This window comes from Cryptomeria japonica, chromosome 8 (assembly GCF_030272615.1).
Source record: "Cryptomeria japonica chromosome 8, Sugi_1.0, whole genome shotgun sequence".
Classification (NCBI taxonomy): Eukaryota; Viridiplantae; Streptophyta; class Pinopsida; order Cupressales; family Cupressaceae; genus Cryptomeria; species Cryptomeria japonica.
Genome location: NC_081412.1, coordinates 445495987 through 445640165, shown reverse-complemented (window position 1 = coordinate 445640165; position 144179 = coordinate 445495987). Strand labels below are relative to the sequence as shown.

Below are 144179 nucleotides of genomic sequence, written 5' to 3'. Positions count from 1 at the left end.
CTAAGAAGATGGTAATGAATCTTGAATTGAAGAGGTTTGAGCATCCTTGTCCTTACAAGGTAAGTTGGTTACAAGATGATCAAAAGTTAGAAGTAAAGGAGCAGTGTTTGGTGAATTTTAATATTGGGCCTTTTAGGGATGAGGTCTTGTGTGATGTCGTATCTATGAGTTCTTGTCATGTCTTGTTGGGAAGACCTTGGCAGTTCGATAGAGGAGCTATTTATTACTGTAGAAGAAACCTAATCACTATTAAGAAAGATGGGCATAAGTTCACATTGAATTATTTGAAGGAGAAGTAGAAGGAGGTAAAGAATCTGAGTCTTGAGAAAAGTTTCAGTACTGAGAAACCAATTGCAGAGGATATACGAGAAGATGGCATGAGTTTATAGAAGTATCTGATAGATAAGCCTGATGGACAGAAAGAACCGGATGATAGAAAACTTATGGTGACAAACCAGATGAAATCTTGCGGCATAAACAAATTAGAGTTGCAGAAGAAAGAGAGAAGTAGAGACAATGTGCATATCTGAAACAAAGGAATTGTCAAGGGTTAGAGAATCTGGTTAAGGTCCTAAAGGAGCTAAAGAAGAGGTTTGCAGATAAGGAAGATGTTTGGATCATAAATGAACATGGAGTCTTTATCTCAAATCCTTTTCGATGTTCATGAGTTGCCTCTCATGGAATATCTCTTTCTACCTAGGGTGTCTAATGCAGGAGCATCCCTGGTCTATGAGCAAACTTGCATCAACCAAAAATATTTATTTTCATTTTATTTCTTGTTCAGCTCAGTGTGCAATTTTATGTGTTCTTGCCGGTAGTTGCTTGCTTTTTATTGCAGATCCTATTTTTGGTTTCCAGGCTGGTTCATATGCTTAATTCCAAATTTTTCAGTCAATTTGGATACTTTTTCGACTAGTTATCGCTCCTGGTTTGACTTTTTTTAGGTTCTGGGATAGTTCTTGTGCTTATCGGTTGGTTTTACTTCATTTCAAGAGCGGTTTCTTTGTGTGTGGATTTATTTGGGGTCTTGTCTAATGTTCTTTGGTGTGGGGTCGACCTTCCTGCTGATCTGCACTTCCTAGTTGTTATTTTCTGGCGGAATTTCTTTCATTCTTAGGGCCAACCTAGTTACACATTTCATTTCCCTACATTGGTAGATGTAATCTTTTGTGGCTGAACCAGATATGTTCAAGAGGGTATATATAGGGTATTATGTAATCATTTGTAGGGTAGAAGAAGTAGAAATCAGAATAAAGATTTAGATTCACGATTAGTGATCCGATTGACTATGAGACATCTGGATGGATTTTATCTGGCTTGTAGCCTGCATGTAACCGGTTGACTATCAGATGTTTTATGATAATAATTAGTTGGTTGTCAGAGGTTCTAAGACAATAATATGATCTGTTTTTGTAATCTTGCTATGTTTTCTTATTGCTTTTGTTGTGCTACTCTTATTGCATAAGTTGGTCCTTTCTCTTTTGAGGGTTTGTCGGTTATGGGTGCATCACAATATCATCTTCCAGTCCATAATCATATGATCTAATCTTATCGTTGCATTGCTCATCCACTTTGACATTTATGCTTTTCATTATCCTTTGCAATCTTTTGTTATAGCATCTATATGCCTTACTCTTAATAGAATAACCAAAAAATATTCCTTCATCACTTCTAGGATCAAATTTCCCTAATGCATCATCTCTTCTGATATAGTATTTAGTTCCAAAAATTCTAAAATACCTAACAATAGCAGTATGACAAAACCATAATTCATAAGGAGTCTTACCAATATCACCTTTTATGTGTACTCTGTTAAAAGCGTAGATTACAGTATTGACAACTTCTCTCCAATAAATATCAGGCAATTTGGCTTCTATCATCATTGTCCTTGCAACATCTAAGATAGTTTTGTTCTTCCTTTCCACTATTCCATTCTGCTGTGGAGTTCTAGGTGCATATAATTGTCTTCTGATTCCATGTTTCTCACAAAAAATGTTGAACTCACTAGATGTAAACTCACCACCTTGATTTGATCTTAAGCATTTTATCTTCAATCCTATTTCTGTCTCAACCATAGCTTTGAATATTTTGAATTTCTCAAGAGCTTCTAATTTTTCTTTAAAAAATGCAACCCACGTCATTCTAGAGTAATCATCAATAAGCAACATAAAGTATCTATCACCTTGAAAACTTTGTCCTTGCCAATCCACATAGATCAATATGAATAAGATCAAGAATTCAATTAAATCTATCATGTATTCTTTTGAAAGAAGTCCTAACTTGCTTAGCCATTTGACATTCTCTACATACCAGATTATGAGGCTTGATGATCTTGGGTAAATCTCTGACAGCCTAGGTTGAACCGATCCTCACTATGCAATCAAAATTCACACAGAACATCCTTTTATGCCATAGCCAACTTTCATCAATCTGAGTAATCAAGCAAGCCTTCTCACCAGAGTTCAAATGAAAGATATTTCCTTTGGTCAGAGTTCCGAATGCAATTTCCAATCCAAATTAATGGATAATCTTGCATTTTCCATCCTTGAATTGCAAATGAAATCCTCTATCCACCATCCGACCTACACTAAAAAGATTGTGCTTCAAACCTTCAACATAATAAATATTGTCAGTACTATGTTCCTTTGCCTTTGATTCTGCATGCCTTGTTATCTCCAAATCTGACTAGTCCACCATCAAATTCTTGCAGAGTTAGGAATTTTCTCTTATCACCGGTCATGTGATGTGAGAAACTATTGTCTATAACCCATTCATCTCTCTTCAATTTTAGCAGCTAGAGCTTTCTCCTTAGTATGAGTTGTATCATTGACAGGTTCTAGAGATTCATCCTTGATAGCAATAAAGACCCAATCTTTACCTAAGCTTGCATTACCAGATCAACTTTCAGGTTCATCATCATCAGAATCATCAATAATACCAAAATCATCATCACCAGCATAGTAACATGATTTATCCTTAATTCTTCTATATCTAGGTTTGATCTTATATTCTGGATTAGGTTTATAGTTCCTCATAAATATTTTATGATTCCCAGCAGCTCTTTCAGAACATCTAGAAGTAAAATGGCCAATCCTATTGCATGAAAAACAATTAAAGGTAACTTTTCCTTCATACTTACTTCCAACCGGTCCTTTAGGGACTCTTCTAGCAATTAGGGCTTCCAACTCTTCAAGTTCAATGTCTTATCTTCCAATGTCATCCATCTCTTTAGCATATCACTCTTCCCAATCTATCTTCTTCTTACCGAAGGCAGATGCTTTAAATGCACTCTCTATTTTAGCAGCATTCTAATCTCCAAGCTCTTCAAGTTCAAAAGCAGTTAATTTCCTGAGTAATGTATCTTTGGTAACATGGGTATTTGACATTGTCTGGAGTTCATTTATTGCAATAGCCTTCATCTTGTAAGTTGGAGGTAAAACTCTTAGAATTTTTTAAACAATCTCATCCTCATTAACTGTTGCATCACAACATTTGATTCCCGTGACAATCTCATTTACTCTATCCATGAAAGATCTTATATTCTCATCTTCTTCCATCTTCAAATTTTCATATTTCACCCGGTAACCTTCAAGTTTTGCAATCTTTCCTGCCTAGTCACCTTCATATAGAGTTTCAAGCTTCAACCAGATCTACTTTGCATTTTCTAGCTCTATGACACTCAACAATTTCTCATCAGATAGGGCACTTAACAATTCTTCTTTTGCTCTGACATCATTACCAACTCTCTTTTGTTCGTCAGGAGGTGCCAGAGTTTCATAATTAGGATCATGAGGTGTATAACCTTTTTCTGTTATCTCCCAAACTTCATCTCCAAGACATCTCAGATGAATCTTCATTCGCTCCTTCCATAATTTGTAATTTGTACCATCAAATTTGGGACTCTCCTTCCAATAGGGATTAAATGAAGAACTTGATGCCATCGAATCTCCTCAAACGGTTAAGCTTCTGCAGAGAGGACCTCACTCTGATACAAAATGTTAACAAGTTCTGATTCCAATAGTTAGAATGAACCAGAGGAAAACTGAGAGGGGGGAGGTGAACTATTTTCCACAAGTTAAACAATTATTATTTGGATAAAAAATTAGCATGGAGTCTTTATCCCGAATCCCTTTATATGTTTATGATTTGCCTCTCATGGAACATCTCTTTCTACCTGGGGTGTCTGATGTAGGAGCATCCCCGGTCTATGAGCAATCTTGCATGAACTAAAAATATTTCCTTTCAGTTTAGTTCTTGTTTAGTTCAGTGTGTAGTTTTTTGTGTTCCTGTTGATAGTTGCTTTCTTTTTCTTGCAGATCCTATTTTTGGTTTCGAGGTTGGTTCATATGCTTAATTCCATATTTTTAGTCCATTTGGATTGTTTTCCAACTAGTTATCGCTCCCGGTTTGACTGTTTCTGGGTTCTGGGATAGTTCTTGTGCTTACCGATTGGTTTTCCTTCATTTCAAGAGCGGATTCTTTGTGTGTGGATCTATTTGGGGTCTTGTCGGATGTATTTTGGCGTGTGGACGACCTTCCTGCTGATCTACACTTCCTAGTTGTTATTTTCTGGAGGAAATTCTTTCATTCTTTGGACCGACCTAGTTACACGTGTCATTCTACATTGGTAAATGCAATATTTTGTGGCTGACCCAGATATATTACAAAGGTTATATATAGGGTATTATGTAATTATTTTTAGGGTAAATGAAGTAGAAATCAGAATAAATATTTAGATTCATGATTATTGATCTGGTTGACTCTAAGAGTTTCAGATGGATTGTATCTGGGTTTTAGCTTGCATGTAACCGGTTGACTACCAGATGTTCTATGATGGTTGTATGATGATAATCGGTTGGTTGCTGAAGGTTCTAAGATAGTAATATGATCTATTTCTGTAATCTTGCTATGTTTTCTTATTGATTTCATTGTGTTACTCTTGCTGCATAATCTGATCAGTTCTCTTTTGAGGGTTTACCAGTTATGGCTTCATCACAATATCATCTTCCGATCCATAATCACATTATCTAATCTGATTGTTATCCACTTTGACATTTATGCTTTCCATTATCCTTTGGAATCTTTTGTTATAACATTTGTATGCCTTACTCTTAATAGAATAACCCAAAAATATTTCTTCATCACTTCTAGGATCAAATTTCTCTAATGCATCATCTCTTCTTATATAGCATTTACTTTCAAAAATTCTAAAAAACCTGATAGTAGGAGTATGACCAAACCATAATTCATAAGGAGTTTTATCGGTATCACCTTTTATGTGTACTCTATTGAAAGCGTTGATTGCAGTATTGACAACTTCTCTCAAATAAATATCAGGCAATTTGGCTTCCATCATCATTGTCCTTGCAACATCTAAGATAGTTTTGTTCTTCCTTTCCACTATTCCATTCTGCTGTGGAGTTCTAGGTGCAAATAATTGTCTTTTGATTCCATGCTTCTCACAAAAAAATGTTTAACTCACTGGATATAAACTCACCACCTCGATCTAATCTTAAGCATTTTATCTTCAATCTTGTTTCTGTCTCAACCATAGCTTTGAATATTTTGAATTTCTCAAGAGCTTCTGATTTTTCTTTAAAAAATGCAACCCACATCATTCTAGAGTAATCATCAATAAGCAACATAAAGTATCTATCACCTTGAAAACTTTTAGTCCTTGCTGATCCACATAGATCTGTATGAATAAGATCAATAATTTCATTAGATCTATCATGTATGCTTTTGAAAGAAGTCCTAACTTGCTTACCCATTTGACATTCTCTACATACTGAATTATGAGGCTTGATGATCTTGGGCAAATCTCTGGTAGTTTGGGTTGAACTCATCTTCACTATGCAATCAAAATTCATGTGACACACCATTTTATGCCATATCCAACTTTCATCAATCTGAGCAATCAAGCAAGCCTTCTCACCGGAGTTCAAATGAGAGATATTTCCTGTTTGCTTCACGAATAGGAACAATAACTATAGCTAAAGTCTCAATCCGAAGTTTGGACATTCACTTTCTGAATTTATTATCTCCATAACTAAAGTTCATTAGTTTGTCAACCCAGGGACATATTACTTGAAATGGGTATGCACTATATATGCACTAAGTTCCTGTGATATCTATTTTACATTACTGTAGCAACTAAACCTATTTGAAATAAGCAAGCAATAATTATAACAACTGAATGGCTACAGGAAAACTCTGCATTAACATAAAACCCAATTAAAGAACTATTAACTAAGTCCAAAGCTGACAAACAGGAATTACTCTGTTTGTTTTGGCTACAGGAACAATCACAGGATCTATTTCCAATGGCTGTAGGAACAATCAATTGCCAGAATGCCTACTGCAATAGAAAGGGAAACTAAGTTTAACAAATGCACAGGAATACTCACCAAGTGGCCCCCCTTGGTGAGTGTATCCAGGCTTCCAAAGATAACTCTAAATACTTAGAATAGCATCACTTTATTCATTGTTTTTAAAAGGTCAATACAACACACATAATGAAAGAAAACTAAAAATACTCTGCAATTTTGTTACTCAAATCTTCTCTCTCTCTCTTCCCTCTTTAACCTTTGAGAAGAGGCACAAACTCTTATTTAAAAGAAAACTACAACAACTTCCTACAATCTAGGTCACGCCGATGAAATAAGGTGGAGAACATTTATGACAAAGAACAGATGGAGTTAAGCCACTGAAAACATGGATCTGTACTAAACCGCGACCAAGAATATAGCATGGTGGTATTACAAGATTGATGTTTACTGAAGATAGACATAAATTATTCTTGTGCACCCTGATATTCCTTTGCCACTTCTTATGCCCGTAATTCTCTTTGTTGTCTTGAACTTTTAACCACCCCTTGAATATCTCTAACTGCCTTCATGACGTAACACAATAACCGCCTTTGCAACATCTTATTTATTGCTGCAATTAAAAAGATAAAACATACAAGCATACACATATATCTATTTTAATTAATCAAAACACTTATACATTTCACACATGATATTGCCTATGATAATCTGCATGGCAACAAGATTAATTGGTCAAGACAAAACAGGATTTAATGGGATCAGTTAACATCTGAAATGCATATAGTCAAACTCTTATACATCATTACTATCCCATTATATGAATTAAAACATCATAAAAACATGAGTATTAAGAATAAAAGGAGCTAATATCTCATCTCATCATGCCCCGCAACTTAGTGTCTTGTTGATCCTCTAACAATGCGGTTTAGCTAAAAACTTAAAACCGCTCTTTTAGATGCAAAGCATAAACCCTTGGAGGAGCCCTACATTGTATCAACTCATGAACCATATTGGCAATTGTATCAACTTTAGCTTTCAATTCCACAATCTGATTACCCTCTTTTCAATTTCTTTATGTTGCTTATCAATATTTTCATGTAACCTGGCCCTCTTTATCTCCCACTGCCTATAAAATGTAAGTGCAATAGACAAACTAGTGAGAGATGAAGGAGGTCTATTAGTTTTTACCTGAGGGCGTGAGATTTATTCAACAGGTTCTCCAAATTGTTCTGCTACATGTGCCAGATTTGAAAGTCTGTCGGCTCCATGTTCTTCTTGTGATTTAATCTCTATTTGAATCTCATGCCCTTCTTTTGATGTTTCAATTGAAATGATTTCCACTACATCCCCTGCTGCTCAAACTTTCTGTTTACTCCGTTGAGTCCTTCTTGCATACATTTCCGGAGTGGCTGCAGGAACAATTTCTAAAAGAGGTGTTGCTACAAGAGAATTTTCTTTTAGCCTACACTTTTTAGCTGCAGGAGAAACCTGCGATGCTTGAGGATGCACTATGGTTTTTCCCTCTGCGTCAATTGTCTCTACTTCTTTCCCTTTTCTTTTAAAATATGTCGCTCCACTTTGAAAATGAGTGGATGGCTGCTCAATATTTGTTTCAATCACCATTTCTTCTGCAACCGTCAAAGCTTCATCAGCAACAGGAGGTTCATCCTCTACAAAAACCCTAGGAGATGAGGGCTCTCTGATATCCTCCTCTTGGGATGTTTATTCTTCTGCAGCAGGAGCATTTTCCTCCCTAAATTGCAGTATATCTTCGAATACCCCCATGCCATTTGAGAAACATCTCTAAGAGAACATTCTACTAACAATTTAATCAGGCCATGATGACTGACAATTCTAGCCTTTCGTGTTTCTTTTGCACTTATGGAAATAAGGTGATATAGAAAATTGGTAACATTTACCCTTCAACCATGTCGTAAATGACTAAGCAATTTAAAATGGTCTGAATGCAAATTTGAGTACCTTCCATCACAGGTAATGTATTTCATCACATACAATGCCACTTGGGGCCATTCTGCTAGAAGAGATATTTGTCAGGTTCCCTGTTTGTCCACCCTTAGGGGTCCATCTGTTGGGTGTGTAAACTTTGCCCTAGCGCTTCTCACATCCTTAGATTTAGGAAACAATTCTCCTTCCTACAGCAAACCAGTAACTTTAGCTATTCATTGCTCTGTGGCAATGACTCTCAATCCCTTGATAGAGGTCTCTCCTTCATCGAATGTACACATGAATTCAGAGGCAATTTCTTCATTGAAATCCGTTATTTTCATAAAATAATCAATCCACCCATGCATTTGGAAGTAATGCTCATACTGGACATCCCACAACAACATGTCATGAATTACAAGTTCATGGCGGATAGGATCTCCACCCATGACTATTTCGACTCTCAAAATAATTTCCACAACAGAGAATGAGGGACTGAAATAACCTGCAGAATTGAAAAATACTTGTTCGAAAATACCTTACTTACTTTCAGTTTCTTTCAATGATTTAGCGACAAGATGAACTGCTCACTCATGCCAAAGAATGTCTTATTCAAAAATATTGTTAGGCAAATCAAAGCAAATTACTGACAAGAACGGATAATTACTCGACTTGGAAATCAAACCATAAAACACCCCCCCAACTTATGATGACACGTGTCCACACATGCAGAAAGGACAAAGGGAAGGGTACGAAGATTTAAAATAGGCGATAATCATAACAAAATAATAAATGCATAATTAATAAAAATAAACAATGTACATACCTACAGTCGTACTAATAAATGTTGCATGAAACGATTAGCTAATAAAAAAGGGTGAAATGAGATGATGTGACATGAATGAAGTGATATATAGAGAAATGAAATGGGATGATGTGGACAAAAAAATCATTATCAAAGAATAATATTTCCATAAGACATGGAAATATTTTTTATGAAAGCATGCTTGAAGAATTTATTGATTGCTAAGAACGTTCCCTGTAGAAGCTGCAGGAACCACGCCCTTAATGTCTTCTCCAGTTGTTGCTGGAACTTCTTCAGATGCTGAAGGAACTTCTCCAGTTGTTGCAGAAACTGATATTTTATCTTGGCTGGTGAATTGCTGCAGGAATTGTTCTTTGGTTGCAGGCTTATGATATAGGCATAGTCGATGACAATTGAATAGAAGCTTGAATCTGACTGGATCTATAGTGGTCAAGCAAACTGCTCCATTTGTAAAAACTTCATGTATTTCATATGGGCATAATCATCTTGTCTAAAACTTTCCATAGTATCTTTATATCTAGAATCATATAGCAGTGCCCAATCACCTATTTTAAATTTTCTCTCCTTTATGTACTTATCATGCCATTTAGCTCTTTGATTTTGAATAAGTTTAGTATGTTGGATGACCATCTTCCTCAGCTCATCCAAAGCATTTAATTGTAGAATGCAGTCTCTTTGTGCTTCAGAGAGAGTCATATTCAATTGTAAAGTTGTTCTAAGAGTTTTGTGTTCAAACTCAATGGGCATCATTGTTGTTTTGCCATGCACCATTTCAAAAGGTGTAAAACCAATTGGTGTCTTCCATGTTGTTCTGTATGCCCAAATGGCTTCAGGAAGTCTATGTGACCAATCTTTCTTATGAAGAGTTACTGTCTTGGTAAGAATGGCTTCTAAATCCCTATTTGTGGCTTCTACTTGACCATTTTCTTGTGGATGATATGGGGTAGATTTCATGCGCCTGATATTATATTCATTAACCAATGTTGCAATCAATGTGGAAGTAAATTGCGGTCCATGGTCTAAAACAATCTCTCTTGGAAGTCCATACCTGGTAAATATTTCTTCATAAAGAAATTCAACTACTTTATTATCTCTTGCATGTGTCATAGCTTGTGCTTCCACCCATTTGGTGACACAATCAGTGCATACTAGAATATAAGATTTCCCATTTGAAGATCAATTGGCCCAACAAAATCTAATCCCCATTTATCAAATGGTGCAACTAATATATGGGGATATAATGGTATTTCATTAGATCTGGTAGGCCTACCCATGTGTTGGCATCTATCATATTTTCTAGTATATTGTGTTGCATCCTTATATAATGTTGGCCAATAATATCTTGTGCCAAGTATTTTAAGTGTTGTTATTTTAGCAGCAAAATATCCTCTACATGGCTCATCATGACATGCATGAAGGATATCATATGTTTCATCCTCTCTTACACATCTTCTCATGACTTGGTTAGGTCCAGTATAAAATAAACAGTTAGCAATCTATGAGAAATTAAAGCTTTTCTCAACTAACAGTCTTCTTTCTTTAGGAGAAAAATGAATTGGCATCTTATTAGTAGCTAAATAATTTGCAATCTAGAAAAGCAGCATACCAGGGAGTGTGTGCTTTTATAAGGAACAAATGTTCATCTAGAAAAGCATAATCTATGGCTGCAGGATCATCCTGCAATTGAAGCCTAGAAAGATAATTTGCAACTACATTAGATTTACCTGGTTTATCAACAACTGTAATGTCAAATTCCTGCATCAATAGTAACCAACGAGCCAATCTTCCTATAATTGAAGGTTTGTTCATGAGATATCTGATTGTTGTATTATCAGTGTGCATAAATATCAGATATCCTATTATATAATGCCTGAATTTGTTGAGCGCATATATAACTGCTAACATCTCCTTTTCAGTGACAATGTAATTAAGCCCAGGTCCCTGCATGTTCTTATTGATAAAATAAATTGCATTCTCCAAATTGTCAATCTTCTATCCCAAAACTGCTCCTATGGCATAATCTGATGCATCTATATGAATATGAAAATGTAAGGACCAGTTCAGACCCTTGAGCACCAGTGCTTGAGTCAATGCATGTTTGAGCTTAGAGAAAGCTTCATTGCATGAGGAAGTCCAATTAAATTCCATATCCTTGGTCAAAAGAGAATATAAAGGAAACCTCCTATAATATCTAGCATGACCAAGGAAACTTCTGACATCCTTTTGCTTTACAGGTGCAAGGAGGTTTTGTATGACTTCTATTTTTGTTGGGTCAACTTGTATTCCATTTATAGAGATATTATGACCAAGAACTATACCTTCCTGCATCATCATGAAGCACTTTTCATTGTTCAATGATCAATTATACTCTTCACACCACTGCAAAATTTTCTTCAGGTTCTTCAATGCCTCTTCAAATTATGAACCATGGGTGGTAAAATCATCCATATAGATCTCCGTGTTGTCCTGGGAAATATTTGAAAATATGCTTATCACTGCTCTTGAAAAGTAGCTACAACATTACATAATCCAAAAGGAAGAACAAAATATGCATATGTTCCCCATGGATAAGTAAATGTAGTATTTTCTTGATCCTCGAGAGCAATATGAATCTAGTTGTAGCCACTGAATCCATCCAGGAATGAGAAGTATTGCTTCCCTGCCAAGGAGTCTAATACCTGATCCACAAATGGTAATGGAAAATGATCCTCCCTTATTGCTAAGTTCAAAGCTCTGTAATCCACACATACCCGCCATTTACCTCCTTTTTTTGGAACTATCACTAGAGGTGACACCCATTGACTATCTGAGATAGGATAGATAAATCCAACATTTAATAATTTTTGCAATTCCTCTTTAACTATTTCTCTTAATGTAGGATTAATTCTTCTTTGTGGCTATCTAAGTGGTCTACAATACTCTTTTATGTAGATACGGTGGGTACAAACTGTAGGATCAATTCCATGCATGTCTTTGTAATCCCATGCAAAAGTTTGTTGATGATATTTAAGCAAGTCAACCAGTGTTATTCTTTGAGTCTCTATGAGTTGATTGTTGATATTCAAATATTTGTTTGAATCAACTTCCACTTTGATAGTAAGATCAACCTGAGATGCTTCAAAAAGATGAGAAGTAAAGACTTCCTGCAGCAAGAGGGTATGCAGTATATCGGTGGCTGCAGGAAAATCTGATGCTGGAATTTTTTATACTAACTCCTGCAACTATTGCTCATCTTAACTGATTTGCCATAATGGTTCTCTATTAATCATCATAAAATGATTGACAAAGTCAACTCCTTCCTCAAATTCTTCTCCCACATTAGGCCAAATGACTTGTTACTGATCAAGTTGGGGATGAGAAGGAGAATACAGAGCCAAAGTTTGGGTTGTATTTCCATCTGAAATAGTCATATCTCTTGATCGAAATCTAATATATGCATCGTTTGTAGCAAGCCAAGGTCTTCCCAAGATAACTAGATGTCCTCTCAATGTGGCTTTAGGAGACAGGATCATAAAATCTGCAGGATGTTCCCAAGAATCCAAAGTAACAACCACATCTTCAATCATACCATTAGGCCAAACTGTGGAATTGTCAGCAAGCTACAGGACTGTAGGTGTAGGTATGAGACTGGTTATGTCAAGTTTCTACATAACATCTTTTGTCATTACATTTATGGGTGCTCCTAAATTTATTAAAGCATTCTTTATCTAAGTGCCATTGATGACTATTTTCACAACAGGGCTACCAGGATCAGTATATTTAGGAATTGAAACCTTTACTAACATGATATCATCCAATTGACCCATTACATGCACTAGTTGCAGATCCTTTTTCTTTCTACCAGGTTTCTTTAAACATGCCTCCTTAAGTGCCTTACCATAAATAAGGACATCCTTAATAGCTTGTAACAATGGAATTTTAACACGTGTGTTTTAGCTGATCTATGATATCAAAACTTAGTTTCTCTTTCTGTAGAATCTCTTTATCTTGCAACCTCTGAGGAAATGGGGGTATTTGTTGATTTTGAGGTATTTGGGTTGCTGGACTAGAGATTTCTTGTTCCTTTTGTATCTCAGTTATAACTGGTTGAGACGGGTTGGGTAAAGTTGTTCCAAATATGAGGTGAATATCACTTATAGAAAGAGATTAAGTTGGATATTGATTGGGATCAGCTGAATAAACTTGTTGTTGTTGCTGAGGCTTTTTATTAGGATTTGGCATTGGTTGAGTGGGCAGCTATGTAGGTTTAGGTGGAATAGTATTGGCTGCAGGAGGAGGCATTATTGCAGGTGGTTGTGGCTGCTGCATAGGTTGTTGATAACCAGGTGACTGATTTGCCCATGGCTGACCTCCTCTCCATTGAGGGACAAGTTGTCAATTCCCTTGGAATTGTTGCCATGGTCCCTGAGGTTGAGACCAATTTCCTTGTGGCTACTGCCACTGTGGAGTTTGATTGGCAAAATACTGCCCTTGGCCTTGAGGATTATACCAATTTTGATAATTTCCAAAATTTTGAGCATATGGAGATTGTCATTGATTATTTTGTGCATAGGAATTTCCACTATAACCAGAAAAAGAAAGTGGATCAGGAGGCATACCTTGTCTTGGAAAATTTAGCCTTCTTTGAGCAACATAGAAAACTTGTTCATCATCACCTTGTATTATCTTGAAATCAGGAACTTCAAGATTTGCAACCATTTTACATCTGCAGTCTCTTTTCCTCTATCTACAATGTGGGCAGAATTCTGTAAGAACTGCATCAACTTCCTCATGTTTCTTCTTAGCTGAAAGTGTGTCCAATTGAGTAGCCATATAATTTATGATATCCTCCTTAAAATCCTTCAACAGATGGCTAAGCTCCATTCGAGAAACTCCATTACTGGATGTTGATGAAGAAACCCCCGGCTAGAAACACCTACTCTTCTTAGAAGAAGATTTGGAATACTTCTGACAAATTTGTCCAATGTCATTCCATGTTGATTGTGTTATATCACCTCCTCCCATAAGATCCAAAGCATTTGTGCACTCATCACTGATTCCTCTTAAAAATATCAACTTAAGAGACTCTTCATTTAGAGTACTATGCTTGGACTTCTTGACACTAAATAGAAACCTCTCCAGATAATCTTCTAGACTCTCATCTCCTTTCTGTGTCATTCTAAAAATATCCTCCCCATGATGGCCAGTCCCTCTACAATAATCCTTGTATTTCACAAGAAACAACCATTTCATCTCATCCCATGTAGTGACTGTGCTACGCCCTAGACTCATAAACCATCTCAAAGCTGACTCTTTCAAAGTGGCAGGGAATATTTTGAGTCTATGGGCATTGGTAGTATAATCAAAACTCCTACAAAGGACATCAAACTCAAACAAGAAAGTGTCAGGGTCTTCTGTCACAAATCCATAGAATTTTAGAAGGGAAGAAGTTGGAATGTTCTTGAGATTAGCATTATCATTTTGATCAGAAATAGGGAACTCAAACATTGGATTCACAGATGGAAGTGGGTTATTCCCACTAGGGGATGGATTTCCTTGCATTGGGCTTTGAGGAGGAGTTACTAAATGAAGTTCCTCTTCAGGAGGTCCAAAGGGGAAATGGAGGTTGTTCTCGGGAAGTTCAAATTAAAGAGGGTTCAAATTATCTAGGGTTTGGTATAGTGTAGCAAAAGGATTTACATCTGGGGGGTCATATGGATTGAGTCTTGTATGATTAGGACGGTTGGGAAGGAATCTACCTTGAGCATCTCTTCTTCGTCTATGCATGCAGATTCATGAGAATTAATTTAAACAAACTGAGTTATCAAAAACAACTATGCTTAAAGCTAAAAATTAATAACCATAACAGATTCTTGGTTTGACACCATCCCTGGCAATGACCCCAAAAATGTTTGCTTCACCAAGAAGAACAATAACTATAGCTAAAGTCTCAACTCAAAGTTTGGACATTCACTCTGTGAAGTTATTATCTCCATAACTGAATTTCATTTGTTTGTCAACCCAGGGACGTATTACTTGAAATGAGTCTGCACTATATATGCACTAAGTTCCTGCGATAGCTATTTTGCATTATTGCAGCAACTAAACCTATTTGAAATAAGCAAGCAAGAATTATAACAACTGAATGGATACAAAAAAACTCTGCATTAACATAAAACCCAATTAAAGAACTGTTAACTAAGTCCAAAGCTGACAAACAAGAATTACTCTATTTGCTTTGGCTGCAGGAATAGTCATAGGATCTGATTCCAGTAGCTGTAGGAACAGTCAATTGCTAGAACGCCTACTGCGGCAAAAAGGGAAACTAAGTTTAACAAATGCACATGAATACTCACCAAGTGCCCCCCCTTGGATGAGTGTATCCAAGCTTCCAAAGATAACTCTAAATACTTAGAATAACATCACTTTATTCATTGTTTTTCAAAGATCAATACAACACATAGAATGAAAGAAAACTAAAAATACTCTGCAACTTTATTAATTGAATCTTCTATCTATCTCTTCCCTCTCTAACCTTTGCGAAGAGGAACATACTCTTATTTAAAAGAAAACTACAACAACTTCCTACAATCTAGGTCACACCGATGAAATAAGGCGAAGAACATTTATGACATAGAACAGACAGAGTTAAGCCACTGAAAATGTGGATCTCTACTAAACCGCAGCCAAGAATATAGCATGGCAATATTACAAGATTGATGTTTACTAGGACATACATAAATGAGTCTTGCGCGCCCTGCTATTCCTTTTCCACTTCTTACGCCCATTATTCTCTTTGCTGTCTTGAACTTTTAACCGCCCCTTGAATATCTCTAATTGCCTTCATGATGTGACACAATAACCTCCTTTGCAACATCTTATTTATTCCTGCAATTAAAAAGATAGAACATACAAGCATACACATATATCTATTTTAATTAATCAAAACACGTATACATTTCACACATGATATCTTCTATGATAATCCGCATGGAAACATGAATAATTCACATGGCAACAAGAATAATTGGTCAAGACAAAACATGATTTAATGGGTTCAGTTAACATCTGGAATGCATATATTCAAACTCTAATACATCATTACTATCCCATTATATGAATTATAACATGGTAAAAACTTATGAGTTTTAAGAATAAAAGGAGCTAATATCTCAGCTCATCATTTCCTTTGGTCTGAGTTCCATATGCAATTTACAATCCAGATCAATTGATAATATTGCATTTTCCATCCTTGAATTGCAAATGAAATCCTCTATCCACCATCTGACCTACACTAAAAGATTGTGCTTCAAACCTTCAACATAATAAACATTGCCAATATTGTTCTTACCATCCAGGGATATTGTTCCTTTGCCTTTGATTTTGCATGCCTTGTTATCTCCAAATTTGACTAGTCCACCCTCAAATTCTTGCAGAGTTAGGAATTTCCTCTTATCACCGGTCATGTGATGTGAGAAATTATTGTCTATAACCCATTCATCTCTCTTATATTTTAGTAGCTAGAGCTTTCTCCTAAGTATGAGTTGTATCATTGGCAGGTTCTAGAGATTCATCCTTGATAGTAATACAAACCCAATCTTTACCTGAGCTTCCATTACTGGATCCACTTACAGGTTCATCGTCATCGGAATCATCAGTAATTTACCAAAATCATCATCAACATAGTAACATGATTTATCCTTATTTCTTCTATATCTAGGTTTGATCTGATATTCGGGATTAGGTTTATAATTCCTCATAAACATTTTATGATTCCTAGCAGCTCTTTCAGGACATCTAGAAGCAAAATTGCCAATCTTATTGGATGAGAAACATTTAAAGGGAACTTTTCCTTCATACTTACTTCCAATCGGTCCTTTAGGGATCATTATAGCAATTAGGGCTTCCAACTCTTCAAGTTCTATGTCTTCTCTTTCAATGTCTTCCATCTCTTTAGCATATAACTATTTCCAATCTATCTTCTGCTTACCGAAGGTAGATGCTTTAAATGCACTCTCTGTTTTAGTAGCATTATGATCTCCAAACTCTTCAAGTTCAAAAGCAATTAATTTTCCAAGTAATGTATCTTTGGTAACATGGGTATTTGACATTGTCTGGAGTTCATTTATTGCAATAGTCTTCATCTTGTAAGTCAGAGGTAAAACTCTCTAAATTTTTGAAACAATCTCATCCTCATTAACTGTTCCACCGCAACATTTGATTCCCATGACAATCTCATTTACGCTATCCATGAAAGAACTTATCTTCTCATCTTCTTCCATCTTCAAATTTTCACATCTCACCCGATAACCTTCAAGTTTTGCAATCTTTACTGCTTGGTCGCCTTCATACAGAGTTTCAAGCTTCAACCAGATTTGCTTTGCATTTTCTAGCTCTATGACACTCAACAATTTCTCATCAGATAGGGCACTTAACAATTCTTCTTTTGCTCTGACATCATTATTAGCTCTCTTTTGTTCATCAAGAGCTATCAGAGTTCTAGAATTAGGTTCATGAGGTGTATAACCTTTTTCTGTTATCTCCCAAACTTCATCTCTAAGACATCTCAGATGAATCTTCATTCGCTCCTTCCATAATTTGTAATTTGTACCATCAAATTTGGGACTCTCCTTCTAGTAGGGATTAAATGAAGAACTTGATAACATCAAATCTCCTCAAGCGGTTAAGCTTCTGCAGAGAGGACCTCGCTCTGATACCAATTGTTAACAAGTTCTTATTCCAATAGTTAGAATGAACCGGAGGAAAACTGAGAGGGAGGGGGGTGAATCAGTTTTCCAAGAGTCAGACAATTATTGTTTGGATCAGAAATGAACATGGAGTCTTTATCCTGAATCCTTTTTGATGTTCATGAGTTGCCTCTCATGGAACATCTCTTTCTACCTGGGGTGTCTGATGCAGGAATATCCCCGGTCTATGAGTAATCTTTCATCAACTAAAAATATTTCCTTTCAGTTTAGTTCTTGTTCGGTTCAATGTGCAGTTTTTTGTGTTCCTGTCGATAAGTGCCGATAGTTTCTCGTTTTTTATTGCAGATCCTATTTTTGGTTTTGAGTTTAGTTCATATGCTTGATTCTATATTTTTAGTCCATTTGGATTCTTTTCCGACTAGTTATCGCTCCCAGTTTGACTATTTTCGGGTTTCGCGATAGTTCTTGTGTTTACCGGTTGGTTTTCCTTCATTTTAGGAACAATTTCTTTTCTGTGTGGATCTATTTGGGGCCTTGTTCAATGTTCTTTGGCGTGTGGTTGACCTTCCTATTGATCCACACTTCCTAGTTGTTATTTTCTGGAGGAATTTCTTTCATTCTTAGGGTTGACCTAGTTACACGTTTCATTTTCTTGCATTGGTAAATGTAATCTTTTGTGGCCGACCTAGATATGTTTCAGAGGGTATATATAGGGTATTATGTAATCATTTGTAGGACAGAAGAATTATAAATCAGAATAAAGATTTAGATTCATGATTAGTGATTCAGTTGACTCTGATAGTTCCAGATGGATTGCATCTGGCTTGTAGCCTGCATGTAACCGGTTGACTACCAGATGTTCTATGATGGTTGTATGATGATAACCAGGTGGTTGCTAGAGGTTCTAAGACAATAATATGATATGTTTATGTAATCTTTCTATGTTTTCTTATTTCTTTCATTGTGTTAATCTTGCTGCATAAGCCAGTCATTTCTCTTCTGAGGGTTTACCGGTTATGGCTGCATCACAATATCATCTTCCAGTCCATAATCATATGATCTAATTTGATTGTTGCATTGGTCATCCACTTTGACATTTATGATTTCCATTATCCTTTGCAATTTTTTGTTATAACATCTATATGCCTTACTCTTAGTGGAACAACCCAAAAATATTCCTTCATCACTTCTAGGATCAAATTTCCCTAATGCATCATCTCTTCTAATATAGCATTTACTTCCAAAAATTCTGAAATACCTGACAGTAGGAGTATGACCAAACCATAATTCATAACGAGTCTTACTAGTATCACCTTTTATGTGTACTCTGTTGAAAGTGTAGATTGCAGTATTGACAACTTCTCTCCAGTAAATATTAGGCAATTTGTCTTCCATCATCATTGTCCTTGCAACATCTAAGATAGTTATGTTCTTCCTTTCCACTATTTCATTCTTTTGTGGAGTTCTAGGTGTAGATAATTGTCTTTTGATTCCATGTTTCTCACAAAAAATTTTGAACTCACTGGATGTAAACTCACCACCTTGATCTGGTCTTAAGCATTTGATCTTCAATCCTATTTCGGTATTAACCATAGCTTTGAATATTTTGAATTTCTCAAGAGCTTCTAATTTTTCTTTCAAAAATGCAACCCACATCATTCTAGAGTAATCATCAATAAGCAACATAAAGTATCTATCACCTTGAAAACTTTTAGTCCTTGTCGGTCCACATAGATCCGATTTAATAAGATCAAGAATTCCATTGGACCTATCATGCATGCTTTTGAAAGAAGTCCTAAATTTCTTACCCATTTGACATTCTCTACAGACTGGGTTATGAGGCTTGATGATATTGGGCAAATCTCTGACAGCCTGGGTTGAACTAATCTTCAGTATGCAATAAAAATTCACATGATACATCATTTTATGTCATAGCCAGCTTTCATCAATCTGAGAAATCAAGAAAGCCTTCTCATTGGAGTTCAAATGAAAGATATTTCCTTTGGTCTGAGTTCCAGATGCAATTTCCAATCCAGATCGGTTGATAATCTTGCATTTTCTATCCTTGAATTGCAAATGAAATCCTCTATCCACCATCTGACCTACACTAAAAAGATTGTGCTTCAAACCTTCAACATAATAAACATTGTTAGTACTATTCTTACCATCTAGGGATATTGTTCCTTTGCCTTTGATTTTGCATGCCTTGTTATCTCCAAATCTGACTAGTCCACCATGAAATTCTTGCAGAGTTAGGAATTTCCTTTTATCACCGATCATGTGATGTGAGCAACCACTGTCTATAACCCATTCATCTCTCTTCAATTTTAGCAGCTAGAGCTTTCTCCTTAGTATGATTTGTATTGTTGACAGGTTCTGGAGATTCATCCTTGATAAAAATAAAGACCCAATGTTTACCTGAGCTTCCATTACCGGATCCACTTACAGGTTCATCATCATCAAAATCATCAGTAATACCAAAATCATCATCACCAGCATAGTAACATGATTTATCCTTATTTCTTCTATATCTAGGTTTGATCTGATATTCCAAATTAGGTTTATAATTCCTCCTAAATCTTTCATGATTCCTAGCAACTCTTTTAAGACATCTAGAAGCAAAATGGCCAATCTTATTGCATGAAAAACATTTAAAGGGAACTTTTCCTTCATACTTACTTCCAACCGGTCCTTTAGGGATTCTTCTAGAAATTAGGGCTTCCAACTCTTCAAGTTCAATGTCTTCCATCTCTTTAGCACATAACTCTTTCCAATCTATCTTCTGCTTACCAAAGGCAGATGTTTTAAATGCACTCTCTCTCTCTCTCTCTCTCTCTCTCTCTCTCTCTCTCTCTCTCTCTCTCTCTCTCTCTCTCTCTCTCTCTCTCTCTCTCTCTCTCTCTCTCTCTCTCTCTCTGTTTTAGTAGCATTCTAATCTTCAAGCTCTTCAATTTCAAAAGCAGTTAATTTCCCAATTAATGTATCTCTAGTAACAGGGGTATTTGACATTGTCTAGAGTTCATTTATTTCAGTAGCCTTCATCTTGTAAGCCAGAGGTAAAACTCTTATAATTTTTAAAACAATCTCATCCTCGTTAACTAGTTCCACTGCAACATTTGATTCCCATGACAATCTCATTTACTCTATCCATGAAAGAACTTATCTTCTCATCTTCTTCCATCTTCGAATTATCATATCTCACCCGGTAACCTTCAAGTTTTGCAATCTTTACTGCTTGGTCACCTTCATATAGAGTTTCAAGCTTCAACCAGATCTGCTTTGCATTTTCTAGCTCTATGACACTCAATAATTTCTCATCAGATAGGGCACTTAACAATTCTTCTTTTGCTCTGACATCATTATTATCTCTCTTCTGTTCATCAAGAGGTGCTGGAGTTCCATAATTAAGATCATGAGGTGTATAACCTTTTTCTGTTATCTCCCAAACTTCAGCTCCAAGACATCTCAGATGAATCTTCATTTGCTCCTTCCATAATTTGTAATTTGTACCATCAAAATTGGGACTCTCCTTCCTGTAGGGATTAAATGAAGTACTTGATGCCATCAGATCTCCTCAAGCGGTTAAGCTTCTATAGAGAGGATCTCACTCTAATACCAATTGTTAACAAGTTCTGATTCCAATAGTTAGAATGAACCGGAGGAAAACTGAGAGGGGGGGGGGTGAATCAATTTTTCACAAGTTAAACAATTAATGTAGATTAAAAACTTTCTACCAGAGTATTATAACAACGTCGTAGAGAAAGATAAAGCATGTAAGCACACAACACATTACACCAATAATTTTGACGTAGAAAACCCAGTTAAGGGAAAAACCATGGTGGGAAACCCTACCCATAGTTAAATAATACTTCTGCAGCAGTATGTGAAATATTACAATGGGGATTGCACTTGCAATCAGGCTAACCACCCAGAGCTCACTGCTCAACACAAAAGGGAAGTCTCAATGACTTACATAAACATCGGACTACAATCCGGAGGAAATGAACTATGTAAATAACATCTCCTAATGCTTGATTATAGTTTTGGTTAAGCACAAATGTCTTCCCTGCAACACCAAACTTTCCTCAAACCCTTCACTGATTGATATATCCTTGTTCGGACATAAACCTTTCTCTGATAATGCAGACATAACCATCCCATACAAATTACATGAATATATCACCTATATATGGATCATCAACCTTGATAAGCAAGGCCGACTAAACCCTAAACCCATAACTCATAATTGCATAAATTACTTCACATGATACTGTTAGGTCCAATATGGAAAGCTAATCTAAGAGGGGAGGGGTGAATCAGTACTTCAAAGCTTTTCTTCAATAATAACTTTATTGAAAAACATAAACTGAATACTACTAAAACATAATATAAAGCTAAATATCTGCAACTTCACATCTGAAATGTTATAGCAGATTCTATGTGCTCAATATGAAATTACCTTGCTCATAGCATACCTCGGTAATTGATAAATCAACTCGGTAAACCCTTTTGTTTACTCTGTCCCATAAACTGTTCTTTGAATACTTTCTCGATGACCTCTGAATATCTTTGTCAGTTGTAACAGTCACAACACATTGTGCTTTCTCATGATTTTTCCTTTCAGCTTATCTATCACACATGTCTTGCTTCATACTTTTTGATCCTCATTTCATGCTGTATAAATAGATCTCTTATGACGGTGATATGTTCATGCTTCGATCTTACAAACATGATTCATCAAATGAATAACCATACAAATTATTTCATTGGATAGATGTCCTCAAAATCATACAAAATCTTAAGGTGCAATTTCCTATGTGATAATGGTTCCCTGTTCCTCGATCTTGTAACACGTTTCCACATATGTGTCCAGGTTCAGTGAATCTGGTAACACGTTTCACTCGGTTCATATTAACTTGGTATACCATCTTTGCTACTCGGTAGACATAGAGCGTTACTCGGTAGACATCTCGATGTATACTAAACTATGTGACTTCTTTCTTCTATAACCGACTGCTTTAGTGCTTACCAACTGAGTATTTTGGTAGTATTAACTGACTAGATTATATAGGATGACTTTGGACATAAAACTAATGACAACTTAGTAAATAGTAACAATCTCCCCTTTTGACATTAGTTTGGTATGTTTGACAAAACTCTTTTCAAAGTCATAACTCAAAAATCTATATACTTACAAAATTTGACTAAACTGACAGTATATGCAATTGTCAATAAATAGTATATTCAGATATACTCCCCTTATCAATATACTGTACATAACTCTGATTTTGCATGCAGCTTACTATTCTGTATTCACTGCTCCCCCTGTCAAAATATCCGGATACTCTGATCTGCTCGGTATACTTCCTCTTGTATACACTATACTCCCCCTTTTTGACAAACATCAAAACTAGTTACCATTTGGTGGAGGTAACTGATAAAAAATAGATTTGTACTTAGTTCAAGCATCGGTGAGAGCATTGGTAAGGGCACTCTTGACATTGTCCATTAGGGAATTCTGAGTTGTAATATCAGTTAACAGTGAAATCAGACCATCTAAAGTGCTTCCCTCTTGTTGAGTGGATAAATAGGTAGCTCGGTTAATCTGCTCTTGGACGGAGGACAAGTGTGGAATGAATGAGGTTTGAAGAGTCATGACATCCATTCTTATTTTGTGCTCTTCATTCTGAAGTTCCAACTGTTGAGCCATGAGAGATTGTAACTTGGTATAGAAATTCTGAATAGAATTGGGCTTGGTGGTCAATTTATTTGAGAGATCGGTGATCTCTTTTTCAATAACTTTGGTTTTATTCTCGATATCTTTAATGAATAAAGAAAATGTACAGAGCTTTTGAAATAAATAAAGAATATGTTTGAGTTGAGGGGACAACTCAGCAATGAGTCCGGCTAGCTTAACTTTACCGATAGCAATGGCTTTCTGTACCTCTTCAATCATTTTGGCAGTGAGCTCTTTGTCCTTCAATTTGCTCAAGTATTCAGATGCATCTACTCCAGATGCTTCTATTTTAGTGAGGAGTTCATCCAGTTGAATATGGATGGCTGCATCTTTTGTCACGGTAGCTTCAGGTAGCATTTCTGTTAATAATGCTTTAACCTTCTGAAGTACTTTGTTTTTCTTCTGTATAGCCATTTGTCTCTCTTGTTCTTCTTTGGCTTTGCATAGCTCTCCAAATTCAATGAGTGCTTGCCCTTTCAGTTTTGAAAAGTCTACATTTGGCAACACAATCGGCTTTGACAGATCTAGCTTGAAACTATGCTTCTTCATTTTCTTCTCTTTAGATGATGAGGCTTTCATCGGTTGAACTAGTACAATGGCTTGGGAGGCTTGTTCACCCTAGGTAGGTTGCTCGGTAGAGGCAACACTTTTGTCAGTTTCTTTAGCCTCGGATGTAGCCTTCGGTGATTCCTTGCTTGGGGTCTCGGTGGCAACAATTTCAGTGCTTGTTGGGGCTTGAGAAGTCTGTTCCCCAGTGGTCTGAGAAGTAGCTTCTCCTTTGGTAGACTGTTGACCTTGTTTGCCTTGTTCAGTGTCCCGAGGTGTCTCGATTGAAACATGCTGAGTTACCGGAGGATAGGACTTGACTTGTTCCAAAACTGATTCACTTGATACTAGTTTGGCATAGGCATTCCCTTCTATCATCTCTTGTTCCTGTACCTCGGTGTCCATGATATCCTCATCAAGTTGTATAGTACCAGCAGGATCTTGCTCGGTGATATCAACTATTTCAACTTCACCTTGCTCATCAACACTCTTAATTTGAAAAATTTCTTGCCATTTTTCTTTTGTCTCTTTCTCTACTTCAAGATAAAGGCCATTCATCAGTTTCAAGGCTCTTTGCTTGACTAGGAAGTTTGTCTGGTAGTTTTTCAGATGTTCACTTATCTCATCTACCGACATGTTTGGAAAGAGATATACCAGACTTCTTTCTCTCATCTACTTTTTCGAGTCCATAGCATATTTCCACTTGTTATCAATGTGTAAGTACAATGCTTTGGAAGAGAATTAGTTACTTCCAATGGGACTAATTGGAATTTAAGAAGTGTGCAAATTACAACTTCTTTAATTTGCCTCTTTTCTGCATCAGTTATGGATTCATATTTTACATATCTGAACGCTCCAAATCCACCATATTGTTTCAGATTTGCACAAAAATTATCAACACTATGTACATCTTTCTTTGTGCTCTTAACAATCTGAAATTTACTTTCGTCTTCAAATTCGGTGTCACTTGACTCTTTATTCAAAATGAGTCTTCGAGTAGACTTCTTATAAGTTTTTGTTACCTTAGGCATTGCAACATTTTTCTGCTTCTTACTCCGTGACACTGCAGATGATCTAGTATTGGGGCGCTTCACTGGAGGAGTAGGTGATACCTGTGATTTATCCTGTTTCTTCCTTTTCAAACTTTTGCCTTTTGGCAACTCAGTGCTCAATGTAATTGCTGCTTCTTGGGCTTCAGGTTCCTCCTCAGTGATGACTTGATCGCTCTTGACAGGAGTGGAGGAAGAACCTTCTCCAAATTTCTTTGTTAATACTTTGATCATTTTGGTTGCTTTCCTTGCTCATCTTAACTTTTTCTTTGACCTCTTCATAGATACCATACTTGATCTCGGTAGCATGCCTTGGAAGTGCAAGAAGGGCATCTATATGTTGTTGCATAATGTCATAATCAATCTCATAACCCATAGGCGACAAGGATTGAGTTCTTGGTTCTACTGCATTGACATAACAGTAGTCGGTGTCCACTTCAAAACATATATTATCCTTGTATTTCTCCACTAACTGGGGTGGTATTTTGTGCATGTTATGCATCTTTTCTTGAAATTTGCTAAACAATCATCCATTATCTCATTGAAGTTATCACCTAGCTGATTGATGAAGTCATTTATTTGATGGGTGATTGGTCGGTGTAGCTCCCAAACTACGTTACCGACTGATGGAAATAATTTTTGAAAATAGAAAAACATGCATACTAAGAGTGACCCAAACTTTAGTGTGTTTGCCGAGTTGTTCTTCTTCGGCTTCCTTATGGTGTTGAGATTTTCAAAAAGATTTTTCAACAACACTTCGCATAGGTCAATCTTCATGCCCTTTTTCACAATTTTGTATGCTAAATCAACAGTTGCACATGGTACATTGTTTTCCCTTGCCGACTGAAAGAAACAATAACCTATGACTCTAATTGCAAACTTCAGCTCTGCATCTGTAACATTATTCAATTTCAAACCTCTACAATCAGATTCAACTCTGGTTACAGTGATCAATTCTTTATGTGAAATCATTTTATGGAGCTTGGGCATGGTCGAATATAGGGTATTCGGTGATTAAGTGGATGATTTCTTGGTGATTTTGAATGGTTGCTCCTCTAACCACATAAAATCATCATCAACTCTGCTCAAAATAAATTTAACCCATTGGGGTTTGAAGACTCATGGGTAGGTTAGGGCTTCGGTCAATCCCTTGACTTTGATATGCTCATATTTGCTATCCAGATTTCCATCGGTGCATAATTCATCATACGTGTCCTTGATCTCAATATGACCTAGTTCCTCAACACAACACTTAGTGTAGAATCTGACATCCTCAACCAATAGAACCCTATCCGGAATGAGAGAAAATGTTGTTTTATCATTGGGTTCGGATGCTACTTTGGGAGGTAAGGAATATTTCAGTGAGGGCTTCTCAATGGTTTCAACAACAATAGGTTTCTGAATCTTTGGAGCCATTTCACACTTTGGATAATTACTAACGAAAAAAGCTTAGGGTTTGAAACTTAACCATCAACCGCTTTCCACTTAGTAAATATAAACAGGCATTCTCAACTAATATGATCGGTTGACTTGCTTGAAAAATGCATTGAGATTGATGAATAAATACCTTGAAATTTGCTCGGGAGGAGTTTGATTGCCTTTGAATCGCTTAGCTCTGCTTTCTGAAAACTTGGTAAGTGTAAAATGACCGCGCAAAGGACTTTAAGTACACATTTTACCTTATCGGGCTTTGTGCAATTAGGTAAGAAAGCATTGAATGCACTCGGTTCCTTTAAACCGATTACCTTCCTTTTTATGCTTTTACTGACTAGACAAGCTTCTTGCATTTACCGACTTCTTTGGTACTCCAAAAGACTAGATAAAATTTCAAACTTGCTATTGCATCTTATCTATGCAGATTTTGGAATTAAGTACATGATAAAATAGGAACTGTTAAGATATAACCTTGAGAGAATGCAGTCCCTTCATACCTTTACCGATTAATTTGAAATAGATGCACCTAACTCGGTAGGTAAGGTGCTTTCTTCATTAGTTGACACATTTTCCTTCTTTTTCCAAATCATCTATAATTTGCTTCTTATTTCCTCAGTATCTCCTCTGGGTTGATCTCTACAATCTTTGGCCAAGTGTCCAACTTTGTGACAATGAAAACATGTCATATCAGGATTTCTCCATGATCTTCGGTTGTTCATTCCAAACCTTATAAAGCAGTTGGCACTTATATGTCCATATCTTCCACAACATTCACACCATATCCTTGTATTGTAATCCCATGGTACTGCAGTATACTATCGGTTGATATCTGTGTGAGTTTGGTAACTTCTAGCATTTGCTCGGTGTGAAGACTACATATAGTTTTTCTGCTTAAACCAACACTTCTCGATATTGTGACCATATCTATTGCAGTTTTTGCAAAACCCCTTGAATTTTTCCTTCTGATAATTGTTAACCGACTTAGTCCTACATTGATTAGATGTGTGACCATACTTATTGCAATTGTAACAATAACCGTTAGACCTAGTGACATTCAGTTGCTTACCTTTTCTGATTTGGCACATGTTGGCAGTATGTCCTTGTTTTCCATAGTAGTTGCAAATAGGCTTCTTTTCTTTGATGTTCTTCTTGTTTCCAATTTGTTTTGACGATTCTCCTCTCTCAGTGATGTGAATTCCTTTCTCGGTAGAGTCTTTTCCTTTGTAACCGAGTCCTATAACTTTGTTGGGTCGTTTTATATTCAGTTGCTCATCCAACATCTTTGATGCTTCATAACTTTTCTTCAGTGTTTCTTTGGATTTCTTCTTTGTTTCAAGTTCATCGGTCAATCTTGATATTTCAAGTTTCAATGCTTGATTCTCATTTTCTTTCAGATTTGCTTCATGATGTGCATAACCCAATTGATCAGATAGATTTTGTTGAATTCCAATCATCCTTGTGATTTCATCATTCTTTTCAGACACTAATGCTTCAAGCTATTGTTTTCCTCTTTATGCATCTCTCATGTTATCCTCGACTGTCCTCAATGCATCAAGATTTTCAGTCATCTGTGTGCTGAAATGCTCATGTTCTCTTTTCATTGCTTTTAGCTGATCAGTCAGTGCTTTGTTCTTTTCTTTCAATACTCCAATCATTTCTTCAGTCTCTTCAGATATACTGTTCTTAGATGATGTCTCAATTTGTTCCACCAGCTCTTGTGAGTCCTGCAAATCATTAGACAATCTTCTTCTAACTTTAAGTGATCTTTGCATTTGTTTCTGCATGTCTGCAATCACTTGATTAGCATGATCCAATTCATTTTGAAGATTCACAATTCTATAAGATTGTTTGTAGCCTTCCATTGATAAGATCTTTCTCTTTAGGCAGTTAAACCCTTTTCCAAGATTGAAGCTCTGATACCAATTGTTAGGTCCAATATGGAAAGCTAATGTACTGAGAGGGGAGGGGTGAATCAGTACTTCAAAACTTTTCTTCGATAATAACTTTCCTGAAAAACATAAACTGAATATTGCTGAAACATAATATAAAGCTAAAACATATAAATAACATTCATACATGTTTCACTCCATAACACATATATTTTGGTTACGCAGAAACTCTTTGTTAGAGAGAAAAATTGCAGTGGGTATGACACCCACAACTTCACTACTACAATAATAAAGGTTGCTCGGTTAGAGCTACATGTTTAGCTATTTCTAGTAGCTTACCCTGTTAGGAGTATCAAGATCTTTAGATCTACCTTGCTAAAGGATTTTACAACACTTATACTAAATGTTGTACTTGGTTAAAGGCTTTACAATTTATAGACTTTGTTAAAGTCTTTTACCTTGTTAAAGGTTTCTCTTACAACTCAAAATAATACAATCAAAATCTTTACAAAATATCCACAACTTCACATTTGAAATGTTATAGCAGATTCTATGTGCTCAATATGAAATTACCTTGCTCGTAGCATACCTAGGTAATTGATAAATCAACTCAGTAAACCCTTCTGTTTTCTCTGTCCCATAAACTGTTCTTTGAATACTTTCTCGGTGACCTCTAAATATCTCTGTCAATCGTAACAATCACAACACATTGTGCTTTCTCATGATTTTGCCTTTCATCTTATCTATCACACATGTCTTGCTTCATACTTTTTGATCCTCATTTCATGCTATATAAATACATCTCTTATGACGATGATTTGTTCACGCTTTGATCTTACAAACATGATTCATCGAATGAATAACCATACAAATTATTTCATTAGATAGATGTCCTCAAAATCATACAAAATCTTAAGGTGCAATTTCCTATGTGATAATGGTTTCCTGTTCCTCGATCTTGTAACACGTTTCCACATGTGTCTAGGTTCAATGAATCTAGTAACACGTTTCACTCGGTTCATATTAACTTAGTATACCATCTTTGCTGCTTGGTAGACATAGAGCGTTACTCGGTAGACAACACGGTGTATACTAAACTCTATGACTTCTTTCTTCTATAACCGACTGCTTTAGTGCTTACCGACTGAGTATTTTGGTAGTATTAACCGACTAGAGTATATAGGATGACTTTGGACATAAAACTAATGACAATTTAGTAAATAGTAACATATACCACTAGACCAATATTATGATGTACATTACATAGCATGAACCTAATTCAAACTCCCAAATAATTATATCCACTGGAAATCACGCCAAGACCAAATGCAGCACGTTACTCCAACTGATAGAAACCCTCAGTGTCAATAACACAGAATAACCAACTAGACCCAAATAGGATCACCAAATCAACACGCCAGCCAATGCGAAGCCACCAAACAATTAGGACACGATCAAGAACACCTTTAGCACATTAGGAACTATTTCTAGAAGCCGGATCAAAACCACTCAACCATTTCATCAAATATCATCAACCGGTATTGTCAACCGGGACCAAGAATATCAACTGGCAAACTAGAACATAAACGATAGCTTCCGAAGCACCAAATCATGAACCAACTGAATATAATCATCCCGAACAACCATCCAAAACTGAATCCAACAATTTGATCATACCAGATCAGTATCTCTAAAAACCTCAGCCAAAACCAAGTCAAGCTAGAATAGGTCCAACCAGAGCACAGTGTTGACATCAATGACAACACATAATCAATTCCTGCATAATGCCAACAATATATTCATTAATGTGATTGGAAATAAAAAAATCTTACATTAATCATAGAAAATGAGATTTTCTTATATTGTCCACTTTTAATAATAATATTATTTACATGTATGTAAAATGTGCAAGTTTGTGTGCAATGTTTCTATAGGGGTGCATGTTGAATATCCCAAACAACTAAGGGGGGGAGGGGGGTGAATCAATTATACATTAAAACATTTAATTTTTCCCACTTAACCAGATTCGGTAAGCTAACCTCAGATTACTTAACCATAAGTAGATATAAACATGAAAGATCATACACATGTATCACCAGATATGACATAGAAAACCTAAGAAGGGAAAAACCACAGAGAATGTTAGTTCTCAATATGAAAACATCTATTAGGGGTGACACCAATTAAGGTGATTTTTACAAGATGGTTTATTGCCATAAATGCTCACTATAGGTGGGCTCACTGCCTAATTAAAAATGCCAAAAAAAGAAAGAGGGATCACTGCCCAAAAGAAGAAGAAAGAAAGGATGAATCCACCATTAAAACACACAATTGACTTGTTGGAAGAAACCTTGGGCTCACTGCCACCGGTACCAAATAGCATCAACACACAGCCATATTGATCATTTGCAGCAATCATAACTTCACACAACCAACATGAGATAGATCTTCTTTTCAATCCAATTCCTCTATGTCTTTTTGTCTTATTCCTCATTACAATCATTCTTCATTTATACTGATCTCCGAAATAGAATTTTCAAGTCGACCAAGGAGATAAAGAAACACAATTCAAAATAGGTCTTCACTAAGCACTCCCACAGTGGAAAGAAATGAGAAGTGGACCATACAACGTTGCAACAACAAGTTATCCAAATGCCACAATCACCGGAGCAAAAGATAGAGCATATGGGGTAAACCGAACTCGAATTGATCATATCCAAAACCACAACTCCATAGCACACCAATGTGTACTGGATCAAAATAACAAAAATAGACACATGAATAATATAAATCTAAAATCTCATCAGCAGAACTTGAATGTGGAGGAGGAGCACTGCAATCTCTGCTAGAAAATATCATTACTGCATAGACTTCTGAAGCACAACTTCTAGACCTTCAAAACATGAGAGTAATATCTTAAGGCAATATCCAACAACATATCAATACTGTAGGATTTTGCCAAGATCAAGGGCACAATGAAAAGCATAAAAGAGACAATAGAATGACAAGAACAAACTGTATTCTCATCAATATGCAAAATGATCAACTGGATTAACCAATGCAATGAATAGAGGCCTGCTTATATAGGCAAGGCCATATGGATGTATGAGCACACAAATATGACATGTGGCTCAATGAGAAACAAGGGTAGGTAGGAGAAATAATATAATATTCCACAAGAGGTGGATGACCCATCGAATGTGGAGTGTAACAGCAAAATAAGACCACAAAAGGTGGAATTTCTCCTACAAGCTCTATCCCTATGTGCACACTTCCCTGAGTGTCTCAAATCCAAACTACGAAGAGATGCATTATCCTAAGTTAACTTAAGTAAGTGTAATAATATCCAAAATGAATATTTATTTACACCAACAAATACATCATGAACACATCTGCAACATATCGACAATACAAAGCAAAACCAAACACTGAAACGCATAATTAGTACGTTGACATCAATGACAACCATACTAACACATCAAACAACTTCACATTTGCAATATTGCATTGCTTACATACACATGGATTTATGAAATTAATGACACTCTCATGCCAAATAGTAGGATTTTAGCCATTGTTGGAATATGACACTATGCAATATAAATAAGTGGTGAGATGCAATCAAGGTCCACCATGTAGTTTGGCTTTATATTTTATGTATTCCTAACCTTTTTCAATAAATGGGGCATAGACATTCTTGTTTTAGAACCAATAATACCATTTTTAAGGATGAAGGATTTTTTTTTTAACTTGTGTACTCACATAATTAAAAACACAAAAGAGACTAGCCATGATGATCTTTATATTATTTCATGAGAATAATATATGTAGATAGAAGTGGGTGACTAAATATGGATTTGTATATTAGAGATTTCTGTGAGAAACATTTATTTTTTGAGATCAATGACTACCTCTTTTTGTTGTCATTCAAAAGTACCAACTGATATTGTGCTCTTTAAAAAATATGTGTGTAATCACAATAGCGAAGTTTCTAGCATAAGTAAAATGGATTAAGAAAGTCACTGATTGCACTTTCTTTCATAAAATAGTACATGTAGCATTGTACATGTTAGGCACAATCTATCAATGTTGTCCTCTTTTTAATGTTTGATATACATATTCCAATTACAAAGTTTTTACACTCAAATCTTCTATTTCTTGTAACTTTTATGATGATTCTGGCATTTTGGATTTGAAAATCGTAAATAGGAGTACTACGTGCAAATGTTTGTGTGATGTGCTAGTGTACTACAAAAAATATGCTTCTAGAGGTTGTTGGAGCGTTACCTTCACATGAATATTTTGTAAGTAATGTTTCTACATACAATAACGTTAAACACAATCAACTTGACGTCATTTTCAAAAAAAAGAAGTTGATTTTTTCTCTCTTGTGTGTTCAACACTGCAAATTTTAGAAGAAAGTCTCTCAGTGTCCTTCCTATTCTATTTATCATTTTATGCTACTATTTGAAGATTCTTTGTGTTAAGATGATTTTACATCAAATCATGTATCATTATTTCATTTTGAAGCAATCACATTTGCATCTCTCAATATTATTAAAAAATACTAGTTGTTGTGGAGGTAGAAATATGAAAACAAGTGTTTGGATGAGGCAAGCCCCTTAAAAAGCCAACCAAACACTTTCTTCTTCTTCTTCTTCTTCTTCTAGAAAGGTCTTTTTTTGTCGCTACCCAAATGATAGTTAGATTGCATGTTGTAAATGTAGCTAGAAGAAGCCTTTGATCATTTAACATGTCACAATCTAGACCATTTACAATACCAATCCAAACTACTCTCAACTTTTCAAAAGAGGGGGGATAGTGGTGCCGTACACACCTTTGTGACGTATATTGAGAAGGTTGAGTTTCATAGTTTCCTTGATTGTAATCAAGCCCCTATAAGATTTAACAAATTAATAATAATTTTCCTTGGGAGATGTGTAAAGTATTTAAAACTAAAATGGGTATGTGTAGGTACAATAAATGTGATTGGTGCAAAAGAAAACATAGTTATGGAATATGCTTCCTACATTGATTCATAAGAGAATGTGTTTGCAAAAAATCAAGTGATCATGTAATTATAAGAAAATAAACACAAATATAATACATTATAACCCAATGATTTATGCAGGGAAAATTGATTTGGGAGAAAAAAAAACCCACACTCTAAAGCAAGTTAATGTATTATTACTTGTAATTAAGTGGTTATAATACACTTGTAAAGTCTAATCATCTACAAGAGTATCACCAATAAGGGATCTAGAAAAATTCTAATAACATGGTAGTACCTACCAAACCCAATATGAAACCTCCATCTTATTGAAGTAATACCTAAAATTATCAAATGGTAATTAAGAAATCATGAACTAAAACTGACAAAGATGTAGCACTCAAATCCCTAATAACAAATTTAATACCCAGCCCCAATATGAGTTCAAAAGCTATAAATAACATATTTCTTATACTTGTCATAAGCTTGTCATAATACACTCACTAGTTTGGGTCTTTCAATTTTGCTCTATTATTTATATTCAAAGATGTCTTATAACATGTCATAACATATATTATAAGTTGTTCAACAACTATAACTATCTCTTATGACTCTCTTAGGTCATAGATGCTCTTACATTTTTCATACGGGAGGTCCAAATTTTGATTTCATAAGATAATAAACTTGTGCTATTTTCAATCTGAATATCTCAAATACATCCATGTCTTCATAACCCACTTGCTCTAGTCAAGGCTTGCTTCAATAAGTTTTTGAGACCAACATGAACGTCTAAAGCCCTTATTTTTTTTGCTTTTGTTTTGTAGCCTCAAAATTATATGTTTTGGTTCTTAAAATTAGGATGCCAGGTCAAGACACCTTTCCTGACATGATATGTGTGCAATAGTTTTGTCTTCCCTTTTTATGCTTACGAGTGTTGTTAAATCTTTGAGTTTTTGTTGTGTGGATCCTCTACAACTTATATTCCTCTTATGTTCACCTTGTTTATACAATTATCCTCATCTTTAGTAAACAATTATATGTTTTTTTTGTAGTCATTTGTGTACATGAAGGACAATGATACAAACTAGAGTAAAAAAGTATGCATTAGAATTAGAAAAAATAGTTTTGAAATTATAGGATTACAACAATAGCTAGTGGCATTCAAGGATATCATATGGCAAGAAAAGGAAGGAAATTGAGATGTTTAAGTCTAAAAAGGCCGAATGTAAAGTCGTTAAAAGATTAGAGATAATTCATTTATGAAATAATCATAAAAGATTGTTGTGAATTGTCCATTAAAATTTAAAAAAAACTAAAAATTAATTTTATTGAGTCAAACAAACTAAATCAATACTTTTCATCTTTACAATTAATTTATTTAACTATTATTTTTTATAAATTATAATTAAAAATGTCCTTTTTCTTTTTCCAAATACCCTACAATTTATATATCTGTGATTAAAATATATTTTTTCACCTCATTCGAAAGCAAATATCGTCTAAAAGCATCATAGTATATAAACAGATGGACATTTTGGTTTTGCTTTGGTAATATAAGAAGACAACACAGAATTCAAACACAAACGATAATTTACAATGAAGTAGGAAACAGAACGAATTTAAAAAGAATTGCAGCAACGGCGGATGAATGTATTTGATCTGTTCTGCTGTGTTCTCCTGTGCAAGTTAATCGGGCAGAATGAGTGGAGGACAAGGGGCATCTCACTCCCTGGCCTTCAGAGTGATGCGCCTCTGCAGGCCCTCCTTCCAAATTGATCACCCGCTCGTTTGCGACCCCCTCGATCTCATGCTCGGTGAAGATTTTTTAGACAATGAATCTGCAACTCCTACATCTCTCTCAAACCTGATCGTCGAGGACCAATCCAAAGAGAAGGAGAGCTTCTGGAGGAGATTCGAACTGGAGACTCCCATGGATGCAATGGGCCTCTCCGGCCTCTTGGTGCTCCCCCAGGCCTTCGGGTAAGTATGCTATTGCTTTCCTTTTTTTTTCATCGATTGCTGAAAAGCAAATAGTAACGACAATAATTATTATATAAGAAGAAAATTTACGCCAATGGGGCAGAAAAGTCAGTGGAAAACTTGTCAAAGGTTTTAAAATTGCTCTACGAAGTTAACCGGGTTCAAGGAAGAGGTCCATGGATGGGTTTGGATTCCAATTTTATTTTGCAGGGAGTTCCATTAAATTGGAAAAATGTAGATATAGAAATAAAATAGATTTTTTGAAATTGGGTTCTCACATTCATAGCTGTAAATTTTCAATTGGCATTAGAAAGAGGAGGTTGAAATTTTCTTCCACCAGCTTAAAGTCATGTACTTACATATCATTAAAAAAAATAAATTTACAATTAGTTGTTATAATTCTTCATTTAAATTTTTTCTTTTTCTACTAAAAAATTTCTAATAAGGAAAAATTTAAACTCCATAAAACCCCTTATTGTAAAACGGGCTCCTAATTTTCCTCAGCAGCACGCGCAAGGAGTTTTAACAAGCCCCTCCATGGTACCATAGCCTAACTATAGCAAAACATTATGGTTAAGCTCCCTGAGCTACATTATTACTGGAACAGGTGATTAATTAGGGAGACTAACATCATTGCAATTGTTTATTCCGGCAGTGTGAATCCTACCGCATCACCCTTGTAGCTGTCAAGTTCATTAGAAGGGTCTCTGTGAACCATTGCTCCTAATAGATAGGCCACATTAATTGATTCCAAGAATTTATTTATGGACTTATTTTCTGCCAATTGGTTAATTTCTGACAAATTTTTTTGAGACATTTATTTACTATCTCATAAAATTTAAAAAGAATTCGCCAAAATTTTGAATAAAATCTACTAGTGTTCATCTAGTTTATTTCGATCATCTTATCCAGTTACAATTCTTAAACGTTGACAGCTGTGTTGTTCTGGAAGTTTAAGACACTCATTGGATGATATGCACTAAATATCTTCCTTCTATAGCACATTGACCTTTATGACTTCCTTCTATAGCACATTGACCTTTATGACCATCATTCAAAGTGCTCATTGCTCTCAGTAAAAACTTACCTAATACCAGGGTAGATGGCATAAATGTTGATAATACATGCCAGTATATACATATATTTTTAGTAAATCTTATGTTTTTACTCAGAAATTAGCCAATAATGCATATGCTACATACTATTCAAGATGGAAAGGTTTACCTACCGTTCAACACATATAAAATTTCTTCACGACTGAATGACTCAGTTTAAACTTTAAAACATACATTTGGTTCTCCACAAATTTAGATATATTAGTGATGAGCTTATTTATTGTGTTGTGTTTCAGTGCAATATACCTGGGCGAGACATTCTGCAGTTATATTAGTGTTGGCAATCACTCCAGCTTTGAAGTTAGGGATGTGGTCATTAAGGTCGGTACACTTCTATTCTGACCTCGTGATTGAAATATTTTTATTTTTTTACCAATTCAAGATAACAAGGCTCTCCTGCAAATGAACAATGTGGATAGATTATATGTATGGGGCATTTTTACTGTGGTAAAAAGTATATATATCTAGGCAGTGTACGCCCTCTTTATCTGCTGACATTTCATAGTAAGAATCCTCTATTTTTTGGCATAGTTTAAAGACCAAACTTTCGTAAAATACTCATGTAAGATGAATGGTTTTAATTTTCTTTGAAACCAAACCATGACGGCTAGAATTTTACTTGCTTCAGACTTGGCATGACCTACACACTAAGCTGAGATCACACCTGGAAAAACCTATATAAAATACACCAGTTTGAATCCAATTGGGATCAGATGCATTAAAATCTATAGACGAAGCTGACTCTGGCTTGGTAAAAGACTCGGAACATTCAAAACTAATAAAAAATAGGGGTTTTTACATAGAAATGTTTTCAGTCATTATGCAAGAATAGTAAATAAAAAATGTCCAAATATACCTCAAATAATGTTGACTTATTTTAAAAAAATCAAAATATAATTCAACCATGCTATAAAGTATAAACAAGTGTTTCCCTGAGTTGTGGGGATGGCAAAATTCTTCTGGGTTTTGGGGATGCTTATTAAAATAATAATATCTTAGCCACTGAAGCATAGCGTTACTCTATTCCATGTATTGTATTATAATCTCAAGTCATGTAATGAAAGTATTGCCAAATTATAAACAGAAATGATCACCTCAATGATTAACTGCCCAAATTTCTTGTTATTGCCCAAGTAGTCCCTTCTTGCTAAGCTAAGTAGAGCTGAAACGGTTTATGGTTTGTCGTTTACCTAGGATAAGTAGGAAATACATGTGGAGCGTTTTGCTAGTTAGTAGAAATAAAAGCTGTTTTTTTTCAAAGGACCATTACATCATAGTAAGCTTTAGATATCATTCATGTAGATCTGTGTGAGGCATATTGCAAATTATTCACAATCCTTGGTGCAAGGTGCTTTTTGTTGCTAGATGATGACATCAATAAGAAAATACGAGTATACTTTTTTCAGAAGAAGTTTGATTACTTTAGAATCTGTCAGTAAAAACACTTAACATAGGACCTACATATTGAAGAAAAAAGGATGAAAACACTCACTCTAATGAATTAAAAAATGAGTATGTTAGGTACTCTGGCTTCATGTACCCGCTATTTGGATACTCGGTTATACATCAACATAGGTTTGGTTAGACTTTAGAGTATTATGTAATTATTGATCTCTTTAAATAGAGTCACTAAACCGATGACCTATGAGGTACAGCATATGTAGGATAAATCTGCACGCCCTAAATATAGGCACTAAAGCACTATTACATCATTACTTTAATCATAGGAATTAAAGTATTATAAGGCATAAATACATGGTGACATTAATATTCTAACATCCCCACTTAATGTGAAATTTGAGGATATACAGCACATTAAGTGTAATATTTCATTATGTTAATCCTCCCTTTCATGACAAACTTTTTGAGATTAGTTGTTGTGGAAACTTGATGAACTTACTATCCATCAATGGCTTGGTGAGATATTTGCCACTTGATCCTAAAATAGCTGATCAAAATCTTCTGAAGCTCCAGTAGTTCAGGAACCTTCTGATACTCGACCCAGTATGCTTAGTCCTTGCATGAAATACAAGATTCTTAGCAATCTGAAGAGCACCATAATTGTTACAACAAATCATTGACACATCTCTCGGCACATGCAAGTGATCTTGCATCTCGCATAACCACACCGCTTCATTTGATGCTTGAGCTAGTGCAATGTACTTTGCCTCTACATTTGATTTTGAAACACTATCCATCTTTTTAGAAGACCATGGGATCAATGAATCTCCCAATATGAATACAACTTGAAGTAGACATTTTATCATTAAGATCACCTGCTCAGCCTAAATCTGTGTAGCCGTTTAAAACACATTCACCTCCTCTCTAAAAAACAAGGCCAAAATCCAGTGCTCCCTTCACATATCTCAAGATATGCCTTGCAACTTTCATGTGACTATTCCGTGGTTCCTGTATAAACTTTGCTACCAATCCAACAATAAAAGAGATATCAAGTTGAGTGTTAGTGAGATGCAACAAACTTCTCACTAGACTCTGATATTTTGTAGGATCTAGCTCTTTTGTCCCTGTATCTTTTGTCAACTTTATACTAGGATCACATGGAGTTTTGACAATTTTCGAACTCTCCATCTTAAATGTTGTTAACAATTGTTTGGCATACTTTGACGGTGAGACAACAAACTTGTTTTGCTTCTACCAAACTTGTAATTAATTACAAGCATACATGCACTGAAATGTGCACCACACAATTCTCTCAATCTCCGTGCTCACTCTTGTATCATGAATAATGTTGATGACATGGTTTTCTTTATGATTTAAGTCTTTAACCGGAGATTTATAATTAATATTATTCTTCAAACCATTAGCAAGCATGCAAGAGAGTAATAACCATGACTCAAATATGCCCCAGTGATAAGTGAACTTTACATATCTTGTATCTAATTTAAATTAAAAGACCACATCCTCATTTTTTTGTTGAGCTCTTTATATGCCGTCCTATGTTGAGGAATCTTTTCTTTTCATTATTATACATTTTTTTCCTTCTATTGCAAGGCTCTTGCTTGTAGTTACTGCTGTATCTTGTGGACAATCTATTTACTTTTTTTTGATTGTTAAAATTATCGGCTATCAATTGGTGCAGGAAATATAAAATAAAGTGCTCCCTATGAGTCAGATACATTAGCTCCTTATGAGCTAGAAACAAGTATTGATTAAAACTTATACAACCTTCATATATAAACTGGTCATAATGCTTGGATAAGCAAAATGAGGTCATCACATGGATAAAATCTAAGCTAGCACTAATTAGAAGCAGATACAGTAATAAAATTATTAGCATTTTAATCTATACTTCTTGTATTATGAGGCTCTTGTTTGTAGTTATTGCTGTATCATGTGGACAATCTTTTTCCTTTTCTTTTTCATTGGTAAAAGTAGAGGCTATAAATTGGTGCAGGAAATATAAAATAAAGTGCTTCTTATGAGTCAGATACATTAGCTCCTCATGAGCTAGAAACAAGTATTGACTAGTATCCTATACAACCTTCATAGATAAACTGCTCATAGCTCCTTATTATTTGTAGTAATCTTTTCTTCTTGTATTACAAGGCTCCTGTTTGTAATTACTGCTGTATCTTGTGCACAATCTTTTTCCTTTTTTTTTTGATTGGTAAAATTAGAGGCTATCAATTGCTGCAGAAAATATAAAATAAAGTGCTCCTTATGAGTGAGATACATTAGTTCCTTATGAGCTAGAAACAAGTATTTACTAGTAACCTACGCAATCTTCATAGAAAAACTGCTCAGAATGCCTTGTATAAGCAAAATGAGGTCACCACATGAATAAACTCTAAGCTATTACTAATTAGAAGCAGATACAGTTATAAACTACTAGCATTTTAATCTTCAGGGATGGATGCAACATCACTGGCCCCTCTTTGCCAGCAACATGAACATGAGCATTATTGTTTGGTTTCAAGCTCAAATTAGAAGACTGGCATTAAAGGCCTGCTTATGGTTCTGGCTATCCCATCTATACTTGTGTGCACAAAGTTGGGTTCTTCATTACACCTCTTCTGTGATCTTCTTCTCTTTTCATTGGAGGACTTTAAAATTTCCAATAGGCCCCTTCACTTTCATTTTTTTTTCCTCTTTGAAAAGTAGAGAGAAGGACAAGAGCATTATCAACCTCAATGATTTTTTGAGTTTTTTACACGGCTGATCATCACTACATAATGCCTCCTTAGAATTTCAAACCCATGAATGAGAGTTTAGGGACTACTGAATCACAAGAGTCTTCTCATCATCCATGATTCTTATTGGGATTTCCCTGTCTAACTCTTCTTGTTTAGCTTTTTTAGCAGTGTTTGACTAGATGTCTTGAATTCTTAAGCTATAGGCTAAAAATAAGAGAGTAGGTCCTTATTATTAATCAATTCAGAAACTTGTCAGTAAGATCCCTCTCCACAGAGTGATTTGTCCTCTTCACATCAGATATATTTCCAGAACCTCTTGGTCCCAAGATACACTTAATCATATCAAAGTAATGTTGTTCTCTGTGTGGAATATATTTTCGAGTTAGTGATCGTTTACAAGGCCTCTAAAATTTTTCTCTCTCTTGTGTTTTCTGCCCATACAACATTTGATTTCCTCGTTTGCGTGATTTCTTTAAATCAGATTAGAAACTACGGATGATACAAAAACAATAGAAAAGAGCTAATGCATGAAATGATGGGCATGGGGAGTATAAAAAGCTTTGATATTATTTAACGAGCACTGGCTTTAAATCCCATGATATCATATGTATATACACCATCTGTTAGTGTTAAAAGTGGATAGAAGTTTCTTTCACTGAGGCATGGAGAGAAGAATTTTATTACTTCGACAACATAAAGCAATTGAGAGAGATGGATGCATGTTGTTATCCTCTTTGTAAAATTTAAATAGACAAAGGCAGAAGTTACAACATCAGCAACTACATTACCCATTCACAACCAACTCAATGTGCACAACTTCCTAATCTAACAATAGATCAAGGCTAATTATATTGACATAGAATAATTGATTAGGATAGCTACAGGGGTGTCTCTAAATTAAGAGAAGCATGCCCTTATTTAAAGCAAAATCCCAGCAACAAGAGATGCGGCCTTATAGAATATCCGACAAACCCCTTGTGATCCAAATGCAAAATTTGATTAAGGCTTCAAAACACCCTTTGTGATCCAAACACAACATTTGATCAAAATCTTCAAATACACCCCCTTGTGATTAAAGAGAGATCTTTGGACAACCACCAAGTTGGTGGCAAAAGTTCTCAAACTTGTGGTAATCAAGGGGCTCGGAGAAAATATCAGTTGTCCGGTCTGTAATAAGACAATAAAGTGGGTCCAAAGTCTTCTTTGAAACCAGCATCCGAAAACAGTGATACTTCACATCCATGTGTTTAGTGTGGGCATGAAAAATATGATTCTCTCTCAAATTAATGGCACTTTGACTATCAATTCAAAGAGGAATAGGAGCATACTGTGAATGATGGAGATCATGAAGAATATAATGCAATAATACAACTCATGTGAAGCATCCCAAATTACAGTACATTCAGACTCTATGAAAGAATTAGCCACTGTGCCTTGTTTCTCACTACGCTACACAACAAGAAGTGAACCCACATACATTGTGTAATGATAATCTCTGTCAGAAATTCTTGTTTTGACAATATTAAAGTCCATAAGTTTTCATTGTGTGAAGGTAACTGTCATCATTAATTGTAGATTAAAATGAAAGATTTTAAAGAAAACGAACCCACCCTCAAATCTACATCAAATGTGACCTCCGATGATCTCCGATTAAGCAAAAAAGACTCAAAATGCACAAAATGAAACAATGAAATGTTACCATACAAATTGAATCTTTCTGTATCATCACAATGTTGAAAATGTAGTTACTCACATGGGCAACATAATGTTACTTGAACACTGGATACATTAGAAAATGACTAACGGTCAAGAGATTTGTAGGTTTTCAAAAAGATGATCAATGGTGGAGATTTGATGAGGATGGATGACTTAGATTGAGTTACTTGGGTGGTTGGAAGAGGGCGGATGAGGAAATTAAATGGATCATTTAATTTAAAATTGTCTTTTTGGGAGATAGTTATTAGATGTGTGGTAGGGATTAAAAGAAATGTTAGTTTAAAATTGTCTTTTTGGGAGATAGTTAAGAGATGTATGGCAGGGAATAAAATAAAATCTAATTTCTTTTATTCATTTTAGGTGATTATCTGTGGAGGATTTAATTACTTTAATTAATTAAATCATGTGTTGGAAGAGGATTAGGAGTAGGGAAAGGTAAGTTAGGCCTTAGGAAAAATTAAGTGTCTACAGTAACAAAGTATATGTTTGGTAGCATGCCGATGACTGTCCTGGGGCTTATGCGTGAAATGAGATAGAACCCAATAGTCATCAAGAAGATCAAACTCCCAATGATTTGTCTATGCATAGTGTCATCAACAAAGCAACATCACCATCCTTAGACAACTTCAAGTTGCCTTCCATGGGAGTAAGAGTAGAGTCTGAGTCTAAGTACTGCTTTCATTAAACAGGAACTAATTGGTAGAGAAAACACCAACGTGAAGAGGAAAAACCGAAGTACACGCATTTGATCGGGTAACAAGATTGTGGATAAAAATGGATACGAGTCAACAACAATCATAAAAAATAAGAGAGGGTCATTTCCTTCATTAGGTAATAGTCAAGAGATACATTCACAAGAACTACAAGATGAGGTTGACAAAGCACAGAAAGTGGTACAGAAGATTATGATAGAACATTAGAAGGACATGCCAGAACTAGAGCTGAAGCAGAGGATGAAGAATTTCAAATGAATGCATTTCCCTCGTTTTTTCATCATTTTCTGTGCAGCGTGTTCTTTTTTTGAGTTTATATCATCAAACTTGTAAATAATACTGAATTCAAAATTTCATGCTTGAATCTGCTGTCAAACAAGCCACGTTCCTCACCTCAGCTTCATTTTCATGTTCATGTAATTTTCCCTTCAATACAAAATGTTATACATCCACTATTATTACATATCACATTTACACTCCAATAGGATCACTCCTTGAGGAAACTCCAGCATCTGCTGTGTGGTAAATCCGTAAATGGGAAGCATCATTTACACAAATCTGATTTTTTGTACTTTCCATGTAGTTAAAAAGCTTTATCTCAGGTTTTACACTGCTTCTATATGTTTTTATAATGAGTTTAAAGTGTTAACCTAGAATTGTAATGGATGTGATGCACTGTTTTGCTGAATCTAAGTTTTGATGTCATTGACAAAGCTGAACTTTGAGTTTCAGCATGGCTAATGTAACGGCTATGCCATGCCTAGGCTGTGGCATGGGTCATGGGTCATGGAGTCCTATGTTTATTTATTTTATTTGATGGGAAGATAATTACAGTTTCACTAGAGCTGGACAGTAGGGTAATAATTTCAAGTATGTAAAGTCTAAAACTGGGATTTTATGAAGCATTGGACTGCCACTTTAGGTGAAGTTTAATATTAAATTTGAGTTTTCTGTGAGCTGCCAAAAGTGTATGGAGGGTAGTTATGTAAATGGTTTGTGCTGGACAGTGGCCACAAAGTTCTAAAATGCAGAATGGCGAGCCCTGTGGTTGCAATAGTTAATGATTAGATGTTGACTTTTCATTGTTTCAAGCTACGACTTGCATGCATTTGCTTCGTCTTCCTATCTTTTTTATTTAGAGTCTAGACCATAGAACATGATTAAGCATGTTTAATTGGCGCCCAGTGCCTGGGCCATGCCAGGTCAAACTGGCACATCTTTGACCCTGTCAAACTCCCAGCCAAACTCTGGTTTTTCACCTTTTTTTAAAAGATGCTGTTTTTACGGTTTAGGGTTAGATTTTGAGTTATTCTCCCGCTTTAAACCCATTTAATTGAATTCGGTTTATACCTTCAGTTTGCTGTGTCAAGGACATGTAAATATAATGCTACCATTTATTTGGGCAGACACATAAATACATTCAACTTTTCAAGTGAGCTGATCTATGGCGTTGATTATTTGCAGGCAGAAATTCAAACAGAACGACAAAGATTGGTACTTTCAGACACTTCAAAGTCACCAATTGAATCTATTAGAGCAGGCGGGCGCTATGATTTTATTATAGAACATGACATTAAGGAATTGGGACCTCATACGTAAGGATTTTTTCTTTATTTATAATATCACAGATCAGGCCGTTTTTATTTTCTTTCAAAGCTTCCTAAGCACCCAGCTAATAAATGAAATGGTGAAATATATGGTGCTAAAACTAATGTAGAAAAGATTTTGAAAGTAGTGGTTATGAACCTTTTATTTAATGATTCAAGAAATTTTAGGCTATTCATTTTCATCCTTAAAATAGGAAAAGTGGAACTTGATAAAGCTTTCTTAAAGATGATGTATTTTCTTATGACCTTATATGTTCTACAGAGAATATGAAGTATCTGCATATGACATTTTAATTGACAATTTTCCTAAAATCCCTTTGGAAAAATTGTGAAATGGTAAATATGGGACGCTAAAAAGGTTTCCCTCGAAGTGAGTCACTGCCAAAGGATTTATCTATATTTATGTGAACCTCATTATGTTTTTGGTCATGATGTGTTGTGAGGCATATGAATGGTTTTCTGAATGAAGTTAATGAACACTTTTACATATAGAAATTTCTGTATACTAGGAAACCTTACTTTTGCTTAGAAAATGAGATATATATTATTGTTTGTGTGTCTGATTCTCTGAAGTTAAAAAGCTCTTGAAACTGTCAGTTTGGATTGCCTTTTGTGAAGCTGGATCAAACCATTCTTTGTTTTCAAAAATACTGAATCAAAGTTAGGGCTTTCTAAGTCTTTTAGTTGCTTGTCATTATTTTGTGTTTCTAACACTTTTCATATTGTTCTCTTCACCGGGTTGGTTTTTGTTGTCACAAAAGTTTGCACCCTTGCTGAGCTATCAACTTAGCAAACTCATGAAACATGGAAACAACTCCGAAGTGTGGGACCTTGCGCAAAGGGGTTGAATTTCTAGAGAAGGCCGACTTCCTTTTCAATCCAAGTGCAGGTATTGAACCAACTCAACACTCCAAATTCTACTTCTAAACCTATCCTAACAGCTTGCAGAGAAAAGGGAAGAAGGAAAACTTAAAATGAAAGGGGGTGATGCACCGAGATGAGAGATGTTCCTCTCCCCACCCGAAATGACACAAAAAACCAATTGAAACACCCTGGAGATGCACAAACTTCAGTTGCATGAATGACTCCAACGCATGTATGGTTAAGGAAGGGAAGCCTTGACCTAGGCGTGCATAGCGAAATGTCAGTTAAGGAGGACAAAGAAGTGCACAAACTTGATATGGTGTGCGTGCAAGCAACTTGGCCATACCTTGGCAAGGCAATACCAAGAAGAAAAGAACTTCTAGAAGGTGGATTGTCTGACATTCCAAAGTCAGAGCATGCAGGCTTGACATGAAGCTCATCAAGTAACCATAAAGAAGCATGGCCTTGAACTCCACCTGATGACAATCTTGCAAAAACATTAAATGCGCCCTTCTAGCTTCATGAATGAAAATGTTGATCACGTCATTTGGAAGTGTCGCAAGTCATCAGAAGTTGGAAGTCGGAAACCTGGGATTTTGGGATTCCGCGAGGGGAGACTTGGGAAACTTGGGTTTCCGACAAGACAACACTTAACACTTCATGACCATTGGCCATGTTCTTGATCAACTGGGGCAGCAATGGTCCATGAAACATTTCTTTGATTGGTTCTCACTGATGGACCAAGGGTGTCATAAAATGACAACAGTTTTTTCATGGGATTCTCTATATTTTGCAAAATGATTTTTTTTCAAAGCATTTACAGCTAAGTGAGGCATGTAATGCTATAGGAGATAATGCCTAATGGTATAACATTATACTACAGAATACAAGGGTTGCTCTACACCCATAGTTCTAGAATTAAATATACAGTAAAGCAACAGGGCAGCTAGGTAGAGAAGTAAATATTAGATATTTAGAGAAAATGTGGAAAGGCTAGAATTATATTTCATGGGTAAATTGATAGAGACAAGTGGAAGAAGATAATGAAAAATAATCTACTTAAATCATGAATGAATTTTAGGTTCAGAGCCTTTTATGCCCAGAGAATTCTATTTTAATATTCAGCGGCTGTTCTGTGATAATCATCATCCAGAGATATTATATAAGATGAAATTAACTGACATCAACAGTTCATAATATTTGTATGAAGGATCATCATGGTCTGTTATTCTTTGTAAGGTATAACTATATGCCATTGATCCATACTTGTTGACAGGTCCACAAATATCCTTTATCTTGAGCCACATTAACCTCTTGATTGGAAGAAGATATATCATAGAACTGGATCATTGCTTGAAATTGATTTGATGGAGACAATAAAAAATAAGCTCTAGAATTTTCCCTGGTAAAAGTTTCAAAAGGTAAGAAAATTTTTAATTGTTGTTTGGAAAAATTTCTGCTGTTCTAAATTGAAAACCCAATCTAAGCCACTGGCTTTGGTTAATACATCAAAGCCAAAATTCATGCAAAAGTGGGAATCCCCATAAGGCTGTTACCTTGCCAGGGTTGCAATTTCTTTACTGTAGCTTGACATTTGAAGCAATAATATGTGCTAGAAAGCTTAGGATTTGCTTTTAATCATTCCTCTTCATAGAGTACATCGGGTTTGTCTAAATTGCTTCAAAGAGACTCAATAACACAAAATTCAAAAAATATATTAAAAGCTAAGAAGTATAAAACTTTTTGGAAAGTGAAATATTGTGTTTTAATGAGTTTTACTAAAGAAAAGAACTTCTTCATTTTGAATTTACATATTTTCATGAAATTGTTTTATTTTCTAATTTTACTCTTTTTGTTTCCTGCCAAAAACGGTCAAGAAAGAATTGTCATCCAAATGTAAAATCTTTATTGTAGCTTCAATCTCATCTTAGAGTTTGCTCTTTGTTTTTGTCAGTAACTCATTTAATAAATCTTTTAGTAAAATTGCAATATCATGCATTTATTGTTCAAATTTCTTTTGCCTAGATTACCAAGTAAATTTGCATTGTTATAAGAAAGATTTGTTCGATGTTTGTATTTCCCATTGAACAAGATCATACCATAGAAGCAAATATCTTTCTTAGGAACTTCTCAGATAAAGATATTTTCGATTTCTTGGGACATAATTTAGGAAAAGTTGGGAAAATATTAGTAAAGCAAAAATTGCAGTAAAATTCAAGAAATAAGAGGGAAACAACTGATGTTGTTTTACATTTAATTGCATAGAGAGTGAGAGAGTGAAAGTAAATGAGCATGTACACCATGAATTTTGAGATCATTGATTACAGATAATTGTAATATAGATCTCTTTAACAATGTTATTAAATAATTCTGACAGAATGATATGAACCCTTCATGCAATAAAACACAAACAAGGTAAATATGACCTGTTAATTCTGCCATTCTCCTTAACTATAAAGTCCAGGAGACCAATCTATACGCAAAATGGTACCTATAATCGACTGCAGTCTCCCTAACCTCTTCAAATATGACTTATGCTTACAGCCTTACAGTGCTGGCAACAACCATGCCTGGCATTCCAGGATGGCAATGTCCAGTCTTAACAACATTTATATTAATCATTTTGATCAGCAATATTTTCTATCATGCTAACAGCAGTATTGAGGCCCATATTAATTGATCAAAGTTCTAATAACAATGCTACTGAACATCGTACCAAGCAAGAATGACACAGATCACAATAATGACAGAATGCTAATCATTAGTGATCATAAGAAGATTACTAATCACAGAAGGATAGTTATTTCAATACAGTAATGATGATAACAATCTCAACTGGTACACCATTATTAATGGCTAATATGTAACAAGGAAATTTTCAAAATAATTATATTAATTATACAGCTATCTTTACAAACGATGTAACAACATTATCAAATGATAAGTAGAAATGACAGCACCAACATCTCTTTTATGCAATAATAATGACAAGTCAAAGGATTGCAGAATCATTTGACAGTTCTGTCTAGTAATGAATCATGGATAATAAATAATGACTGCAGTGTTTGTTATGATCAAAGATAACAATGTTAATAACTAGTCACAATAATAACGGTCATGTTCCCTATTCACAAGGTCTTTAAACACAGTTATACCAATTGTATTCATAACTATAGACTAAGTCACCAGGTTCGGCCGAATTTCATCCTTGAAGTTCGAAATTCGCTGAACTTCAAAAAAAAAAAAAATTTTTTTTTTTTTTTTTCTTTATAAATTTTTGGCCTTCTTCTTCTGTTAATATTTTTTAAACACATCTTTAGTTTGTTGTGAGTCGCGGCCTGCAGGAGAAGTAGTTGCAGACCCGTGATAGTCGCAGTCTGCAAGAGAAGTTTGCCTGTCGTTCGTGCCCTAGCATATGTTTCCTATGGTTTATATTTTATAAATATGTCATCTTTTTGTAACGATTTCAAATCTATTTATCAATGTTAAACTATTTAGGCAATTTCATAGATATATTACATATATTTATTAAAACAATTTAAAAATTACATATGGCGAATTTAATTCGAATTTTTCCCTCATCGAACTTCATTCGAATTTCAAAGTTGTCGAACTTCGAATTCGAATTCGAACCTGGTGACTTAGACTATAGATAACTACGCCCATTTTTGAGAATAATGTCAGCAATAATTGCTGTTGTCCCTTTTCAAAAGATTGAACCGCTATTCAATAATGGTCGCTAGAACACCATTCAAGGTGTATAACCTGTTTATAAAAGCTCCAGAGAAGAATGATCAAATAATTGCAGCTCTGATGCTTATATAGAAAAAGACTAATTTCCTATGATCTTACAGTGATATATTGCCAATAATGTCATGATATACTAATGAAAACTTTGGTCAAAGATATTTTGAAAAACTTGTGAACCCTACCTAATGACAGCAATAATTGCTATTGTCCCTTTTCAAAACATCGAACTGCTATTCAATAATGGCAGCTGGAAATCTTAACTGCTACTTACACCGTTCAAATTGTATCACCTGTTTATAAAAGTTTCAAAGAAGAATCATAAAACAATTACAGGTCGGATGCTTATATAGAAAAATACTAGTTTATTGTGATATTACCAGTGATTAATGCTGAGAGACATTCTACAATGGCAGTAAGAGGTGGAGTTTAATGGTGTGATGTGTTAACAAAACCCCTTACATTATGGCTTAAATTTGACAGCCATTTATATGTCAAAATATTAATATTTAGTTTTATAAAAAATAAGCACCACATAATATTTATTCTTATATTTATTAACTTAAAACAAATAGCTCCAAATCGATATCTCTCAGCATTTTTTTAGTTATATTTATTTAAGATATCTATACTAGTATATTACCAATAATATCACAATACATTGCTGAAAATTTTGGTCAAAGTTGTGTTCAAAGATATTTTGAAAAATTTGAAATCCTACTGAGAAAAGACATATCAGAATATATCATGATATTGTAAAGGTATTTGCTACCATGGGTCATACCATATAAATTTCCTTGCCGGTTCAAGGATGTTCAATGGATGACAAAGGGGAATATGAGCTCCTTTTAAAGTTTTAGTTGAAGAAGCCCTTGAGAAGTAGAGGGAGACAATGGAACAAGTCACCAAATTTCTCAATTGGGTTGTGCCCACAATGCACACAGGTAACCAGAAAATCTTTTGATGACCCAGCACCTTTCAAGGTATAAGTGAATTTGATATCTGTTTGTTTGAAAGAAAATTTGATGTAGGTGTTGTAGAAAAGTTGTCCAACCAATCAAAATAATATTTCTCAGTCAATAATTATTTTGTTGGTGAAAAGATTGCATTTTTACTTATAAAAGGGTTTTCCCATGACAAAAGATGATGGTAATATTCTCTCTAAAATAGTTAAAGTAATGAAGATTTAATAATTGAGGGTACTTTGATCAAAACATGGGAAAATGTTTTATATGCCCTCAAAGCAGAGTGCTTCTAGTTCCCTACAATAAATTATGATGATCAATACAAGAAGTGACAACAATTGCAATAGGGTTGAGAATAGATAGTGCAACATTTACTAGTGCATTCCATATTATTGTGGGAAAAACTATTGTAATGACAATGGAGACACCAAGTCATCAATAACTGCTAAATCTTGCATCTATAAATCTAAGAAGAAATGGAGGTTCTTAAAGGTCAAGAAAATTATAGGTACATGGTCAACATGGATAAGAAAATTATATGCAAAAATAAGAAACAAATTATCCTAGGACGAGAGGCAACCCAAAAAAGACAATGGTTTCAACAAGTTTGATGGTAAGTTACAAACAAGGAGTCTCGACACCAAAGTCAACCATAAAATCTGCAGAAAAAAGACTATTATGAGAGATGCAAACTCCCATCCTAGTTCCAACATAAGCATAGTATTGTTGCGCAAGTTGGACAAAGGAAATCAAATCATAGAGAAAGATCCCTTTTCCACCATTGCCATGAAATTAGTTTCTAGAGGAACTAGATGGATCTTGCTTTGATAGACATCATTGTAATGTCCTTGGTAGGAACGTTAGCTGCATTTCACCAATTTGTAAAATCAACACAAACCCAAGTTCTTTCAGGTCAACAAGATCCCAATGTAGGGAAGGTGAGAGTCTATGAAAATTGGGATGTGGAAAAAAACAATTAATTTTCAACTCGCTAGTGGCATGTCGCCTAGTTTACAATCAAAGATAAGTATGTAGAAATGATCAATAACATTGGCAGATATTAAGTAGATATGATCAATGCCAAACAGGTAGATTATAACAGTACCTATCAGTGTCAAATTGATAGATAACAAGTGGATCTTGGACCAATGCCCAATTGGTGGAAAATGCTATACAAATGTTAAAATGGAGCTAGTGGTAAATTGTACAAGATGTTTTTACAACATCAAAACTACATCTATTGATAGTAAACTGGCTAGTTTTACAAAGAGTTATTATAGGATAGATACTGAAATGATATAATATCAATGATCACAAGATAAACTGGAAAAGACAATACCCAATTTATATAATCAACATCAATATGAAATGATTTGGCTATCATATAAAGATGCAAAACTTTGAATGAAGAATTACAGTGGAAACTCCAACATTCATTGCCAAAATGACTTACAATTGCCCAAATACTCATGAATACTGCAATAAACTCTGGAAATACCTTACTGTGTCATGCAAGATCTCTGGAAATACCTTGCCTTGGACCATGTTCCTTGACATTTTGCTTGCTGAACTGTAGGTTATCTTTAACATACTTTATTGCCATGTAACAGTGATGACTGTCTTTGTTCATGAATTGTCATTTGTGGTTTGATTCTTAAAAACCAGACATGGCCATTATGTCAATTAATAGCACTGTCCTGTGATTATAGAGGACTGTATCTGAATCACACTCTGGGTTCAATGCTCATTGTCCCTCGTAAGGAACAAAAGGGTAAAACCTTATTACATTTACATATTCACTCTTACTGTCATCATGTCCCACTGTCATTGAAAACGTTTACGCTCTCACTATCATACTGTTTTGTGAGGATTGTTCTTCATGACTCTTAGAAAGACATTATGCCCTTGAATGTGACTAGAGTTCTCTTTTGCTTTATCCATTGTTCTTTGAAGCTTACTATGATAAGTGCATGATGAACACTATCTTCATGCATAGGTACACAATCCCCTGAAGGTGTTGAATGAGCTTTTGGTATTTTGGGTTGACCTGAAAGCTCTATGTCTTGACATCATTAGCTACAGGTGTGTAAGTTCTAGTTACAAGCTTCCTCTGAGTACTAGGGGTAGTAATCACAGGTTTAATTTCATGCCTGTAAACTGTCATTTTATCATTAATTCTTGATCACTTCTTTTTAGCAATACCCTGCCATACACTGTCTTCACACTGTCATAGAAAACATTGACATCTATGCTCTGTCCACAAGTGCTTCACTGCCCTCTTTCACGATGTAACCACTGTATTCTCTCTTCTTGGCAGCAAAAAGAGCTAGAGACTTGTCATGACAGACATCTCACCTCGACTGTCCCTAAAACTCATCACACCCTACACATTTTTACCTCTCTGGACTGTCAACCAATGCTCATGACAATGCTTCATATAGGTGTGTTTGTATGGATCTATGGATTTTAAATCATCTCTAAAAACCCTATATGCTTTCAAAAGGCCTTAAAACATCCTTGCTAAAGATAACAAAGTTTGATAGAGCTTCATATGACTGATAGGTCTACAGGTGTAAGGAGTATGCGATTTGGATCCTACATCTTTTGGGGCTTTGAGTGTGTGGAGAAAGTATGAATGAACTCCTGAACTCCTGGAAATCCTCTTTCTTTCCTACAATGTGCCATGCATTTATCTCTTCTTTCTACAACATGTGTAAGGCATAATGGAACCTTGAAACCTCCTCAATGCCATTGCAATGTTGTAAACCTTCCTCCATAGCCTGCAACATGAGCAAAAAATAGAGCAACCAGGTGCTGCTTGCATGCCAAACGTGGAGGTAAGAAACTTCAATGCCTACAAAACCTAGAATTTCTCAAAAAGAAAAGGTTTTAATCTTTCCTTCTAAAAATGGTGTGAAATTTGGGGCAGTTTGAGAGTCTTTTTTAAGCCTTCTGGCGCCTAGGACCTTTTGCTAGTGACTTGTGTCTTTATGAATCAGGATTTAAGACTAATCAGGACTTAAGACCCATAAAGACTTAAAATAAAATGATGAACTTGTGGAACAATTTAGACCATGGTGAGACAACAATATTAACAGACTCAACTTTTTTGCACAAAGAAACCTCATATTGAGTTATGTGGGCAAGGTAGTACTTGAGGCGATTGAAAATTCCTTCTTGAAAACTGGCATCAAATAAGACTTCTATCATCTTTGAGGACTTGGGTAGCCAACTCATAGTTGCCAATATACATAGAGGCTGTGTAATCCCACAACCTCATTGCAATTGATTTGTATATTGGGTGATAAATGCCAAACAACATAGAATGTTGGATTCTGTTGTCATTTCTTTTAGCATAGTTTCAGATTTGAGGCAATATATAGGCCATCCATAAAGTCCAAACTTCATCCATACTCCTTTTTAGTCATATACAAATATTTCTTCAGCTTAAATCTGCCAATAAAAGTGTTAATAGAACTGGCATGTGAGGCAAAACATCAGGAAGGTTGGGTTCTTAGACTTGGCCCGTATTTTAACTTTTAAATTATTCTGGTGCATTTTTAGCACTAAAAATAAAGCTGGATGTTGAATTTATTTTGAGATCAGTGAAGGAGAATATGATTGTTACTCCAGCATGTTTCAGTGTAATGAGACTTTGACTTAATCTATATGTATCAAATGTTCTAGCAGCATTTTTACTTGATGAAATAATTTCCAGCACTTTAGGAGAAAAGATATGATTTAGTTGCCAAACTACAGGATACCTGTTTTGCATGTACTGAAGGAACTTTCATCTTCTTTTGCTTTGTTTTTGAGTAAAATCTAATTACTTTCATCATTTTATGGATAACTGAAAGTAAAAGGTTTATTAAATGCTTTATTTTGTTGAATACCCCAGGCTAGTTTGCATGGCTGTGTATATTGATGCAGATGGAGAGCGCAAGCATCTACCTCAGTTTTTCAAATTTGTGGTGGCAAATCCACTTTCAGTTAGAACGAAGGTAGGGACAAATGGAGTCAAAAGCTTACAGTCAGCGGACTTTGAATCTTATTAAAATAATCTGTTTTAACCTTTCCAAATATGTTTGATTTGCCAAGTCAGTACTCAAAAGTACTATATAGAAAGTAACAGTTTGTTGGTGGTTGGATTTCTACAAGGTAACGAGGTTTCAATTTTTGGAAAAAGGATAAAACCTATAAAATAGAATCAAGGCTTTAGATCAGTGATTGTCATAGACTTAATGATGTAAATTACTGCCCTCGTTTATATCTTTTGGCATATTCCCATTTCTAATTTATTTGTGCTTGTCTTTGGCTTGTGTGGCATTTCCTCTCTTGCTCCAGGTGCGTTCTGTCAAGGTAAGATATTTCCTCACCTGAACAATGTATAAACCAATCTCAAGAATATTGAACATTATGCACATGTTGTACCGAGTGTCTGAAAATTTTAAAGGTTTTCAATACTAATGCAATTATCATGAAACAAAAGTACAAATTGGTCAGACGGAATGATGAAAAATTTGGTGGATTGAAAAGAACTAATTGTCAAACCATTGCCTGTGGATTAAAAGATATTATGGATTGAAAAGAACTAATTGTCAAACTGTACAGCTATAATCTGTTCTTAGTTGTAACCTGAAGAAAATACAGCGGTGCATGTATTTTATGTCAAGTGAATGTTTTCACAGGCATTTTAATTATTTTTTAATTTTTAAGGAATTTGACCCATATCTTATTTAGTCATCTCAAGATCATCTCATGAGTAGTAATTACATGAATGACATTTATCCTCATTTATATTGGTACGAAATAGATGTTTTTTTGGTACTTATTCAGAACGTTCTTTTGAGTCTTATTCTATCTTATAACAGGAAGAAGATGCACATTATAAGTAAATTCAAGCTTGTAATGTCCCGTTTTTGAAATAGGATTTATTAATAAATTATAATAATAAATTAAAATATAAAAGAATAAAAATAAAATTTAATATAATTAAAATTTAGTTAAGTTTAATGAATGGTCAAAAGGCATGAAATGAAAAGTTGTCTCCCTCAAACATGAGATATAAAAGGGAGAGAAGAGAACTTCATTTGGGGAGAAAAGAGATGAAGAAAGAAGAGAACAAAAGAATTAAGGAAAAGCATTAATGGGAAGAAGATAAGGAAGTGGCTCTTCCAAAGGGGCAGCAATGATGAAGGGTTGTGAGTCGTGACCTTATCGAAGGGTGTTAATTGTGAGAGGTTGTGACCATTTCTGAAGAGGTGTGACTCTCCCTCACATTGGAGGATATAAAGGGGAGAAGTTTTCATTTGAGGAAGAGATAAAAGGGGGAGATCAATTTGAGGAATAATATATTATACTTTAGGGCAACAATGAAAAGTGGACTTAATTCTTATGAAAGGTGGTGACCCTTCCACCAATAAAATATAAAGGAGATTTCATTCCAAGCATTGAAGGGGACTTATCAATCAATGGAGGAAATCAATACGATTAACATCAAATTCTCCTAAGAGAGCAAATAACCTTAAGCAATCAAATACAGATCGAACCATTCAGCAATAGCATTCATCCAAGAGAGTGGCGTTTAACTTTCAAAGAGGGAAACAACATCGAATTGAATCTGTCCAAATTACCACAGCAGACTGAAAATACATAACCCGCAATAACTCTACAAATATAGCAGGCAAGATTTAGTGTTCTCCAGAAAGTGGACATTACAAAGCTATCCATAGTGAAGCAAAGCACTTTAGAAACAAGTCAAATATTTGTAGGCCACCAGATGCGTCTACATGTCTTGCTTTTTTCAGACATTGAATGTTTTGAATCGACCTACATTGCATATTTGCTCTTTGAGTGTTGTTTGTCGACAATTTTGGTTTTTATATTTCTTCATGTTTTTGGGATGCAGGAATGCATTTTAGTGACAAAAATTCCTTTGGGGGTTGGTATATACAAACATATTGATAGATTTGTAATTGTATATTTAATTTGCCAAACATCATTAAATCAAAATGCTATATCAAGCTGAAATTCAAAGCTAATGGTATCTATGACATTGAACATTAAACAATGAACAATCCCCATTCACCACAGAAAATTGAAAATAAAAATAGAGTGAAAAACTAAAATACAAATTCAATATCATATGTATGAATATCTGATTGTTATGTTATCATTGATCACAAAAATAACAAACTATCTTGGAGATCTGACAAAGGCAAAATGCAGAGAAAAGAGTAGTCCAGAAGATGTCATTTCTGCATCATCAGTTCCTTGAAATGTCTAGAATGGCCCCAAAGAGAAGGGGAAGTTTCCTAATGGAAACTAATATTTTCTTGTCAGAGACCAATAATATTGACAATATAAGATATTATTCACATTATAGTGTTATACTTTAGAAGAACCTGAGAATGCTGGATTGCAAACCCATGTTTATAATGTTTTCTAAAACCTAGCGAACTACTTTGTGGCCTCACAAAGGAATTATAACATCCTTTGGAAAACATAAAAGATGAAATGTAAAATAGAATCATGAAATGAAAATCCCTTTGTTACATCTCAGAAGCCTTTAATAGTATATATGATATGGCTTTATTATAGTCAAACTATCAAAAGTAACAATTTTTGCTTTATTATAGTCTAAAAGTGGAGCCATTTCTTTTTTGAGTAGGTTCATGTGGGTTCTATGAGGGCCCACCTCCAAGATGAAAGTGGCAAATTACACAAAGTACTGCCAAAACAGTCTATCAGCTCAATTGTCCAAGAGCACCTACCTCCTCCTCCTCCTTAACAACAATCTTGAACTCTTGGTTCTAGAAAGGTCTGCCGATATGCCTTGGTGACCACCATTAAGGACAGTGATGGCACAGTGAATCAGTTGGCTATTTCCAGACTCACTTGATGAAGAACTATGTGAATATTATCAACATACAATGCCAAATCCTGGCAAAAGCATCCCGTATCTGGCTGTTGCTTTTAGATAGTGAAGGAAGAGCTTTTAAGCTGCTCAAATTCCTCCTCCACACAACGACTTTAAGCTGCAAGCTTTGGTTCTTCCATTCCTTACTTAGAGCTTTCCACAATAAAAAAATCTTCCTCTGCAGGAAGAATTCGACTGATTATCCAATAATTTGATTCAAGGTTTAACAAAATTCTTTGCTATTGATGCTTTTGTCCTTTGTTTCCTTGTGCTACATTGGCCTTCTTCTGTCATGTCCCCGTTTTCACAGTAGATGCCCTAACAAAAGAAAATTTTCTTTTCAAAGCCTTCTCAATTTTCTTTCTCCTAAATCAAACTCAGATGAGCAAGAAAGAAAATAACAAACAAATTCAGATATGTGCATATTCAGAAGACTGTCTTATTTGAAGTCAGCAGTTAAACAAAGGTCCCAGTCATCCCACAATGTGCTTTCCAGTCAAACCAAGGAATTTCTTCATATGTTCGGCGATCTGTCAAGGCATGGAATTTGACAAGATAAATTGAGAAATCATGAATTGACAAAACATTAATTTGAATAAGCATTTGATAGTATAGCAAACATTTTAATCACCATCAAATTGTTTATTATTGGGAGACATAATATAATCAGGTCCAAACTGTCAATTATCCTTTGATCTAGTAATACTCTTAAACAAACCTTAACAAGCATTAATTACACTTAGACAAACACGTTTTGTGAAGGGACAATGGTTAGTTTGGAAGAGACGTTTCTTTATGAAGAGAGATGTCCTTGCCAAATGATGTAACCCTATGCCTCTTCTTGAAGGCTATATAGGATGGATCTGTGTTGGTGTAAATAAATATTCATTTTGGATATTATTACACTTACTTAAGTTAACTTAGGATAATGCATCTCTTCGTAGTTTGGATTTGAGACACTTAGGGAAGTGTGCACATAGGGATAGAGCTTGTAGGAGAAATTCCACCTTTTGTGGTCTTATTTTGCTGTTACACTCCACATTCGGTGGGTCATCCACCTCTTGTGGAGTATTATATTATTTCTCCTACCTACACTTGTTTCTCATTGAGCCACATGTCATAATTGTGTGCTCGTACATCCATATGGCCTTGCCTATATAAGCAGGCCTATATTCATTGTATTGGAGAATCCAGTTGATCATTTGCATATTGATGAGAATACAGTTTTATTCTTGTCATTCTATTTTGTTCTCTCTTATTTGTGCTTTCCATTGCCTCTTGATCTTGGCAAAATCCTACATGGTATCAGAGCCATTAGAGTGCCATTGGTTTGCCAATTGAGAGAAAATTGGGTTTTGCATTTTGGAGCTTTCTATTGCAGGTTATTATTGGAGCTTGTTGGGTCAAATCTGAGGTCACCATTGGATTGAGGAGGTTCGAGAAAGTAAGAATCGCCTTTTATTTCGTCCAAATTCGACATCCGAGGCCAAATCTAGAGCCGTTTGAAGGTGGAGGGTGGTGACTTGTCCCGACAGCGATCTGCAATTTTGGAGCATTTTTGGTCAAATCCGTCATCGCCATTGCGCTCAAAAGGCCCAAAAACCCCAAGATCGACTGTCAATTCATCGAAATCGGCCTCCATTACCCCAAGTTGAAAAAATCTCCCCTCCTAGCCCGCCGTACGGACTTGCAGGTACAAGTCTGAAAATTATTTTTTAATTTTCAGAAATTAAAAATAAAAAAAATTAAATATTAAGGGGGGGGGGGCGTTTTTATTGTTTTGTTTTTTTTTGGGGCGAAAAAATAATTTTTTGAGGGGTTTTTGGCCTGCAGGCCACCTGCGTGTATCGCAGGGTACTTGCGGCCCCGCAGGCGTACCTGTGGGTATTGCAGGCCACCTGCGGCCCCGCAAGCATTGCGGGTAACCGCAGGGTACCTGCGGCCCCGCAGTGTACTTGCGGGTCACTGCAGGCTCTGCGGCCGCGCAGTGTACTTGCGGGTGTCCGTAGGCACTGCGGTCCCGCAGTACTGCGGGCCCCTCCACGCATGGGGGGGGTAAATTGATTTTTTAAATTTTTTTAAAGTTTTTTTAAATAAAACTTTTTCAAATAAGTTTTTTAATTAAAAAATAAACTTTTTTTAAAAGTTTTTTTTTAATCTTTAATAAATTTATTAAAGTTTTTTTGATTTCATTTTTTTTCAAAAAAATGACTCGCCTTTTTTGGCATTTTTTTAAAAAAAAATTTTTAATAAAGTTTTTTTTGCATGGGCATAATAATTGTTTTTATTTAGATTTTTAAAATCTTTTAAAAACACAAACATCATTTAATAAGTCAAATTGGGAACACTTTTTTTTCTTGTCACTTCACACCTGTCTTGCAGTGCTTCCAACCGGCAGTCAAAGGGGGGGGTTGATTTGCTCCTTTATATCTCTTGACCACATCCCAATCCGAGACGTCTTTTTCTGCAGTATTCTACAGGGCTTCTTGGTGGCATCATCTTCATGTTTCCAGATTTGCACTATCATGTTGTATGCTCTTGCATGAGCAATGTTGTACTCGCACTATCATAAAGTGCTACACCTCTTTGTATCTTGTCATTGTTGACATATTTAATGTAATCCTCTTGTATACATAGATTAGGAATATCTTGTGAGACTTGGTGCATGGCTCCAGTTGAAACTTAGATTGTACACATTTGTGCATGGCTCCCATGAGACTTGGATTGTACCGGTATTTCTGCTATTTCTGAGTATCCAGATGATGCTCACAGCATGTTGTCTCCATGCCTGATCTTCTTTTTGTTGCAGCGAGTGATTCATCGTCATCGACTTGGTACCTGGTTTTGTCACACTTTGACATTATTTATGCAGCATTGGCTCTCTTTCTTCCTTATGGGGAGGTATTTTGGTCATCATCATTGGACCATCTTTGCAGGAGATTCGACATTGAGGGGGGGCTTCATGGTCTCTTCTTCTCTCTTATGGGGGGGACATAGTTTGTTCTTCTCATTCATCATTGAGAGCATTGTGTGCTTTCATCATCTCTCTTTTGGGGGAGGGTTTTTTCCCATTGGGTTTTTCTCTCTTTCCCCGCTTTATGGGAGATTGCATTTGCATATTGTACATGGGTACCTAACATGGCCTCGTAGCTGGGACTCATCTTGCATTGCTTAGTTGCATTGTTGACTTGAGTCTTCATTTCCCTAAGTTGCACTTAAGGGGGGGTGTTGGTGTAAATAAATATTCATTTTGGATATTATTACACTTACTTAAGTTAACTTAGGATAATGCATCTCTTCGTAGTTTGCATTTGAGACACTTAGGGAAGTGTACACATAGGGATAGAGCTTGTAGGAGAAATTCCACCTTTTGTGGTCTTATTTTGCTGTTACACTCTACATTCGGTGGGTCATCCACCTCTTGTGGAATATTATATTATTTCTCCTATCTACCCCTAGTATTTCTTACCTACCCTTGTTTCTCATTGAGCTACATGTCATAATTGTGTGCTCATACATCCATATGGCCTTGCCTATATAAGCAGGCCTATATTCATTGTATTGGAGAATCCAGTTGATCATTTGCATATTGATGAGAATACAGTTTTGTTCTTGTCATTCTATTTTGTTCTCTCTTATTTGTGCTTTCCATTGCCTCTTGATCTTGGCAAAATCCTACAATCTGCATTTGGGTAGAAGGGATATATCGTCGAAGGCATTAAGAATCTGATTTATTTTAAGACAAATTCTTAGGCAGTGCGTCTGATCTCTATAGTGTGGTTTGGACTTTCTGTGCAAATCATTAAGTGCTGTGACAATGTTGTTTATCTGTTTCTGCATATCAATGTCTATATAACTATTTCTGCATCTTTATGATTAATCATGTACTGTTGATATATATATATATATGTACACACACGCAACACATATATATGTGTGTGTATATGTGTGTATATATATATGTATATATATATATGTGTGTGTGTATATACGTATGTACACATATACATGGATACGTATGTATGTACACATATACATATATATATGTATGCATGTCATCGTAAATGTAAATCAGACTAATATACTCTGCAGATTACTTCATATAAAATATATATTTCCATATATTCTGAGTGTTTCCAGCCATGGTAGAGGGAGAGGGAATTACAAGTAGGGGAACAATGTTGGGGTTATCATCTAGTTATGCGACCTCATGGTATATCATGTAGGTACTGCCTTTGGGCCTAGAAAGGATAGACTTCAGGGCACCATATTGTGAGTGCCCCTCATACTTCCTATCATGGTGAATGAATGTAATAGGAAAGCTCAAACATGAGAAGCAGGACAGGGGTGGCTAGATTGAGGGGAACGGTTATAGGACACCTCACTAGGTATTCCACCTCATATGGATCGCATGGGCCACATGAGGCCAAGGTGGATAAAGTCTGCCCTTTGGCCTAGGGTAGAGGGTCTCTAGGGCACCCTATCGAGTCGCCCTACCTAACCCTTCTATAATTGAGCCTTCTCAAATATGATTTAAGCAATCTTATGATTAGATCCATACTTCAATATATATATTTGTAACTTTCTAATTAATAGATCATATTTTATGAATTATGACTATGAGTATTTCCTAACTTATTTGCAGGGGTTCAATCAAAGTGAAAAGTATCTCTAAACCCTACCTTGTTTCAATTAATAATTAGGGCAAATTTGGGTATTTATAATTTGGGGAAATTACATTTTCCCCCAAATTTAACAGAATTTAAAGTCTACATATCCTGAATGCAGAATGTGTGTCTCGGTGTCTTGTCCGACATTGCTCCAGGTAGGGAGAATCTCTAACAGACCAATCTTGTTCTGTTCTTCAAGTGCCAAACCCTGCAACTTTAAATTTACAGAACTTGTGACTTATGCTGCATATAAAATCTGTGAGCTGTGTGGGAATGAAAGCACATGGAGTGCTTCAAAATAGCCTTTGAATAAGTTCCAAGTAGGCTGCATGCCCCATTGCATGTGCATGCACCTAACAAAATTTGGGAAAGACAATGGCCTATATGAGATGTCTCCACCTTCAAAATTTGTGCTATATCTCACTCTTTTCGGTCTTCACTAATCTTTGCTGAGGGAAAGCCAGACTGAAGAGCTTACTGATTGCCCAATCATTCAATTCATTGCTTATTTTCACAGAAAATTTCATTTGTTATATCTCATCATTTGCTAAGAAGTCTGCCACCCAGTTGCATTCTCTATAACAATGGTCATATAAAATTGCTTCAAAGTTCCTACCAACAACAACAATTTCTTCTAAAATGCTATAAAACTTCCAATTGTTCATAGATTTCTTAATACAGTTTTGAATTTTCTCTTGGGAGACCCCCTCTACTTCTAGAAATTTACATCCCACAGAAACTGCCATTTTTAGACCTTATAACAAAGCCAAAGCTTCCACTTGATTATTTATTTTATAATTGAGTAAAAGGGATATGCCTCTCAAGAAAGATCCTTGGGAGGAATGTACTACTACCACAACACCAGCATCAGCTGCACCAGGATTACTCCTTGAAGCTCCATCAAAATCCAGGTTGATAAAACCTGCTTTTGGTGGTTTCCAAGTAACATTATGCTCAAGATCATTCTCAATTACTCTATCAACAAGGAACTTGTTGAAGAATTTGTTGTGTATACTGCATAGCATTATTAGCATGTACGGACTCTCTCACAATTTTAAGCTCATTGAGATTTGCCTTCAGATTTGTATGCTTAATGATATAGCTTCTCCTTGAGATAGTTTTACTACCTGTAAGTGAGCATACGGCCCATTCAAAACTCTTCTTGATGTGATATCAATCGAAAATCTCATCTAACATATATTAGGTAGAAATCCTCTTTTTCTATTGTGTTTGTGGTTATACCAATTTTGTTCTATATAACTCTGAACCTGTGTATGTTTGTCAGAAGAAAGTCAATGAAAATGAATTATTCTACCTTTCACACAAATCTCATTCTACTTTCTGCTCTCTTGAACTGATCCATCTCCTGATTTACTGCCAGTTGTCTTCATGGCTTTCTCCTCACTACCCAAGCATGTTGATTTTATTGTAGCTGTGGTCGGAATCCACAAGCTGACATTGATATCACAAAGGTTGTGATTATTTTTATATTATTATTGTGAGATAATATAATAATATTATTATGTGATAATATAATTATAATGTATAATTATTATATTATATGATAATACAATAACTATTATATTATATTAATAATATATTAATTGGTGCCACTTGGAAGAGTGGCGACCCTTGGTATAAAGACACCTCTCACATATACATAATGAGATGTGTGATCTCATTCAATATATAGAATAAAAAATAACAACAATATGCAGATCAATATAAAATACTCAATGCTCGGGGGAGACGAATATATCGTCTATGGTTGGGAGGGCAATATGAGTTATTGCCCGTGGATAATCGAGCATACCAGTAAAAATAATATGGTATCAGAGCGGGTTCCCTACCAGCCTGTGAGGATTCACGAATAAACGGAAGTACAAATTCACAAAGCAGAAGGAATAAATTCCCCACTCTTGAAGTGATTGATCAACTTCGTGAAGTCTCTGAGAGAGACGAAGTTGTAGAAGAGATAGCCGTATACACAGATATATACATGACAGCAATAATATCCTCGATTCCTCTAGCATGATCATCATCGATAATTGCATGCAGTGTGGGATCAGCAGATATTGATACCATTCGTTAATTGGATACACAGTCTTCATATCTGACAAGGATGAACAATTACGGAGGATTTGATAATAAACTTAAATTTGATCATTTCATTTGATCAAATTAAATCGATTTGCCTTACATCTGTGATTTCATCTTCTGATTATTAGCAAGTTGTTTGACAGTGATTTCGATCCAAATTAGGCATCAAATTCATCTTTGCATTTTGATCATCAGCAATTTTTCTTTGTCCAGCAATTCAGTTATTAATTCAAGCTCTTGATAGGGATCGATTTGAGTGTGGAGTAATTTTGAATTGATACAGTGACCAGTCTGTGAAGTGCAATCTTGATTGTAGCAATCACTAAATGCATTATTGGCGATAATCTCCACTCGATCAGCCTTGCATCCAAATTGAGGCCATTGGACGATAGTGACCAGCAAACTTGATTTTGATATCAAATCCACCCCATATTCTGTCAACCAAATCACTCTGTCAGCAGTGAGTTTGTTCATTTTGGGTGGCTAATTTATCACTTTTTGCTATCAGCAAACCATAGCAAGTTCATTTGAGGCTGACTTCATAAGTTCTAAGCTAGCGATTTTTGACACAACAGTGGAAGCGATTCCAAATTTTTTTTGATAGCAATTTGAATTTAAATGAGAGATACAGTCAACAACTTTGATAGCGACTTGACTTGAAGTTGATCAACAAATCAAAATTGGAGACAGGGTTATTGTTTAGCAATAGGACAATTTGATCCATTCATTTGATTATTGGTCTGTTTTGAGACATTTTCAGGTGCAAGATGCTTGGAATAAGGAAAAACCCTTATCAAGGAAGAAATAATCAGGAGCATAGATTCTCAATCAAGGAATGTGGATAATTATAGGAGAGAAGGGTGTAACCCACATTCAAGGGTAAGCAGAGACCCAGAAGAACAAATCACGGATCGACATTTCTGAAAACGTACAAGGCAAACCCACAGTTCGTATCCAAGGAAGCACAAAGGTTTAGGATCATATAGCCTACCAACAGCATTGTGGGATGCAAGCAACTTGTTGATAATCTGAAACAATATGTTCCAGCACATATCCTCTATGACCTGCACCTGCGTTATTCATGGTGGGGATCAGTTGCGTTTGGTGTTTTTTATCTACAAATGGCTGCTCATGTATGTGACCAGCACACATCTATCACTTGCAGGCGTATTTGCATGTCAGTTGGCACAATCGTTGACCTCCTTGTACCTTTGGCTGGTGGTCTGACCACCTTCATTGTTTGCACTGTGTATTACTTATTTCATAGCTCTCATATTGTGGCAGTCTTAATTAGTGATTGGGTCCTACTCAATTGCTTGAGTCCTTTCTTTTGTTCAGCGTTGCATCGTGAATTTTTGCGGATTGAGAGGTGTGGACCTGCGTATCTAGCACTTGGATACTTGTTCGATGCATTGAAGCTTGCAGTCATGGAACTAAGTTGGTGGCATATAATTGGAGATGGTTCTTCAAAGAGGAGAAATTAATATTCAGAGGGAGTCTGACAAACTTATAGAAGCAACCTTGGACGAGAAGGTCAGGAGGTTGATGTTAGTACTTGGAGCTTCAAAGGGAGCAGCTAGAGGATTTGCTTTATTCCAAGATAGGTGGATATTTGGTGAGCCCGAGGTTCACCAAGAGTGATGCAGATTCCAACCTTGTATTTCATGATAGAACAAAGCATGTGGAGATCATATATCACCATATTAGAGATATGGTGCAAAGGGATACTATTCAGTTAAGGTGTATTAGCTCTGATGATTAGATGGTTGATATTCTCACCAAGCCTCTTGCCAAAGTGAAGTTTGTGCATTTTCGAGACAAAGCTTGGAGTGGTGGAGAATGAAGCCCTAGTTGAGATTGAGTCTTAGTATCATTGATATATATTTACATTTTATACTTACGCATTCTTCTCTTTGAGAAAGACGTTTAAATTTTAAACTTTTGTTAATGCATTTCTCTTTGAGAGAGACTTGAAGTGTAAGCCCTTTCTCCACCCTCTGATATGGTTCATGGTGGATGTCATGTGTGTGATGCCATGGCAACACCACGTGAGAGAGTCTGTGGTGGTTTTCTTGTAGTTGTGTGTTTACCCTCTGGATGAGCCATGGTGAATATCATTGTGAGGTGACGATCTTGTTAATTTTAACACTTTCAGATTGATATAAAAGCAGAATTTATATTTAGTTTCTAATTAATTTGATTAACTGAAAGAAGTTGGAATTAGTGACAACATAGAAATGAACAAATTTAGAACAAGACACAGTTACCTTGGGAAAACCTCCTAGGAGGAAAAACCCAGCCAGAAAAGATCCTCAGATCTGATTATGGATTATAGTTATGCAATCATTACAACACTTATCTCAAGTTTCAGATGTTGCAATCACAAGAAGTATGGCTGATCAAGGTAGCTGCCTTCAAGATTAGCTTGCTGTCACATGAGTGATGGCTGCTGCCATTTTGCTGCTCCTTTAACCTACATTGCAGACCTTCAAGGAATTTGCTGTGTATTCACCGAGTTCGCTGACTCCTAATGAATTTCGCACCTCAACCGGCTGATGTAAATTGCTGATGTGGCAGAGGTAATTGCTGTAGGTGCAGATGCAATATATCTCCCTGAAGTTCGCATTAACTAGGCATGTGAATTTTGCATGAATGAAAACTGAATGAATGATTTGTGATGTGAGGTTTATACTTATTTATATGAGGAGCAATACTCCTAAACATGTCGGCTTGCCTTATAAAGTAGAACCTTTTAATTTATTTAATGTGAAATGTATTGGAATAGGGTTGGCCCTATCATGATGGCATGTTAGGCTTGAATGTAGCGTGGAGATGTTTAGGAGATGCCGAGAGGTATAGGGCCCAACCCTATATGTTGGAGAAGGGGCTGGCCCCCTTAGGCGGATTCCAATGTTGCCCAAGGCAATTGGAATCCGCCATCCCTAATTACAACCAACACTCCCTCTTAATTAGGGAAGAGAGACATAACCATAATCTTCCATCTTGCACACAAGCAAAGTATGGATTACATAATCAGAATTTAATCTTCCAGCTCGCACACAAGCATAGACTGGATCCACCTTACATTGCTCGCAGAGGGTGGAGAGGATCTTTTCTACCATCTTACATTGCCTGCAGAGGATGGTTAACAATTACACTTCTCCTTGAGAAGATTACAATACCATCTTACATTGCCCGCAGAGGATGGTTAATAATTACACTTCTCCCTGAGAAGATTACAATACCACCTTACATTGCCTGCAGAGGGTGGTTTGATACAACACAATGTATCACTGAGGTTGCGACTCCCTCTCAATCAGGGTTTCATTTTCCACAACACCGAGTCTGTCCCTGAAGTACACAAACTTCACTTTGGACAGAGGCTTGGTGAGAATATCTGCAACCTGCTCATCAGTGCTGACATACTTCAGCTGAATGGCGCCTCTTTGCACCATATCCTGAATGAAATGATAACGAGTTTCCACATGTTTTGACCTATCATGAAACACTGGATTGATAGACATTTTGATACAACTTTGATTATCACAATGAATAACTGTAGGATCCCAAGGCTGACCAAACAGCCCAGCAAGAAGCTTGCGAAGCCATACTGCTTCCCTAGAAGCTACACTTGCTGCAATATATTCAGCTTCAGCAGTACTTAGTGCCACTGAGGATTGTTTTCTGCAAGCCCAAGAGATCACTACGGATCTTAAGCTGAAGCAAATGCCGGAAGTGCTTTTCCTGTCTTTGACGCTTCCAGCCCAATCTGCATCTGAATAACCTTCCAAGGTTATTGAAGTGTTAAGTGGATACTTCAGCCCATAACCAACTGTGCCTCTCAAGTATCTTGGAATGTGCTTGGCTGTAACAAGATGAACATGTTTGGGCATGCTCATAAACTGACCGAGAGCATTCACTGCAAAACATATGTTTGGTCTAGTGTTAACTAGATACATGAGTGATCCAATCAACTGCCTGTACTCTGATGGATCTGCAAAATCAGAGTTAGCTGTAGAAACACTTAACTTCTTTAAGTTAGATTCCATGGGAGTAGACATAGGTTTACAATCCATCATTCTAAATCTTTTCAAGATATCAATAGTGTACTTTCCTTGACTTAGAAAAATTTCGTTAGATCTTTGCCATACTTCTAGACCTAGAAAATAGTGCATTAGACCTATAAGTCTTTCATTTCAAATTCTGAAGCTAGTGCTTTCTTACATCTAATGATAAGTTCATCTTTACCAGTAAGAAATAAATCATCCACATACAGAACTAGAATTAGCATTTCTTTATTGGATAACTTAAAGTAGATGTTAGAGTCAGCATCATTTTTACAAAAACCTATACTTAACAAGTATTTATCAATTCTTTTATACCAAGCACAAGGAGCCTGTTTGAGGCCATATAGAGCTTTCTTCAACCTGCACACATGAGTTATTCTATCCTGAATCTCATAACCCTCAGGTTGTTCAATATAGACCTCTTCCTCAATGACACCATTAAGGAAGGCAGTCTTAACATCCATCTGATGTAGCTTCCAACCTTTAACAGCAACAATAGCTATTATAGTTCTAATAGAAGTATATCTAGCAATAGGAGCAAATGTTTCTTCATAGTCTATTCCTTCCTTTTGAGAAAAACCACGAGCTACAAATCTAGCCTTATACTTTTCAATACTACCATCAGCATTATGTTTAATTTTAAATAACCATTTAGAGGAAACAACAAATTTACCTTTGGGTCTGGGCACAATATCCCAAACATCATTCTTGATGATTGATTGATACTCTTCATCCATAGCAAGCTTCCAGGCATGATGGTTCAAGGCTTCTTCAACATTGCAAGGTTCAGATTCAATGAGATTGTTCATCAATGCAACGTAGTTGGAGAATACTTGAGGTCTCTTGATTTCAGGGAAGGTGCCAGTGGGAGCAACAAATCTTTCGGCTTCTTGAATGGTGTTTCTTACCCAAAGTGGCCTCTTTTTGGTAACAACAATGTCACTAGGAATGTCAGTGGGATTCATGGGCTCTGGTGGACCATCATGTTCTTCTTGAGGTGGAGGTTCAACAGGCTCCCTCTGAATCTCAGGGTTAGTATCAACATTCATGTCTTGATTGTCATTAGCTTCATCAATAACAGAAGAACCTTTTGATTATTTAAAAGCAATATCTTCTTCAAAAGTAACATCCCTACTTACCTCAACATACCTTTGACCAGGGATGTATATGAAGGATAATCTCAGTTACAAATAATATAATGCAAAAAGTGGTGATGGGTACTATTTTTGGACAATCCAAGATTAAAAAAAAGCAAAGGAAGAAGCAAAGCAAGACCCCAGAGGTTAAGGACTCTGTTAAGGGTAGAAACAAGAAGCCCAGAGGTGTATGGATGGACTTGCTTGATGCTCTGACTAAGAATTGGAACCTAATCCAAAGAAACGGGAATCGCCATGAATCGCCTAATCTCGGCGAGTTTGAGTCCGAGTCATGCTCGTCGAGTCTCTGGGACTCGGACTTGGACTTGTTCGAGTCTGGCGAGCAAAGTCGACAGACTCGCTGAGTTGGCGAGTTTGGCTCAAACTCGCCAAACTCGGCGAGTCCCGAGCCCCAAACTCGGCTACTGCCTGGGTCCAGTAAAATGACAAAAAAAAACATTTTAAAAAGTTGAATGGTCTTGGCTTTGTTCACTACAACCTCCACCTGAGAATGAGAAAAATTAGGGTTACAACATGTTAGCTAATAGAAAAATAACACCCAACACCTTTATTAAATAATAAGTTTTTTTGGCCTCACGGGGCGTTGCCCATTGACCCCGCAAGGGGTGCTGCCCCCAAACCCCCGTCGAAAAATATGGGGGGAAACTGCATCGATAGAAGTAGGGAAAATTTAACCTCCGAGTCTGACACTGATTGGATCGACCAGGTAGATATAGAGGCCGAGACTGTAGCCATGGCAGAGGAGGAGCGGAGAGCACGAGCATAGACAGGAGATTCAGAGGAAGATAGTGACATGGATGTTCTTGATGTTGGTGAGCATGGCATGGTGTCACGGGGAGCGGCTATGGCTATCGAATCATCTAGGACCTACCTTAGACGCCTATGTAGGGGGCCGGGGCCGGAGGGTGTTGCCGTGCAGGCTCCTCTGAGCCATAGGCTTGTAGTTGTATTTACCTTTGGTATTTGTATGAAACATTTGATGATGATCATATGATGACATGGATTTTTTATTCCATGAGTTTTGTAATATTGTATACATTTGACAATATTTATATATCTATGTTTGTTATTTCCTTCAGCTACAATTTGCGTTTATGCTTATGTGATTGATGCATACTTGTGTATGTAATCAAACGAGCCGAGTTTGATGATGTTATTGTGTCTTTAAGGTGTATTCAATAAAGGGTGCCTGAAACAAGTTTTAAATCTTTAAAAATCTCTAAATTTCTAGAGTTTTTCTTTTTCCGGAGTCTGGAGCCGAGTTTGATGCCGAGTCCGATTCGGCCTTGCCGAGTCCGAGTCCCGTTTCTTTGGTATATCCTGAAAGCCTTGGAGGATTCACTGTATCCGATTAGCATGCCTTTCTCTCTAGAGGGTTCCAACTTGGTTCGCTTTTCCTTGGGCACGTGAACATAAATGGGACTTCCAAAGATTCTGAGGTGACTGATGTTTGGTTTGGATCCTGTGAAGGCTTCTTCAGGGGTCATGTTCTTTAGAACACGGTGTGGACATCTATTCTGGATATATACTGCTGTTCTAGAAGCCTCATCCCATAGGAAGGTCTGCAAATCTTGATCATGAATCATAGCCTTTGTAGCTTCAACAATAGTTCTATTCTTCCTTTCAGCAACTCCGTTTTGTTGAGGATTGTATGGAATACAAAACTCCCTCTTAATTCCTGACTCAACACAAAAACCATAAAAGCTACCGGAGGTGTACTCACCTCCATTGTCAGATCTTAAACATTTAATTCTTTTACCAGAGGAGTTTTCAGTTAATGCTTTAAACTCTTTAAATTTACTTAAGACTTCATCAGATTCTTTAGCTTTCTAGAAGTAGATCTAAGTTTTCCTAGAGAAATCATCTATGAAGATTACGTAATGAAGAAATCCACTAGGAGATGCTATAGACATAGGACCACATAAATCAGAGTGAACAAGTTCTAGTTTATCTTTAGCTCTATTTTCCCTTTTATGAAAGGGACTTTTAACATTTTTACCTATAGCACAACCTTTGCAAATTTTATCATGAATTTGACTAAGTTTAGGCATACCTTTGACTAACTTTTCAAGAGAGGGAAGTGCTTGATAGTGTAAGTGTCCAAGTCTTCTATGCCACAACTCACACGATTCAGGAGCCTCATTAATGAGGGCTTCAACAGGGTTAGTAGAGAGGTTATAAAGACTATCATATCTATTACCAATTACACGAGCAGATTTAAAACTAAATTTCTTAGGCCAAGCAAGCACTTTTCCCTCAGAAAATGCAATTTGATAACTTTTATCTTCTAGAGCAGAAATGGAAATTAAGTTTCTTTTAATTCCAGGAACAAACAAGACGTCACTAAGATGCAGTGAAATACCAGTTTAAATTTAAAGTAGTGCCAGAACCTCTTACCGAATAACAAGCATCATCACCAATTAACACGTGAAGGTTGTTATTCTTTTCTACTAAGTCTGAAAGATGATCATGGTAGCCTGTGATGTGTTTGGAAGCACCACTGTCAATCAGCCATGTATTACTATCTGTAGGAATGCTGCTAAATGGAGCAGAGATGAATAAGAAGTCATCGTTTTGTTCTGAGACTTCATTTAGGTTGGCTTCTCTTTGAGTAGGGTTATTTTGACATTCTTTAGCATAGTGACCAAACTTGTCACATCTGAAACATCGAACATGCTTGATATCTCTTGATTTCTTCCAAGAGTGCTGGGAACTAGATGGTCTGAATTCCCTATTTCTCTTTGAATAAGGCTTCTTCCAATTTCCACCTTTTTTGCATTGGGCTGCATGCAAGTGTTGATCATCTACATGAGGACTTTTGGTTTGCCCTCTTGTGATGAGGCGAGACTCTTCTTGGATGCAATCATTCTTAAGGCGATCAAGGGTAGGTAACTCAGTTCTACCACTTATGGTTTGAATAAATGACTCCCATGAGTGTGGTAAATCATTTAGGGCAATCATGACAAGGTCCTTATCTTCCATGTTATGACCAATTGTACCTAGCTGATTCTTTAGTTCTAAAATTATCATAAAATAGGAAACAGCAGAATCTTCTTTTGACATTTTGATACTAAGTAGTTGTTGTCTTAAGGTAATTGCCCTACTGATTTTGTTAATTTCATATGTACCTTGTAGATGACTAGATATTTCCCTTGCAGAAGTAAATGAGGCAATGGAGGTGACAAGGTGGTCCTTAACTGAATCAATGATGAGCTTTCTGTCCTTGACAACATCCTTCTTGAATTGTTTTAGCTCAGCAGCATCTGTAGGTTTAGTTAGCGCTTTCGCTTCTATGAAGTGGAGAAGATCTTCTTCTTCTAGACCCAACATGATTCGAACCTTCCATGCAGCAAAATTGATATTTCCATCAAGTCCATCTTCAACTTTCAGCCCCATTGACCTGACCTGCAAATGAGACAACAATCTGGAAATAAAGGAGTGCTAAATTCTGAAATCTGAAAGTTGATCTAGCCTATAGCTCTGATACCATGTTAATTTTAACACTTTCAGATTGATATAAAAGCAGAATTTATATTTAGTTTCTAATTAATCTGATTAATTGAAAGAAGTTGGAATTAGTGACAACATAGAAATGAACAAATTTCGAACAAGACACAGTTACCTTGGGAAAACCTCCTAGGAGGAAAAACCCAGACAGAAAAGATCCTCAGATCTGATTATGGATTATAGTTATGCAATCATTACAACACTTATCTCAAGTTTCAGATGTTGCAATCACAAGAAGTATGGCTGATCGAGGTAGCTGCCTTCAAGATTAGCTTGCTGTCACATGAGTGATGGCTGCTGCCATTTTGCTGCTCCTTTAACCTAGATTGCAGACCTTCAAGTAATTTGCTGTGTATTCACTGAGTTCGCTGACTCCTAATGAATTTCACACCTCAGCCGGCTGATGTAAATTGCTGATGTGGCAGAGGTAATTGCTGTAGGTGCAGATGCAATATATCTCCCTGAAGTTCGCATTAACCAGGGATGTGAATTTTGCATGAATGAAAACTGAATGAATGATTTGTGATGTGAGGTTTATACTTATTTATATGAGGAGCAATATTCCTAAACATGTCGGCTTACCTTATAAATTAAAACCTTTTAATTTATTTAATACGAAATGTATTGGAATAGGGTTGGCCCTATCATGATGGCGTGTTAGGCTTGAATGTAGTGTGGAGATGTTTAGGAGATGCTGAGAGGTATAGGGCCCAGCCCTATACGTTGGAGAAGGGGCTGGCCCCCTTAGGCGGATTCCAATGTTGCCCAAGGCAATTGGAATCCGCCATCCCTAATTACAACCAATAGATCTCACAATGATAAACACTTGTACATCTTACCATCATTGTGAGGTGACGATCTCACAATAATGGTTGATATCTCGTGAGGTGATATCTATGGATAAGCCATAATGGTTGATATTACATGAGATATCTATGGTGGATATCACGTGAGGTGATATCCGTGGATAAGCCATAATGGTGGATATCGCATGAGATGATGTCTATGGATAAGCCATGATGTTTGTTATCACCATGAGGAGATACCTATTCGTTCACCATCCATGGGAGTAGCCATGGTAGTTGTGTTCATTTGCATTTCCACACATGGGTGTAGCCATGATGGATGCACCCTCTGGATGTAGCCATGGTGGATGTCACTATGTGACTCATAGAAATTAAGAAGGATTCCTCTCTAGCTAAGAGGGAGTGTTGATTTTATTGTAGTTGTGGTCGGAATCCACAAGCTGACATTGATATCACAAAGGTTGTGATTATATTTATATTATTATTGTGAGATAATATAATTATATTATTATGTGATAATATAATTATATTATAATTATAATGTATAATTATTATATTATATGATAATACAATAATTATTATATTATATTAATAATATATTAATTGGTGCCACTTGGAAGAGTGGCGACCCTTGGTATAAAGACACCTCTCACATATACATAATGAGATGTGTGATCTCATTCAATATATAGAATAAAAAATAACAACAATATGCAGATCAATATAAAATACTTAGTGCTCGGGGGAGACGAATATATCGTCTATGGTTGGGAGGGCAATATGAGTTATGCCTGTGGATAATCAAGCATACCAGTAAAAATAACAAAGCATTCTTCAAAGCGGCAGCTGCTCAAAACCCCCATGTTTTGTTAGTGTGTGGAATAATATCCAGTCCCTGAAATGCTTTATACTTTCAGTCTGGTGGAACTGGAAAGTCTTGATCTTTGTTGACATTCTTATGATTCCTATGGCTATTTCATTACATTTTTTCCACTTATCTGCAGAAAAAGACCAATTTTCACTGACCATAATGGTTCATCAGCAAAGCTGGTCTTTTCTTGATACAAGGTACTCTGATTGTCAGTCTAATGGTTGATTTACCTAGTAGGATCCTAATTCTCGTCTGGGTCTGAGTTCTGATTTTATCAAGCAGATCCTAAGAATCTGCTATAGCACAACCAAGGAATACTTCACAGCTTTGGAATTAATCATTCATTCTGGAATTTTGGGCTGCATAAGAATCTGCATAAATATAGATCCAAAGTAGCTTTTGTAAGAACAAATTTTAATAGAATTAGATGTTTTAGTTGGGATCGACCATTTGATAATGAGAAAATTCCATGTAGATTCCAGATATGTCATCTCGATCACTTGCTTACACAAGCATGCCTCTCCTATGTACCAATGAACTTTGGTTCCAAAAGATCCATCAACTGCTGATAAATCTGACGTTCACCAAGCAAGTAAAAAGCAAACTAAACAATCAGATTTGACATCTTCAGGACAAAAAAAGGAAGCTTACATGTCAAGAAAAAGATACGAGCATATCCAATTTAAAATGGAAAAGCCTACACCTACAGAACTAAGACAACCAAGGATCCGCATATAAACCTGTTTCTGTTCCTTTTCAATTTCTTGCTTCTGTGGCTTTGGAAAACACACAAGATCAAGACCAGCCTTTTGGTTGCAGAAAAAACAGAAGCAAGAAATTGAAAAGGAACAGAAACAGGTTTATATGCGGATCCTTGGTTGTCTTAGTTCTGTAGGTGTAGGCTTTTCCATTTTAAAATGGATATGCTCGTATCTTTTGGTTGCACATCCATTTTGGTTGCAGAAAAAACAGAAGATAAGCACTTCAATAATAGAGAAAGATTCTTTTGGAAAACACACAAGATCAAGACCAGCCTTTTGGTTGCAGAAAAAACAGAAGATAAGCACTTCAATAATAGAGAAAGATTCTTTTGGAAAACACACAAGATCAAGACCAGCCTTTTGGTTGCAGAAAAAACAGAAGCAAGAAATTGAAAAGGAACAGAAATAGGTTTATATGCGGATCCTTGGTTGTCTTAGTTCTGTAGGTGTAGGCTTTTCCATTTTAAAATGGATATGCTCGTATCTTTTGGTTGCACATCCATTTTGGTTGCAGAAAAAACAGAAGATAAGCACTTCAATAATAGAGAAAGATTCTTTTGGAAAACACACAAGATCAAGACCAGCCTTTTGGTTGCAGAAAAAACAGAAGATAAGCACTTCAATAATAGAGAAAGATTCATTATAAGCTCTGGGAGATTGGAATAAGAATGTATCTGCTAAAGTATCTGCAAAGGGCAAACATAAAACTAACAGAAAACCATCTAAATACCTCAGATTCTGGAACTGTTCATCATCTAGGATAGAAAAAAATAAACATATGGCACATTTTAAAGTTGGAAATCCCCCTGAAGGCTCTGCTGACTTAGTGCTCATCTTGCTAGAGGACATCATCCCAACAGACTCAGCAAAGACAGATTTCATTACCAGTTGAAGTCTTGCCACAATAACACAATCATGGCAATCAAGAGGTTTGGGAGCTGCAAGTTAGAATGTTATACTCAGGTATTTAGTAAAAAATGGTAAAACGGATCTGATTTTCCAAAAAAAAAAGAACCAAAGAGAGTATGCAAGATATTCAGGGATCTCTGCTTAGTTTACTGGGAAGAATATAAGCGCACTTTGTCCAGATGTCAATGATAGATTGGGAGGGCTTTCAACATTTCAGGATCCAAGAAAGTTCCAATGATTGTCTTCTCAAAAGCATTCATGAGGAATTGAAATCCATGGAGTGGAATCTAATCTTCTGTACCTTGATTATTTAAATCCCTCCTTACAATATGCAATGCGAGACTGTGATGTCTATCCTTTATGTATGACTTTAGCAACCAACAAGATCTTTTTCCAGTAATCAGGGGAAATTTCATCCCATAGAAAGTGTCAATGGGAAGCAAGGAGGCTTGCATTATAAACTCATTTAGGGGACAATTTACAATTTTTTTTTGGATAGATGCAACCTTATAGATTTGGATTTTCTGGATGATGACTTTACATGGCACTAAATAAGGGAAGAATTTTAATATTAGGCTGAAACGTTGAATAACTTTACCAAAATATGTGCTGGAAGTTGTGGGGTCATATTGTTACAAAATAATGGTTAGCAGCATCAATACCCAAAATATATAGAAGTAATATGATCTTCAAAATCATATTTAAAACAATGGCAATGAGGGTACAGCCATTTTTGCCAAGGATCATCTCTTCATCTAGTTGACATTTTTGAAAGGGCAACAAATCACCAGCAACATATATGTGGTTTAAGGGATCATCCTCGCTCTTGGTAATCATTACTGCGCTGTTTCATATGACTGCCCCTGCTCTTAAACTCAAGTTGTATGCAGCTTGGACTCGCAGAGTTACTCCTTTGATGACGATGAGGTAAAGGAGAGACTCATGAAAGCTCTTGGGAAGGTCTACAACATTGAGGATGGATTGAGACTTTGGAAGCAATGGTTTCAATATGTCAATCTTCTGGGTTTACATTCAACAAACTAGAGGCTAGGGTGGATGTTGCTACTCTTGCTCAAAAACACCTAATTTTATGGGAGGCATGGTATGGGAAGGATACATAAGAGTTGAGGCAGCTTGCCTTTTGCTACCACTCACAGATTTCTAGTTTCTTTGTTGCAAAGAAGAATTGGTCTGCCTACAGCTTCATCCACTTGGTGATTTTAGAATAAGCTTACATCTAGATGATTGGAAAAGTTAATTGCAGTTCATGGAATCTTGTGACTTCAGGGTTGACATACATTGACCATCAACAAAGTCAGCCACATGTTGGGATGTTGATCCTAAAGATGCTAGATAGATTGACAAGGAGTAGGTGTAGTAGGGATTGGTTGGGGTCCATTGCATATCACAATTTGATATATAGAGTGACTCAGCATCAGAGGACTCTTTGATGTTGATATTCCAAATGAGGCATAGTTTTACTTGATACTATATTTTTATTTTTTATAGCTAGAAATTAGAATCTTATACCTATTCAGTATTCTTATTTTTCTGCTTTTTGTCATTGACTCATTTATAATTTTTGGGCCTTTGTGCTTTTTGTTATTGAATCTCAAAACAGTGAACTAAGAAATCAGAAATTTCTATTTTTAGGCGCTGACCTTTCAGGCCCATAGCTTATATTCCATTCCATTGTTTCTCTAATTATATTATGTTTACAATCCATTTAATACCGTTTAGTCATTTATTGGTTAAAAAAATGAACTTTTAATTTGTTATGTGCAATTAGTTCCAGTCCTTTTCATGTCAATTGCAAAACTTTGACAGAGATCTAATATTTTTTTACATCGATAGAGATCTAACAACTGAGAAAGCTGCAGTTATGGAAGTCAAAGTTTGCTTCATGAATCATATTATTAGCTTTCTAGTTTGCATTCCTATGAGCTGCCACTGTTAACAAACCATAGAACTTGACACTCGTGAAGCAGGCCAAGCTTGTATTTTGGTCAATAATGTCATATTCTCTACAGCCAGTTTTTTAGTCATTTAACTGAACACTTAAATTCATCACTTTTATGATGGTGCATCCAGACCAAGATTTTCTGAAGTCAATTATTGATATTGTACTGGTTTTTTTTTGCTTATGCAATGCACATGATTTGTACAGGACAGTACATTTTTAGAAGCTTGTATTGAAAATCACACGAAGTCACATCTTTACATGGATCAAGTGCAATTTGAGCCTGCTCAACCTTGGACTGCAAAGGTTTTGACAGCTGATGACGCCAAAATAGATGTTGATCCTCAAGTTAGGTAATCGTGTATATTAGACACAAGATGTGAGTTCCTGTGACATATAATTAAGTTTAGAGCAATGTTTAGTTTGATAGCTAATAGACAAGTCAATTATATTGTTACCTTCTTTGTTCACGTACAACACAATGTTTTTTTATTTAATATTATAAAGAGTAAAGCTCATTGCTCTTCATTTAGTAAAAAGAAAAAAAATTGAACTTCTTTTCAAGTGCGTTGCTTTTGACTTAAAATTTATTAGAAATGACCTTTGGTTATTTGCATGTGATTCTTAGTCTTCCGATAGTATCTGTTTTTATATGATTATCATGGCCTTCTGATAGCATCTGTTTTAAAATGATCAGGGATATTTTCAAGGCACCAGATCTCATTAGAGCAAATGGGGGAATTCGAAATTATATATATCAGTTGACACAGTCATCTTCTGAGTCGACAGCTGTCAAAGTAGAAGGAAGCAACACCCTTGGTAAGCTTCAAATCACATGGAGAACAAATTTGGGTGAACCTGGGCGCTTGCAGACACAAAATATACTCGGAAATGTAAGAAACTTATTTTATTGATTGAACATCCGACAGGTTGGCATGGACTTATTTGGTTGTAGAGGTTTCATCTTTCATGCAAGAATTAAAAAATATTAAATGATACTCTGGACAGATGAGATTCTTAAATTTTTTGTTAGCTGGTAATTGTTTGGATTCTGGAAGGTATAATCAAATCCATGGTAATTTATGCTTATGACTGACAACAAATTATGATTCTTCATCTCATTGATCTTACGCAGCTTGGCATGTTTTAGATTTTGTATATTCTGATACATTCTCTGTAAACTTGTGATGGCATTTTTACAGTTGAAATCTTGTTTAATGCAGTATGGGTTGAGGAGCCTAAGTAAAGGTAGCTAAACCCAGCAGCACTAATGAAGAACAAGAAAATTCAGAACTCCGTTTCATTCTAAGTTCCAAACTGTCAAAAATCAGTATACAATAACAAACTCTGTATCACAGAGTCCAATTTACTATGCACTAAGAACAGTTGTAATAGACCCAGCGCCTAGCAGTTTTAATATACGATAGCCTTCCGCTAGCATCTGCAGGGACAGCTAGGAGTTGAGCCTTCCTATTATAAAAATAACAGGTCAAAGATTATATATTGTCTGTCAAAATTAATACAACTGCCATCAGGAAACTGCCAGCATGGGAATAATGCCACAAAAAAAAACCTCTGGTGGGTCCCAGCAGGAAAATGGCACATAGCAAGGGAAAGCAGTATAGGAAATGCAACACAAGTTTAATTTTAAATTTAGATGTTCTTTAGACGGCGCCCAGGTATAGAGTTATGTTGGTCCTAAAGGGACAGCTTAGCCGGAAGGGGTTAAAGTGTGTGGGCCTGAGCAAACAATAGGTACAAAGGGGTGCTCAAATTGTTGCATTCCAAAATAAAATAGGAAATCTGACCTGCTATATCACACAATATAGTGTGTGGGACTAATTTAAGATGAATACTAATAGTGTTGAGTGGTCAAGGCATGTGGGCCCACTTAAAAGATTGAATCCAGCCAAGATAAAAGTGTGAATCCCATGTAATTACCAGTTCTAGCAGAAATGACCAACTAGTAAAGAAAAAAATAAAAATTAACGAGTAGAGGAACCTGCAAACACAGAGTTTGAAACAAAAACCAAGATTGATTGAGCAATGTTTTTGGGTGTGTAGGATTGGCATAATGCTTCTAGATCAGATATGCTGGGAAAGAAGTTGTGAGCATGTTTTACAAATAGAGCTATCAGCTAAGTGGTAGTACCACCCTTTTGGAAAGCACACAGTCTGCGACATGCCTCATTACTGAAACAATTACCTCAAAAGATTCCTTCCTTTTCTTTTTCCAGCACTTAGGATGAACTTGATCTTCCACCAAACTCGTTCATCTTTTACTCTTCTTGTTGACTTTTTTGCACCATATACTAACTTCCTCTTAGTTTTTCTTCTCTACCATCTCTTTCCTTTTATAATTGGATCCTCTCACCACCATCCATCCATCCATTTGCACCAAAGGTTATCTTCACCTGCACTCAAATCATCCTTTGTGGAATTCAACCCACCATCATCTGTCCACGTCCATTTCAAATAAGTAACATTATGGAAATCAAAATTTCTTATCACTATCTCCTCATACTCTTCTTCTGTATTCACCACTTTATCAGTATTAATTAAAAACATTGTGGAAATCAGAAATTTTTATCACCCACTCTTCATATGCTTCTTGCATTTCAACAAGTTTATTTGTGCTTTTCTGTATCATATCTGCTATTTTCATCATGTCCTCTAGTGGACCAAGTGCTGCGGCAACTGTGCTCTGCTCTCTATTTCCTTATTCACTAACAATTTCATTCCATCTAAAAGATATGCTCTAGCTGCAATCTCATGCTCTTTACTCACTATTACTTCACCAGGTTCACCTCCAATCAAATCAGTACAACTAATGTTATGAAAATTAAAAAGCTTCATAACCATTTATTCAGAATTCTATCTGAGTTCAATTTACTATGAACTAAATGCTGGCAAATTTCTCATTACCTAACAAATTTGACATCCAATGGGGCTTCGGCCCATAGCTCAAATGGTTGGTAAGGTTGTAGGTCGAAGGTTCAACTCTCGCCAGCTGGGTTTACCCAGCGGTTGGGTTGTTTGAGCTCCCTCAGTCGTCCATTGAGGTATTCTTGCCTCAGCTTGCCACTTCTATACCCCAAAACTCGGCAAAAAGTAAGACCGAGGCAAGGTGTGGTTGTGTTGCTGGGTTATCTCACGATTTCAAAAAAATAAAAATGCCATCCAATGACTGAAGAATCAAAATCCCTACAGAGAAAGAAGCTCAAAATTTATAAGGGGAAAACAAATTGCTTTTGTCTATGCTCCACCTCATGCAGATATACATTTTTTGTATAAGGGGTGGTTGGCCCAAAATAGACGCAGCTCCCAGCAGTTTTAATTCTACAACAGTTGGCATGCAGTACCAGTAATAGGTTGCCGCCAACATCTGTAGGGACTGCTGGGAGTTACACCTGCCAATCTCAGGTCAAAGATGGTATACTGTCTGCCAAGAACGATGTGTCCATCACCAGGAAACCACCAACATGGGAATAATGCCAAGAAAAAAGAAAACTCTGGTGGTTATGAGCAAGAAATCAGTGCTTAGTAAGGGAAAGTCTAATTACCCAAAGATTAGGTGTGGTGTGTTGTAGCTAACGATATAGAAAATGCAATACCTAAGTTTAAATTTAGATGTTCTTTAGATGGCACTCAGGGATGGAGGAGTTATGTGGGTACCAAGGGAATAACTCAGGAGCAAGAATTTTATTCACTTAGGAAGGGGACCGTTGTGTGGTCTACAACAAACAAATGAGTCCAAAGAGGTGCTCGAATTGCTATGCTCCAAAATAAAATAGGAAATTTGTCATGTTAGCTAACAAAGTGTAGTGCGTGGGACTCATTTAGGATAAATTGTAACAATGCTGAGTGGTTAGTTATAATGCCCATAATGATTGGAGAATTCAATTTTGGTAAGGTACATGGGCCCAGCAAAAAGATTGAATCCAATCAATATAAAAGTGTGGGTCCCATGTAATTATCAGCTCCAGCAGAAATGACCAGCTAGGAAAGAAAATAAACAATGTAATTCAACAGAGGAACGTGCAAACACATAGTTAAAAGAAAAACCAAAATTGATGAGCAATGTTTTTTGGGTGTGCAGGATTTCTAGATATCTGGATGCTTCTGCATCATTATTAGATTTATATTTGCAATGCATGAATATAAGAAAAATTCTCTTCTTGTCAGATGTTTCTAGAAAAGTGGCCATTGAGTAAATCCTCTGCATAGGTTAAGTCTTTTTTGAACACTTTTTGAATGAAATTTAGCCTTGTAATGATCATTGTTTGATAATGTTTAATCGTATGCCTTGTTTATTTTGCAGCCTATCTCACACAAGGAGGTTGACATACAGATTGTGGAGTTGCCCCCTCACATCATTTTGAACCGACCATTTTTGGTATCTACTCTGACTCACCATAAATGTCTAGTGCTTTGACTCATTGATTGATATGGATTACAATTAATTAAACTTCTAGCCAAGTAAATATATCTTTGCATTATAGAATGATGTTCTTAATTTTTGCTCAAGTAAGGAGATGTGCACATTATATAAGTCAACACCATAATTTGTAAAATTTTATATCTATCTGGGAACACACCGATTTTCTTTGCTTGTAAAGAGTCTAATATACAAGACATGGAACGCCTCTGACCTAGGAACTCATGGTTGGACATAGGAAGTCCATTTAATTTGATGTGGTATGATAAGTTTGTAAGTTAATATAAGTGAGTTTCCATGTATCATCGTTTATTTGATGGAATATGAGGTGCAATCCACTTCCCTCTTTCTTTATTATAAGATATTATGGGCTGAATTCAGAGGCCCAGGGAAGGACCCTATGATGTATCTTGGTTGAATCCAGAGGCCTGGGGCGAGTATCTGAGGAGAATCCAATTGGGACCCAACAAATAAAAACCCCTAACCCTAACAACTTAGTTTCAATTGAGGATGAGGGGCATGTGTCTGCTACACAGTGCCATTTGCATGGTGCATCTAGTGGGAATGGCACCAGTGCTGCATGTTCTTCTAACTAACCAGCTGTGTGTGTGTGTGTAGTTGCACTAATATTATGTATGTATGTATGAATGCATGTATGAGTTGCACTAATACTATGTAAAAATGTACATATATATGTATGTATGACCGTGTATGTATGTATGCATGCGTAATTGCACTAGTATAAACCATTGTGATTTATCTTAATGTTTGACAATTAAATCGACTATTCAGCTGTTTTGTAAGTATGTTTATGTGTATGTGTATGTATGTATGTATGTCTGTCTGTCTGTCTGTCTGTATGTATGTATGTACTGAACCAAGCCATATTGGACCCACTGAACCCAAACCCGAACTCAAATCAGCAGTATAGTTGTTTTGCAAGTGGAAAATCCATTTATTTCCATGCTATTTATTCGGAAGTGGTAGTGGGTTATCATATGTTACTTTTGTTTTCACTGTTTAATTAAGAATCTCATCTGAAACTTTTGATAATATTTGAGCCAATAAATGTATTTTTGTATAACTTGCCTAGATGTATATGAATTTTTGGGGATTGATTTAAAATTTTGTACATAGATTCATAGTTTTTTTCAGTTTTTCCAATGCTCCAGTATTTAAATTTCAAATCAAATGTCGTTTTTCAAAATATGCTGAAATATTAAGCACTTTCTAACAAATCTTTAATGTTGTACCTGAATTATTTAGCTGATTGAAGGTAATGTATGATTGTAGGTAAGGGCAAGACTGCTTAATCACACTGATAAGAGAATTGGACCACTTGAGGTATCTTTATCTCAGGATGAGAGCCATGGTGTAAAAAGAGCCATTGTGGTTAATGGTCTTTGGACGCTGGTAAGTTGATCTGCTGGAGTTCTAAAGAATTTCCAACCATTTTTGGCATCGATTTTGCTTGATGAGAAAATTGCCTTAATTGCTAGTTAAACATTCATATTGCTATAGAATCAATCTATGCTCTTAATTTGTCTTGTTTTCCTTTTAAGCACGGTTAATAAGCAGATAAAATTGATGTAAAAGGTATAACTAATAAGCTGAGATGGCTAGGGTTGAGATCTAACTTGGTGGGAAGAACAACCCGATTTGAGGTTTTCTCTTGGCAGGCAGCAAGTTGCAGAATTGACTTACTATGATTTCCCCACGGTTTTCATAAATGAGTAAACACCAAATGTCCAAATCATTATTAACAGAAATAACTCCAAAGGAGCTCAAATTGAAAATATAAAAAATATTCACCAGTTGAATTGCCTGTATGACTGTTAGAGTATATTCCTTTTAACGTAGATGCTATTCTTAAAGTTCTCATGGTCACTGATAGCTAACCAATTTTTCAATAATTTTACAAAATGATAAATTTTCAATTTTTATCAACTTTACAATAAAGCACAAAAAGTAGAAGTATCTGCCATATCTGTAAATGTCTTCTATTAGAGTGTAAAATATTGGAGATCTTTTAGGTTACATTACACATGGGCATTTTCATTTCTCATTCATCTAGAGAAGCATCTGTGAAACAAATTGCTTATGTCATGAGCGTATAACAACAAATGTTTCCAGTAAGATAGAGGAGTAGATTACTCAAAAGAAGAAATCTCATTAACTATTTACTCATGGGCATCTGTTTGCTAATTCAGACTTTAAAAGTATGGAACATAATTCTTGTACTTTATTGTTCTCGTGGTTGCGTACAATTCATTCTGGGAAATAACTTGTTGCAGATTGTTCCCCAGTTGGAAGCGTTTGGTACTACAGACTTCAGTCTGGTAGGTTTTTGTTTCTATTAATCATCTGATTTATGTTTATATTTAATTTCTTTGTTTAGTGCATTTAATAATGTGCCTGAGTTGATATGTTGATGAAGGCAGTACAAACAAACAAAAAGTTTAATCTTCTAATATCTTCATTTATTTTTTGTCTGTTGAAACTCATGAATTTTTGGTGCTGATTTTAAGTGGAATAACACCTCTAATATTAAAAACATATTGATAGCCAGACTGATTCAATGAGTTAAATACTTCATCTATGATGCATTTCATTATGCAATTTCAATGAAAATTCAATTGCTCAATGTCACATTATTTACCAGAGGCTGGTGGTCATTTAAGGGGAAAAAATTGTAGGGACATAAAAGAGTCAGATATGCAATCTCCAATAACTACTACTTTTATTAATGACAACCACTTCAAGGGAATGCAATCTCCAAAAAAGCCAATTCTCAAGGGGCGACTCCTCTCAATACAAACGATTAACACATTGAACCAAAGAAACGAGACTTGGACTCGGCTCGGGACTCAGACTCGGGAGTCAAAACTCGGCTCCGACTCAGCTCCAATCGGCAAAGTGAAAAACTCAAGAAATTTAGAGATTTTTAAAGATTTAAAACTTGTTTCATGCACCCTTTATTAAATACACCTTAAAGACACAATAACATCATCAAATAGAAGCTAATTTGATTACATACACAAGTATACATAAATCACATAAGCATAAACACAAATTGTAGCTGAAGGAAATAACAAACATAGATATATAAATATTGTCAAATGTATACAATATTACAAAACTAATGGAATAAAAAATCCATGTCATCATATGATCAAATGAGATGCAAACTCTTCCTTTCCAACTCTTGATGCACCAAATGAAAGTATATGTTGTTATATGGAATTGGAGCCTAATCAGACTTAGAGGTTAAAATTTCCCTACTTTTATTGGCACAATTTCCCCCCTAATTTTACGACGGGGGTTTGCGGGCAGCGCCCCTGGCGCATTCCCTGTCGCGATACGGGGTGAGGTCGAGCGGCAACGCCCCGCGAGGCCAAAAGACTTTTATTATTTTATACAGGCACCGGGTGTTATTTTTCTATTGTTTCTCCTCACAACTCACCTTTCTCCTCCTATTTTGCCAAATGAATGAAATGAAGTTCACTTTTAGGCTCAAAGAATAATATAAACCAAAAAAAATCAATTCAAAACATATTTGTTTTTTTTTTTAGACTTTAAGTTACATGCCACTGGCCGAGTTTGGGAGTCAGGACTCACCAAACTCGGTAATTTTGGGCGAGTGCCATTTTGGGCGATTTTTTGACTCAGACTTATCCGAGTTCGAGTCCAAGCCCACTGGACTTGGCGAGCACGACTCGACTCGGAAATCGCCCAAACTCGGCGATTTTGGACGATTCCCGTTTCTCTGCATTGAACCTACCTTATTCTAAGTAGTCCCACATACTAAAAAATGGAGGGAGATTAGTTAACAAATTTAGAATCAATAGAATTTGGTTTATCTCCAAATAATTTGCTTTCATATAACTTAAATGGAGATTAGTTTGTGTGCAATCTTCTGTAATTTGTTTGCATATTGGTGGTCAACTAGACTAATGCAGCATGATCAATTCACCTGTACAATACAAATATTCATGAAAAAAAAAATTCTAACCTTATCTTAGAGTCTTGGACCAAATATCATAAAAGCATCAAAGCTGACAGACAACAAATTTGGCTTGTTGGTACATATCAATCTGCCTTCACTTATAACTAGCTTTCTCCTGGGATGTATCTTTGGGGGTATTGACACATTCCTGCATTTGGGGACTTGGAACTGGGGATTTTTTTGGGAACACACTTGAGAGATCACTCAACTGTGCCAGAGGCCTGGGTGTTTCCATGCTCTGCATATTTTTTTGTTAAGTAAAAGAAAAGACTAAATAGAAAATCTAAGCCTGATGCCCAGAAACTTGCCCTTGAAACTTGAAGAAACATAGAAAGCACTGGAGTTGCTTCCAGAAGCTGCACTCAAAATGTTATGGAGTTGCTTCCAGAAGCTATGTAATGACAACTAAACACCAGAGTAACAATGTTTTATCAAAATGTCTTTTTTACTCATCATGCAAACCATGCAAAATAACGGCTTTATTCATACCAAAGTGGCATTTAGAATGTGCCAATAATGTTGATTGTTACAGAAGAGATGTATGATAATGGATCATCAGTGCACTTTAAAGCTGCTTGTCTCTAGTAAATACTATAGGTTATATCAATGTAGAGGTGTTTTTACATAGTAGTATATGTAATAACCCTTGCTGCAATTTTATATCTGATTTACAAAATTCTATAACCCAACTCAGATTTACAATTTGCAAACAAGCGGTGAAATCGGGAATGCCGAGAATTGCCCCAATGAACCTATAAACACTTAAAACCCTCATATAACATAAGAAAAAGATTCTACAGAAATTTTGGCATTATAACAGCATGCAAATATATGTTTGTGACAGTCTACAAATCTGCCATGAAACATTACAAAATAGACTCCAGAAACGAAGCTCAAAGCTTTACAAATCCACTACAAAACCCAAAATACTCTCCAAACTCCTCACACTTCCCACAAAGAAAGATGCATGAAAGAAATGTCTAACACAGACAAGAACAGCAATATACACTGTTATTATCAACAATACAAATCTGAAAATGCACTAAGAAACTACAATACACAATTTATTACAATCCCTGTCAAAACGACACAAAAAGTCTCTTGAAGCACAACTGCAACCCCTGGATGTGATTGCCACTGGAGACTTGTAAACACACTGCTTGCAAGCCTCTATCCCCCTAGTTTATCAGCCTGGAAGATCACTTCTTCAATGGTTTCGCAACTTCTGAAGAACAACAACAAAACTCTGTTAAAATCATAAGATAGAATCAGTCCAAAACAAGTTGAAATCACTATAAAAGGCACAATATTCAAAAAACACTTTTGGGTGCCAAAATCCCCATGCCAAAGAGGGGGGAATCTTGCATTTCAAAAGTTTTAACTGCCTTTCCAAAAATGCGTCTCCACTTCCACCACTTAAATAGAAATTGCCATTTTATCCAACTTCTTCATTTGAACTCAAGAAGACTAATAATTGCTAATTTTGAGATTCTCCAAACCCTCTTGCCATTTTTGGCCCCAATTAATTTAAAATGCCATTTAATAATCTGACATTAAAATCTGATTTGATTTTTCTCCATTTAGAACATTATTTCCCAAATTGTTCGCAGGACTTGACTTACTAATTTTGGACAAACTGGCCTACTGTAAATAGTAAGTTTTATTTTTGAAAAGGGGACATGATAGTATAAATGAGCTTAATGCAGTTCTGCTGAAATCTGGCTGCAGTAGCAACAGAAACAACAGCACATATTGCAAGTTCTAACCTTTTATAACAGTTACACCAATGTTTGAATGATTACAAAAAAGTAGTCTCAAGGATGATTGAAATGTATTTAAAATCTTTTACGCTGATGATTTTTGTAGCTTACTTTATGATATTTTTCATTTTAATTTGTATTACTATTTTTTTTTTAAAAATTATTGGAATAGCTTTACCTATGCTGTTCCCAAAAGTGGGGAGTTGTTTTCTGTTCCCAAAACGCCGTACCTGCATTTCCCTGTCCTCACATCTCTAAAACTTGGAGAAACACTGCTTACAATTGCACAGACCTTTATTTGAACCTAATAAAGGCTGGCAACGAGATAACATTGTTCTTGGATAATTATTTTTGGGCTTTTTTTTTGCATCAAAACCCCCTTATCTGCTTTTCTATGCATGACTATGAGGCTACTTAACAGACACTGGGAGTTTTTTATGTGTGTTTTTTAAGTTTCTTCGTGTTCGATTGACTTGAAGACTAATGTTGGTTTAAAACAGCTTACAAATACATTTTATTGATTACATATCTAGTGTAACCCATCATATTGGAATTGTATTCTTACTTTATGATGATAGGTCAAAGAATTCACGGTTCATGATATATTGCAAATACTGTTGCATTTTGTGTGGCTCTTTACATGTCAGCAGTAAGCTGTATTCATCTTTTATGAAAGGTGTTACATCCTAATCCTTAAATACACAAGTTCACTGTAATGTGTTTGTGTTCCTATTTGGAGGAATGTATTCTGGGTAGATCAAGACCACAAATAGGTTTAGAATTAAGAAAGATACTAATGCAACTAATCCGACTTCTTGCAAGCCATTATAATTCCCAGAGAATTATATTCTAGGTTTTACATCATTTTCAAAGAAGTGGACTTCCAATATTAGGACAAATTTGTTTTTCCTTGCGCTGTTCTTAATGTTTCAACTCTGGTCACAAATTATTTGAGGTTCACCACATTGTTCTGATCTTTTCAGTTGCTTTGTGCAGAATCTTGTAGCGACCAGCTTAGGAGTTCAAAAAATCTCAGGAATTGCGGTATATGATTCAAGAGAAAAGAAACCATATGATTCGTTGCCACCTATAGAGGTATATCATATATGTATATTTTAACATGCTTTTTTTACACTTCAGTTCTACTAAAACATAAAATTCTCATCTCAATTGGTCATTTGTGTTATTCACAGAACAAATAAGATGTCCAAAAAAGTAGTAGATTCTATGCTCACTATATTTATGAGAAGGGGTAAAAGGTATCAATAGGTCAAGGATGGAGTCAAATACAACGTTAAGGGACACCAAAGCAAAGTGAAGATTGCTATGGAAGGTTCCAATCAAGCACTCAAGTTAATTCAAGAGACCAAACAATTTTATTATTTGCTTTTGAAAGGTAAACAAGTGAATAGGATTGGGTTTTACTTTTCATTTATTTCTCATACTAATAAGAAGACTGAGGGGGTAGACGAGTTGTTGGCATCATTCTAGAAGGTTTTTCATGAGCCTCTTAAAAGAGAGGTGGAGCAATGAGATATGCCCAATGAGTTTTTTCATGAGATTCATTTGCTTCCTGAATATCCTCTATCCAACATAGAATTGTATGGACAATCACTAATGGAGAGTAATGTGTTAAAACCAGCTTCAAGAGTTATTGGAACAAGGTGTGATATGCCCAAGCACTTTGCCATGTTGTTTGCCCATTCTGATGGTAAGAAAGAAGGATGCCTTTTTGAGGATGCATATTAATTCCTAGGCTCTCAATAATATCACCACAAGGAACTGCTATACTCTCTGAAGGATGGATGGCTTGCTGGACAACCTGCAACATACAAATTCTTTCACCAAATTGGGTCTAAAATTAAGTTACGCTCAGTAAGTATGAATGAAAAGGGAGGATATGTGGAGAAGTACTTTAAAAACCAAGCAAGGGCTCTCAAATGGCTGGTTTTTCCTTTTGGTTTGTGTAATGCACCGGCTACATTCATGCATTTGATGAGTGATGTTCTGAGAGAGTTCATAGTACACGTGTCATAGTTTGTATAAATTATACTCCTGTTTTTAGTGCAACATGTGAAGAACATTTAGTTCACTTATAAGTTTTGGAAGTTTTTGAAGGAAAAACAGCTTTTGTGCAATTTGGACCATAGACCTTTGCAAATATCTATAGGCTCAAAACAAGTTGCATCAAGCAAGGCGCTACAAGTGGTTGATTTTCTAGAAGTCCATTTTATGTACAAGTATAAAAAGAGAAGTTCAAAAATAGTAGTGGAAGTATCATCTAGGTCACCAATTTCAAAGTATATTTCAGCTTTTGCTATTATTTCGCTGTTAGAGCCTTTCACAAAAGAAGCCTATGGAGAGGAATATGAACAAGACTCGGATTTGGGAAGAAGTACAAAGAATTTCAAGTACAAGAATTTGCAAATAATGATGAAGACTTCTACCTCAAGGAAGGTCTGCTCTATAAGTTGGGCAAAGTGTGCATGCTGAAGGCACACCAACTTTTACTCGTGAGGGATGTGCATACCTCCAAAGTGGCAGGTCACTTTGGTGTTGTAAAAATGGTGCCAATTTGCAAAGCTATGTGTATTGGCATATAATTAAACTAGAAGTAGTAAAGTTAATTAGAGGATGCAGGTTGTGTTAAACTTGTAAATCCAAGGTATGAAAGGAAAGATTTTGTGGGTGGTTTGTGGATAAGTAAGCATGGCAAATGTTGTGCTAAACAAGATGTTTAGCAAGATGTGTATTCTAACAATTACTAGAAAAGTACTGCATTTTCATTTTGCTAATTTGTGGGTGCATTATGGGTTTCCAAAATTGGTTGTTTTAGATATAGATACTCAGTTTGTTGGTAGGTTCTAGTCCACTTTGAAGGAGAAAAGTGCAACCAAGCTCCAAAAAGTATTGCCTTCCATCCCCTAATGGATGAGTAAACAAATGTGGTAAATAGGACCCTAGTGCCAGCTCGTAAGAGCCTACAACAGCAGCTTTCCAAAGGCTTGGGACGAAACATTGCCTTACATGCAACATTCATACGAAAAAGCAGTCCATTCCTATACCAGCTGCTCTAGCTTTTAATGGTTTGGGTTATTTGGTGGTTGATCCACTTGATGTTGCACTTAAACAATAGGATGTTCAAGTGGTATTCAATTTAGAGGTGGCAAAAGCAGCAAGATTCATTGAGACTATTTGCCAAATCCAACTCAAGGTGAGAGCACAACTAGAGAGGACTTAGTCGAAATGCAAGTAGAGACATGATTAATTTAATGTGGGAGTCTCAAGGTGGGAAATCAAGTATGGCTGTCCATAGGAAAAGAGCAGATGCGAGGACAGGCCGATGTGGGTAATGATATAGTTCTTATAAAATTTTAGAGGCAGTCAGGGGATTGCATTTTGGTTTGACCTACATCTCTTCATAATATTTCTTTCAGTGGTCGACTGTAAATACCTCTAGCTGTATGAACTGTTCATGTTGGATGATGAAGAGGATCCAGTGCTACCTTTGTTGGAAGACTTGGTCTATGACAATCAAGCAATACTTCCTGAGGATGTGGTGCTACACCAAAAACAATGGGAGACCATGAGTCCTTGTGAGTGGAACTCAAAAGGACAAACAATCAGTCAAGTGGAACTCAAAAGGACAAACAATCAGTCAAGCCTGATGGTATTCCAAGGAGAAGGTGAGAACCATGTTTCCTCACTTAGTGTCTTATTAAGCTTTTGTGGGACTAAAAGCCTTTCTATGAAGGGAGTTATGATCCATAAATGATAGGGAAGTCAGGAACATGAATAGGAGTTTTATTGCAAAATTTGAAAAAGTGTAAGTACTCATTGTTTGGTGACAGTTGAAATCATTGGTTGTCAGCAAGAGGCAGTTTTGAAACTGCCTGGGTGGTTCTGTAAGTAAGCAGCAGTTTCGCCTCCACGGGAATAACTCTGATTGTTGAAAGTGGTGGTTTTACCATGACAATTAAAGACATTAGGGGAAACGAATAGATATGGCTTTTGACACTTCATTTTTGACCTAGGATGATTTTAGTGCATGGGAGGACCATACCATGGATTGAAAAGGGGAGTTAGAAGTCTATTTGGGACTCTCAGAAGTGTTTATGCATTAAGCAAACTAGCGAGAACTCAGTTACAGAAGGAGACCTAATAGAGGGCAAGAACAGTCATACCATTGTAATCCTCTCATTGTAATTATTTACTGGATTAATCCAATCTGGTAGATGTGCTGTTGCACCTACTAAGCTGGTCTTTCCTCCATTAATGGAGATTTCCAGGTTAAACTGCAGTTCCCATTGTGTTTGTGTGTACATGAAATGCTTTCTAGGTTGAAATTCAATAATCACATAGCTTCCAAAGGATAAGGAGTAGTTTTAAAACAGATCATAAGCAAAAATTGGTGCTTTGTAGTTCACAAAGCATATTACAGATCAGGTACAAGAGTTTAACAATATACAAAGTAAATGGAATAAAATTCCCTCGTGGGGTTACAGAAAACAATTCTCATCTGCCAAAGTGGTATTTAGCTTGGTCATGATCTTATAAACAATATTTACATTGTTCATTACAGTTGCAACAGGAAATTATATCGTTTTAGATGTTGCTTTAGGGACTTCAGAGATGTTCAACGTCTAACCATCATAAGTTTGATAGGGAAAAGGTTTGCAACAGGAATTTATTAGTTTAAATATTTGCTGTTTTGAGTACATCTTTACTTATGATAATCTGGACTGAAACGTAAGAGTGGTGTGTTTTTTGTGTGCAGGTGTTTGTAAACCCGGAATGATTTAGGTGGGATGTTGTGCCATTGGAAACAGGGAAAACGATAGTTTGCACACTCATATAAATGTCCTCCAAATGGCTTCAACTTCAAATAGATTGATTCATGCAGTTTTTGTAGGGTTTGACTTGTAATAGTCATACTGAAGCACATGCACGTTGATATATATTTCATTTTTACATTTCGAATACTTATTTATTGGCTATCAATTCTTTTGTTGACAGTGAAAAAATATTATTCTTTGAAGTTGTGGGTCGGACAACAATAACGTCTTTTGAACAGTTTATCCAAATTCATTCTGAATGTAAATCTTTTTCAGTCAACCCTTTCAGTCAAGGTTTGAAAAATACAAAGAGTAGATAAAAATCACATTCCAAAATATCTGATAAAACGAACATAAAAGAACAGTGCATAACTATTTGTAGAGTACATTGGGTTTTCATCTCTTAAGAAAAAAATCTCTTCCCAAGTTTCAGTTCAAAAGAACAACTTGGTTTGAGGGAAGCACACATCACCGCTGAATTTTACTTAATTAAAAGAAAAAGACAATGCTCCTAAAAATATTGGATTAATACAACCAAATAGAATGGCTGAACTGTGGACTTGTACTCACATACTTTCTGAGAAGGGAACTAATGATGGTGTTTTTATGCACTATGCAACACAAAATAAAATACCAAGAATTCTATCCTCTCTTGAACAAAATCCTCCCAAATGCTAAGCTGCGTGATCAAATGGGATGACTCCAAGGTTCCGAATGTTACATTTTGACGTGCTCTTGGATAGACTCAGTTGTTTGATGTGATATTGCTGGAAAACAAGGTGGACTTACGTTGAATCTTGAATGTTTGAATAATGCTGGAACGTGAAGTTTTATTTAACTTCAAAAAAGGAAATTTGGATGAGGGTTGCGAAATCTATTCTACTCCTAGGAATGTAAGAGCAGTGGACAATCTTTGGTAAAACTCAACTAAGCTTTGCTTTGACATGCAACGAACATCTCCACATGGCTAGTGCAATTTTTTAGGGATAGCTTTATGATTATCAAATGATAGCTACAAGCATAGATACCTTCAAGGTGAAGCATATTAATGAAGAACTAGCAATTGAAGTTAAGCTTGACTAAGATGGATCTAGTTGACTACGCAAAGCACTTTACAATCAGCAAATTGTTATTAGTATGGATGTACGAATTTCACCATTGATTATGCACAAAGTTCTTCCATTCATCTAAACAATATGAGAATTAAACGAGAAGTAGAGACCATACAAATTGCTGAATCAACACATAAATTTCACCATATCTTCAATGAAATTAATATACTTCTTACAACAAAGTTTTGGCAACAATCTTTGCCTTCTCCTATTCTACTCTAACTATTTGCTTGCTATCTATCTATTACAGATTTGCTATCTATTTACAATTAGCCCTTACAAATGAAGAAGTGGAGCCTTATATGGTGCTTTCATTACAATGAATGACTTAGACTGATTCACAATCAACGACCATGATCGAAAGATAGAAACCCTAATTAGGGTTTGTTACACCCATTACAAAGCATTTAATGGTTGACCAATGACAAAATTACATTTGATGGGACACGTCCTTGAATTTTTTTACCAATAGTCGACGATGGTAGGTACGTTCAACTTTGTGCTCACATGTGGTAGTTATCTTCCTTGATGGATGAGTTAGGTACATTGAATTTAGATGCCTTAGCCTGAAATAATATGATTGGATATGTGATGATTGGGCGTCACCTCAGCTTGCTGATCTTTGTAACTCATCACAAGCGTATGGTTGTACTTCTTCATCTTAGATGTGTTTCACTTTTCATTTCTTTTTTTGGGAATTCCGCTTGAGTGCTGCATTTGATGTTGACCTTGTGATGCTTGTGCTTGATCTTCTTTCTTGCCTTTGAATGTGTTGATTTCACTCCTTCCTGTGTAATCTTGTGAAATCTCTTCCTTCGAGCGGCTTGTATCCCTCTTCCTGCTGGTAAAGCCTTCTATGTATGTCTTGGCACATGTTGCAATTGAAGTGTGCTAGTGTGTCATCATGCTGATCATGTTCGTTGCATTTGTTGCCATCCTTATGTTGATCTTGAAGTCTTTCTTGTTACTTTGCAGTTGTGATGAAATTCTGATATTGTATGTGAGCTGATGTTCCTTCCACGCCATGATGTCTTGATCTTCTTCTCATTCCTTTTCATGTTCATTCCACTTGCATCAAACCTGGAAACAAACATAACTTGAATCAAAACATTGCAAAAAGTACTTAATGAAGCTTCCTACTACCTTCTCTAAATCTGGAAATGAATTTTCTGATCATGGAAACATATGATTTTAAGTTTGATTTCCCTTCGTTTGGCTTAATTCTCATCAATTTGAGGCCGATTTTGTGTCTCAGGTTTGATCTATGTTTGATTTCCCACTTTTATGTGCTTGATTTGAGAAGTACAATTTGCCTTAGCCAAATTTCAGCACTTCATCTCTGATTTTGCAAACAAAAGATAATGTTCAAATGGAATGGTCATCATGAAATCATTCATTTCCTAAGCCCTGAAAACTAATTGACCTCATTTCAACTCAAAGAAAGAGACTTGACTTGAGCACCTCCTAGCCATTTAAGATACTACACCTCTTCCAAGAAGACTAATAGCTAAAGACTCTACAACTAACTCAGAAAGCGGAAAAAAGTGGGGTCCCCATTTGCAATGGGGCGATTTGTGAAAATGTCACAACATGAACTTTACGACAAACTCTGTTATCTTAATTCTTTGGGCACTTAAAAGCTGTTGGCATATACATTTTAAGGGAATGTGCAAGGTTAATTGTAGAAAAACATAATGGTTATGCCCTAGCAAAACATTAATTCTAGATGTACAGTTAGGGGGAGCCATTAAAGTGAGTCCCATTGATTTTCCATAGATTTGCAGATGTTCTTCCTTCACTTTAGGATAGGAGCAGAGAGTGGAGGAAAAGATTGTAGTATGAAGGATATGCAACCATCGGGTGGGCTGTAGATTTGTTGTAAATCTCGTTATAATATATAACAATGGCTGATGGTGCATGCCATTTGAAACTGAAATTTGCATATATAGTGGTGATATGACTTCCAAAATTAAATCATATATTCAGTTTATGATTAATAGCTTTGGCAGATTTTCAAAAGTTCAAAGTTTAATCTTGGTCCTCTTTAACACAACAATATGTACATAAAGCATATAGATATATTCTGTATCAGAATATAAAGTAGTGTTCCGCGGAAACACGTTTCCCCCTCCTAGGCCCAAGTCCCCCCGTCCCCGAAACTTTTTCCCTTTGCCCCCCCGTCCCCGAAGTACGTCCCCGCATCCCCCCGTCTCCCTGTCCCCAACGACCGTGGAACACTGATATAAGGATACATTGAGATTTACCTTGGACAATTTGAAGTCGTGATCATTTGAGCTATTGACTCCCAAGCTTTCACTTCAAGGTGCCATGCACATTTATAATTTAGATGAACATGGACAATGAAATATATAATAAAGTTTGTATAATCATTTTAATAAAAATGCCTATATAATGAAATAGTTATGGTATGGGAAGTTACCCTCATTTACATTTTATGGGGAAAATGGCATACTTTTTGTCTTGAAGAATAAAGATAGAGGGAATTTTTAAAAGATTTTAGTTGGTTTTTAAAGGTTTTTGTTGGCTTATGTTATATTTTGTGGTCAATGTTCAAATAAAATGAGTCACTCTGACTACAACATACAACAAAATTAAAAAATAGTTTTAAAAAATTATATTTATAATTTAAAAAAAATATTATAATACTTTTTTTTTTTTTAAGTAGACATTAGTATGGTCTCAATGTTAAAGTGACAGAGATCTAATATGAATTACTAAAAACTGATGTAGTTGTAAATTTTGGAAAATAAAATTTTATAATTTTGGATCTTTGTGCTTTTTAATGATAGTAAAGTGTACGTGATCATGTATATTAAACTTAAATCATAGTAAAAATAAGGCAAACAAAGCAAATAATGTAAATAAAATAAAAAAGTTTTTAGTAATTCTAAGTTAAAATAACTCCCGAGTAGATAAAATCAATCAAGAGTGACATTTCTTCAATCTTTTTAGATAGATGTATTTAAAATGTCTATAATTTGATTAATAATATTATAAAAAATTCTTACTATAATTGACCCTATTGTTGCCTAATAATTGATGCAAAAGTAAATACTAAAGTGATCCTGATTTGATATGAATTTTAAAATAAACATTGACTTAGTCAAATTTGTATGGACTCTTCTAACTCATGTCCAATTAAAACTTTTCAAAATGTAAAAAACATAATAAATTCTCCATACACATCCAAAATTAATTAATATGGTAATATAAACATTAAAAAAAATAATAGAAAAAAAGACAAATTTCCTTTTTGGGATGGTCATACAACTACATTGCATGTAAAGTTTATTCAATTTCAATTGAAGAACATGTTATATTACTAATAATGCTATGTGATTATTATTTCTAAATTCAATGTCTAATAATTCTGATTTATGATGCAGTTATCGTTTTCTATTTCTTCTCCAAATGATTCTTATCGGCCTTTATATGTTTAGGCAATCAATCAATAGATGTCTTGACCGGTCATGCCTTTTAGGCATGATCGATCAAGGCACCTATTGATTGGTGCCTCTTCATGCCCAATATCGGTTATTATTTGGCATTTAGCAATTATCATTAATTATGCAGCCCGATAATGAATCGGTGTTTGATAACAAAGCGGGGTTTAATTTATGTTTACCCGATACTATTACATTGCGGGTTTTATAACATAACATTATATGTTATCGGGTTAATATCCCGATAACATATTAATGTCGATTCATAAAATGAATCGCCATTAATATGCCATCGGGTTTATTAGTTCGATAGCATATAGATCAATGCTTATCATACATGCACAATGTTAACAATTGCTAATAATAGTGACAATATTTATAATTTGACAATCATCTATTAAAACCCGATTATCATATTCAAATCAGAAAGCATAGCAAAGAAGAATAAACAATAACAAAATTAAGGAGGTCAATTGCAATGGTTAGAGATGTCTTATCTTGCAGAAGCTATTATGCATTAACATTGCAAACATTATGTTTTTGATTAAAAAAACATCGTTAACTAGGGCGCCGACCCTTAATATAGTCAGAGGCCATCAAAAAGAAAAACAAACCAAGGGAGCAAGCCCAAGCTTGTCAGACCAAAAATCTAACCAGACCCAACTCAAGGAGGGGAAGAGACACCCAAGCCTTGAGAGGGAGAGGTTTGGACAAGTGGGGAGGACCTCCCTTTCCGCTTGCGACGAACCATAGTCTAGGCGATACAATCATTAGGACCAAGAGAGAGATCAAGTGGAAGTGAATTTGCAGGGTTGTGATTAGAAGTAGCTGCAAAGTGTTGTTGTAGAACCGCAATAGGATGTTGTGAAACGACGATAAAATGATGCAAGGGAACAAAAACATGAGAAGAGTCAGTAGAGGTATCAACATTAGGAGCAAATGTAGAAATAGGCCGTCGAGGCAGAGCAACACCAGAAGCAGGCTCAACAGAAGTAGAACAAGGCTGCTAAACAACAGTGAGAGAATCAGTAGAAAGTTCAACAACAACGGGAGGCTCTTCATCATGGGAGGAAATATCATCCTCATGAGAGGAACTAGTAGAATCCAACTCATTGACAAGTCAAATGTTCAATAGTGGCAAACTTTATGTTATAAAGCCAACTCTTACTTTTAAATTTGGATTACATAATACTTAGTAAACAAATAAATGAATTGTTTTTGGGATCTCTTTTACAAATTATGTGATATATATATATTTTAATAGGTAAGGACTGTCAAGAGGACAACTCTCTTTATGTTAATAGAAAAAAACAGTTGATGCATTACAAACATCATCGCCTCCACACTCATACCACCTTTTTATTTGTGGAGGGAGAAAACATCCCCATACATACCAATGAACTGGCCAATGGCCGAAAGGATTCCCCTTTCAATCTCATCCCTATAGAGCTGCAAAGCCTTATAAACAGTTTGTTTCTTATTGACAACCTTTGTCAAAGATCCCTGCGATAAGTCCTTGGGCTGAGAGCACAAAGATGGAATCCAATATCGCCTTGACCACAACCTCATTAGAATATGCAGCCAGACGATGCACATATAACGATCCCCATGTAACTTTGAATGAAATTGGTGAAGGATCGCTCAGACATGGCTCCATCATGCTCATGGCTTGCCTTCCATACAGTTTCTCCAATGATCTTTGGCACTGCAACTACCACCATGGTCTCACCCTTCGTTTGGACAACCTTCAAATATGTTCTGCCATGATCTCCTCTAAGCATTGACATTGAGTACCGAACCTGCAAGACATTTTGCCGCTACCTGTGAAGCTTCCTATCTTCTCATAATATAGCCTCGTCTCGAAAACTAGAAGCTTTCGGAAGAAACTGAGCCCAGAAAGGCTAGTCCTTCTATCTCCATCAGAATCGAGAGGTTGATCCGATGACCCACAACCTGCTCAATTTTCAATCTCTTGTACCTTCATGACAGATCCCTTTGCGTTGTCCTTTGGAGCTGTCAATAGTCCAGTCGTGCACAATCGCTAAGGCCATCCTTGCCCCGACCTTCCCAGTCATATTCTTTTATGATAATCTCCTCTAAACCAGACCATACCCGTGGGTTAGAGTCAATCACCTTGATAATGTCTTGTGGCGCCCTATAATTTGCAAATAGATCGTTAGTCCCATTCGCTTCTCTATATACGCGTCATCAAGTAGTCCAACATAAAGCCTAGGCAATCCAAAATAGTGTTAATCTAGGATTTCAATTTCCAACTAGGTGTATCCTCTTCTTGATGAGAAGCGTTGACTCTCCTTCTATATCGATGTGATCTAAGCTTTTGACTTTACACAATTGTAGTTCACTGGCAAGAACCTCCAATTCTGCTTCGTTATTTGATGTATAACCTATTTTGGGTGATAGATCCCAGACACATTTTCCATATTTCTCTCAGATGATGCAAACCGCGCCAGTAAAACTCAGGTTGCTCTTTGTTGCCCCATCAAAATTAAGCTTTAGCCTTCCTCGCATTGGTATATACCATTTTGCCTCCCTTCTTTTATTCTGCTTCTTCCCAAGCTCTCCGCCAGGGAGGTTAAGGGCTCACCAACTCTTCTGTATTTCATTATCCCACCCAGTGAAGCAAGTGTTGGACTTTAAGGAGCATTTCGTGTCAACACTCATACTTTGTTCCCTAAATATTATTCTTTTTCTCTCTTTCCAAATGTGCCATACTAGCATTGAGGGTGCCACCACCCAGATATCAACCCAAATGGCATTCCTTCACAATCGAGGCCATCTAAGGAACTCAAGGTTCGACTATCTGGTCAAATACCATCCAAGCAATGGTTGTAGCCAATCCCAACACCGACTGGTTTATGAACAGCCAAGAAGAAAATGATTCAAAGTCTTGCTTTCTTTGCAACAAAACAGGTATCGACTTGAGCCATAAAACTTGAAAGTCATTAAGCGATCCACCGTGCACTAGCCTTTAGGAAGGATAGTCTTATCCCAACATAGCATTGCATGCCAACCTCCATGATTAATTTGAGCTTTTCAAATACTATACTCGATTTTGACGTAGTATTCTCCTATTTTGGAACCGCACCATATGATTTCATCTTCTGCATTTGAAAGTTGAATCTTCCTTTGTTCAAGGTTTCAATGTTTTTTAAATTTATATTAAGAATTTATTATTTTTAATTTTTTTTTATCTTTTATAAAAATATATTTTTTAATGGTAATATAGTAAAACATAAAAATAATGTGTATAACTTGAGTTGGTCTAGTGGTGGAGAACTTGTGCTCTTGAAAGAGAGGTCACAAATTCAAATCTCACAAGGGGTAGGGTGTGTACACCTTATTGGCTTCGGCCCATTACTGATAAAGAAAAAAAGCCATAAAAAGTAATGTATAAATAAAAAGTTTTTAATTTTTTTTTGTAAGATTAGAGAAAATAGTTCACATGTGAACTTTTCATAGGTGGAAGAAATCAACAAGGAAACCCTGAAATGGATATTTTGGCATTCAATATGAAGGTGAATGTGATTCTGTGTGGTAACATAATATATGGTGAGATGCCTAAAATAATATTCATTCCAAGGATAAGAGATCCCAAGTGTAATCTAATGTTAGATCTAGGAGTAATAGCATTTCAAGAAGAAAGATGAGACAAAAGACATAAATTAGGGCTCCCTCCGGGCTATTGAAGAGTAAAGCTATTTCCATTCCATTGCGGATTCTCTCGCCATTAACAAATTGAATCAAGGAATGGGCAATTTTTGCTAAATGGTATGGAAAGGGTTGCCCTAGATCATAGATTGGGGATTGGTGGAGCCAAAAGATTGACTCGTAGCTAAGTCCTTGCCTAATGATTTTTTTTGATTGAATGCACAAATTCGTAGTTGAAAACGAAATTGCTATATGTTAACCCTTTCTTTTTTGAAGGATCTAGTTTTTATTGTATAAACTAGTTCTTGATTTTTGATCCTTTGAATTATAGGGCTAGTAAAGTGCCAACTTGGGTTTCTAGCAAACCTTCCCTTAGAATACCCAAACATGGAAACCCTTAGAGTTACAGGGGATGCATTGAGATCCTTTATAGGAGTAGATGAAGATTCCACAAACAACACTTTAGGGGATTCAATAAGAATTTTTGTGGAAATAGATCAAGATGCTGGGCTTTGGGAGGAACTAGAAATAATGTCAGAAAATTGTTGTTGGGTGTAGAAGGTTGAAATTGATGATAGCCCTACCAATAAAAAATGTACATTAGATTTAGGAGAAACCTTGGTTGGTAAAGAGATGAAATCCCCAAACTGAGAATAATATGAGGCAACCACGAGTCCTTCTCCAACTAGAAGTCTTCCAAGACAAGAGGATAAATTTGAGTTAGCGGTTGCAGGAACAAAGGGAGATAAATCTACATATAGGAATACCCCTTCAGATAGGGTGTTGGCATTGGTAATAGTTCAGACTGTCATTCCTATCCCATCTAGGAATTCTTCAAATAAGTGAAAGGTCATAGTGGAAGTAGAGGATCAGACCTTTGACAAACTAGAGGTGGTTGGTGACAAGCAGGACAAGATCTCGATTGATGTGGAATCACTGAATCACGAAGATTGCAAAATATACTTTGAATTGGATGTTATATGTGAGCTTTTGGGAATCTCTAGTGGCCACTACGAGGATTTTGAGGTAGATTCACCATCAAGATAGGAAGATCAATCTAAAAAGGATGAATTATTGTGGAGCTCTTGGAGGAAGGAGACTTAGAGGTGGAAGAGCAAGAGTTGTTGTTTGTAAATGTGGTGCAACAAGGGGTAGAAGTTGATACACCAATAGGTCAGGAGGCTGGGTATCAAGTAGGCATCGTCTATAAAATACATCCCAGAATATGGTAAGAGCAAAGGCAAAGGTAAAGGAAGGAAAACTTTTTAGGAGCTGAGAAGCAAAGAAGGCAAAGAAAAAGATTAGCTAAAAAGTACTAGAATTACGAGATCAGGGAAGAGTATTACCCTTCTCCAGGGGCCATGAAGCTCCTATCGTGGAATGTTAGGGGCTTAAATGCCCCTAACAAACAACGTTTGGTCAAGCACGAGATTGGGCAAACAAAGGCATAAATACTATTCATCCAAGAAACCAAATTGATCAGTACAAAGATGGAATTCTTTAATAATAAAATTAGAAGCTAGAAGGTGGAGGTGTAGTCCAAAGGAGCATATGGAGGTTTAGCTATGTTTTGGAACCCTACTTTAGTGATTCATGAGAAACTAGTGAAAGAAAGGTATTGGATGAGCTATAAAGTGCATAGCCTAATAACAAACTTGCAAATCTTGGTGATAAATGTTTATGGATCAATTGCTTGCATTAAGAAGAGATAAATTTGGGCAGAATTCAATGGGTTATTAGTTGCTATTCCCTTTCCACACAACATCATTGGAGAGGACTTTAATGCCATTATACACCTTTAGGAAAAGAGAGGGGGTATTCAAAGACTTAATCAGTCATAAAAGGATTTTAGGGGCTAGGTGGCCAAAAAAAATCTCATGGAGATTGAGTTGGGGAATGGTTCCTTTACTTGGAATAATGGGAGGCTTGGGTTTAGCAACATTACAGAAAAACTAGATAGGTTTTTCCTAGGTGATTTTGCAACATGTTCCTTTGGCCTAGAGGGCTCCATCCTTCCATATTCTGGATTAGACCATTATCCAATCTAGTTGGAGCTTGTGGGCGACATGGGAACTAATAGATATCCATTTAAGTTTTGGAATATGTGGACAAAAGAATCGACCTTTTTTTGATTTGATAGCTAAATGGTGGGATGAGGAGCAATTTTTTGGCTCCAAGGTTTTTAGTTTAGTGCTAAAGCTAAAATTGATAAAATAGAAGCTTTTACAATGGAATACAGACCACCTTAAGAATATCTTTGAGTGTAAGAAGGCTTTGGAAGAGGAACTTTTAGCCTTGAATGAAGTGGTCTTGAAGGATGTGATGGATCAAGATGGTTTTGTAAGCGAAAGAGGCATTTAAAAAATATATGAAGACATTTTTGTGAAGGAAGAGGTGTTTTGGAGGCAGAAATTGAGGGAGACTTGGATGGCAGGGGGGATAAGAATTCAAAATTCTTCCACGATGTCACCAAGCATCGTAGGGATTTGAATAGAATTTCAAAATTGAAGAAAGCAGATGGCTCTTTTATTGAAGTTCCAGAGGAGATTGCTAATGAAATGATATCCCTTTTTTTGTAGTCTACTGAATCATATGGAGGGGTTGGATCTCTAGTCTCAACAAGACCTAATTAGATATATTCCCAAACTAGTGAATAAGGCTCATAATAGGTCTTTGAATGCAATTTTTACCAAGGATAATATGGAAGGTGCTTTAAAAAATTTACACCCAGACAAAGCCCCAACATCAGATGAATTTATGGCAAGTTTCTTTCAAAAATTGCTAGAGCATGGTGGACATGGAGCTGGTAGACACCCTAGAAGCTGCAAGGAATTTAAGAAGATTTTTGAGAGAAATTAATAACACATTTATTGCATTAATTCTTAAGAAGGAGAAGGTTAGTGCCTTGGATGAATTCAATCCCATCTTCCTCTGCAACACAATCTACAATATGATGGTAAAAGTAATGAAAAGAAGGTTAAAGAGGATTCATCTTGATATCATCTCAGAGTAGAAAACTTGATTCATCCCTGGTAGGTCTATCCTATATGGAGTCATTATTTCTCAAGAAGCTATTCACTCAATCAACAATAATAAGAGTCCAATAATGCTTATCAAATTAGATATAAGAAAAGAATATGACAAAGTAGATTGGCATTTCCTATACAATGTCTTAGAGGCAGCTGGATTTGATATGCAATGGAATGACCGAGTCCTCAATTGTATTTGTAGTCCTATGTTTTCAGTCATAATCAACAACTCTCCACATGGGTTCTTTGAGGCATCCAGGGGTTTGTGACAAGGGGATACCTTGTCACTATTTCTGTTCATAATCATGGCTAAAGCCTTAGGGAGAACTCTCAAAAGTTCTCAGGGTGTAGGTTTAATAGAGGGGATTCAAGTGACTAGCTCGTTGCAAACTATCACTCACCAACAATTTTCTTAATGACACAATGTTGTTCAAGGATGCAAAGAAAAGAGAAGCATCACATTTTCAAATGGTTTTGAAATATTATGCCGAGGCCTCTAGTCAGGATATTAGTTAGGCTAAATCAAAAGTGTTCTTTTTCTTCGTCCCTTTAAGAAAGGAATTGGAGATTTTGAGAATTTTAAATTTCAAGGTTGGCAAGCTTCCATGCACATATTTAGGCCTTCCTTTGGCTAAAGAACTAAGGTCATCGAAATTATAGGATCCTTTGGGAGAAAAAAATGATAAGAAGCTTTCCTCTTGGAAGGGCAAATGGTTGTCTTGAGGTGGTAGAATAATCATGCTTAAGATAGTCATATTGGCCATACCTATCTACTTGCTATCTTGTCTTCCATTATCTATAGGAGTTAATCAATAGTTGGTTCAAAAAATAAAAAAAATCTTTTGGCAGGGGCTGGTAGAGAAGAATAAGGTAGCATTGATCTACTGGGATAAAGTTTGTAGTGCTATGAAGTATGAGGGGGTTGGTCTTTGCAATCAAATTTTAGTGACAACTCTTTGCTATGCTTTGTAACTGAAACATGTTGCATACTGTGATGTATCATTGATATATTCCTCTTGACACTCAAAACTGTCTTTGCGTACAAAATACTAATCTTCAAAGTGATGTAGCTGCTCCTTGGATGCTACTACAAGTATAATTGAATACTCATCTCTTGACAGGGAACTGACTTTTAGTGGTTAAGAGAATTCTTAGTCATTGTTATTGGTTGTAACTATAAATTGCTGCTTTTGTTTAGATACTGCTTTCTAGGAAATGTCTAACTGCCATTATGACTTTTATAATAGTCCATCCAGCCTCTGTAACTATTCATGGCTACAGATTTAGTTGAGTATACAAAATCTGTGTCTTTATTTTATTGTCTAGCCATTAATGTTGAAGATGCTGCTCTTAGGAGGAAACTTGATGACTTTGAGTCTTCATTCAAACTGTGAATATTTAACACACAATCTTTATGGTCAATGATTGCTATGATGATTTTGTTGGCTTTGAAGGCTACTTTCCTCTTTATCTTAGGTTATCATTCACTATTTAACTTTTTTAACTATCAAGATGCCCTTCTCTAAATGATGGTATGACTGTCATAATTGATCTCCTATTTTTGTGGAGACTACATCCTTGTCAAAACTATAACCACTTTCCTTGTGCGCTATGTGTGAATTTGTTGTGTCTCATGTGTATGACAACCTTTGTTGTTCTATAACATCATGTTCACAAAGAACATTGCTCCTCATGAATATTTTCACTGTTCTTTGCTTCCTTTACTATTCTTTTTTGTGCATACAAACTGCCGTCATGATCTGTTATTGCTTCACTGTCTCTTATTGATGCCTTTGATTTAGGCATTGTAATTTCATCTACTAGTACACCCACTGTCATTTGATGATTTGATCCTATTACGTGTCAGTGTGTGCACTAATAGCTATAAGTACTTGTTCTTTGATGACATATACTGATTGACATTCTGTATCAAGTAACATTTGGCTTTGTACTTGTAGCGTCGTAAATTGTACGCACTTGCTAGGGTGGTACAATTTCACACTTGGTTTAGCACCCGCCTTGGCGCATTTTGCATTTTGCATTGCATTTCCCCTTTATTACTTAATTAGGTCTAAGGTTCTATTTTTATCATCTCCCATATCATAAAGTTGGGCCCTTTTCATTAAAGTGTGCCCCTTTTATTTTATTCCTCCAATACATCATTTAATCAAAAACCCTAATTAGGTCCTATTTTGAACTTGGGGGCTTGATTTCGGGGGTCAAAACATCTTGAAATCAGCTGTAACTTCGGGATTTTCTCTAAAATCATCATATCTGATGGCCCTGAAAATTTGGTGAAAAGTTGTCAAGACCATGGCGCCCAGAGTGCACACGGTCCCGAACATTTTTCCCGAAATTTTAGGAGCGCAATCCAATCATAAAATAAAGCTTAACCCCAAGAAATTGGCGGGAGATTCAATCTCTAGGTCAGCCAAAAGTTGAAATTAAGACCTAGGGTTTCATTTATAAGAGCTCTCTTTCTTCATTTGAAAGGATCCGAGATTTTTGGTTTCAGAGGGCCTTCTACGCAGCGAAAGAGCAGATCTTTGAAGACTTCAACAACATTCAACATCCATCCATCAAGCATTCATCAATTTCATTCATCCATTTAGGGCTTTGAAGACATTGAAGAGCAATAGGGGATCACCGACTGAAGATTGGCTTGTACCCCTCCCTTGGGGTTGGGTATGATTTCATGTTGTTTTCATGTCTTTGCATAAGCCTCATTATATCATTTGTATTCATGCTTTAGATCACTTTGCATCTTGATTTTGAGCATTTACATTATCATTTGCAAGTAGTTAGGGTTTACTTTCTAGGTTGCTCTAGTTTGCTTACTTGCATTTTAGGATCTTGCACACACACAAGGTCTACACACACTACTTTTACAGTACAACTTGGCTATTCGTGGAGGTGGAAATCACCAAAGCAGGGGTTTGACTAAGGCAAAACCCTATATAGCCGCCCACCATACCTTTTCAGATATAAGTGCAGATTTCAGGATTCAGACGATGCCGCAAGTTGCAGATCCGGCAGAAGCAGACAGAAACTGAGCTACACACCAAATTTCAGGGCAAAAGACTAGGACAGGGGCGCTAGGCACCCTCGTCCCTGGGATAGGGGCGCTGGGCGCCCTGGTCCCTCTATCAGACAACAAGTTTTAGTATTTCCGACAACTTTTCAGGTTGCAAAACAACATTTTTAGGAGCAGTATCAGGACAGTAGCGCCTGCACCCCCGTCCTAAACATTTTCACTCAGATTTTAACTCCGGGTATGCATCTGTATTCTTGCCTTGTCCTTGTGTTTACAGCTTTCCATCATTTAATCTCAATTCTGCAATCTTGTTATTAGTTCATACTTGCACTTTGGGGTTAGGAATTGAACTTGCATCATTTTATCTTTTAATTACAACAAAGGAATAGAAACCCTAATAGGTAGCCCATGTCTCTCTCTTCCACAAAAAGAAGTAGCCAATTGTGTGATACCTCTAGGCTCTTTCGTATTCCACAATGTGTGTCAAAAGGTAGGATTAGGGCATGTTAGCCTAGTCTCGATTTTTTCCCTACACAGTACTATCATGCCTCCATGTGACAAAGGCATTTCATTTATGATAATAGTACAATTGTTTTATGAGAATGCCATGATGAATCTGGCATCACTACTCAGTATGCCGAGCTCTACCCTTGAGGGAGCCATTTTTCCCCACATACTTAATATTCATGAAATGGAAACTTATCCTATACCTGCACAATGAACAAACAAGTTAGAAAAAACAAGAAGCTCATGAAGCTTCTAATGATTTGTCACTTTGATCTCTCTGATTCTCTTGCTTCATCCAATTTGATTGCTTCCATTTGTAGTCTGATAGCTATAATCATATGTTTTGATATCTTTATGCAGATAGACTATATATTCTGTTGAGTTAGGGTATGAAAGTATGGTTATCCTCATTGCTCTAACATAACTATCAAATATTTTGCAGGTACTCTTGGAATGTGAGTGGAAGAAGCCGAAGATGGATGGGAAGATAAAGATTCGACACTCCCTCAAGCTTGGGCTCATTATTCCAGGCAATGACGGGACACCCTTCTGTCATACTCATTCTTTCATATTGTTTATATAGTTTGTCTATATAATTGTATGAGAATATATGTTTATAGCTATGTCAGCTATTCCCATGGCTTGTGTGGGATATCTTACACATTTCTTGTAAATAAAAAGCTATTTATATGCAATCTTTTGCTGTTGTTTTCTTGAAAAACACTTGCATAATGAAATAAACTTCCATTTTGAAAACATAATGTGCAAAATGAAGTTTCTTATGTAAAACATCTGTAATGTGTAAGGCCTCATTAGGCCTCCAAATTTAGCTGTAGTGAAATTTTGGTAACAAGAACTCCTCAAAACTTCACCTGTTCATAAAGAGATCCTTGACCGAGCCCTTCCATAATCCCGTGTCCCAGATAACATCAATATTGCCGAATTCAAAGCCTTTAATTGGCAACCTTGTTGCGCAACACCATCTTGTTTTCACATCCAAAGATGCTTCATCCGCAAACCCATCTCACAAGAAACCCCTTCACATTGAGGCTATCATACAAAAGCATAAAATCAAGAGAGTCCTTGTAGATAGAGGATATGGACTAAATCTTTGTACATATAAATTAATCAAACAACTAGGTATCTTTGAAGACTTGGTTGACACATCCAACAAGATCATAATTAAAGCCTATGATGATACAAAAGGGTATAAAGGCGCTATAACACTACCTCTTCAAGTAGGCCTTGCAACGATTGAAACTACATGTCAAGTCTTAGACCTTGATCTCTCCTATAACATCCCCATGGTACCAAGAAACCTTCGCTTACCTCCGAGACAACACCATCCCTATCACCTCACCAAAACCCAATAACAAACATTCATCCACCAATCTGATTGCTACACTATCTTGGATGATACCCTATTTCAAAGGTACTTTGATGGAACTATCCTAAGGTGTTTAGACAAAGAGGAGGCTGAACAAGCATTACATGAAGTGCACAAAGGTATCTATGAAGTACACTCACGTGGCCTCACTTTGGCTAAGAAGCTATTGCACACTGGATATTATTGGCCCATAATGGAAGAAGATGCTTACCACTATGTTAAAAAGTGCATCCCTTGTAAAAACCATGGTGACAAAATCCATGCGTCTTCTCAGGATTTGTAGCCATTCATTACACCATGACCCTTTCACAGTGGGGGCTTGATCTCATCGGAAAAATCCATCCCACCTCTTCCAACCACCACAAGTTCATAATAGCCACCACTAAATACTTCACAAAGTGGGTGGAAGCCATACCACTCACCTTTACCACTTGCAAACAGTTTTCTAAGTTTATCTTGAATTATTTAATCTGCTTCTACGGAATCCCTAAAGTTATCATTACAGACAACGATAGACCCTTTAAAAATCAAGATGTCAAAAAACTATGCTAGAAGTTTTCCATCCAACATCGCTTCTCCAGCTCATACTACTCACAAAGTAATGGTTAAGTTGAGGCTTCAAATAAATCTTATCAAAATACTCAAGAAAAAAATCAATGAAGCGTTCTGTGATTGACACTTGCAACTCCAAGCCACCCTTTGGGCCTATCGAACAAGCATTCACACCCCCATAGGAGCTACACTATACTCCTTAGTCTTTGGTTCCGAAGCCATCCTACCCCTTGAGATAAAGATCCCCTCACTTTGAGTATCGTTGTAGAACATCCTTCCTGATAAATAATATAGAGTGGTTAGGCTACAAGAGTTAGAATTGCTAGATGAAAGACGTCTCAAGGCCTTAAATCACCTTCGGGTATATAAGAATCGCCTATGACCAAGATACAATAAGAAAGTCAGGACTCAAGAATTTGACATTGGCGACCTTGTCCTTATGGAAAATCAAAGAAATCTTCAGGACCGTGCGGAGAAGGGCAAGTTTGAGCCTAATTGGCTTGGACCTTATCTCATCATTGCAAAGTATCGATCAAGAGCCTATTAGTTGGCTACACCTAAAGGAGATCCTTTGGATGAGCCCATGAACATCATGCATATGAAGAAATTCTATGCCCAGTCTTCAAAGATTACTGGTTTACAAAAATCAGAAAAAGATTAAAAAAATAAAAATCATAAAAAATACAAAAAAATGAAAAAACAAAAAAAAGTAAAGATCAATTCATCAATTAGTGAAAACCACTCTATGGTGCTATGGGAAAGTACCTTGGTGAAATCTGTGTTTAGGCGTGAAGGTAAAATAAGTTAGATCCACTATCTCTTTGGACACTCATCCCACCTACTTGCATTACCCCCCCCCCCCCCCCCAACCCATTGACATTTCTTTAGTAATGTATGCCATTAATTTGCCACTCAACCTGCAATGTGCTCCCCTTATCTATGTAGGTAGTTTCCATCTTGATCAACCACATCATTTTCCTCGATTCTTTGCATCCACTTCTCCTCCACTGAGATGATGACCTTTCGTCCAAGCCATGAATAAGGATCGTCCCAGTACATTGAGATTTTATCCCATCACATTGAGCTTTAATTACCCCACTTTTTGAGCTTGTCTTCTTAAATTGATCTTCTTCTTGACTTGCGCATCACCCAAGCACCCATCCATACCATGCTAATCAAATCTCATCGATGAGATTCCATATTCACACCCACTTGTACTTCCATCTGCTCTATTGCCCAACATAGTCTTATCAACCACCTTTGCTCATCGGGATGCATCCTTCCCTTGTTTGACATGTTATCACAATCCTAGTCCTACTCTTGGCAAGAGATGTTAGTTGGCTATGTGTATGTTGTTTTCACGATTGGTCTTTTCGTTCTGATTTGCATTTTGTGTCCTATGACTACTATTTAGGGCTACAACAATCATCCTATATCTTGGTGTGTCTTGGGTTGGCGTATATTGGGGAATTGTTTGTGGTATGACATGTTTGATGGTTTATCTTGTACGATTCCATGGTCTCACATTTACATCATCTCGATGTTTTCAAGCCCATGTGCATTGAGATACCTATTGTCTGAGAGTCTAGTCCATGCCTTGGATATCCACAACATCCAGATTCCTATAATCAGTGGTGTAGATAATCCTTGGCAATATCAAACAGGGTTTTCTCTCCACATCTACACAACAAGAAATCCAACCCCCCATTCATTCATTCCCCTCATTCGTCCATTTTGGAGACTCCAATTTATTCATTTCTCTTCCTCCCTCTCATATATCCAGTCCCATTCATTGTATTATGGTTGTCTCATTACAAAAAAATGTCCATCTCGATTCTATTGCATTTTCATGTGCATTCATATTATTGTTGCATGTCATATCAATATTCACCTTTGCATTATGCCATTTCATATATTTTAGATGCTCATTATCATTTAGTTGCATATTGCATGATACGTTACATTATTTTGCATTAGGGTTCATTATATATCATATATTCATAAGATTCATTTTAGGATCATTGGTTATAATATGTATTTGCATCTCATTTAGGTGTGCCTCACATTGAAGTTCATTTATTAGGGTTCATTACAACTCATTTAGGAAACATTAGTAGTTCATTAATAGCCATCTCATTTTGCATATCATTATAGTGTTATATATACATTTTCATCTCATGTCATAAAAACCATAATCATTGCATATCATTTCACCTCATTACATTCATTAAGTATTCATCTCATATCATAATTACATATGCATATAACTCATACATATATCCACCATAACCACACCATTCACACCACATCTTGCATACATAATAAGTAAAGCATAACTCATCGCATATCCACAATCATCATAACATCAAAATCACAAATATCATATAGGCATCACACATACATCCATCCCACATCCACAACATATTAGGAACATGGCACATAAAAATCATAAAACTAAAACCAACACATGTGCATACATCATATAGACATACATGCATCCTGCACCATAAAAATGTCAAATAATCATCATCATACATCGTCATAAGCATAAATCATTCATCATAATCCATCAATCATCACATAAAACCAAATTCCATAATAAAGTCCATCAATAAGAGTACATCATATAGCTCGTTGCCAAAAATCATTACTCATCTCATATATATCTCAAAAAATAATGTGTCCAGTCATAATACAATGAAAAATCCTCGAAGGGTCAAAATGTCACACATAGTTCAAGAGATAGCCTATACTCTCCCCGTCACCTGCACCTGGGTCTAGAAAGACTTGCTGGTGGTGGACTCGGTGCTCCCATCCATACTACTCCTCCAAAGTTTGTGTCTGAGTCTGTCTAGATTGTGCCCTCTCTACAAAGGTAGGTTCTCGCTGATCGAGAGGCAATGCATCCTGATATAGGCTCTAGTAGTATTGGGCCTCCCTTAGCGCTCTCTCTGAAGACCTCTGTACCTCCATGTACTCTGTAAAGAGGGCCATCATCTGACTTGGATCTAAGGCTCGTCATGCTAGGTCCCTCTCCCCCCGTAACTGGATAACATCTATCTCTGCTCAGGGTACTTGGGCCCTCAGTGCCTATATCTCCTCATCCATCCCCTACATCTCCTATGCCATACCCCCTCCCTTGGCTACCTTCAGAATATTTGAAGTAGTCTCCACCTCAGACTTGTAGCTATCTCTCTTAGCTATGTAAGCCTCAGGATCTGTCCTCAAGGTATCCCCCTCTACCCTCACTCTATCCATCTCAGCCTACAAACTCTCTACTTGGGCTCCCTTCTACTTTTCCCTTCCCCTCTCTGCCGCCATCTCATCTTGTAGGTTTTGTGATTGGGTTCTCTCTAAGTCTCTCTCCAAAATGGCCTGATCCAAAATAAGTTGCGAAATATGTCCCTGTACTTGTGCTCCCAACACTTGTACATCCATCGGCTCTGGCTGTGGCTATAATGGTGGTGAAGGTCCCTCAACCTGTGGAGTCGGTCCTGACTTCCATACTGGATCCTGAACCTACACCTGTACTGGTACCTATCCTTATCCTCTTCCTCCCCTCCGTGAGACCTGCCATCTAACCTTTGCTCCTCCAGCTGTTGCTCCCACCCCTGCCGCATTCGCCTCCTCACCCACTACCTCATCCACTGACAATGCGATCTCATCTGCCTCTAGTACCTTTGGTATGATCAATCACATTGGTTGTTGTGCCTCCCACCAAGATGTATATGCCCAGGTTGTACACCTAGGATCCACAATCTCTAGCCGCTCCTCCCACACAATAGTCGCAGCTCCCGACCAACTAAGAAGAACCTTAAAAATCCCAACAACATCTCTCCATGTGGCTATCTCCCTGGTGATGCAGAGATGTGTTCCCTTCTCCCCCACTATATCCTACTGTATACCAAACTACCACATAACCATGTGGGGAAGGTACTGATCTATAATATGTACAATACACTTGAATAAAAAACACTACGTATGAGCCCAAGAAAGAAAGATGTCTCAAACCCACCACTTGCAATTTTTGAATAGATTCCAAGTGAAGTCCATCATCTCATAAAAAATGTAGCGCCAAAACCAAATAGCTCCTACATGGGTATAATGTAATAATCCCCTATATATATCAATGTATGGATACCGCCTCCTTCGAGCTTGTACCCTGGGAAGATGAGTCACTGTTATATGCTCCCACACCCATATGCGTAAGAGCGTGACACCTGTCTTGAGGTTCCTATAACCTTGATATACACACATATGCATGTCATGATATAATTGACACAAAATCACTGCACCCCATGCATAGTGGAAGCCATCCTCTAACATATAGTACAAACACCAGGACCATCCTATAGAAAAACTATGCCCACTCAGGTTGGGCATCATCCTACCACTAATTAATCTACAGATGAACAAAACAAGTTGTGGGATCCATCGATGACACTCCATTTCTTTCTCAAGAACCATCCATATTCGGTCCATGGGGAGATCATCTGTGTCACAAATGCTCTGCATATACCAATCAATACCCTCTAGTATGTACTCTGGGATGATTAAGTGGATAGGCACCTTCAGGATCTGCCAAACATCAAGTAGTGTGATGCTAGCCTCACATGTCGGTAGGTGGAATGTACATGTCTTGTTGTGCCACCGCCCAACCAATGCTATCATCATGGTTGCGTAGCATTGAATTCGAGGGCACTATGAAACAAACCCTAGACCGCACCATGATAGCAAGGTCCTCACATCACCATTCAACCAACTTCGCAGCGTCATGGTGGGAGGCCAATGCTCCTGTGATACCGAAATAGAGAGATCCTCTTGCAACCATTCAAACCATTTCATTGGCCCTTTCTTCTAGCCTATTTCTAGCCCTGGGGCATCTTATCGAAGCCCCTTCTTCTTGTTTCTGCCTTCTATCTTTCCTCTTTTCTCTCCTAGGCAGAGACAACATTTCCTTAAATGGAGACACAAAAATTGCGCCCCCTATGCCATTCCACAACGTGAAGACAATGTTTTGCAGTTTAAACCCTCACCCATCCCTGCCGACAATGCAGACACTGATGTACTGATCAACATTTGCGCAGGTGTTTCCATGCCTACACATGCAAGGATCATCTCCACAAATGATGATCCCCGGGTGTAGACGTTGATTCGGTGATCAACGTCTACACCCCACTAGCTTTTCCCCCTCATTAAATACACCTAATTAATGCTAATATACTAATTGACCAAGTCGAGACTACGATACATATTGGTGTACCGTACTCCAGTGGCCTCTAGTACCACTAGACCCTCTTGCTTCGATGCTCGTGCCATGGAATGCGTGACACAATGTCTTTTTGCTCTGATCACTAAGGGCTCGATGAATTATGTGTGTGACAATGACCCCTCCTTGGGCTCTGTGTGGCTTATATGAGCCCTTCTTTCGCCCTTCTATCACTCTTTCTCCGCCCTGTCTTTCTTTTCTCCATTTTTTTTCTCGCTTCCCTTTTTTTATGTCTTTCTCATCTTTTTCCTATTTTTTCTTCTTTTTCAAGAATTTCCTGGAAAATTTTAAATTTTCCGATTAAATTCTCGAGGGGCATACCTCATCCATGTCTTCACACTGGGGCATCTTTCTTCGTCTTTTACTCACCGCCAATTTCGCCGTTGTGTAAAGAGGGACAAAATGTAGATGTTTAAAATTATTAATTTAAGTCTTTCCACATAATAAATTAATTTAATTGTGTTGTCTCTTTCCTCTTAAGGTTAATTAAATCAAATTCAATTAATCTTATCACTATAGTCCAATAATTAATTTATCAATATATTAATTATTTTCCTATTTTTTTAAAGTCATTTCAATCATTATTTCTTCTAAACCTCTATTAGTTAATTAATTTCAATTAACTAAGCTAACCATGCGATTCCTATAAATCACCTTTTTTAACCCTGTCATCTAGCCTAATTAATCACTCTTTAATCATGCTCATCATTATCCCCCAATTTTATATTCCTCCACTCATTATCTCTCCTCATGTTACATCCTCCTAACTTGTCCACTTGCACTCTAATCCTCCATTAACCCACCTAATCACTCCTCCTAATCATTTGCACACCCCTATTCACTTTTATTCAGAATGAGTCAACTTTTTTCCATAAATGGATTTCCCATCTCACCCTCCAAACCCTAAATGCACCAACTTTGGTCATTTCAAGGAATTTCAAAATCTCTTGAGTCTCCCCATGCCTCCTCCTCCCAAGGAATTTTAAATTCCTTTATCCCTTTATTCTTCCTACACAATTTCTTATTTAGGAATTTTTAACTCATTTGTCCTCTCCCAAGGAATTTTTAATTCTTCCAATGTACTTGGGGTGTGGAGACAAGAAATGCTTTTATGACGAATCTCTTGAATCCCACACCTTGTCCTCTCAATCCTCTCTCACTTTCTTTCAATTTTAGCCATTCATTCCAAACCAATTTTGACCATCCATTTTGGTCTCCTCCAATCTATAAATTGGAGTCTCCTCCCTTCACAAATCATCAACCCTTTGAGTATTGTTATGCCATTTTATTGAGAGGCAAAAACATCCATTATATCCTCATAATGCCCAATTCATGCCACATATAGACAAATCCATCCATCACAATCATCCTCTTAGTCAATTCCTTCTTGTGTACTGGAGAACAATCCACAAATCATCACCCTTGATGAGAAAATCAAATCAAGTGGAGCAAGGGTGCATTTCCGCTTCATCTAGCTCAATTGGAGGAGGAAGAGAAAGGTATAAAGGTTATTTGGTATTTTGAGTGTTTTATTGATATTCTATGCTTTGTTTGTGTAATTAACCCTGTTACCATTTTCTCATCTTCAATGATCTTTTTGGCTCCTCCCAACTCTTCGTTTCATAGCTATACACGATTGTATCAATGGATTTGAGTGCAAAACATGCATGAGTGTATTGGATATTGATTAATAGAAGTTAATCCCTACTTTTTCATGGATGAGCTCTCATTTTGGCTCCTCCCAACTCTTCGTTTCATAGCTACACACAATTGAATCAATGGATATGAGTACAAAACATGCATGAGTGTATTGGATATTGATTAATAGAAGTTAATCCCTGCTTTTTCATGGATATAGCTAGTTATGATGAACCACGTAATTCATTGTGTTGTTTGTTTATCTATGATTTTCTTTTTGCTGTTTTGTGTTGATTATATGTTTTTCTCTCCTCATTTAAATTCAGTTAACTAACTTTTTGAGAAGTGCTTTTAAATAATATAAAAAAATTATCTTAACGAAAATATTATAAATTTGATTTAAGTGTATATATATATATATATATATATATATAATTCAATGTAAAATTCCAGAAAGATCTTTTAAATTTTTCTTCCAAGTAAATACAAGATATATTAATTTGAAATGTGTTATCAATATGTTAAAAGTTTTTAAAGAAATAAACAGAAAATATCATTTTATAGTTAGTAATACTTTTGATATATATAATTATTACAAAATAAGTATACCTTTTATAGTATTAATTAAGATTATTTTAAAATTATGAAAATAGATTGAAGCATTTATATCTGAAAATATATTTTTATCAATAATTAGTTTTAAATATAGATAATAATTTTTCTTTTTTAATTTTAATTATTTAGAATAACTAGATAAATTTATAAAACAATAAAATTGAATGAATGTGAATAATATCTTGCTAACTTAAAAAAAAACTAATAATTTAAAATCAAATCCATTAAACTAAATAAAAATATTTATTGAAATTATACTATTAAAATAAAAAATCTCTCCCGTCTTAAAATGAAATCATCCAACTAAGAATAACAGCATCTCATGCTGTACCAGAGATGCCTTATGACATAAACCACAGACAAACCTTGCATTTTGTTAAACAAAAGTTGTTAAAATAACATACCTGTCTCCATGAGATGAAATCATTCAATGATTGCAAAGGAAAATGCTGACTGAGCCCCCAAAAAAGACACTGTTCAACCTGAAACCAATCTTTTGGGCAGCCCAACAATTCTATATACTAATGAAATCTACAGCCTAGCTGATGGATAAACTCTTCCCAAACAGAGAAGATGATCTAAGATCTCCATCTGGTCTGGAGGAAGGCAAGTTGATATCATAATACTTTTGCTTCCATCTTTTGGAGGTAACAAAACCATGCTTCCAATATCATTCATGTCTGGCATCTGTGAATCCACAGGCTTCCCCCACCCATAATCAATGTCATACATTGGAAATCTTGGAGAATTTACAGCCTTAGTTCCATATACCAACCCAGATTCTGTAAGCAATCTTCTGTTACATACTTCAACCCAGTCAATCAGATGATTGATCTGAGCTTCCTCAGTGCAGGAATTGATGAGCTGCTGGATAACATCTGCAGCAAAGGAGATGTGGGCATTGATGAGAAAGCCAGCTGTAATCTTCGCCACACCCACAGATAAACAGTTCCCAAAATAAGTTGGAAGCAGGGGAGGCTTAACACGGTTTCTGCAATCAGGCAGAACTAAGAAATACACAGATTCTTCCTCTGGAATCTGCCGAGCTCTCATTATACACCTCCAGAACTGAGCAGCCACTGCAACAAAAGAGCTTGAAGCCCCACTTCTTTGTTTCAGCTCTTGAATTGTCTCTTCTGTGAAACAAAATGTTGCGTATATCAGATCACTCCTGTTTTGGGGAGTCTCTTTGTGTTTTTCCTCAAAAAGAGATCTTTTTTGGTGCTCTGGCCGTGAATTCTCAGGAACAAACTTGAAAATCTGGGCCCCTGTAATCCCAAGGCTTTTTATATCATGGGCTCTGTAGGAAATTGATGGGGATTTCTTGTATTCTTGTTTGAAGGCTGTTCTGTTGTGTTGAGGAGGTTTGGAAATGGGGATGCCTCTGCTGCACTCTGCCCATGATGTCATGAAATGGTAAAAAGAAGCTCCATCCACTATAACGTGCTGAAGTTTGATTGCAATGCACAGCCCCGCTCCCTCAAATGCTGTGACCTGAAACACCCAATATTCCTTAAAATCCTTAAAAGAAAATGATTTGATATTGTTTATGACTTAGTTTCTTTTGGAATTGTGTGTCTCTTTTTTATAGCAATATTTCAAATTACACTCGATCTATTATCAGGAAAGGGAAAGATTGCATCAGGGATTTGCATTTTCACATCTCTTGACACTCTTTCATATTTTGATGATAGATAAAGAGTGTGATTCCAAATGTTGATACAAAAAAAAGACACATCACACTTTGTGATCCATCATCAGATTGTGAAAGAGTGGAGGAGATTAGAAATGCATATTCAATTTGCATTTTTACATCTCCACTTCACTCTTTCACATTCTGATGATCAATTACGGATCACAATTTGCATTTCCACATCTTTTGATACTCTTTCCCATCTCGATGATGTAGCACTGAATATGATTCGAAATATTATATTGATACAACAAAGAAACATACAATCAATCCAAAAACAAATTAATTGATAAACAAATGGATTGTAGAAATCAAATTAATTTGATATTGGTTTTCCAAAGAGAAATAAATGGAAGAATGTTATTGATATTACCTGTATGGACAGAAGCGGTGTGCTATGGTTTTCATCTGCAAACAGATTGACATTAGGCACAAGCTTTTGGAAATAGGGCTTATACCGAAACCCATTTTTTTCCAAGTCTTGGAACGGTACACTGATTGATGCCTCCATGAATTGCACTCCTCCATTGGTGCAATCAACCTCCATTCTGCCTGATTCTCCTTTCTTCAACCGACCAGCCAGAGGATAGAAATGTACCAGAACTGATGAGAGGCTTCTCTTTAGGCCTTGAATTAATGGATGGAATTGGATTGAAGGAGAGCATCTGTAGAAGAAGAAGTTTTGCACGTTGTCGAAGGGTATCCAGTAAAGATCAAGATTTGAGAGAAACATGGTCTGTATCGGGCTTGGGATGGCCGGGTTTATCACACAGATTTTCCTCATCTTCAGAATGACTTCTGTTTCTGCTTCTGCCATGATTATATGTGTGTCAATTGCTACTGGAACTTCCAGACACAATGAATTGATTTCATGGTGAAGGTTGGGTGTATTAACATTAGTCAAATTTCTAACCTAAAGAAAGCCGGCATTGTTTTTGTTTTGTAGTTTAACTTATATTAGATTTTTTAAAGATGCAAGGGATAATATAAGGACTTAAGTTTGACGGTCTACTTCATAATTTTATTTTTCATTTTCTTCCTTTCAGAGATCGTTGAGTGTGTGATTTGAAATATCATGGTGATAGCTGAATGTGATTTGAAGTGTCATGACGATCGCTGAGTGTAATCAGAAATGTCAAGGTGTTGAGTGCGATCAGAAATGTTATGGTGATAGCTGGGTGTGATCTGTCACAACAATCATTGAGTATGATTTGAAATTTCTAGGTGATCGCTGAGTGTGATCTGAAATGTCATGGTGTTATTAGCTAAGTGTGATTGGTCATGAGTGATCTGAAATGTCACGAAGATTGCTGAATGTGGTCTGAAATGTCAAGGTGGTAGCTGAGTGTCATCTGAAATGTAATGGCAGTCCCTGAGGGGCTGGCTTAAAGAGCACACACTAAGCTTTGACTGCTTAGGTGGCAATGTGGGCCCTTCCTAACCTTCCGTTTTCCGTTTTGTTTTCACGGGTTCTCTTCTGACTGTCGGGACTCTCCACACCCTCCACGGTGACAGTAACTGCCACGGTTAAGTTTGAATTTCAATTTTGAATCCCTCCCGCCCAACATTGAAAAGCAGCAAGAGGGACTAGTACTTCTGCCCACAGAGATGCCAGAAGTTGAGGTTTATTGCATGGACCTTCCCTCTTATGATTTCTATTCACTGTTTCAAATGTTGCCTCTGCCCAGAGAAGGCTATATCGATGCAGATGAGAATGGAGTGGCTACAAGATCTTACCTTGTAGCAACTGGGTGTGGATCACACTTCACACGTCCCTACTCACAGAAAAGTCTGCATTTCCATCGCTATCATGTCTCTCTGCATCGGATTTCACAGGTGACTAATGAACAATAACTTCTTCATATATGAATATGGTATAGTTGTATATGGAAGTGAGATAATTAGGTGTAAATGCAGGTGCCGAAGGGTGTTTAACAAAGAATCTCTCATCGTGTGTAGTCAAATAATTGTAAGAAGGTTGTAGTGGCTGCATATCTACATCAGTTCGATGGACTTTACAGCGTTTTGAAAGGCTTGGGCAGATGATATAGCTGATAGCGTTTTGAAAGATTTATCGTTAGAGATTAAGTTTTACAAAGAATGTGAAAGGAAAGTGTATAAACCTTAACAAAATAATGTATAGTTAGTTATTACAGTATATAATATTTCTATGTTAGAGCTAAAATATGTATGGTTTTGAAACCCTAAGTTCTAACCAAGGGTGAAACCCTAAGTTCTAAGCAAGGGTGGGTATATTGGATATTTGATAACTAGGTAAATTGATCCTTCACTAATTAGGTAAATAGACACAGTTAAGCAGGTAAGAGATAGATTTTAAAAAATGTTAGTGCTTGACTGCAACACTGGTAACCATGAGAGTGACATGAAAAAACTAAAACGGAAATAGAACTTTTTATCAAAAGTCAGAGCTTAGTGTGTACTCTTTAAGGGTGGTTGGATGAGATAGCCTAAAAACAAGCATAAAAGAAAATATGTGGGACTTGTAACAATACGTTTTCTTGCATACAACAATCTTTTGGGGGTTCCATGGATAAATTCCATGAGGATTATCCCATTCAAAATTTTCAATATATTAAAATTTTATTCACAAGGATAAATTCTTCTACTTTATTAATTATCTTTATGTTTATTCATTATACATGGATTCTCATATATTAGTCCAATGATCAAAATTAAAACTTGATAAAGATGTCAAAAACCTAATAGAGATGGGTGCATATGAAATATGAAATCAAAATTTAGTCATATTGTTGATGATAATTTTGCACTTCCCTCTCCATTACTACGTAAGTGATATGACAATTGAGATTTATAATCTTATACAAATATGGATACAAAGAAAAAATAAATAAGTATAAATAAAATTGTATGTTATTAAAACAATATTATGGAATGTAAGACTTGAATTACCTTCCTTCAAATGTGATGAAACCATTCAAATTTTTGCATAAAGTTAAACCCTAATATCTTCACTTATGGAGGAACATTCACTTCCCTTAATTGTTCAACATATAATCAATATATCTTTAGCACACAACAATCTTCAACTAGATACACTTTCTAATGTTGAATCTTTAGTAGATTATCTAGATTTGTATATTAGTGTTACATTATCTTATCATGATGAAGGATTATTATATGGGTGAACTATATTTGCTTACTCTAAGTGAAGTGCTCCTACACTTCATGAATATAAAGTGTATGTAAGATAGCTTAGATTGTTTTAATAATGAGAGTATTTATTGAGCATATGGGTACTCTTTTAATTGGATTTTTTTTTTACATTTAAAAGTATAAAATGACAAGGATAAATTTTTAAAATTGTTAAATTTTTAGTCATGACAAAATTTCAAAATTCAAATCAAAGTCTCACATGAATTTAGTAATTTATTTTGGGTGCTTATATAAGAACATGTGTGTATTTATTTTGATAAATTCCAAGTTGTGGTCATGTAAAGAAATTCTTAGTATAGGTAGTTATGCTAGTCAAACAAGAGATAGAAAATCTTCTCAAAGTTGAGTTCATATCACCCACACATTATTCTCTCTATATTTATTATTATTATATATAGTTATTCTTGTCAAACTAAATGACTACATAAGTTTTGGCATAAGATTTTGACTTGAACAAAGATTCACCATATGATTGATTTTTTTAGACAAAATAAAATTCTTATCATCTAAAACCAACACAAGGCAATTTTAACTATACAAAGGACTTATCATTATATTGTTATGCCCTATATTGTTAAGAATCTTAGAGCTACTTATCAAAGTGTGGTAAACTCATGCATGATATTATAAGTCTATTTTGATGAAAAAATTGGGAAACATAAAAGTAGAGTGGATCATGCTAGAACTTACTAATGAGGACCTAGTTTCACCTATGTGTGAATCTTTTATTTGAGAATTCAATGAACGTGTCTAGTTAAATGGGATACAAAGACTAAGTGAAATTGAGGAACAACATCTTGCACTTTAGTATTAAGATTACTTAAGTTTGATCTATTTTAATTTGAGGTGCATGAAGAGATTTTTTTTAATTTTTTTTTTCTAAGTTAATACTATAGTTAGGTATATTTTTTGAGACTTATGAGTTTGGGGTTTTTATTTTTAGTCATATATCTGATAGACTATGAAAAAATGAAAAATATAATTTTAAAGAAAAAAATTGTAATGCCTCCATATTTTATGAATATGAAACAATTGACTACTTTATTAAATTAATGTAAATTTATTAAAAAAAAAACTTTAAATGAAATAACTTAATATCTTAGCTTACAATACAATAATTTATTTGTATGTTATTTATAATTGAAAATTAAATATAGTTTAACAATTCTTTCCAGCTGTGCAATTAAATAATGTTTAACAATTTTTTTATATAATTTTTTGACAACTAAGTCATGTCTAAGTACTAATGTAATAAGATATGTCTGAGTACTAATGTGAGAAAAATTACATAATGCAATATTTGAATTTGTCAACTTTTTATTAGTTCATTGTTTTTACTTTCATTTAATATTTTCTTTCTCTAAATAAATTATGAAAATAAAAAATATTTAAATCGACTTAAATTTTTTTTTTCATTGAAAATAAATCATCTCACATCTTTAAATATATAATCACTCACACACACACACACACACACACACACACACACACACACACACACACACAACACACACACACACACACACACACACACACACACACACACACACACACACACACACACACACACACACACACACACACATAATCATACATTTCACATCACATATAGATATGGCTTCTAGTGGTTCACATCATATTTCTTCTGAGTAGAGTGTGCATCTGGATCCTCAACAAACCTCATGTAGATCTGAGACTCCTGAGAGTACTCCTGAGAATTCAGAGACTGCTTGTACTGAGGCTATTTTGAGAATGCAGTCCTCTCTAGCACAGTTACAACGGACTTTAAATAACACTTCTTTGCTGGCCAGTAGAGATAAATTAGAACATATTCGAGATGAGCTGATGCGTATGATTGAGCTTGCTCAATCATACAATCCATATGATGACCCTCACATTGAGCATTTTTATAGGACTTTATCTCACACTGTCTATGGTACGATTAAATGGAAAACAATAGATAGGGATATTTCACATGTTCCCATTTTACATGGAAATGGCTATGGTTAGAGGATATTGGGTCACTAGATGTGAGAATCCTATTGTCACACCATTCATATATCCTAGATGGTGGGTGACACATCATAGGTGGTTGCAGAAGGATGAGCTGCCACAGTATTTCTGCAAACAATTGTATGCAAAATTTCATCTAGGATATGATGTTGATTACACAGACTTTCCACGACATGTTGGGCAGGGTAGGGGCATATTTGCAGACAAATTTAGGCACCATGATACACAACCCCCTAGTAAGAGGGCAATGGTGGGTCAGAACCTTTTTGGTTTTTCCGAAAGGTTTGGATTTGGTCACAGGTGGTGTTGGTGATATGGCAGCTGAGGAGGCATGCACTGGCATGTATTCTAGCATTGCCAACATTGCTACTCAGGTTGATGAGATGACGTATACTCGCGTGGGGAGATATGTGTTGTGTTCTCGTACTACCCCTATTATTGATGAGACGAATCCATTTTATGACCCATATATTCGTTATGAGTTACCGTTGCCTGCAAAGATCACACTTTTACCAGAGGATCATCTGCACCAGATGAGCCCCTATTTAGTGAGTGATCTTGTGGATGCTTATTAGACCCTCTCTACATTACATGGGATCACTCCTCAGCAGTTGCCTAAATTCATTGGATGAGTACTTTAGAGATCCTCTACTAGTACCAAGCATGGTGGAGGATATTTAGAGCCTGGTAGTTCTAGGTAGGAGGATATTTAGATACCTCCTACAGCTCCTGAGACTACAATTCATCCTACACCATAGACTCCAGGATTTCGGCAACGAGGTTTTTCATCTCTTCTTATGGATGAATGTATTGATCTAGATGTTGTGTCATTACACTTTTCAAAAATATCTAGCATCAGGCGTGCATTTGAGGAGAGGAATAAGGTAAGAAACTAGAAATTTTGATTTTAACTTATTTGTATATATAAAGTTTTTATGTATTCACAGTATTGGCATATTTTTTTAATTTTAAATATATATTACAGGAGATTATGATGGACGTGAGATATGGATATTTGCAGGCACCTGGTGATCCTATTCATCAGGATACACAGGTAAATTTAAATTGATGTGCCTTATTTTTTTCCTATTCATCAGGATTCACTATATATATAATTTTTTTAACATGGAAATTGTGTACACAATGTAGGCCCCTGAAGCAGGTGATGAATTAGATAGAGGATCGGGACAGGGCGCGACATAGCTCATTATATTGTTATATATACATGCTTGCTTCTTTTATTATGTATATCTAACATTTCTATTATACATGTTGTGGACATTTCTATTATACATGTTGTGAACATTATATTTCTATTATGCACTCGATTTCTATTATAGATGTTGTGGACATTTAGATATCATACATGAACTATGGACATTGCATTTGTAGCCTTATTTTAGACATTATACCTCAACATTTCATACACGTTACATGTTTATCTAGACATTTCATGTGTTACATGTTTATATCTACATTTCATGTGTTGTACATGTTTGTTTTATGTGTTACAATGAGCTCTCACTCTGAATTAGGTGCACACTAGATCACTCTCCTAATTCATTGAAACACCTTTTCTTAATATTTATAATTTATTATTTAGTGCATAATTTAGTCGAAAAAGGATGTCTTAAGGGGATCATAATACATGCTAAATTAGTACTCAATTTCTTTGAACTCATTATTATTGAATTTGTCTACTTAGTTGTGCTACTAGTTTATAGAAATTTCATAATTCTGAGTTACATGTTTATTTTATGTGTTACAATGTTCAAATTTCATGTGTTACATTTTAGTTAGATTGATATGCAAATTATTTCTACATTTCAGTTAGATTGATATGCAAATGATATATACTAGGTTTTATGGTTGGGATAGGTATTGGTATTGGTATTTATATAGGTTTATGGATCATTTTAGTAGGTTGTGGAAATAATATTAACAATATTACATGTTTTGTTTGTTGTAACACTTAAACTTAAATGGCGATGACCACAAGTAGTATGGGATGCTTGCTTTTCTTCACAACTAGTACTGAAGTAAGAGCTAAGTTTGATATTAATCTAGAGTTTAACATTATTTAAGACTACATCCTAGGACTATACCTAAATTTTCTTAAGGGGATGTCTTAAGGGGATGCCAATGAAATAATCATTAAAAAATATTCACTAATAAATATGAATAATGCAGTTATGACTAGTGCCTTGTTCTTAATCAAGAAATATAAATAGGCAGTTATGACTAGTGCCTTGTTCATAAGGGGATCTAAAATTAGGACCTATTAGGATGTCTTAGGGGGATGTCCAAAGAGGATGTCTTAAGGGGATGGCCAAAGAGGATGTCTTAAGGGGATGTATAACATAAAAGAATACATTTAAAATAATTTCAACCAAGCATGCATATGTAACAATTTATATAATTTAGCATACTTCACATAAGGGAATCTAAAGTTAGGACCTATTAGGATGTCTTAAGGGGATGTCCAAAGATGATGTCTTAAGGGGATGTCTAAAGCGCATGTCTAAAGGGGATGTATATCACACGTAAAAGCACATGTATGTATGTAATTGAAGAATACTTAAAATCATTTCAACCTTGAGCATGCATAACAATATATGAAAACCATTGTTCACCATGTCAAAAAAAAAACTATCTATATGATCCAATATTAAAAAATCATCTCTAAGTTTTAATATGGTCGAAAAATATATATATCCAGTCCTAGTTCAAATTAAACACGAGTTCAAACTCTAGTTCAAATATAAAAGTATTCAAGCTACATAAACAAGTTAGATAGCCTAAGTTAGCTCCTGATACATATAGTCTAGATCCTCTCTATCTTTTATTATCTCCAAAAAAATTTCATGCTCTTCAAAAGGTAACCTCCACTTTTGGTTGCCACGTCCTTTTTTTGGCAATGTATCAAATTGCAACTTTATCACTATAACCAAGTGACTGTAATGTAGAATTTTTTTTCCAGCCATGTATTTAATAAATTGAGCACCATTTTTGTCTATCTTATTTTGTTGATAATAGGTGCCTTCTATAACAACTAAACTTGTTGGATATGACTGTCCATCACCATCTACAGTTACTTCTGGAAATTTGAATTTTTCTTTCGTGCATCTTAGTAGATAATAATCTACACCTTCCACATTGTCAAGATCCGCAACCACAACAAAAATATCACCTACATGTATGTACATCCAGATGACACCATATAAATTGAAAATAAAAGTAAGATGTATCTATAAAATTTGAACATGTCACTACATGATATAAATTAAAACTAAATAAAAGAACATGTATCCACGCACACACCTAAAACGACTAAATCAGAAACACGTTCATAATTAGCTAAATATATAGGATCATGAATGTCTATGTCTTTTTCATCATCTTCATAAGGAGGCATTCTGATTAACTATTTCATATCCCATTGTGAGACATATCCATTTGTAATATTCTTGCATTGACTCATTGGATTGTCCTCAACACAGTTAGCACAAAAGCATGTTTTTTCTCTTACTTTAATCAATGGAGGCTTGTGGTGTCCTGTAGTCATCACTTGATGTAAACTTCTACCAACAATTGTTTGACAATTGTAAGGATTAGATCAATCAATACTTGTTACAAATATGAAATGAAATTTGCACATTTTAAGATCAACTACTTTAGGATAAAAGTGAAATGCGGAGCTGATGAATTTTTTTAAGAATTCTTGAGAACAAAAATATTTTACTTTTCACTTCCCAAAAATAACGTTTGTTGTATGGCGTGTCCCAACTAGCAAAATGACTTTGACACCATTCAACAATTTTGTTTGCATTCTCTATTCTATTACCTACATCAAATAACTTAGAGATGTTGTTATGTGCACTTCTTTTTAAATGAAATTATATTAAGAAATAGATACAAACAAATTGAAAACAAAATTAACAGTACCTGGAAGTTCATGTTGGCAAAGTGCACTCTTCACACATACTCTTGCTCCATCATGCTCTCCTTTTCCATGTCCACTTTCAAAGAAGTTCCACATAAACTTAACATTGTGTCTAGCATGTTGCATGGATAGCCAATTAAAGGCTTTTGCAGATTTAAATTGTCCTGCTCCATAAAGTTGTATGTCATGTACATGTACAATTGAACATTTAAAATAAAATTTATCAAATTGAAATCAAATACAAATTTACATGTAAATGAAAATGAATTGAAACTTATGTACTCACCTGCACAACCATCCAACCAAATCTAGTGTTGTGAAACATTTATCCCGTGATTTACAAAATCTTCAGTAAACATTGCAAAACAATGAGTTACATAGCTCCTATAATGAACCTTATCATCGCTAATATAGAAATGAACCTCCTTGATGATAATGTGTTCATTTGGATTAGTACAGTTTTCTACCCCATCCACATCAAATTGTGCATGTCTATAGGTCACTTGCACAAACATTGCAACTTGATCAGAATGATAATATTGAGCTTGAATCTGCAATTGAGGGGCAAATGTATAGTTCTCAGAGAAATCTACAATTGAAAGAATACAACCGGGTGGAAAACAATTTTGGAATCATGAAATTGTTTAGCTTGCCATCATGCACCATGAAAATGTTGGATATATGGTCCTGTGGATAAATCATAGCACAAAATATGTTCATAAATTCAAGGTAGGGCAATTCACTCTCCTTCAATGCAATTTTTTTGGATTCATCTCCTGACTTAGTTCAATATGTCTCATATTGAAATCTCTTCCACAAAACTGGCATTGAAATATCAATATTCTCAATTTGAAATGGAAAATTTTGAATCTCCACAATCAATGCATGTACTTTTTATACACTATACATTGAAGTCATCTAAATCTTTTGTTTTATCACATAAAATTGATTTCACAAATTATGTCGTACTTCCAGGGATGACCATATCTGGATTAAGTACTGTCATAGCTTTTTTATATGACTCTAAGTATAGATAAAACTCAACATGATTTCAACAATAATAAGTTTCACATACCTTATTTATGCATACAAAGCAAGGGCGCAACCTCTCAAACATTCTCTAACATATTTTCACATCTGAAAATTCTTCCTTGAATGCTTCAAATAGTCCACTTTTGTGTTGTATCTACAAAATGCTTAGGATGTGAAATATTCATACCAGTCTCTTCATCTTTCATTTGTATGGTGTCCCTTCTATTGGAAGAAAAATGGGAGTGGCTGGTCCAATATTCGATGACTAGTCTTCTTACATCTTCAAAAAAATTGTCTTTTCGAGGAAGTACACAAATATTTACCCAATTTATTTCAATGTTTTCATCCAAAATATTTCTCCTCCTAATATATCTTTGAACAATTTTTCTAGATATATGTAGTAATTCAAAAATTGTTGTAACTTGTCTTTTATGTGACAACCTCTTACTAGAAATCGTAGTCATCAACGCTCTATGTGCAACACTTTAATCAACTCCTCAACTTGTGGTATCGATTGTTGGTATTTTGGTATGGTTTTGTCATTGATGTCAACACCTACTGAAACACTAGCACTCTGGAGATCCAACAACATTCACCAGCAAGCAAGTAACTATTGCACAGTTACTGGTATATGGTTCACCAGCAGGATACAATGTTCAACGGCACTTGGAATGATATGGAAGACACTTGATAATGTCGAAGACATCGTATGGACACTTTGTTTTGAAGAATCGATCATTGGTATATTCATATTTGCATATTTGCTTTTACCGACAAATAGGTCCAGGGTTACATAGGGTTACACCGACAGGTTTATCTTTTCCAAATCAGCATGGCATGCTATGGAGATGATTTATTATTGTTGTAAATGCATTAAGCCAACATGTTCAATCGGTTATTGCATCGGATATTATATTGTATGTAAAATGTTTTTATTGTAATATCTTGTAGAGCCGACCTACTAAAATTGGTCTTAGGGTATGGTATAAATGTAAGATCTTATTTGTAAGATCGAATGTGTGAATGTGAAAAAGAATTGTGAGAAGGTATATGCAAGATTAAGCACAGGTATACACGAAGACATCATTAGAAGGTGAAGCTAGGTTTTTGTAGAAGCATATCAGCGTTACACCGGTACTGAATCCAGCATATGAAGATGCTATTTTGTGTAGTACATTCTTATTGGATTTAACCATCCAACTGTAGTCAATGTGACTCCCATTTTGTGATTGAGCAGTGAGCTCTAGGTTGTTGGCCTTTCTGCATGTGCAGACCCCATTTATGTACACTTACTATCTACAATAGTATCATCTGATTGTGGGTAAGGTTTCCCACCATGGGGTTTCCCCTTATAGGGTTTCCATGTATAAATATTGGTGTTATGTGTTGTTGATGACTGTATGTTTATGTTTCATGCATTAATCTCTACCGGTATAGCAATTTACTGTTAACACTGTCTACCGGCACACTTAACTGGTTTACCAGTATTAAGCATTAAGCTGGTTAATTGGTTTTTGGTTTAAATTCATTAGACAACTGATTCAACCTCCCCCCCCCCCCCTCACAGTTGTCTCTGGGACCTAACAATTGGTATCAGAGCTTAGTCCTCTTTTGCAGAAGTTTAACAACTTGAGGAGATCCAATGTCTACTAATTATTTCAGGAAGGACAGTCCTAAACTTGATGGAACCAACTATGGGATATGGAAGATCAGGATGGAGACACATCTGAATTGCATCGGTAAAGACATCTGGGAAGTTACAAAGAATGGTTATACTGTTGTTGTAGCTGGTCAGACTACTCCAACTACCTTAGCTAAAGATGAAGAGAAGGATTGCAAAGCAAGAGCACTTTTGAGCGCATTACCAGATCAACAAATCATGGGATTATCAGATAGGTCTACTGCTAAAGCTATTTGGGATCATTTGGAAACACTAAATGAAGGAGATTCCACAGTCAAGATTGAAAAACTTGAAAGCTTCCGAGTCAGGTATGAACATCTGAAAATGGAAGAAGATGAAAGGATTTCTGCTTTTATGGAAAGAGTAAATGAAATTGTTTTAGGTATTAAATGTTGTGGAGGAACCTTGAGTGAGGATGAAATTGTTTCAAAAATTTTAAGAGGATCGCCACCGACATATAAAATGAAAGTTACTGCTATAAATGAGTTGAGAACAATGCCTAATACATCAGTAACTAGGGATACATTGATTGGAAAACTTTCAGCCTTTGAAATTGAGGAATTTGGTCCTGTTGCTATTATAAAAACTGATCTGGCCTTTAAAGCATCAACATCATCTGCTCCATCATTTGACAAATAAGACTGGAAAGCCTTTTATGCAAGAGAAATTGAAGAAACCAAGAAGGAGAATGAAGAGCTTGAAGAACTTGAAGCACTATTTGCAAGAAAAATGTCAAAAGGTCCAATTGGAAGTAAGTATGAAGGTAAAGCACCCTTTAAATGTTTCAACTACAATAAGATTGGTCATATGGCTTCGAGATGCCCTGATAGACATGCTAGACTAAGAGAAGAAGCTAGAAGAACATACAAGCCTAATCCTGAATATCAGAGATACAGATTTAAGAAGAACAAAGACAAATCTTGTTACATTGTTGATGAAGGTGTGATTGATGATTCTGATGAGGATGCAGCAGACAATGGATGGGTTTTTGTTGCTATAATAGAAGATCAACCGGCACCTATTGCTCAACCAGTAGAACAAGCCCTAGCAACCAAAGTTGAAGCAAAGGATGAATGGATTATTGACTTGGGATGCTCACATCACATGACAGGAGACAAAGGTAAATTCTTGAACTTTCAAGAATACAATGGAGGTTTAGTAAGATTTGGAGATGACAAAGCCTCTTCAATCAAAGGTAAGGGTTCAATATCTCTTGATGGTAAGCATAACACTAACAATGTCTACTATGTTGAAGGATTAAAGCATAATCTTTTAAGTGTTGGTCAATTAGTTGAGAAGGGATTTCAGTTACAATTTAAAAATGGAAAATGCAAAATCATGAATAAAACTAGTTTGGAAATTGCAACTGGTAATCAGAATAGAGGTAATATCTTTCATTTGAATAACAGTGAAAAGGCATGCTTGATTGCACATATAGATGAAAGTTGGTTATGGCATAAGAGACTATGTCGTGTAAACTTTGATTGCATGGTAAAAATTAGTACTTCTAAGGCAGTTAGAGATCTACTTAAAATTGTGAAACCTCATAATACAATTTGTAAGGAATGTCAATTTGGAAAACAAGTTAGAGCTAGTTTCAAAAGTATTCCAGAAAAATCCAATAATGCTCTTGATTTAATTCACACTGATTTATGTGGTCCAGCTAGAACTAAAAGCTTACAAGGTGATAGATATTTCATGCTAATTATTGATGATTATTCTAGAATGTGTTGGGTTACTTTTCTCAGAGAAAAATCAGAAGCACTTGGAAAGTTCAAACTATTCAAAGCAATGGTTGAGAATGAAACCGATAATAAAATTAAATGTTTAAGATCAGATCAAGGAGGAGAATTCACATTTAAGGACTTTAATACATTCTGTGAAGTGAATGGAATTAGAAGACAGTTATCAACACCTCAGACACCACAGCAGAATGGAGTTGTTGAAAGGAAAAATAGAACTATCTTGGATGCAGCAAGAAGTATGTTATCAGAAGAAAATCTACTACATGTGTATTGGAGAGAATCGGTTAGCACTGTTGTCTATACATTCAACAAAGTTCACATCAAAGGTGAAACCGGTAAGACCCCTCATGAACTATGGTTTGGTAATACTCCTACTCTTAAGTATTTCAGAATTTTTGGAAGTAAATGTTATATTAGAAGAGATGAGTATATTGGCAAATTTGATCTTGGAAGTGATGAAGGGATATTTCTTGGCTATTCATCTAAGAGCAAGGCATATAGATGTTTTAAGAAGAGATTGCAGAAAATTGTTGAGAGTACAAATGTAAAGATTGATGAACAATTCAGAGGAACTTCAAGGTATATAGACTCTGAACCGGCAACAGAAATTGTGACAAATGAACCTACACTAGATCCACAGGTACAGAATGAAGATCCAGTTACCCCGGTATCATCAGAGGATTCCACGGTAATTGAAGAACAACAACAAACTAAGACACCCCGGTATATAAGATTGAATCATTCTAAAGATCAGATAATTGGAAACAAATTTAAAGGAGTTATGACAAGAGGAAGATTGGCAAATGAAGAGGTATGTCTTATTTCTCAAATTGAACCATCATCTATCAATGAGGCATGTGAAGATAAATTTTGGATTAAAGCTATGGAAGAAGAATTAGGACAAATTGAGAAAAATAATACTTGGACATTAGTTCCCCAACCTAAAGATAAAAATGTAATTGGAACCAAATGGGTATTTAGAAACAAACTTAATGAAGATGGTAAGGTTATCAGAAATAAAGCAAGACTAGTGTGTAAGGGATATTCTCAGAAAGAAGGAGTTGATTACAATGAAACCTTTGCACCAGTAGCCAGAATTGAGGCAGTCAGATTATTCTTTGTCATGTCCCCATAATAAGCGATTATGAATATATTGGAATATTAATTATTTTATATAAAGTTCCATTCACTTATATAAATAATTAATATTTAACATACATTGTAATTAGATTAATATTAATAAGTCTTATGTTGCCATAGTTTAATGTTGCAATAGTTTAAGCCGTAATTAATCTTAACGATTATGGGAATGCAACCAACTTTTGTCAAATAAAGAATGGAGGAGGAGACGAGAAAGGGAGGAGGAAGCGTGGAAGAGATAATTGAATCTGCGTGTGTGACACCCAGAGCTATATTGCCTTTCATCAATTTTACAACTGGCCTATTGGTTTATCGATTCTAGAAGGGAATCGAATTGCTGGATTGAAGTGAACCTTGTCGGGGGTTCCAGGTTGCTACGGGAGTGAATGTTATAGTGCAGAGTCACCGAAAGTAAACCTAGTGCCACACAACTTATCACAGCTGACTAGAATACCATTATGTGAACAACGTGTATGTCACCGAAAGTAAAAGTCGACGCCACACAGTTTATCTCAGTTATCGGGAGGATTGATATTGCACGACATGTGTGTGTAACAGAATCGCGCGGGGGAGGAAACCAGATTCTATCCATCTTTGCAGTCGGTGGTGGCTCCCAGACGCTACAACCCGTATTGAATAGCAGAAATCATCAGAAAAGCAATATACTCGTACTGCAAAAACCGTAGTCGTGACCCCTGGATAAAGCTATACAACAGTATAGTGGCAATGTCGGGGTATAGTATAGAAAGAGTTGATCGTCATGGAGGAGGCACCATGATGTATTTACGGACTGCAGAGTACCAGACTCATCAATTTATAGACATTGGGAACTTTGATGAATTAATGCGAAGTTAACCAACAGAAGTCCAGCCAGGTGCATTCTGATACAAACTTATCTATGTTCCTTGAAAGCATTAATTGATTCCATGTCTACAATATCTGCTCTAGTTGATTATTTAGTGGTGATTACTTAAATTAAATTCAAATCAATGTAAAAAGAGGAAGAATCCTAAACTAGGAATTAGTGTATAAGAGGTTATTTCCACCATAAGATTTATTGCGCAACAAACCTCGGCAATGTTTTGGTTATTAAATTGATTGGGGTCAAATTCGAGTTAGAGAATTTTATAGTGGTATCAGAGCACTAAATCTTGCCAGCCTGTAGGGTACCTTCAGAAAAATTAATGCATACTTTCATAAAAAATTAATGCACAGCTGAGTATGCACCAGGGAAATTATAATTTCCGAAGTACTAGGGCCCGTCAAAACAGATTTACAAACTCTCCTCTAGCACAGAGTAGTACATCTATTCCGTTTGAAATTGAGAATAGCCACATAGAAACCGACAAAGAAATTATCTTTGAAACCAACATGGGAGACCCAGATAATAATAGGGATCTTTTGGCAGCATTAATCAGAAGTCAGCAAGATATGCAAGATAATGTTAACAGAATGACCAATTTGATGACTCAGTTTATGGCCAATAATATAAATCAACATCAGAATAATGGAAGGCAGAATAACCAAAATCAAAATAATGGGGGAAATAATGGGGGTCGAGATGAACAGTCAGTCAACAATCAACCAGAAAGAACAGGAACCGCTAGACCATTTATGCCCACTTTTACTGCTAGAAACCAGCCACCAGAAAATGAACCAACAATAAGGGAAATACAGGCAGAAATACATCAGGATTGGTTAGATTCTGGTGATGAATTCCGATCAACAATGACATTTAGAGAATATTTAGATGTCAGAATGAAACATAGACCAAGAGGACAACGAGGAAAAAACAGTGAATTACAAAGAAAAATTGGAAAAATGTCCATTCCTTATTTTGATGGTTCAGGTAAGATAACTGCTCGGGCTTGGGTGCAAAAATTAGATACATACTTCCAATTAAATCCTATGTTGGAAGAAGAAGCAATTAAATATGCTACGTCATATCTTGACGGTGTAGCACATGAATGGTGGCATCACGGACAAATAACCTTAGGTCATAATTTGATAGGCACTTATGTTGAGTTCACTGAAAAACTTATTGATAGGTTTGATTCTAAGGATCCTGAATTACACCTTAAGGATCTAACTCAACTTAAGCAAACTAGAACCGTTGAACAGTATATTTCTGAATTTGAAAAATTGGCAGTCTTAGTCACTGAAATTTCTGAAAGGCACAAGATTGTAATATTTATAGATGGATTGTCTGACTCCCTCAAAGGGTGGGTTAAATCCTTAAACCCTCCTACTCTACAAACAGATATTAAAAGGGCTAGAGAATTGGAACTATCTTCCAAAAGAATTTTTTTTAACAAAGGACCACCTCCTAAACCAGAAAAAGACAAACAACATTTCAACAAAGATGATTTCCCTAAAAACAAGTTAGATAAAGAGGAAAGAGAAGAGCTCAGAAGGAAAAAACTATGTTTCAGTTGTAGGGAAGCATGGCAACCTGGACACAAATGTTTAGGGAAGGGGAAAATTCATTATATTGAGGTTATGTCTGACAATGAGGATGAAGAGAATGTTGATCCTAACATAGAACGAATACCTCAGAATACTGAGTCGGAAACAGGTACTAAACAGGGGGAAGGAGTAATAGCATCCATGACAGGAACTCCACACTATAATATTTTCAGAGTTAGAGAAGTCTTGAATGGACAGAGGGTAATTGTTATGTTAGATAGTGGTTCCACTCATAATTTTATAGATGCAGCACTTGTGGAAACATGTGGTTTGCAAAATGAAAAACATGAAGGATTTGATGTTAGAGTAGCAGGAGGAACTAATTTATCTAGCACCCATAAAGTGCCTAAATTGAATATTACTCTTGGAAATTACACAGTTACTGATGATTTTTATGTAATTGATTTGGCTAACACTAATGTTGTCTTGGGCATACAATGGATGGAAACATTAGATGAATATACACAGAGCTTTAAAAGAATGGAGTTCTCTTTTAAAATTCATGATAAGAAGGTAGTTCTTCGGGGTATGTCTAACAGTGGTCCCAGGATCGTCAGCGCGAAAAGAATGGAAGCTATTTTCAGACATGGAGATGTGGCATGGTCAGCATAATGTTTAATTTCCAACAAGGTATCTGGTTTTGAATCTAAATCTTATCAAGCTGATTTGTTAACAGTATTAGATTCACATCATCTAGTTTTTAATGATATTCCCCCAGGAGTTCCACCTGATAGAGGTTTTGAACATACCATTGAATTAGAAGAAGGTGCTAAACCAGTAATTACTACTCCTTATAGACACCCTAAAACATTCAGGGATGAAATAGAAAAGGCCATTAAGGAATTATTGGATATGGGACATATCAGACCTAGTTCTAGTCCTTTTGCTTCATCTGTAGTATTGGTCAAAAAAAAGGATGGAACTCTTCAAATGTGTATTGATTATAGAGCTCTTAACAAGAAAACAATCAAAAATAGGTATCTGATTCCTCGAATCGATGAATTGTTAGACGAATTGCATGGAGCCGTTTATTTTTCTAAAATTGACTTGAGATCAGGGTATCACCAGATTAAGTTAAGGGAACAAGACATTCATAAAACTGCTTTTCGTTGTCATTGTGGTCATTATGAATTCCTGGTAATGTCGTTTGGTCTAACAAATGCTTCGGCAACATTTCAGTCTTGTATGAATCATATTTTTAACAAACAGTTAAGAAAATTTTTGCTAGTATTTTTTGATGATATACTGATTTTTAGCAAAACTTGGGAAGAGCATTTGAAACATATTGATATAGTCCTGGGTATTATGGAATCACAATCACTGTATGCAAAGGCATCTAAATGTGAATTTGGAATGACTAAAATTTTGTATTTAGGGCATATGATCAGTGCAACAGGGGTACAAGTTCATCAAGAAAAGATAAGAGCTATTTTGAATTGGCCACCACCTCAGAACCTTACGGAGCTAAGGGGGTTTCTTTGGTTTATGCAGTTATTACAAGAGGTTTGTCAAAGGTTTTTCACAGCTTGGGGCACCCTTGACAAATCTTACCAAAAAGGGGGCATTCAGATGGACTGAGGAAGCTCAACAGGTATTTGAGAAGCTTAAAGAGGTAATGAGTTCTTGTCCTGTACTTGCTCTTCCATATTTTAATCAGCCTTTTGTGTTGGAATGTGATGCTTCTGGTGATGGAATAGGGGCAGTTTTAATGCAAAACAAACATCCTATAGTTTATGAAAGCAGGAAACTTAATAAACTTGAGAAATTATATTCCATCTATGATAAAGAAATGTTGGCAATCATGCATGCATTGACAAAATTTAGACAGTATTTGGTTGGTAGCAGATTTGTGGTGAAAACTGACCATAATAGTCTGAGATATTTCTTGGGTCAAAAAGATTTAAATGACAGGCAATAGAAGTGGATCAGTAAAATTCAAGCTTATGACTTTGAGATTGAATATGTAAAAGGTAAAAATAATGTGGTTGTCGATGCTTTATCTAGAAGGCCTAAAATCAACGCTTTATCTGTTGTAACAGCTGATTGGAAATCTTTATTGGCGGTCGAGTATTCAAAGGATTCTTTTGCATGTGATTTGCTAGATGGTAATATACAGGATGCTAAAAATCAAATTGTTAATGATGTTATCTATTACAAGGACAGGATCTATTTAATTCCAGGATCGAAGTTAAAAGAAAAAATCCTTCAATCTATGCATGACATTCCTTTAGCAGGGCATCCAGGATACTTCAAAACGTATCGTCAGGTAAGAGAAAGGTTCACTTGGAAAGGCTTAAAAAATGATGTCCTACGCTATGTCAAGGAATGCACCACCTGTCAGCAAAATAAAGTAGAACAAACGTACCCCGCCGGTTTACTACAGCCACTACCCATACCAGATCAAAAATGGAAAAGTATATCCATGGATTTCATCACAGGGTTACCGAAATCCCAGGGTAAAGATTGTATATTCGTCGTGGTTGATAGATTAACTAAATTTGTATACTTCTTTTCTATCACTACAGAATTTATAGCGATTCAAATTGCAGAGTTATTCTTCAGAGAGGTTTTTAGATTACATGGTTTACCAAAGACTATAATCAGTGATAGAGATAGCAGATTTCTGATTATATTTTGGGGGGAGCTTTTTAGATTGACAGGTACCAAGTTGAATCATAGTACCAGTTATCATCCACAAACAGATGGGCAGACGGAAATAGTGAACAAGTGGATTGAAGGTTATCTTCGTAACTATGTAGCCGGGCATCAAAAAGCTTGGGTTTGTTGGTTATATTTGGGTGAATATTGTTATAATACTACCTTTCACTTGTCAATTGGTATGTCTCCTTTCAAAGCATTATATGGCTATGATGTACTTTCTTTTCTTGACCTTGCTTTTGAGTAGAGCAATGTACCTAGAATTCGTGATTAGCTTCAAGAAAGTCAAAACATTCTATCAGCTCATAAGGAGAATATGCAAAGAGCTCAGAATCAACAGAAAATCTATGCAGATAAAAAATGAATTGAACGCCACTTCGAAGTGGGAGATTTAGTATTTCTCAGGTTGCAACCTTATCGGCAATCTTCTCTCAAACGTAGTGGATCCGAAAAACTTAAGTCTCGGTTTTATGGTCCCTATCAAGTAGTATGGAAGGTTGGCTCAGTTGTGTATGAACTTGATTTACCAGTGGATAGAAAAATACATAATGTATTTCATGTATCTTGTCTCAAGAAAGCTCTAGGGCAGCAGGTGTTAGTATCCGAAGACTTACCTCCCTTGATTGACGAGGGGCAACTTGAAATGATACCAGAAGTAATTTTGGAGACATGGGACAGGAAACTGGGGCATAGAAACATCAGGGAATATCTCATCAAATGGAAACATCTGCCTCAGGATGACGCCACTTGGGAAAATGAAAGAGTTTTGGAGTTGCTTAAGGGCAAGCAACATGAGGCAAGGGAGACTGTCATGTCCCCATAATAAGCGATTATGAATATATTGGAATATTAATTATTTTATATAAAGTTCCATTCACTTATATAAATAATTAATATTTAACATACATTGTAATTAGATTAATATTAATAAGTCTTATGTTGCCATAGTTTAATGTTGCAATAGTTTAAGCTGTAATTAATCTTAACGATTACGGGAATGCAACCAACTTTTGTCAAATAAAGAATAGAGGAGGAGACAAGAAAGGGAGGAGGAGGCGTGGAAGAGATAATTGAATCTGCGTGTGTGACACCCATAGCTATATTGCTTTTCATCAGTTTTACAACTGGCCTATTGGTTTATCGATTCTGGAAGGGAATCGAATTGCTGGATTGAGGTGAACCTTGCCGGGGGTTCCAGGTTGCTACGGGAGTGAATGTTATAGTGTAGAGTCACCGGAAGTAAACCCAGCACCACACAACTTATCACAACTGACGGGAATACCATTATGTGAACAACGTGTATGTCACCGAAAGTACAAGTCGACGCCACACAGTTTACCTCAGTTATCGGGAGGATTGATATTGCACGACATGTGTGTGTAACAGAATCGCGGGGAGGAGGAAACCAGATTCTATCCATCTTTGTGGTCGATGGTGGCTCCTAGATGCTACAACCTATATTGAATAGCAGAAATCATCGAAAAAGCAATATACTCGTACTACAGAAACTGTAGTCGTGACCCCTGGATAAAGCGATACAACAGTATAGTGGCAACGTCGGCGTATAGCATAGAAAGAGTTGATCGTCACGGAGGAGGCATCGTGATGTATTTACGGACTACAGAGTACCAGACTCATCAATTTATAGACATTGGGAACTCTGATGAATTGATGCGAAGTTAACCAACAGAAGTCCAGCCAGGTGCATTCTGATACAAACTTATCTATGTTCCTTGAAAGCATTAATTGATTCCATGTCTACAATATCTGCTCTAGTTGATTATTTAGTGGTGATTACTTAAATGAAATTCAAATCAATGTAAAAAGAGGAAGAATCCTAAACTAGGAATTATTGTATAAGAGGTTATTTCCACCATAAGATTTATTGCACAACAAACCTCTGCAATGTTTTGGTTATTAAATTGATTGGGGTCAAATTCGAGTTAGAGAATTTTACATTCTTGGCTTTTCCAGCTCACAAGGACTACAAAGTTTATCAAATGGATATTAAATGTGCATTTTTGAATGGAGATCTTGAAGAGGAAGTATATATTGAACAACCTGATGGATTTTCTTTGACAAATGACAATGATATGGTTTGCAAGTTAAGAAAAGCTCTATATGCATTAAAACAAGCCCCAAGAGCTTGGTATGCAAGGTTGGATAAGTATCTTTTAAAGATTGGTTTTACTAAAGGAAATGCAGATAGCAATTTATATTACAAAATAACTAATGATGACATCTTGATTATTGAAGTATTTGTTGATGATATAATCTTTCGAGGAAAAGATGGATTATGTAAGGAATTTTCTTTTAAAATGCAGCAAGAATTTGAAATGTCTATGATTGGAGAAATAAAATTCTTTTTAGGATTGCAGATTTCACAGACTGATAAAGGTATTTTTTTTAAGTCAATCCAAGTACTTGAAAGAATTACTAAAGAAATTTGGGATGGAGAACTCTAAACCGGTAAGCACACCTATGACTACAAATGATAAATTATCTCAAAGGGATGAATCTACACTTGTTAATCCAACTAGATACAAATCTATGATAGGAGGTTTACTGTATTTGACACAAACCAAGCCTGATATTATGAATGTAGTATGTATTGTTTCTAGATTTCAAAGTAATCCTAGGGAAAATCATGAATCAGCAGTAAAAAGGATTTTCTGGTACTTACAAGGCACAACAAATCTTGGATTATGGTATCCTAGAGATGAAAATTTTGACCTATGTGCATACACAAATGCAAATTGGGCATGAGATGTGGATGATAGAAAAAGCACCACTGGAGGAGCATTCTTTCTTGGAAAAAGATTAGTTTCTTGGTTGAGTAAGAAACAGAGTTGTACATCTTTATCAATAGCAGAATCAGAATATGTTGCAACAACAACTAACTGTACACAAGTACTATGGCTTAAGCACATGTTGAAAGACATAAAGGTAAAATGCAAAGAACCTATTACTATATACTGTGATAACACTGCAACAATTGATATATCCAAGAATCTGGTATTACATTCTAAAACAAAACATGTTTCTATCAAACTAAATTTTCTAAGGGAAAAAGTTGAAGAAAAAGAGATAAAACTAGTTTATGTGAATACTAAAGAACAACTTGCAGATATTTTCACAAAACCTTTGCCTAAGGAGACTTTTGAATATCTCAGAGATCAGCTTGCAGTCATACCACCACCGGTAGAGACTTAGACAGTTGATGATTTTCATCAACCGACAGAATTGAAAGACAAATCTTTTACTCTGGTCTTTGATGAGGAAGCTACTTCTCAGTGGGAGTAGTTGGTATTTTGTGATAAGTTCTTTTTATATTTGGTTTTGTATTGCTTTGGCATTTGATGTCAAAGGGGGAGCAATATCTATGGAAATAAACATTATCTTTTGAGGAGAGATTGGTATTAAAGATTAATTTTTGGATAAACACATGTTGCTCCTAGGGGGAGAAATTGTTGTTTAAAGGAGATTGTTGGTTTTTGGTATTTGGCATTTCTATTTTGGCACTTTGATGGTTTTTCCATCTTGTGTTTTCATCAATGCCAAAGGGGGAGATTGTTGGTATTTTGGTATGGTTTTTTCATTGATGTCAACAACTACTGAAACACTAGCACTCTGGAGATCTAGCAACATTCACCGGCAAGCAAGTAACTATTGCACAGTTACTGGTATATGGTTCACCGACAGGATACAATATTCACCGGCACTTGGAATGATATGGAAGACACTTGATAATGTCGAAGACATCGTATGGACACTTTGTTTTGAAGAATTGATCATTGGTATATTCATATTTGCATATTTGCTTTTACTGGCAAATAGGTCCAGGGTTACATAGGGTTACACCGACAGGTTTATCTTTTCTAGATCAGCATGGCACGCTATGGAGATGATTTATTATTGTTGTAAATGCATTAAGCCAACATGTTCAATCAATTATTGCATCAGATATTATATTGTATGTAAAATGTTTTTATTGTAATATCTTGTAGAGCTGACCTACTAAAATTGGTCTTAGGGTATGGTATAAATGTAAGATCTTATTTGTAAGATCGAATGTGTGAATGCGAAAAAGAATTGTGAGAAGGTATATGCGAGATTAAGCAGAGGTATACACAAAGACATCATTTGAAGGTGAAGCTAGGTTTTTGTAGAAGCGTATCAGCATTACACTGGTACTGAATCCAGCATATGAAGATGCTATTTTATGCAGTACATTCTTATTGGATTTAACCATCCAACTGTAGTCAATGTGACTCCCATTTTGTGATTGAGCAGTGAGCTCTAGGTTGTTGGCCTTTCTACATGTGCAGACCCCATTTATGTACACTTACTATCTGCAGTAGTATCATCTGATTGTGGGTAAGGTTTCCCACCGTGGTTTTTCCCCTTACAGGGTTTCCACGTACAAATATTGGTGTTATGTGTTGTGGATGACTCTATGTTTATGTTTCATGCATTAATCTCTACTGGTATAGCAATTTACTGTTAACATTGTCTACCAACACACTTAACTGGTTTACCGATATTAAGCATTAAGCTGGTTAATTGGTTTTTGGTTTAAATTCATTAGACAACTGATTCACCGCCCCCCCCCCCCCCCCCCTCTCAGTTGTCTCTGGGACCTAACATCAATAAGGTATCTTGCAAATTTTCAACTATTGTTTCTTTTACATGACCTCCTGAGCTTTTGCTATTATCGACACCCAACAACTCCAAAACATGAGTCATTTCTCTTTTCCTGAATAACTTTACAAATAATTGTGCTCTCCCAACCATAGATTTTTTTTCAAAATATTCCTCCCACATGTTTTTGCAATGCAATTTAATTGTGCTCTCAGGTACCATGTGTTCAGATGAAATTTGACTGAAAAGAGAATCCTCATTCATCTCCATCAAATTTTTCATGAGAAGAAAAATTTGTACCTTGACTAGTACTAATTTCTTCCACTACTTCAATTGCATCATCTTCAACATCAATAGGATCTTCCTTAGCATCAACAGGTTGCTCTTGATTACGTTTTGTATGACCTTTCTTTGAATCATCCCTTATATGATCATATTTTTTTGCTCAATTTCTTTTATTCCCCATTACACAAAGTATTGAAATTTGCTTTCCTAGAATCGCAAGTGAATACTCCTTAAGAAAAAAATCAACTCCTTTGCAAAAAATCACCTCCTTCAAAAAAATCATCTCCTTCCTTGAAAAAAAACTTCCTAGAAAAAAATTGAAGATTTTATGAATTGTTTTTTTTTTTTTTGTT

At 35.9% G+C, this 144179-nt stretch overlaps 2 protein-coding genes across 4 annotated transcripts; one reads left to right on the top strand and one right to left on the bottom strand.

Moving 5' to 3' along the window:
- The first annotated feature begins 34962 nt into the window (after positions 1-34962).
- Positions 34963-93338, top strand: LOC131052440 (uncharacterized). Of its 3 annotated transcripts, XM_057987116.2 has the most exons (12): positions 34965-35411; positions 36763-36847; positions 44574-44704; positions 54191-54293; positions 54637-54651; positions 78227-78372; positions 78717-78912; positions 82341-82415; positions 83751-83870; positions 84752-84796; positions 89220-89318; positions 93001-93338. In XM_057987116.2, the coding sequence occupies exons 1-12, from the start codon at positions 35131-35133 to the stop codon at positions 93019-93021; spliced, it is 1317 nt and encodes a 438-aa protein (XP_057843099.1). In that variant the 5' UTR covers positions 34965-35130; the 3' UTR covers positions 93022-93338. The 3 variants fall into 3 exon arrangements, with proteins under 3 accessions (XP_057843106.1, XP_057843111.1, XP_057843099.1); XM_057987123.2 differs by lacking the exon at positions 84752-84796 and having other exon boundaries at positions 34963-35411; XM_057987128.2 differs by lacking the exon at positions 89220-89318 and having other exon boundaries at positions 34963-35411.
- Positions 93339-117680: 24342 nt separating this feature from the next.
- LOC131053049 (hydroxycinnamoyltransferase) lies at positions 117681-119932 on the bottom strand. Its single transcript, XM_057987649.1, has 2 exons — positions 119401-119932; positions 117681-118828 (listed from the first exon to the last, which is right to left on the bottom strand). Exons 1-2 carry the CDS (start codon positions 119842-119844, stop codon positions 117866-117868), a joined length of 1407 nt encoding a protein of 468 aa, XP_057843632.1. The 5' UTR covers positions 119845-119932; the 3' UTR covers positions 117681-117865.
- Between the last annotated feature and the right edge of the window lie 24247 nt (positions 119933-144179).

Excerpts from the sequence above, each read along its gene's own strand:
- LOC131052440 (XM_057987116.2), top strand. The coding sequence starts at position 35,131 with ATGAGTGGAGGACAAGGGGCATCTCACTCCCTGGCCTTCAGAGTGATG. Across the intron at positions 44,705-54,190 it reads AAGGAATTGGGACCTCATAC|GCTAGTTTGCATGGCTGTGT; the intron begins GTAAGGATTTTT and ends TGAATACCCCAG. Across the intron at positions 89,319-93,000 it reads ATTCGTTGCCACCTATAGAG|GTGTTTGTAAACCCGGAATG; the intron begins GTATATCATATA and ends TTTTGTGTGCAG.
- LOC131053049 (XM_057987649.1), bottom strand. The coding sequence starts at position 119,844 with ATGGCAGAAGCAGAAACAGAAGTCATTCTGAAGATGAGGAAAATCTGT. Across the intron at positions 118,829-119,400 it reads CACCGCTTCTGTCCATACAG|GTCACAGCATTTGAGGGAGC; the intron begins GTAATATCAATA and ends TGGGTGTTTCAG.